This window comes from Nomascus leucogenys, chromosome 6 (assembly GCF_006542625.1).
Source record: "Nomascus leucogenys isolate Asia chromosome 6, Asia_NLE_v1, whole genome shotgun sequence".
Lineage (NCBI taxonomy): Eukaryota > Metazoa > Chordata > Mammalia > Primates > Hylobatidae > Nomascus > Nomascus leucogenys.
Window position 1 is genome coordinate 60,553,932 of NC_044386.1, and position 105,276 is coordinate 60,659,207.

The 105,276-nt window shown below is 49.9% G+C and overlaps 6 protein-coding genes across 10 annotated transcripts; 2 read left to right on the forward strand and 4 right to left on the reverse strand.

The window, feature by feature from the left end:
* Positions 1 to 5,520: 5,520 nt before the first annotated feature.
* On the reverse strand, positions 5,521 to 19,208 carry SPINT1 (serine peptidase inhibitor, Kunitz type 1). 3 transcript variants are annotated; one of them, XM_030814284.1, is made up of 11 exons: positions 19,041 to 19,208; positions 18,201 to 18,740; positions 9,949 to 10,076; positions 9,571 to 9,709; positions 9,318 to 9,488; positions 9,112 to 9,138; positions 8,676 to 8,801; positions 8,509 to 8,559; positions 7,118 to 7,288; positions 6,857 to 6,904; positions 5,521 to 6,411 (listed from the first exon to the last, which is right to left on the reverse strand). In XM_030814284.1, the coding sequence occupies exons 2-11, from the start codon at positions 18,673 to 18,675 to the stop codon at positions 6,200 to 6,202; spliced, it is 1,548 nt and encodes a 515-aa protein (XP_030670144.1). In that variant the 5' UTR covers positions 18,676 to 18,740; positions 19,041 to 19,208; the 3' UTR covers positions 5,521 to 6,199. The 3 variants fall into 3 exon arrangements, with proteins under 3 accessions (XP_030670144.1, XP_030670143.1, XP_012362998.1); XM_030814283.1 differs by having other exon boundaries at positions 9,270 to 9,488; positions 19,041 to 19,173; XM_012507544.2 differs by lacking the exon at positions 19,041 to 19,208 and having other exon boundaries at positions 18,201 to 18,746.
* A 9,982-nt stretch (positions 19,209 to 29,190) lies between these two features.
* On the forward strand, positions 29,191 to 49,959 carry PPP1R14D (protein phosphatase 1 regulatory inhibitor subunit 14D). 2 transcript variants are annotated; one of them, XM_030813801.1, is made up of 6 exons: positions 29,259 to 29,513; positions 45,894 to 45,924; positions 48,088 to 48,172; positions 49,162 to 49,245; positions 49,421 to 49,453; positions 49,652 to 49,766. In XM_030813801.1, exons 1-6 carry the CDS (start codon positions 29,259 to 29,261, stop codon positions 49,764 to 49,766), a joined length of 603 nt encoding a protein of 200 aa, XP_030669661.1. The 2 variants fall into 2 exon arrangements, with proteins under 2 accessions (XP_030669663.1, XP_030669661.1); XM_030813803.1 differs by lacking the exons at positions 45,894 to 45,924; positions 48,088 to 48,172 and having other exon boundaries at positions 29,191 to 29,513; positions 49,652 to 49,959.
* An 896-nt stretch (positions 49,960 to 50,855) lies between these two features.
* Positions 50,856 to 58,026, reverse strand: ZFYVE19 (zinc finger FYVE-type containing 19). 2 transcript variants are annotated; one of them, XM_030814285.1, is made up of 11 exons: positions 57,126 to 58,026; positions 56,136 to 56,257; positions 55,919 to 55,969; positions 55,410 to 55,528; positions 55,164 to 55,309; positions 54,623 to 54,731; positions 52,521 to 52,724; positions 52,007 to 52,086; positions 51,614 to 51,712; positions 51,355 to 51,482; positions 50,856 to 51,277 (listed from the first exon to the last, which is right to left on the reverse strand). In XM_030814285.1, exons 1-11 carry the CDS (start codon positions 57,177 to 57,179, stop codon positions 51,199 to 51,201), a joined length of 1,191 nt encoding a protein of 396 aa, XP_030670145.1. In that variant the 5' UTR covers positions 57,180 to 58,026; the 3' UTR covers positions 50,856 to 51,198. The 2 variants fall into 2 exon arrangements, with proteins under 2 accessions (XP_030670145.1, XP_030670146.1); XM_030814286.1 differs by having other exon boundaries at positions 57,343 to 58,019.
* On the forward strand, positions 57,542 to 97,046 carry DNAJC17 (DnaJ heat shock protein family (Hsp40) member C17). Its single transcript, XM_030814287.1, has 11 exons — positions 57,542 to 57,645; positions 84,602 to 84,671; positions 84,993 to 85,051; positions 85,284 to 85,371; positions 87,959 to 88,044; positions 88,294 to 88,390; positions 88,990 to 89,033; positions 89,478 to 89,555; positions 90,146 to 90,226; positions 91,065 to 91,175; positions 96,851 to 97,046. The coding sequence occupies exons 1-11, from the start codon at positions 57,568 to 57,570 to the stop codon at positions 96,971 to 96,973; spliced, it is 915 nt and encodes a 304-aa protein (XP_030670147.1). The 5' UTR covers positions 57,542 to 57,567; the 3' UTR covers positions 96,974 to 97,046.
* C6H15orf62 (chromosome 6 C15orf62 homolog) lies at positions 92,461 to 96,840 on the reverse strand. Its single transcript, XM_004092614.3, has one exon. The coding sequence runs from the start codon at positions 94,371 to 94,373 to the stop codon at positions 93,846 to 93,848; it is 528 nt and encodes a 175-aa protein (XP_004092662.1). The 5' UTR covers positions 94,374 to 96,840; the 3' UTR covers positions 92,461 to 93,845.
* A 156-nt stretch (positions 97,047 to 97,202) lies between the features above and the next one.
* Positions 97,203 to 100,885, reverse strand: GCHFR (GTP cyclohydrolase I feedback regulator). The gene is made up of 3 exons (XM_003282625.3): positions 100,689 to 100,885; positions 98,987 to 99,081; positions 97,203 to 97,683 (listed from the first exon to the last, which is right to left on the reverse strand). The coding sequence occupies exons 1-3, from the start codon at positions 100,722 to 100,724 to the stop codon at positions 97,560 to 97,562; spliced, it is 255 nt and encodes an 84-aa protein (XP_003282673.1). The 5' UTR covers positions 100,725 to 100,885; the 3' UTR covers positions 97,203 to 97,559.
* Positions 100,886 to 105,276: the final 4,391 nt, after the last annotated feature.

Here is a 105,276-nt window from a genome sequence, read left to right on the forward strand (position 1 = left end):
ATATATACACACATATATATACGTATATATATATACACACATATATATACGTATATATATATACACACATATATATATACGTATATATATACACACATATACATACGTATATATATACACATATACATACTATATATATATATATACACACACATATATATACGTATATATATACACACATATACATATACATATATATATCTGAAAACTTTTTCTTATTACGAAAGCAATAGATATTCATTGTAGAAAATTTAGAAAATGCAGGGCCGGGCGCGGTGGCTCACGCCTGTAATCCTAGCACTTTGGGAAGCCGAGGCGGGTGGATCACAAGGTCAGGAGTTTAAGAGCAGCCTGGCCAAGATAGTGAAACCCCGTCTCTACTAAAAATACAAAAAAATTAGCCGGGCATGGTGGTGGGCGCCTGGAATCCCAGCCACTCAGGAGGCTGAGGCAGAGAATTGCTTGAACCCGGGAGGTGGAGGTTGCAGTGAGCCGAGATCGCACCACTGCACTCCAGCCTGGGCGACAGAGTGAGACTCGTCTCAAAAAAAAAAAAAAAAAAGAAAAAATTTAGAAAATGTAAGTTGACAAAAAACACAAAAACCATCTGTAATTCTATCAATGAGAGATAATACTACAGTCATTTGGGTTAATACCCTTTTTTTAGGTTTTTTTTTTTTCCTAAACATATAGCCTTGAAAAAACCACAACAAAAAACTCCACTACAAGCGGTGTCTTTATTTCTTCCACAGTCTGTTTTCTTAGTCTCCCTGGTTCTGGACTCCTCTGATACAACCCCGGGGAGCCACTGTAGGTGGGGAAGGAGAGGCAAGCCCTCAGAGAGCCTGTGGGAAGGCTTAGGAAACCCCCGGGCTTCCGGGTTTAGGGCTTCCAGGTGGAGCTATAGACAACAATCTCTCCCCGGGGGAGCTTAAAAGTACCTTCCCAGGCTTTAGTCCTGCTATGGTTGGGTGGGGAAGGGAGTGGTCTTGTGCAATAGGGCAAACCACTCCTCATTCAGGGCTGTTTATTTTAGTGGGCAGGGATGGGTTTGGGAGAAACAACCCAGTTTTTGTGAGTGTTTACCTGAACTGTTGGGACCAATAAATTTTGGAGACAACTACCCAATATAGGGAAGGCAAGATGGGTTGTAAGGCACAAGATGCTGGGGGTTCTAGGCTGGGTGTGGTGGCTCATGCCTGTAATCCTAGCACTTTGGGAGGCCGAGGCAGGCAGATGACCTGACATCAGGAGTTCGAGACCAGCCTGACCAACATTGATAAACCCCATCTCTACTAAAAAATACAAAAATTATCTGGGCGTGGTGGCACATGCCTGTAATTCCAGCTACTCTGGAGGCTGAGGCAGGAGAACTGCTAGAACCCGGTAGGCCGAGGTTGCGGTAACCTAGATTGCGCCATTGCACTCCAACCTGAGCAACAAAAGCGAAACTCTGTCTCAAAAAAAAAAAAAAAAAAAAAAAGATGCTGGGGGTTCCAGAGGCGAATGCCTAGAAGTCCCAGGCAAGCACCTAATGCTGGGTGGGGTGGGGGAGGACTGTGAATGGGTTAGTGCCTGCCCAGCTAAAGAGGACCCTGAACTCCGTGCCTGGATTGCTAGGTCCCCCGAGTTCTCACAAGCATATGGATTTTTTTTTCAATGAAGACTTCTGACTCTTTAAATGTTGGCAACTAAATTAAATAAACTAAACGACTGTTTGAGTCAAAGCACGATTGTAGGCTGCCAGCGTGCAACCTTTGACTAGCCTTCACCAGAGATCTGCTATGTGCTTCACACAGGTTCCCTCCCCTAATTTACTTGGTGTTGCTTCCTCCCTCTGTCCCTCACCCTGTGCTGTGACCTCTGGTGATGTAGCCTGCTTATCTGCGCACTCCTTTTTTTTTTTTTCTTTTTGAGATGGAGTCTTGCTCTGTTGCCCAGGTTGGAGTTCAGTAGTGTGATTTCAGCTCACTGCAAACTCTGCCTCTCGGGTTCAAGAGATTTTCTTGCCTCAGCCTCCCGAGTAGCTGGGATTACAGACATGTGCCACCATGCTCAGATAATTTTGTACTTTTAGTAGAGACGGCGTTTCTCCATGTTGGTCAGGCTTGTCTCGAACTCCCAACCTCTGGTGATCCACCCACCTTGGCCTCCCAAAGTGCTGGGATTACAGGCATGAGCCACCGTGCCTGGCCCACTCTTTAAAGTTTAGATCCCTCCTTTCCCCTGCTTAAATCCCCTCCACCCACCAAACTCCCAGCTTCCACCTCCCTGCTTCCAAACTGAGCAGCTTGTGGATCCCAAACAAAACCCAGGATCTCCACTGCCCAGCTTTTGCTCAGTATGATTTTGTTATGCATGGAACACCCACACCCATCTGCTCATCTCATTTTTTTCCAATCTTTTTTTATTGTGATAAAATACATACAATGTAAAATTTACTATCTTAACCATTTTAAAGTATATGGTTTAGTGGCACTAAGTACATTCACATTGTTGTGCAACCACCACCACCATCCATCTCCTGAGCCTTTTCCTTTTACAAAACTGAAACTCTGTGCCCATTAGGCAATAATTCTCTATTTCCCTTTTCCCAGCAACCATCATTCTACTGTCTCTATGATTTTGACTACTCTAAGCATTTCAGATGGGTAGAATCATACTTGTCTTTTTGTGACTGGCTTATTTCACTTAGCATAATATAGATGTCGTCAAGGTTCGTCTGTGTTGTAGCATATGTTAGAACATCCTTTTTAAGGCTGAACAGTATTCCACCGTGTATGTGTATATTGTGTGTACTCCATTTTGCTTATCCATTCATCTCTTGATAGGCACTCAGGTTGATTCCATGTTTTAGCTATTGTGAATAATGCTATGTACATACGTGTGCAAGAATCTCTTGGAGACCCCCACTCACTTAGTTTTTATTTTATTTTATTTTTTTAAGATGGAGTCTCACTCTGTCACCCAGGCTGGAGTGCAGTGGTGCCACCTTGGTACACTACAACCTCCACTTCCCGGGTTCAAGTGATTCTCCTGCCTCACAAGCAGCTGGGATTATAGGCGTGTGCCACCACACCCGGCTAATTTTTGTATTTTTAGTAGAGACGGGGTTTCACCATGTTGGCCAGGCTGGTCTCGAAACTCCTGACCTCAAATGATCCACCCACCTCGGCCTCCCAAAGTGCTGGAATTACAGGTGTGAGCCACCGCGCAGAGCCACTCACCTGATGTTAGACTTTCTCCACGAAGCCACTTATTAACCTTAATCTCCTCCACTTGACCGGCCTCTGTTTTGTTCCAGCAGCCATTTTTCAGATACCTGGTACCACAAGCAGGGCCTAGCTTGGGAGATGCTAGGATAACTAAGACCTGGTCAGCGCCCTGAGGAGTCTTGTCTAGATAAAGGGAGACACACACTAGCTTGGGCTTATGCGTGCAGCGGAGCTGTGTAGAGCAGGAGTGCGTGGAGAGGGCAGCAATGAACTTTGCCTGGAGAGCCAGAGAAAGCTTCGTGAGCTGGAGCACGGGGTAAAGTAGGAGCTTTCCAGGGCTGAGGGGACTTCTGAAGTAGAGGAAACTGCCTGTTCAGGGCATGGAGGTAGGGATCAAAGTTCTGAGTCATGTGGGTGGGCACAGAGCAGAGGACGGCTGGGGCAGTCTCAGGGATAAGGAGAAGTTTGGGGACCAGATTGTTTTGTCACCGTATCTGCATCCCTGTGGCCTGCACGCCAGAGTGTAAGCGCCAGGACAGCAGGAGCTGTCTTAATATTCATTGCTCCACTCCTGTCACCTGCCTGCGACTGAGTCCTCACATCGTTGCAGGAAGAACACGGCATCCAGTCATAGTCACAGCGCCCCCTGGTGACCCCCGAGAGCTCCCACCTCCGCGGGCACTCCCTCTGCACATGCAAGCAGCTGTTACTAGGGGTGGCGCTTTGCCTGGCATCCTCTCACTTGATGTCTATCCCTCCCTGAGAGGATGTTCACTTCAGGCCAACAAACCCTTACTAAATACTTGCTCTGTGTTGATCACTGTTCTAGACACTAGGATAGAGTCTGAGAACCAACTGATAATGGGGGTTGTTCCCAGTAGGGATCAAGTCCGTTTTGAGCCTCGAAGGATGGATGAGTGTCAGAGTAGGGGGTTAGAAGGGAAAACACGCTGCCCTATGAAACGGAACAATGGGGATGAGCCCCACCCCCTGCCGCTTACTCAACATTTACTAAACTACAATTTACCAAGGTCACACAGGGAGCACGGGGTGCCGGGAACCCAGACATAACTGGATGCCATCTGCGGCTCTGGGAGCTCACAACCCGGCAAGAAGACAGGAAAGGAAATAAGAGGTGCTCTGGGCTCAGGGTGGTGTCAGCAGACACAGGGGTGTGAGGCAGGGAGTGTCCACCACCTGCGGTTGTGTGGGTTTTGAGCTTAGGCTGAGGCATGCAAAACGGGGAGGTGGTCCATAAGAGCAAGAGTCCAAAACCAGGTGTTTTCCATCAAAAAGAGGCCTGTCCCGGCGTGCTAAGAAGGTTCTGCTTCTTGATCTGGGTGCCTGCCTCAGAAGTGTGTGTCATGGAAATTCATTGAGCTGTACACTTGTAACTTCATATATGTACATTCATGGTAGTTGTACTTGCTTAAAATTTGCTTTTAAGTCTGCCCCAGACCCCCACCAACCCTGCTACCTCTTTTGTAAGCCTAGACTCTGGGGATCCAGTCCTCCAATCCCAGCTCTAGGGCCTTGGGGAGGCAATTCAGTGAATTAGTTTCTTCACCTGTAAAATGGGGACGACTGTGTTGTCATCACAAGGCATGTGTGCAGCACCAGCGATGCGAGATACATAAAGCATTTAAATAGTGCTTCCTCTGCCCCTCAGCAGTATCAAATTTCTAATGATTGGCAGCGTCTGGCACAGAGGAGCTCAATGTAATTCACTGAATAAACGAGCGAATGAGCTCAAAGTATGATTTTTTTTTTTTTTTTTTTTTTGGCACCGGGAGGCAGCTTGAACAAATGCAGGGGTGTGGGTTGGAGTGGAGTGTCTCTACTAAAGGCTCCTGGGAAGGAGCTCACAGCCTGGTTAGGGGGTGCTGCACTCCAGCACAGAAGCCAGGGCTTCTGTAGGGAGGGAGACAGCTAGTCACCTGGGCCCTAACATGTGGAGGTAGGAGCCAAGGTGCCTGTGCACCCCTAACCCCAACCTCCAAATGAACAGAACTGTGGAGAGGTCAGCCACTCAACAGGCTTGTGGAGAGGCTCACACCAGGAAGAAATGCTACACAGCAGCACGGCAGCCTCCCCACACTCGTGGCTCCCGTGGCCCTCTCACTCCTCCCCTCTGGTGGTCAAACCTGGCACTGCTCTCCAAAGTCAGGGGCCAGGCCAGTTTCGAGAGACGATGGGAAAACCTGCTCAACAGGGTGGCCGAAGCCTGAACCAGCTGAACAGGACAGTCCCATCAACCACTAGCAACCTCGTCCCTCTCCTGGCCCACAGAACAGAGCCAGAAACCCCACAAACCACTTTTATTACCCAGTGGGCGGGCTGGACTGTGATATTGGAGAACCTTGGGGGTGGGGGCTGCGGGATGCAGCTGAGCCTCTCCTGGCTCTGTCTGCTGGTCTAGGCCAGGGTGGGGCTGGTCAAGGGCAGGGAGCTCAATCTTGGGGGAAGAGGAAGAGAGGATAGAGAGGCCAAACAGGCCTCTTCCCCTCCTCGTCACCCATGCCACAGCATTAAATAAACAAAAAGCAACTCTTTACAGCACAAACTACACAGGGAAGTCCTTCCTCCCAGCCCTGGGTGCACAGCATGGAAGAGGAGCTCTGGAGGACAGGGTTGGGGCCTCCAGGGTCTGACACCACCCCACGCCTCTTCCTAGCACTATGGGGTAGGGACAGGCAGCTTTGAACAGAGGAAACAAAACTCCAACTTCCTCCAAACTCCTATGCAGGCAGGTCCATCTAGTCTGGTACTTCTGGCCCAAGGGTTTTCTGCTCCTTCCAAACCTTTGAGCTTTCTCAGGATCTGAGCTTAGCTGAGACTTCTCAAAGAGGGGCTGGAGCCCTGGTATCTGAGACACAGTGGGCCTGGGAAACAGGCAAGTGTCTGGTTCCAAAGTTTTTCCCAGCCCAGGCCTCTGCCTTGGCAAGCAGGAAGCAGGGCCAGGTGAGAGCCGGCGAGACCCAGGCTCAGAGGGGCCGGGTGGTGTGGTTATAGACCAGGTGCTCCGTGTCCTCAGTAGTGGAGACAGTGGAGCTGGCAGGGGTGGGTGGTGGGTGGTGGCGGTGGCGGTGTCTGCTGAAGCCCTTTCTCTGGTCCTTGAAGAAGCAGTAACTCAGGATGGCTACCACCACCACAATGCAGATGACCAGGAACACTGCGATAGCCATCTCCACAGAGCCTGGGGGAAGAAGGGGTAGAATAAGGGGCTCCCAAGGCCTGCCTGGTTCTGACACCCACCCCCACTCTATGGAAGAGACGAAGGCAAATGGATGCCAGGTGTGGAAGGACATGGGCACCCGACTCAGACCTCCTACATACGAGCAGCTGAACAGCTCTGCCCAGGAGCTCAGAGGAACTCTGGTGGGCCTCAGGTCTCAGCTCAAGTCGCTCTCTTTGCAGTTAACTTGAGGAAGCCTGGGACGCTGCTGACAGACATCGGCACGCACTTTACTGTACTCCCTCCCTCGTGTGTAGCAGGCATCCCTATTTGATTACGGTACTCTGTCTCTATAGGCCACCTTGGCATCCTTCTCAGCACAGGTTAGGCTGTCACAACAGGTGGAGTTGATCCGTGAGTTGACACCTACATGCTAACCTCAGTTACAGGACAGATCAGGGCTTACCTGTGCTGGAAATGGGGCTTTCCCGCCTCAGGCCAAACACATCCTTCTCTGCAGAATGATGAGGGGAGAGACCAGTCAGTACTAAGGGCTCAGAGACTCAGCTGCTCCCCAGTGCCCCAGACATCACAGTGCCATCCTCTCCCACTCCTACTCCAGGCACTCTGAGGATGGAGGGGTGACTCCCAAAGGTCTGGGGACAGAGTGGAGGCCACTGGCTAAGCCTTCCCCTGTACATGCCCACCCTCTCACTGGCCCGCTCACTGGAGATGCCGCGACAAGACTCGAGGCACTGCTGCTCTTCCTCAAAGTTGTTCTTGTTGCCATAACAACCACCATAGGTAAAGCGGGCGCAGTGTTCACTGAAGGGGTTGTAGTACCAGCGCGGGATGCTCTCCTTGCAGAGTCCTGTGTCTGGCAGGTCCACGCAGTGCCCTGGGGGGTATGAAGTAGGCTGTGGTGAGCGAGTCCATGGCCTCCCTGCCACCTTCTGCTAGGCTCCATGTGGCTGCTGCCCAGCATCTCCCCACCCGCCATGGCTCAGGGAGGGCCTGAGAGGCCCCAAAAACCTGGCCCAGCTGCAGTGGTGCCAGAAAAGGGAAGACAAACCCTGGACAATAATTGTAGGCACAAAAGTAAACTACGCCGACTCACAGTTATTTCAATTTTCTTTCAGCTTTTCTGACTGGGTCACGGTCTCAGTTTTCCAACACTGGGTGGTTTACCTCTTTTTTTTAGACAGTGTCTCTCTGTGTTGCCCAGGTTGGCCCCAAATTCCTAGGCCAAGCGATCCTCCCACCTCAGCCTCCCTAGTAGCTGGGATTCCAGGTGTAAGCAACCGCACCTGGCTGGTTTACCTTTCTTAAAAAAGAGGATGGGCCTCAGGGTCTGAGCCTTGGCAGGCAACAGCAACTAGCTAGAGCTTATTATTATTATTATTATTATTATTATTATTATTATTATTATTTTGAGACAGGGTCTCACTCTGTTGCCCAGGCTGAGGTGCAGTGGTGCCATCTCAACTGACTGCAGTCTCTACCTCCCAGGTTCAAGTGATCCTGCTACCTCAGCCTCCTGAGTAGCTGGGAGTACAAGAACACGCAACCACATCCGGCTAATTTTTGTATTTTTTGTAGAGATGGGGTTTTGCCTATTGCCCAGGCTGGTCTTGAACTCCTGAGCTCAAGCAATCTGCCAGCCTTGGCCTCTCAAAGCACTGGGATTATAAGCGTGAGCCACCGCGCCTGGCAAGCTAAAACTTACTGTTTTATTATATTTATTTGTGTTGTTTTTCAATGTTTGGCAAGTAATAGTGGCTTCCCATTTATGGTAGTGATGTGAAAGTTCCTTTTTAATATATTACATTTAAAAAGTAACTAAGTAAATAAGATCTGAGCAATATGTGGTGGGCATGGCTGAAATTATGAAGGTGTTCAGAGAATGAGTGATGCCTGGAAAACACAGAGCCACAGAAGAGAGCCCAGGAGCCAGCCAGGGAAGAAGCTGAGCCATGTGGAGAACTGGGAGCCCACCCTGGCTCTTTGTGCCCACAGGCCCATACTCCCGGCAGGCCCCTCAGGCACTGCTGGGTGGAAATAGTGAGGATGGCAGTGTCAGCGTCTGCCCTGATCCAGGGCACCTGGGGAGGATCTCACCTTTGTCACTGGGGAAATGGATGCGCTGGAGCTCGTCAAAGCCACTCGTGTCTGCAGAGATGAAAGGTCAGAGGCTCAGACCCAACAAGGGTCTCCCAGGGGTTCAGGGCAAGGCTGTCAGGACCTCCCTCTCTGCTGCCCAACCCCCTCTATCCCCCAGGCCTCACATTTTTCACAGGCAGACTCGTCGGAGGCGTCGGGGCAGTTGGGGGTGTCGTCACACTCCAGGAAACTGTCGATGCAGCAGCCATTGCTGCAGCGGAACTGGGTGGGCTGACAGGTGCCAGAGCACACTGAACGGGTGGAGGGGAGGTCAGGCTCAAGCAAAGAACAAGTGCCCAGGGCCCACCTTCTACTTGGCCCTCTCTGCCCAGACACAGCACATCCCCCATTCCCTTTCCACCAACCCCACTCCTCCCCCACACAAACTGGGCAGATCCTCATAGGAGGATGCTGGGCTGGAAGGGGTGGGATGTTTGCGGTCCTTCCACAAACTCTGAGGGGAGGAATGGCTCAGTCAAAGGCAGGCTGCTCAGGGGCATGGGGATGATATGGGCTGGGGATGTGGCAGGGATGGGGGATGGGGAGGGGAGTAAAGCCCACCTGGATGGCGCCTTTCCATGGAGGGGCCTGGGAGAGAGAACAGAGAAGTGAGAGGAGGTATGACCAGGCTCCAGTGGGGATGAGATGATTGGGGTGGGTGGGCAAGGGAGAACTCCAACCACCCACCTCACTGGCCACAGAAGAGAGAGACCACTCACCCTGGGGGAAAGTCGCCTGAGCCCCAGAGCTGCCTCTCAAAGGCCCACCTTGCACACCCCGACAGGCTAGAATGCACTCTTCTTCCCGAAGGTAGTTGTTCTTGTTGCCCAAGCAGCCTCCATAAACGAAACTCTTGCAGATCTGCTCCGTGGGATCATAGTACCAGCGTGGGAAAGAGCCCCGGCAGCGGCCCACCTTGTTGGATGCGAGGCAGTAGTCTAGGGGGGAGAGCTTATGAGGGGACTGTGTGGCCAATCCGCACAGCGGGGCTCCAGGTGCTGCTCCTCACCCCTCCCTCACCTTCTGTCTGCTTGGTGGACAGCACAGTGACTGTGACGTTGGCCGTGTCCTCTGGGTGGTCTGAGCTAGTCACTGTCAGCTGGAACAGGTAGGTGCCTTCCTTGAGTCCCCACAGTTCCACCTGGTTTGGGTCTTTCCTCTGAACACAGGAGTGGCCATCAGGCTTGGGCACCCCCTGATGCCCTTGGGCTGCCCCAGGCCCGGCCAGACACACACCCACACCCCTGGGGAGGCCAGGGGGAGTTGGATTAAATGCATCTTCAGCCTCTCTCCACCCCATCTCATCCAGGGCCATTGGTTGGCCTAGGGCCCCAGAAAGGGGCTCCCAGAAGGCTGGCAGGCAGCGGGCGGGGCAAGAGAGTCAGCCCCGTGTCTCACCTCTACCCTGACATCCGTGTCACCCCGCAGTAGGCGCCAATCTGTGTTTTCCACATCCTTCAGCACCAGGGGTTCCTGGGGTTGTACCTTCAAGTCTATGCCTGCCCAGGCCTTGGGGATCCCAGACCCTGGCGGGGGAAGAAAGTGAGATAAGGTCAATTCTCACTAGATGGACCAGGCTTCTCCCAGGAGCAAAGTGGGGTGGTGAAAGTATGGGCCCCACCTAGACCAAACTGGGACTCCGCAGCCTGCATGGGGTGTGGGTGGGAGCCCTCAACAGAACCAGCTTCTTGATCTCTATTCAGAGAGAGCATGTTTTTGGTATACTGAAGATATTTTTATGTTGTAACCCACTTTCTTTCCTTTTTTTTTTTTTTTTTTGTTAGAGATGGGGTCTTGCTATGTTTCATAGGCTGAAGCACAGTGACTATTCACAGACTCCATCATGGCCACTACAGCCTCAAACTCAAGCAATCCTCCTGCCTCAGCCTCATGAGTAGCTGGGACTAAAGGTACAATTACCACGCCCAGCTGTAAAACCCTCTTTCTGAAGCAAATTACCAAACAAATTGCCATCTGATCTTATTGAGTAAACACACACACACACGCGCACACACACACACACACACACACACACAGACACTTACTTGAGGGGATGGGCTTGTTTCTGTTTTCTACAATAGAAATAACTCAGACAGACTCAGCCTCCAGTTACAAGGGGTCCCGGGAGCCACGCCCTTCCTTGACTTGACAGTGCCTGTGTCTGAGGCTTCCCCACTTCAGGGCCAGGGATAGGGGAAGGTAACAAGCACAGTGCAAGATCCCTGCCTGTAGGGGGCTGAATGGTGGCCCCTCAAAGATATGTTCACATCTAACCCCTGGAACCCATAAATGTGACCTGATTTGGGAAAAGGGTCTTTGCAGAAGTAATTAGGATCTCCAGATGCGATCATCCTGGATTAGCTGGTTAGGCCCCAAATCCAATGACAAAGTATCCTTATAAGAAACAGAAGAGGACAAGATAGAGTGAAGGAAGAGAAGGCCACTCGAAGACAGAGGCAGAGACTAGAGTGATACAGCCACAGCCAAGGTATGCCTGGGGCCACCAGAAGCTGGAAAAGACAAGGAAGGATTCTCCCCTAGGGTCTTTGGAGGGAGCGCAGCCCTGCTGACACCTTGATGTGGGGCTTCTGGCCTCTAGAACTGTGCAAGAATAACTTTTCTGTTTTGTTTTGTTTTCGAGACGGAGTCTCACTCTTTCATCCAGGCTGGAGTGCAGTGGCACAATTTTGGCTCATTGAAACCTCCGCCTCCAGGGTTCAAGCGATTCTCCTGCCTCAGCCTCCCGAGTAGCTGGGATTACAGGTCTGCACCACCATGCCCGGCTAATTTTTGTATTTTTAGTAGAGATGGGGTTTCATCACATGGGCCTGGCTGGTCTTGAACTCCTGACCTCAAGTGATCCTTCTGCTTAAACCTCCCAAAGTGCTGGGATTACAGGCATGAGCCACCACACCTGGCCAAATTTGTTTTAAGCCAACCAGTTCATAGTCATTTGTTACAGCAGCTCTAAGAAATTAATACATTGCCCCTCACGGGATTAGTCCAGTTGGGCAGAAAAGACCCCACGACATGAAGCAACATGTGGACAAAACAAGGCAGTGGACATTCAGAGAAAGGAGGCCACGGCAGGCTAGGGGGATAAGGCAAGGCTTTCTGGAGGAGGGAGAAAGGATTTTTTTATTTTTTTGTTTTTGTTCTTGTTTGGTTGTTGGGAGAATGTAGGGTGTTGTTGAAAATGGCAGAACACAGCTGGGCGCGGTGGCTCACACCTGTAATCCCAGCACTTTGGGCGGCCAAGGCAGGCAGACACAACATCAGGAGATTGAGACCATCCTGGCTAACACAGTGAAACCCCCTCTCTACTAAAATACAAAAAATTAGCTGGGCATGGTGGCATATGCCTGTAATCCCAGCTACTCGGGAGGCTGAGGCAGGAGAATCGCTTGAACCTGGGAGGCGGAGGGTGCAGTGAGCTAAGATCGCGCCACTGCACTCCAGCCTGGCGACAGAGCAAGACTCCGTTTAAAAAAAAAAAGAAAAAGAAAAGAAAAAAGAAAATGGCAGAACACATGAGAAACCAAAGCAAGGAGTTAGGAATTTGCAAGACCAGTTCGCTGGGCTTGAGTTGACCTTAAAGCACCCTGGAAGCCAGGCCAGGGTGTTCGGACACAGCAGGAGTAACATTCAAATATTAAACAACTGGTAGTACAGAAAGGGGACAGACACTGGCCGTGAGCAGTGGTGCAGAGTCCTGGAGGCCACAGCTGCACCAGACATTGACCTCCTAGATAACATGACAGAGGTCCAGGAGTTCAAAGGGAGGGGCCAAGGGCTTGGGCAGCAGGGGCACTCCGGAGCTCTGAGCAGCAGCTGTTTTCCCATCTGCTTGGAAGTATTCTGTGGAGCGAGGAGGCTGGCAAGTATACCAGTGCAGTGGTCCAGGGCAGATGCAACAGGAGTGGCCCAAATGCCAGAGCAGCCAAGGGAATGGAAATAAGGATGTGAGAAACAACGCTGGGCTGATGCTTCTGGCTTCTCCCCTGCCAGTCTCTGGGAACTGGGAAGGAAAAGCCAGAGTACAGGCAGAAGGCAAACCGGATTTAGAGGGAACATATAGGTTAAGTCATAGAGAAGTTAAATTTGGGAGAAGGCAGGCCACCCGGAACCAGCAGACAACGAGAGACAGGCAAGGGTTGGAAATAGAGGCACTGGCTGAGTGTATGCTGGGCAGCATGCTAGGTACTCTACCTGCATCAGCTATATCCGGGGTTGGCACTAAGCCTGCAGGCCAAATCCAGCCCACCATCTCTTATATTTTGGAATGGATGAAAAAACAAGAGCCGGGTGCAGTGGCTCACGCCTGTAATCCCAGCACTTTGGGAAGTGGGGCAGGTGGATCACTTGAGGTTGGGAGTTCAAGACCACCCTGACCAACATGGAGAAACTCCATCTCTACTAAAAATACAAAATTAGCCGGGTGTGGTGGCACATGCCTGTAATCCCAGCTAGTCGGGAGGCTGAGGCAGGAGAATTGCTTGAACCCAGGAGGCGGAGGTTGCAGTGAGCTGGAGATCGCGCCATTGCACTCCAGCCTGGACAACAAGAGCCAAACTCCATTTCAAAAAAAAAAAGAAAGGAAGAAAGAAAAGAAAAAGAAAAAAACAAAAGGAGAATCCTTTGTAATGACATGTGAAAAGCACATGAAATTCAAATTTGTGTCCATTGATTGGAACACAGCCTTGCCCACACATTACATGTTGAGTATGGCTGCTTTCATGTAACAACAGCAGAGCTGAGTAGTCTCAAGTGGGACCCTATGGCCCACACAGCCTAATCATTTCTATGTAGAGCTTTACAGAAAAAGTTTATTGACCCCTGGAGTCTATCATGTACCTTCATAACCAGCCTGCCACACCTACATTCTCACCCTCTTTTCAGATGAGAAAGTTGACATCAGAAAGATTAAATGGCTTGCTCAGAGTCATTCACTTTCTAAAGGCCCAGCTGGGATTTGAACCAAGGTCTGTCAGACTCCACAGCAAATGCTGTCTCCAAAACGTAATTCTATAGGTTATCCACCCCCTCAGAGGTTGTGATTTTAATTGCTTTTATAATGTTGGGTTTTTAAATTTTGCTTTTCTAGTTTAGGTAATACATATATGACATAAAATTCAAACAGTGGCTGGGTGTGGTGGCTCATACCTGTAATCCCAACACTTTGGGAAGCTGAGGCAGAAGGATGGCTTGAGTCAAGGAGTTTGAGACTAGCCTGGGCAACATAGTGAGACCTCATATTTACAAAATAAAAAATTAGCTAGGTGTGATGGTGTGATGGCTACTTAGCTATTCAGGAAGATGAGGTTGGGAGGATCACTTGAGCCTGTGAGGTTGAGGCTGCAGTGAGCTGTGGTTACACCACTGAACTCCAGCCTGAGTGACAGAGTGAGACCTCATTTCTCTTTTTTTTTTAGACGGAGTCTCGCTCTGTTGCCCAGACTGGAGTGCCGTGGCTCGATCTCAGCTCACTGCAAGCTCCGCCTCCCGGGTTCACGCCATTCTCTTGCCTCAGCCTCCCAAGTAGCTGGGACTATAGGCGCCTGCCACCACGCCCGGCTAATTTTTTGTATTTTTAGTAGAGACGGGGTTTCACCATGTTAGCCAGGATGGTCTCGATCTCCTGACCTCGTGATCCGCCCGCCTCGGCCTCCCAAAGTGCTGGGATTACAGGTGTGAGCCACCATGAACGGCCCGACCCCATTTCAAAAAAAAAAAAACAGAAAAACAAAAACCAAAAGGTACAAAAGGCTAGTGAAAATTAAGCCACCTCTTCTCCTTAAGAAGGAATCTTCTCCATCAGGTTTATTACCCCAAAGGTATGTATGTGAGAGAGAGAGAGACAGAATATCAAGAGACAGTATTTGAATTCACAAGCATGTGAGTTCTTCATCTTGTTTTGCCCTTTATATATATTGGAAATAGTTCCATAGCAACACATAAAGAGTTTCCTTTTGTTGTTGTTGTTGTATCATATTCATTGTATAAATGCACCACAATTTATAACTTATTTAACCAGTCCCTACCTGTTTCCGGATTTAGATTTTCTTTCTCTCCTAAGAACTAAACCATGCTGCCTTAGGGTTTATTATTATTATGAAAACAACATGAGAGTATTCCATTATAGGATGTGTTGACAGACAATGCAATTGTTTCCAATTCTTCATTATTATAAACAATACTACGGGGACTAACTGGCTGGTAAGTTGTTTTATCCGTGTATAGGTACAGCTGCAAGATGAATTCCTACAAGTGGAATTGTGTCCAGGGCTGTGTGCATTTAGGTTCTATAGATATTGCCCAACTACCCTCCACAGAGGCTCTCTAGAGAGTTTTTTCAAGTGTTAGAATGAATGCAAAGAAAGAAGAGAAGGTAAAGAGATAAGAACAGCTGGTAGGAGGCTGAGTCACAGGGATTCCTCTTTGATGAAGTAGAGAGAGCAGAGCCAATGGGGGACTCACAGAAGGTGGTTCTGGGGCTGAGAAGACCAGGATGCACAATGACAGCAAAAGGGATGGGACGGGAGAGATTTCAGGAAGAAACATGTTGAATGTTTCAGAGGCCTGCAAAAATAGTAAAAAGAGAACTGGGTTCCAGGGATTAGGGAAAATAAGACAGGGATGAGCAGGAACGAAAAGTGGCTGTCTGGAGGCAACCTCCCAGCCCAGGGGCTTGGCTGACAAGCAGGAGAGCACCCTGAGAACACCTGCCAAGGGAGTAATGAGCTGGGAGGAGCCCAGTCCTCCCTCCTTGTATTTTGTAGAAAGAAGACAGACTACGTAGCAGTCTGCCTAGCAGACAGACAGGCTAGCCCCACCAGGCCCCCAGAGTGGAAGTAGCATGCAGAGTGACGCATCAGACTTTGAGCTGAATCAGGGGCTGAATCCCACCCCTACACAACTCAGTCCTCTCCAAGCCCCAGCCCCCGGAACCAAGGAGCAGGTACCTTGCCTTACCACTCCCTTCTTCCCACCCCCAAGAGAGCAAAGGGCTAGAGTGGCAATAAAACCAGCCCCTCCCCCAGTTAGTTACCAGGTCTCAGGACCTCAGGGAAGTGCAGACTCCACCTCCTAAGCCACTCCTTCATAGGACTGGGGAGGAGGAGAGGTGGGGAAGAGGAGAGGTGGGGGAAGAGAAGGGGAGAGGAGGAAGTGCAAGCTGCTCAGCCTCCAGCTGCAGGAATCTGTACTGGCCTGGCCTGGCCACAGGCAGAAAGAGGAACAAACAAACCCATTCTGGGGAGCATTTATCTATGCAATAGGAGAATCAAAGGTTTGGAAGCTCTCAGTGCCCGTGACCCACCCAACCCGCCTCATCCACCCTAGCCCTTAATGGCTCTACCCTGTCATTACCCACCTCCAACCGCTCTAACTGGACCCAGCTGAGAATAAACCCCTTGACACACATACAGCTTTTCCCACTTCCCAAAGCACTGCAGCACTCTAAGAATGGCCTAGAACGGCCTGGAGCTCATACTAAGTCCAAGCCCCACCTGCCTCCCTCAAAGTCCCAGGAAATCCCCACTCCACCCTCTCTTGTGGCAAACAGGCAGGTCCTGGGGGTTTCCAGATGAGGATGGCTGGTCTCAAGACCATGGGGCCATAGTCCAGCTCAGCTCCTGACCAGACTCCAGAATTTCACACTCTGGCCCTGGAGAGGGACTCCCATGGGGCCTCTGTGGAACAGGAAGGGCATGGGCAACTCAGGTCAGTAAGAGGCATCACCACCTACACTTTCTGCTACTTCCTTGTGGAACAGGCTGCAGCCCTGGTCCAGTGGGACTTGGTGGCCCAGACTGGCCCTCAGATATGTCCCCCTCCCATCCACAGGAACCCCCATCTCACCTCTCCTCAGAGACCCAGGAGAGCTACTGGAAGGACAGGGAGAAAAGAGGACCCTCAGCCTGGCAGAGAGACTAGCCCAGGAAAAGTCTGCGGAGGAAAGCCCTTTCTCCACTTTCCAGAACGGAGACCACCCCCAGATGTGGCCCCAGCCCAGTTCTGGCCCCTGAACTCCCTAATCCCCGGTTGTGTTATCCACTGGGCTATGTTGGGTCAGAATGCTAGGTTTTTACCAGAGAGATGGTCTTGTGTGAAAAACAGCACAGGACTTTTGGAGGTCTCCCCTGGGGTGAATCCCAGGCCTACCAGTTATGGGCAGTGTTACCCTGGGCAAATTCTTTAACATGGGAGTCTCAGTTTCCTAATCTAAAAAATGGGATGAATGCTAGTGGCACTCTTTTTGGAAGTTGTTGCGATGAGGCCTGAGTGAGAGTATGTGTGGCACAGCAATCAGTAAGCTGTAAAGTGCTCACAGAGGTTATGAGAGGTGACCCACCCCTGCCCTGGAGCCCCACCTGGCCAGAACAGCAGGTAGAGAATGGGGGAACCAAGGCTCTGGACTGGCCCTGATCTCAGCAGACAGTTCAGCCCGGGGAAGAAAGAGGAGGAGCCCTGGCCTCCGCTTTGCCCTTATCCATGGAAGTAAACAAGGTTTGGCTACCAGATTCTAAGCAGGGAGAGCCCTGTCTGGCTCATGCGCATGCACACACACCTGCCTGGACAGCTGACATCCCTTCCCTACTAGGTATACATACCAACAGGCTGACTCACCCCACAACCCTCCTCATCCCCCACCCCAGAGCCTCTAGGCTTCTGTGCCTACAACATCACTCCTCTCCCTTTGGATCAACCGCAGACTGGGCTTGTTTTCTAGTCTTGGATCTGGCCGTCTTCCTGGACCACCAAAAGGCCAATCCATTCCTAGGGAGTAGAGAGATGCTAAGCAGTCCCAAGTCCAGCCAGTGGAGGAGACTATGGCCAGGCTCACCTGACAGGGCATCGGTGTGCCCAGACCAGTGCTTGGCCAAGGTGCCTTTCTAGTCACCAGACCATCCAGACAGCTCACTCCTTCAATCAGCCTATCAGTGCCAGAGGTCAGGAGTCCTGAGGACTTCCTCTTCCCTCCAGTACACACGGCCCAGAGCCAAAGGCCTCCCTTTGAGCACCAGCCCATCACCTCTGAACATCCTGAGTTCAGGAGCCAGAGCCTGGGCCCTGCCCTCCCTACTCATGTCCCCTTTCATTTGTTTACTGTTTGTACTGCCTACTACCGAAGTGAGGGCGATCTGGCTGCGACATCTGTCACCCCATTGATCGCCAGGGTTGATTCAACTGTACTGCCTACTTCTAAGGAGGGCTTCGGGTAGAAATAATCCCAGCACTTTAGGAGGCCAAGGCGGGTGGATCACCTGAGTTCAGGAGTTCAAGACCAGCCTGGCCAACATGGTGAAACCCCGTCTGTACCAAAAAAAAACAAAAAAAAAATTAGCCGGGTCTGGTAGCGGGTGCCTGTAGTTCCAGCTACTCGGGAGGCTGAGACAGGAGAATCACTTGAACATGGAAGACGGAGGTTGCAGTGAGCAACCAGAGATTGCGCCATTGCACTCCAGCCTGGGCGACAACAGCGAGACTCCGTCGCAAAAAAAAAAAAAAAAAAAAAAAAAGAAGGAAAGAAAAAGAAAAAAGAAGTGAACTCTCCTTAACTCCTCTCTGATGTTCGCCTCCCCTAGGACCCCATAACCAGTCCCTTTTTTGAGTCTCTCTAAACCCATCCATCTTGGCACCCTCCTCACCTCCAAAGCCCTGGGTTCGCAGCTGGCGGTAGGAGCGGTACACTTCCCTGGTGAGGTAGTTGATGAAGCCCTCCCTGGGCGCGAACTTGCACACGAAGTTCTGCTCGTAGAGGCAGTTGATGAGGAAGCAGGCGGCGATGGCGTCCTCCCCGCGGTCGGGCTGCAGCTCCACTAGCGCCAAGTTGCAGTTCTGGGTGGTGCAGCAGGCGCGCACGCAGTCCCAGCCCCGGCGCACGGTGGGGGACTCCAGGAAGGTGGCTCCGTTGCTGACCGAGGCGTTGGTGTCCAGCACGAAGGCAGGCACCCCAGCGGTAAAGCGGTTCAGGCAGTCGGCTCCCGCGGGCAGCCCAGGGGGCGCGGGCGGTGGCCCGGCCTGGGTGCCCTGGAGGCCGAGCGCGCACAGAAGCCACAAGGCGACGGCAGGGATGCGGGCCGGGGCGAGGCAGGCGCCGGCCATCGTCCTCGCAGGGGCCATCGCCTTCCTCCCCAGGGGGGTCACCTTCAGAGCGCGGGCCTCTGGGTTCCGAGGGTGCTGGTGACCTGAGAGAAGGGAGGGGACAGAGGAGACACACCTGATCAGCCCGGGAGACTTTGGAGGAGGCGGACCGGCCAGGAGGAAGTGGCGGGGAGGAGGGACCGGAGCACTCCCGGGAGCGAAGAGGGCGCAGGGACCCGGCCCTCCCACGCGCCCTCCAGGGACCCGGCAGCCAGACAGACGGACAGGCGGACCGCTAGGGAGCTCACGTACCTGGACACACGCACGAGAGCAGAACAAAGGGCCGGACATGCTCCAGCCCGCTCTGCCTGCGCCTCGGCCTCGCGTGCGGGGGCCCCGGTTACCTGCGCAGGTGAGTTGGGTGGGGCCGGGTCCGCCGAGGTTCCGGTCCCGGCTTCCTGCGCGGCTCGGGCCGCGGCTTCCGCCCCGGTGCTCGGAGAGCTGGGGCTCAGCCGCCTTCTCCCCCCGGTTTCTGGTGAAACTGAGTCAGCGCCGTCGGGGCGGGACCGACAGTCACCCCTGCGCTGCCGGCCCCGCCCACGCCCGGTGCGCTGCGGCCGCCTCCAGCGCGGAGCTCCAGGCCTGGCCCGCCCCGCGGCCCCGCAGCCCCGCAGCCCCGGCGCCTCCCCGGCAGCCAGCTCCCGGGAGGGGCTGTCGGGCTCCACCTAGTCCAGCCTCGCGAGGGAGCCCCGCGCCCGAAGCGCATCCCCAGCCGGGAGGGGACGCGGCCGGAACGCAAGGGTCGGGCCTTTGGGGCGGCGGCCTCCCGCCTTCCTTTCCGGCCGGGACCTGCTTTCCCAGCCCCAGACCTGAGGCCCGATGCAAATGATCTTTCTGGCCCTTGGGAAATCATTTCCATTTCGTGGCGGGAAGGGAACCCAAAAGTTGCGTGGCTGCACTTGTGATAACTGGGATCCGGGATGTCTGCCTCACGGTCAGCTCCGGGAAGCCCTCCCTGCTGTCAAGGTGAGAAACGGAGGCGATTCCCCGCGTCCAGGCTCCCCTGCGTGCTCCACGGGGCTTCCCTGTTGTTCGAGGCCCCTCCTCATCTTGTATGTGCAGTTCGCTCCATTCCCTGCTATGGCTTATTGGACTGTTGCCCCCTTCCCTGGAGCCCAGGCTTCCTCTCTTTCACAAAGGGGACGCTGCTGGCCACTTTCTTCCAGGGAAATATCATCCTTGGAAGCCTGGAGTTTGCAGTTCCCCCAAGTAACTGAGTTAATGTCCTTCACGAAACAGTGGACTCCTTGAAGCCAAGCTCATTGTTCCTCCTGAGTAAAAAACTCTTAAGAGACCATTCTCTACGGCAAGGGTCTGAACAGGTGAAAGACGGATGAAGGCAGGGCTGGAGGAAGGAATCACATAGCATGCTCTCTTAAAATACAGAGTCTAAACCTTTTCCTGATGGCTTAACAACCCCCAACCCAATGGGAACATTCTTCCCAGTTTCTCATCCAGAGCAGCTTTGCCTAGCAGATCCTGTGGCCAACCCTTGGATTTTGCTGAACTGCAACATCCTCCAGCTGCTCACATGATGCGTGTTGGGGTGGGAATCTGGGGCCTGTCTCCCCTTCTCTGGATTTTTAGGGTTTATCCACAGACCCTGGCACACTGGTGGATATACAACAATGATGGTATGCTGGGAATGAAGAAAATGATTGTGCAGTCACTGGGAAGAAAGGGTTTTGTTGTGATTTGATTTCCCCTTATGGCTAACACATTCAAGAATCTTTTTTTTTTTTTTTTGAGTTGGAGTCTCGCTCTGTCACCCAGGCTGAAGTGCAATGGCACGATCTTGGCTCACTGCAACTTCTGCCTTCCGTATTCAGGCGATTCTGCCTCAGCCTCCCAAGTAGCTGGGCTTACAGGTGCGCACCACCACGCCCAGCTAATTTTTGTATTTTTAGTAGAAACGAGGTTTCACCTTTTTGGCCAGGCTGGTCTTGAACTCCTGACCTCAGGTGATTCACCCACCTCAGCCTCCCAAAGTGCTAGGATTATAGGTGTGAGCCACTGCGCCTGACCTCAAGAATCTTAATGCAGGGGAATATTATGGTAATATTACATCACCATAAATTTATCATTACATCCATTATACACACCATTATAAAAACCAACATGAATTCAGCACTGACAATGCCCAAACTCTGTTCCTAAGCACTGCCCACACATTACCCTATACTCAAAACAAACCTAGGGAGGTAGTATTTTTAGCCCCATTTTACAAATGAGCAAACAGGCTCAGACAGGTAAACTGACTTGTCAGGTCATTCAGCAGTGAAGCGGCAGAGTAGGGATTGGAGCCCAGGCAGGCCAACTCTGTGGCTTCAGCGCTTAAACCCTGGGCTTTATGGCCCTTGCAATTCTGACTTCATCTGGAAGTTCTGCCCTCACCTCGGATTCAACTTGCTTAAACCCATAACTCACTTTCAAGAGGTGAGCAGCCACCATTTGTTGAGATGCCCACTGTGTTCCCTCCAGGCACTTGACATAGGATTGCTAATGCTCAGGACAACTCTGAAAATTGTTTCCACTTTGCAGAAAGGTTCACTGACTCCATCAAGGTCAGGTAGTGAATGAAGAGTGGTGACAGTTTGTAGAGAAGTTGAACTTGTGAGCTTCAGACTCAGACTACTGGGTTTAGCTCTTGCATCTGCCACTTACTATTCGTGTGGCCTTATGCAAGTTATTTGATCTCTCTGCCTTAGTCTCCTTGAATGGGAAGTGGGGCTTCATAGGGTTTTTTATGAGGATTAAATGAGTTAATGCAGACAAAGCATTTGACACCAAGAGTTCTCAATAAATGTTACTTGAAACAACAACAACAACAACAAAAACACATGCTGGTGAGGATGCAGAGAAAAGGGAACGCTTATACATTGTTGGTGGGAATGTAAATCAGTTCAGCCACTGTGGAAAGCAGCTTGGAGATTTCTCAAAAACTTAGAACTACCATTCAACTCAGCAATCCTATTACTGGGTATATACCCAAAGGAAAATATATTGTTTTTCCAAAAAGACACATGCACTTGTACATTCATCACAGCACTATTCACAATAGCAAAGACATGGAATCAACCTAGATGCCCATCAATGATGGATTGGATAAAGATAATGTACTTCATACATACCATGGAATACTATGCAGACATAAAATTAACAAAATCCTGTCCTTTCCAGCAATACGAATGCAGCTGGAGGCCATTATCCTAAGCAAATTAAGGCAGGAACAGAAAACCAAATACCACATATTTTCACTTATAAGTGGGAGTTAAGCATTGGGTACACATGGACATAATGATGGAATAATAGACACTGAGGACTACCAGAAGAGAGAAGGAGGGAGGGGAGCGTGGGCTGAAAAACAACCTTTTAGGTAATATGCTCGCTACCTGGGTGACAGGCTCATCTGTACCCCAAACCCTATACCCATGTAACAAACCTGCACCTTACCACTGAATCTAAAATAAAAGTTGAGGCCAGATGCAATGGCTCATGTCTGTAATCCAAGCACTTTGGGAGGCCGAGGCGGGAGGATTGCTTGAGCCCAGGAGTTCAAGACCAGCCTAGGCAACATGGCAAGACCCCGTCTGTATAAAAAAAAATACAAAAAATTAGCCAGGCATAGTGGCGCATGCCTGTAGTACCAGCTACTCAGGAGGTTGAGGTGGGGGGATTGCTTGAGTCGGGGAGGTCAAGGTTGCGGTGAACTATGATCATGCCACTGCACTCCAGCCTGGGTGAAAGAACTAGACCCTGTCTCAAAAATAAGTAAATAAAATAAAAGTCGAAATGATTCTTTTAAAAAAGTGACAGAGCCAGGATTGTATTTGAAGTCTTTTTGACATTAAAAGCCATACTTTCCATACTACCTTATGCTGCTTCTTACATACTAATAAGAAAAACTACATGTGAAGAGAAGAAAGGCTATAAGGTATTCCATCAAAGTAGTGAAAGTGATGGTATTTGAATGGTGAGACTGTAGGATAACATTTCTTCTTTCTAGTTTTAAAAATATTTTCCAAGATCCCTTCGGGGAACATGGGATGCTTCCATAATGAAGAGAGAGACACACCGTGATGACCTCCACATACCAGTCTTCCATGGTAATCACTCACATCCATCTCTTGTCTGTTCCCACTGCTGCCCTTAATCTAGGCTCTGTGCCAGCTTCCTGATGGAACTCCAGGCCACCCTGCACACTGCCATGTGGTTCCCTCCTCCAGCCCTGCCTTCATCTGTCCTTCACCTGTTCAGACCCTCAGTGATCCCCAAGAACTTCTCTGGCAGAGTGTACAGAGCCAACTGTTCCTTGGACGGACTCATGAAGTTCAGTATTTGCTTAGGCAGAGAGTGTAAGAGCTGTCAGAGGAGACTCAGCTAAAACCCTTTCCCTGGCTGGGCACCGTGGCTTACACTTGTAGTCCCAACACTTTGGGAGGCCAAGGCAGGAGGATTGCTTGAGGTCAGGAGTTCAAGACCAGCCTGGGCAACATAGTGTCTGAAAAAATAAATTTTAAAAAACAACCCAGCCAGGCATGGTGGCTCACACCTGTAATCCCAGCACTTTGAGAGGCCAAGGTGGGCGGATCACGAGGTCAAGAGATTGAGACCATCCTGGCCAACATGGTGAAACCCCATCTCTACTAAAAATACAAAAATTAGCTGGGTATGGTGGCGCGTGCCTGTAGTCCCAGCTACTCGGGAGGCTGAGGCAGGAGAATTGCTTGAATCCGGGAGGTGGAGATTGCAGTGAGCCGAGACCGCACCACTGCACTCCAGCCTGGCAAAAGAGCTAGACTCCAGCTCAAAAAATAAAATAAAATAAAAAATAAAAAAACCCTTCCCCTTACATACAGCAAATTGAGGCCCAGAGATTTGGCCTTGGTTTCTTCATAGACACAGGGCCAGCTCCAGACCTCAGGTCTCTTGACTGCCAATCTTAATCTTAGGCCCTTTCCTTGATTTGAGCTGCCTTCCTGCAAAGTATTTGCAAATGATATTGTTTTTTAATTCTTTTTTTTTGTTTTTTTTTTGTTTGTTTGTTTGAGACGGAGTCTCGCTCTGTCGCCCAGGCTGGAGTGCAGTGGCGCGACTGGCTCACTGCAAGCATCGCCTCCCGGGTTCACGCCATTCTCTTGCCTCAGCCTCCGGAGTAGCTGGGACTACAGGCGCCTGCCAACATGCCCGGCTAATTTTTTGTATTTTTAGTAGAGACGGGGTTTCACCATGTTAGCCAGGATGGTCTCGATCTCCTGACCTCATGATCTGCCCATCTGGGCCTCCCAAAGTGCTGGGATTACAGGATTGAGCCACTGCGCCCGGCTATAATACAATTTTTAATAAAATAAAAGACATTTAAAAAGAGCAGCCTGGTTCTGCTGGGGTCTGCCTGCTGCCCGTTTTATCTCAGCACTGGACCTGGCCCAAGCCAGGAGAGCAGGCAGGCACCTTTCTCCCTGCCCAGGCCCCTGCGCTCTTTTTCTGCCCTGATGTGGCTGTGTGCTCCTGGTGGCTTTTATCTCTCATCTCATCTTGGATCTTGAGCTCCCTTATCTTTGGGCAAACTTACTGATGAATGGTGGTACCAATAGGCCAGGGAGGAGATGTGGGTCAGTGCTAAGTTGGAAGGATATATAATAAGGAGCCTCTTGCTATAAATAATGGACATCACTCATTAGTGTGCCATCAAGCTTCATGGTATCCATGCTGTGTGCTCATATAGAATCTTATCAACCCCCAGTTTACAAATGAAACATGTTTTGTTTTTCGTTTGCTTTGTTTTTTGTTTTTTTGTTTTTTTTTTTTGAGATGGAGTTTCGCTCTTGTTGCCCAGGCTGGAGTGCAATGGCGCGATCTCGGCTCACCGCAACCTCCGCCTCCCAGGTTCAAGTGATTCTCCTGCCTCAGCCTCCCTAATAGCTGGGATTACAGGCATGTGCCACCATGCCCGGCTAATTTTGTATTTTTAGTAGAGACGGGGTTTCTTCGTGTTGGTCAGGCTGGTCTCGAACTCCCAACAGCAGGTGATCCGCCTGACTCAGCCTCCCAAAGTGCTGGGATTACAGGCATGAGCCACCGCGCCCGGCCTGAAACACGTTCACAGAGGCTGCATGAATGCATCTGTCTGTCCCTGTGTAGGCTTTCATAAAGTTTGCATGTTTGTGTGTCCCCAGCCCATTACCAGTCAATATCTGTTAAATGTTACCTCCTAAATAGCTGTCCAATTTGCCTGCTTCTTGCCATTGACAGCACTACCTTCCCTACTAGCTCTACTGCAATTGCCTTCTAGCTGGCCTCCACCAGCCCTTCTGTGCCCTCTGATTGTCTTTCTGTGCAACGGCCACGGTGATTGTTTGGAAGTTTAAATCTGAACATGTCAACTTGCCCAAGCACCATTGCTTAAGACTCTTCGGTGACTGACCAATGCTCTTAAGATGGAGACAAAATTCCTCAACGTGGCTTACAGGGCCCTGCCTGGGTACCTCAACCCTTTCTCCTGCCTCACTTTTCCCTCTCTCCTCCCTCTGTTCCAGCCCCATTGACCCTCTTAGTTCCTTGTACTCACCATCTCCCTTCTGCCACAGGGCCTTTGCATGTCCTCTGCATTCTGCCAGGCCCATTCCTGCTGGCTCCTAGGCCAAGTTAACTTCTACTCATCTGTCAGAACTCAGTCCAGATGTTATCACTTTCCAGGTTACACCTTCATTAGACATTCATATAGCACCTCCTACTTTTCTTCAAATCACTAAATGAAATTGTAATTTTACATTTATTTGATGAGTTGATTATTGTTTGTTTATTTTCACACTAGACTATAAGTTCTTTCCATGAAGGCAGGAACTGTGTCTCTTTTGTTCTTCTTTGTGTGTTTTTTGTTTTGTTTGTTGTTGTTGTTGTTATTTTGGGGGGTTTTTTTGAGTCAGAGTTTTGCTCTTGTTGCCCAGGCTGGAGTGCAATGGCACGATCTCAGCTCACTGCAACCTCTGCCTCCTGGATTGAAGCGATTCTCTTGCCTCAGCCTCCCAAGTAGCTGGGATTACAGGCGCCCACCACCACGCCCGGCTAACTTTTTGTATTTTTAGCAGAGATGAGGTTTCACCATGTTGACCAGGCTGGTCTGAAACTCCTGACCTCAGGTGATCCACCCGCCTCAGCCTCCCAAAGTGTTGGGATTACAGGTGTGAGCCACCGTGCCTGGCCTTTGTTTAGTTTTTATAGAGACAAGGTCTCACTATGTTGATCAGGTTGGTCTTGAACTCCTGGCTTCAAGCAATCTTCTCGCCTCAGCCTCCCAAAGTGCTGGGATCACAGGTGTGACCCACTGTGCCCATCCTGTGTCTCTTGAATAACCACTGAGCATAATGTTTGGCCTACCAGGGAAGCTCATAAAATCTTTGTTAAATGAGTAAGTAAATAGATGAACAAAACACAGTGACTCTTCTCATCTAGTTTCTTTTCCTGAAAGGGCTCTCCCGGCCGGGCGCGGTGGCTCACGCTTGTAATCCCAGCACTTTGGGAGGCCGAGGTGGGCAGATCACGAGGTCAGGAGATCAAGACCACGGTGAAACTCCGTCTCTACTAAAAATACAAAAAATTAGCCGGGCATGGTGGCGGGCGCCTGTAGTCCCAGCTACTCGGAGAGGCTGAGGCAGGAGAATGGCGTGAACCCGGGAGGCGGAGCTTGCAGTGAGCTGAGATCGCGCCACTGCACTCCAGCCTGGGCGACAGAGCAAGACTCCGTCTCAAAAAAAAAAAAAAAAAAAAGGGCTCTGAAACCCTTCAGAAGATAGGAAACAGAAGAGGCAGGGAACTATCATAATAATGCCTCCTGGCCACAGAAGTGACAGCTGAGTCGACAAGATGCATCCTAGAGGCCCCCCTCCTCCTGCTCAGGAAGAGAGCCACACTGATGAAAGCCCAGGCACTGGCCACCAGAGCCTGGCCAGGAGGGCAGGGAGAGTGGGGAGGTAAATAAAGAACAGGAATGAATGTCTACTGACAGGGACTCTGTTTCGGATGCCATGCTAAATGTTTACATGCGTCATCTCATTTTATCTTCCCAACAAGCCCAATCTGCAGATGTGAAAACAGACTGTGAAATTTGGCCAAGGATTATAAAACCAATGCAGGGCAAAGCTGAGTTGAACTCAGATTGTCAGCCTTCTTCCAAAGCCTGGGATTTTCCTGGCTGCCATCTTAGCTTCCAGCCCCTCAAACACCTCCTTCACCTTCTTAAGTGAGGGCCTAAAATTTCATCATTAAACTGTCATCCATTCGCCTTTTTCCTTTTTTTTCTTTTTTTTTTTTTTTGAGACGGAGTCTCCTCTGTCGCCCAGGCTGGAGTGCAGTGGCGCAATCTCGGCTCACTGCAAGCTCCGCCTCCCGGGTTCACGCCATTCTCCTGCCTCAGCCTCTCCGAGTAGCTGGGACTACAGGCGCCCGCCACCACGCCCGGCTAGTTTTTTTGTATTTTTAGTAGAGACGGGGTTTCACCTTGGTCTCGATCTCCTGACCTCGTGATCCGCCCGCCTCGGCCTCCCAAAGTGCTGGGATTACAAGCGTGAGCCACCGCGCCCGGCCCGCCTTTTTCCTTTTTTGAGACAGGGTCTTGCTCTGCGCCCATGCTTAAGTGCAGTGTTGCCATTGTTGCTCACTGTAGCCTTGAACTCCTGGGCTGAAGTGATTTTCCCACCTTCCAAGCAGCTAGGATGACAGGTGTGCACCACCATATCTGAGCAATCTTGCTTTTCATTTTTTACTTTTTTTTTTTTTTGAGACGGAGTCTTGCTTTGTCACCCAGGCTGGAGTGCAGTGGCACGATCTCGGCTCACTGCAACCTCCACCTCCTGGGCCCAGGCGATTCTTCTGCCTCAGCCTCCTGAATAGCTGGGGCTACAGACATGCACCACCACGCCCGGCTAATTTTTGTATTTTTAGTAGAGATGGGGTTTCGCCATGTTGGCCAGGCTGATCTCAAACTCCTGACCTCAAGTCATCTGTCTGCCTCAGCCTCCCAAAGTGCTAGGATTACAGTCATGAGCCACCATGCCTGGCCCATTGTTTACATTTTTTTAATGGAGACAAGATCTCACTATTTTGCCCAGCCTGGTCTTAAACTACTGGCCTCAAGCGATCTTCCTGCCTGGGTCTCCCAAAGCAGCTAATTTTTCTATTATTATTATTATTTTTTTGGTAGAGATGGAATTTCACCATGTTGCCCAGGCTGGTCTTGAACTCCTGAGCACAAGCAATCCACCCGCCTCGGCCTCCCAGAGTGCTGGGATTACAGGCATGAGCCACCGTGCCTGGCCCCATTTTTTAAAAATTACAGGCCGGGCGAGGTGGCTCATGCCTGTAATCCCAGCACTTTGGGAGGCCGAGAAGGGTGGATCATGAGGTCAGGCATTTGAGACCAGCCTGGGCAACATAGTGAAACTTCGTCTCTACTAAAAATACAAAAAATTATCCAGACATGGTGGCGGGCGCCTGTAATCCCAGCTTCTTGGGAGGCTGAGGCAGGAGAATTGCTTGAACCTGGGAGGCGGAGGTTGCAGTGAGCCAAGATCGCACCATTGCCCTCCAACCTGGGTGACAATGCGAGACTCCATCTCAAGAAAAAAAATTACAGTGTTCTTCTCTGTCACTTTTTTTTAAAAAGTTTAGAAATTTTCATTACAAAAGACTAACCAAAAATACCCTGCCTTAGAATGCAAGTACGTGTGCCTGGAAGTATTAGTCCCTGACACCTGTGTATAAGTTAGGTCTGCAGGTTTCCTGTGTGTCAGGAAATACATGAATCAGGGGAGGGTCACGTGGTAATAAACATGGCTTCCTAAGCAGTTGCCTCAGGGGAGTGGGCATGGTAGACAAGTCTTGATAAATTTGTCTTTACAAGCAGATAAACTGCCTTTATAGGCCAGGCTGATAGCAGTTTACATTCGGACACACCCAGACACTGGGGGCACTGGTCCCATGGGAGCCATGGATAACTGACCTCCAACTCTACCAGCTGGGACTCTGCCCCCAGTAGTGCTACGCTCTGAGTAAGAATCCCTGCCAGCCAGGGACCCTGCTTCTGCGGAATCTGACCACAGCTTCTCAGAGCCCAGAGCGGATGTAGCCCCAGGAAGGTGGGATACACAGGGATCTCAGGTGAGAACAACTCAGGTCCCGTTCCAGAGCTGGCCATAGAGCAGCGATTGGAGCCCTGTACCCTTCAGGACCCCAGGGCCCTTTCCTCCTCCTGGGGCATGGCAGCCTCTTGACCTTTGCTCATCTGCAGTTTATGCCACTTTGGGCCCTAGAAGCTGCAGAAAGGGAGGCTGGGGCATGGCTCTGGAGTGCCACTCACTGGCTGGCAGTGAGGAGCCAGGAGACTGGCATTCCCAGCACCAAAGTCCTATTGATCTTTGCCCTTGCCCCTCCCTGGGAGCCTTGGCCCTCCTCCTGCCTTCATTCTTCTCTGCTGGCCTCTCCTGTTCTCTGTCTCCTCACTTCCCTCCATGGCCCTGCTCTGAACTGGTGGTTTTTCCCAGCTCCTTGCCCAGACCTATCCTTCCATGCTGTCTTCAAGCCCTGCTTCCTGCACATCTCCCAGCCCAGACGGGGAGAACCCACGTAAGAAGGTCCACTGGGCTTCTGGGAGGAGGAGGACATCATCCACAGACTCAGAGTCCAAGTCCCACCCGGACTCCTCCAAGATACCCAGGTCCCGGAGACCCAGCCGCCTGACAGTGAAGTATGACCGGGGCCAGGTCCAGCGCTGGCTGGAGATGGAGCAATGGGTGGATGCTCAAGTTCAGGAGCTCTTCCAGGTGGGTAGCACAGCGGAGAGTGGGAGGAGATAGGGGGCCTGGGGCCCACCCAGGGCACTGAGACCTTCACAGGAGCTGGAGGGCTGATGTGAGGTGCTTCTGTGAAGAGAAAGCTTTTGTAACTGCTGAAAGAAAGAAGCATCGGTTTGAAGTGCAGAAGTCTGCCTCCCTCTAGGCTTGGCTGTGCCTCTAATGCTCTTTGTGATCTGGAAAAGGTCTTTTAACATCCCTAATCTATAATAGGGCTGTTAGTGCCTGTTATATCTCCTTTATAGGACTTTCTGAGGCTCAAGCGAGACAATAGAAGGGAAAATGCTTGGTCACACTATTTTTCAAAATTTTACATCTTTTTTTTTTTTTTTTTGAGACGGAGTCTTGCTCTGTCGCCCAGGCTGGAGTGCAGTGGCGCAATCTCAGCTCACTGCAAGCTCTGCCTCCCGGGTTCATGCCATTCTCCTGCCTCAGCCTCTCCAAGTAGCTGGGACTACAGGCGCCCGCCACCATGCCCGGCTAATTTTTTGTATTTTTAGTAGAGACGGGGTTTCACCGTGGTCTCGATCTCCTGACCTCGTGATCCGCCCGCCTCGGCCTCCCAAAGTGCTGGGATTACAAGCGTGAGCCACCGTGCCCGGCGAATTTTATATCTTTATTTACTCCCATCCTCAATGCACATACATGTCCAGAGCTACATTTTCTTTTCTTTTCTTTTCTTTTTCTTTCTTTCTTTTTTTTTTGTTTGTTTGTTTTTGAGACAAAGTCTTGCCCTGTTGCACAGGCTGGAATGCAGTAGTGCAATCTCAGCTCACTGCTCTGCCTGCTGGGTTCAAGCCATCCTCCCACTTCAGCCTCCTGAGTAGCTGGGACTACAGGTGCGTACCACCACGCCTGGCAAATTTTTTTGTAGAGACAGCTTTTCACCGTGTTGCCCAGGCTGGTATTGAACTCCTGTGCTCAAACAGTCTGCCTGCCTCGAACTCTCAAAGTGCTGGGATTACAGGTGTGCACCACCATGCCCAGCCTAGAGCTACATTTTCCAATTCTGTAGCCATCAGCCATGTGTAGCTGTTTGACTTTAAATGAGTTATAATTAAATAAAATTATTCAGTTCCCCAGTCACATGGGCCACATTTCTTTTTTCTTTTTCTTTTTTTCTTTCCGTTTTTTTTTTTTTTTTTTTTTTTTTTTGAGACAGAGTCTTGCTTTGTCGCCCAGGCTGGAGTGCAATGGCGCAGTCTCGGCTCACTGCAAGCTCCGCCTCCCAGATTCACGCCATTCTCCTGCCTCAGCCTCTCCGAGTAGCTGGGACTACAGGCGCCCGCCACCACGCCCGGCTAATTTTTTTGTATTTTTAGTAGAGACAGGGTTTCACCGTGGTCTCGATCTCCTGACCTCGTGATCCGCCCGCCTCGGCCTCCCAAAGTGCTGGGATTACAAGCGTGAGCCACCGCGCCCGGCCTTCTTTTTTTCTTTCTTTTTTTTTTTTTTTTTGAGACCAAGTCTTACTCTGTCACCCAGCCTGGAGTACAATGGCGTGATCTTGGCTCACTGCAACCTCTGCCTCCCAAGTTCAAGCAATTCTCCTGCCTCAGCCTCCCGAGTAGCTGGGATTACAGGCATGCACCACCGTGCCTGACTAATTTTGTATTTTTAGTAGAGATGGGGTTTCTCCATGTTGGTCAGGCTGGTCTCGAACTCCCAACCTCAGGTGATCCGCCCACCTCAGCCTCCCAAAGTGCTGGGATTACAGGCGTGAGCCACCGCGCCCAGCCAACATGGGCCACATTTCAAGTGTTAAATAGCCCCATGTGGCTAGTGACTACTATGTTGTCAGCACAAATATAGAACATTTTCGTTATTTCAGAATGGACAGTGCAGAACTAGAATGTTAAGAGTAACCAAAGTTGAGTGCTAATACCGGGACCTAAGCAATCTTTGACCCTGGCTCTGACTAACACTCTTCAACCCCACTCTGGGAAAAGGACAGATCTTGGTCCCTGGTCACTGGAAATGGCACTTTCTTACTTACATACCTTCAAACCTGGATTCTAGAGAGGTAACAACTGCTGTTCCAGCAATAAGAATAACATTCTGAACACTTAACTACGTGCTAGGCACAATGCCAGGCACTGGCATGCATTCTTTCATTTAATCCTCCCCACAACTCCATTAAACAGGTACTGTTTTCCTTTTTTTTATAGAGATGAGATCTTGCTATGTTGCCCAGGTTGGTCTTGAACTCCTGGGCTCGAACGATCCTCCAATCTTGGCTTCTCAAGGTGCTGGGATTATAGGTGTGAGCCACCATGCCTGGCCAGCAGATACTGCTTTACAGCTGAGGGAATGGAGGTTTACAGATGTTGAGTAACTTGCCCAAGGTCACACAACTAGGAAGCCTTGGGACCAGGTGTGGAACCTGGCCATTTATTTGAGCAGCCAATGGTTCTCCACACCTGAAATACTTAAGAAAAAAAACAGATACCCCGGCTCCTCCTCAACTGAATTTAAATCTACTACGGTGGAGTCCAGATACTGGGCATTTTTTATAAGCTCCACAATTGGTTCTAATGTGTGGCTTGGCTAAGAACCATAGGCCAAGCTAGCCAGGAGTTCAAAATATGTTGTCCTTGTTTCTCTTTCTTGTTGACTCAGATCCTATCTTTTTGGGGCAGCAGGGCCCTATAATTCCTGTGGGTAAGGGTTATCAGCAGTCCTAGGGTTGCAGGTGGTGAAGAATGATTGATGTGACCCAGTCTATCTCAAAACTAACTGGGTCATGTGTCAGTTTGGTCAAGGTGTTGACCAAAGATGCAGCATCCCAAGCATCTACCTCCCAAGCCCACTCACTGAGGGTGGGGAGACCCCTTGGAGCTGGGAGGCAAACTATCTTGGCCTGTGTCTGCTCTGACCTTGCAGGACATATCCACTACTCTTCCCTAATTCCAGCACTCTCCACTGGATCAGTTTCAATTTCAGATTGTTTATTGTGCACTTGCATACAGTCTCAAATTTCTGACACTCCAGGGCAAATCCTTCCAGGCATCAAAGAAAGACAGTAGCTAAAGAACCTTGTTTTGCAAGATGAAAGTGGAGGGCTGGAGGCTGTACAGTAATAAGCCTGTAACACAGAAAGCAAGACATGTGGGAGGAGCGCTCCAAGGCAATGACTGGAATAAAATGCCTGGCCTGTGACTGCCATGGTAATTGTCCAAAGGTGCCAGGTGGCAGTTTCTCTCCCAATCCCTGCTCTTTTCAGCAGGAAGCAGTTAAGTGGCTGGGGAAGCCCCAGGTGGTTGGTCATCTTGGGCAGAGGTCAAGACAGCACAGTCTCCAGCCTTACTCTGCTCCATTCCAGTTTATGGAGAGCCCCTGCCCACCCACCAGGGCTCTACCCCAGACACCCGCCTTAGACAGCAGCAGTGGGAAAGCATATAAGGATGCAACACTTTACTTGTTTAGTATCTTGGGACCAATCTTCCTTTGTTGGAGGGCCCTACCTCTTCTCCCTGGATGTGCAGCCTGGTATGGGGTCTTCGGAGGAACCAAGTCTGGGGACGCAGACTTGGGGTCCTAGAGCTCCTGTTGTCCGGAGGTAGAGCATGATTTGCCTTCTAAGTAGGGACTTAAACACGCATGAGTTTCTTCTATTTTATGGAGACCCTTGCCCAACATGCACCCCTTTTGTTACCATCACCTCTATTTCTTTTCTTTTCCTTTTTTTTTTTTTTTTTGAGACAGAGTTTCACTCTTGTTGCCCAGGCTGGAATACAATGGCACGACCTCGGCTCACTGCAACCTCCGCCTCCCAGGTTCAAGTGATTCTCCTACCTCAGCTTTTCAAGTAGCTGGGATTACAGGCGCCCACCACCACACCTGGCTAATTTTTTGTATTTTTAGTAGAGATGGGGTTTCACCATGTTGGCCAGTCTGGTCTCAAACTACTGACTTCAGGTGACCCACCCGCCTCAGCCTCCCAAAGTGCTGGGATTACAGGAATGAGCCACCGCGCCTGGCCTGGCATCCCCCATTTCTTGTCACTTTAGAGCCAAACTCCTTAAAGGACTTGTCCACACTCACAGCCTTATTTACTTTTTCCCTGCCTGTCATCAGTCAATCCACTGGAATCCGGCTTCTGTTTCCACCACTCTGTTGAGAGCTCCAGCCAAGGTCACCAGTCACTGCCTTGGGGGTAAATCTAATGTTCACATTAGCAAGGGACACTGTTGACCATCCCAGAGTTTTGAAACATTCCTTTCCTGTAGCTTCCTTTTTGATATAGTAACATTTTTAAATTAATAATTCTATTAAGCTTTTGACTTAAAAAAAGTATTGTCAGCTGGGCGCAGTGGCTCATGCCTATAATCCCAGCACTTTGGGAGGCTGAGGTGGGCAAATTGCCTGAGTCTAAGAGTTCGAGATTAGCATAGGTAATATGGTGAAACCCTGTCCAAAAAAATACAAACAATTAGCAGGGTGTGGTGGTGTGTGCCTGTGGTCCCAACCACTTTGGAGGCTGAGGTGGGAGGATTGCTTGAGCCTGGGAGGTCAAGGCTGCAGTGAGCCATGATCGTGCCACTACACTCCAGCCTGGGTGACAAAGCAAGACCCTATCTCAAAAAAAAAAAAAAAGTATTGTCAATGAATGTGTGAAACAAACATTTGTGTTTAACTTGATTGCCTCTATAAGAAAAGGAAAGAAAATTGTTGGTTCATCTGAGCCTTATTTCATTGCTGGTCTCCCTAGTGGAGAGGTCAGGAGTAAGGGCCCTGGGTATGGAGAGGAGGTAAGAAAGGGAGTCAAATCAGGCAGCAGCTTCCAGGAAACCACCCTACGTGACATAGAGTCACATGTTTCACACTTGTTCATCTCAGTAGGGGTTGTTTTATATATCTACTTATGTTCTGAGAGTTCAAAAATTATTTGAGGGCAAGAGTATTTGGACTGTGATGTGAGCCCATATTCTCAACACCAGATTGCAGTAGTAGTCCTTATTTTTTTTTTTTAATAGAGATGGAGTCTTGCTATGTTGTCCAGGCTCGTCTTTAACAACTGGGCTCAAGCAATCTTCCCACCTTGGCCTCCCAAAGTGCTGGGATTACAGGGGTGAGCCACTGCACCCAGTCTGCAGTGGCAGTCTTGTACTCAGTAATACACATACATTATATTCAATATATAGTCATGCCCTGCTTAACCACAGGGATACATTCTGTGAAATGCTACATTGTTAAGCAATTTCATCATTGTGCAAACATCATAGAGTGTATGTACACAAACCTAGATGGTATAGCCTACCACACATGTAGGCTATATGGTGTAGCTATTATTCCTGGGCTACAAACCTGTACAGCAGGTTACTGTACTGAATACTGTAGGCAGCTGTAATATAATGCTAAGTATTTATATATCTAAACATAGAAAAGGTATAGTAAAAATATGGTAGAAAAGATTTTAAATGGCACAACTATATGGGTTACTTACTATGAATGGAGCTTGCAGGACTGGAAGTTGTTCTGGGTGAGTTGGTGAGTGAATGGTGAGTGAATGTGAGGGCCTAGGACATTACTGTAGATTTTATACTGTACACTTAGGCTGCACTAAATTCTTTTTTTCCTGCTGGGTACAGTGGCTCATAACTGTAATCCTAGCACTTGAGAGGCCGAGGCAGGAGGATTGCTTGAGCCCAGGAGTTCAGGACCAGCCTGGGCAACATAGTGGGACCCCACTCTACAAAAAAAATTTTTTTTAATTAGCCAGGGGCCAGGCGCAGTGGCTCATGCCTGTAATCCCAGCACTTTGGGAGGCCGAAGTGGACGGATCACCTGAGGTCAGGAGTTAGAGAGCCCAGTCAGCCTGGCCAACATGGTAAAACCCCGTCTCTACTAAAAATACAAAATTAACCAGGCATGGTGGTGGCCACCTGTAATCCCAGCAACTTGGGAGGCTGAGGCAGGAGAATCGCTTGAACCCAGGAGACAGAGGTTGCAGTAAGCCAAGATTGCACCATTGCATTCCAGCCTGGGTGACAAGAGCAAAACTCTGTAAAAAAAAAAAAAAAAAAATTAGCTGGATGTGGTGGTGTGCACCTGTAGTCCCAGCTACTTGAGAGGCTGAGGTAGGAGGATTGCTTGAGCCCAGGAGGTTGAGGCTGCGGTAAGCCATGATTGTGCCACTGCACTGCAGCCTGGGTGACAGAATGAGACCTTATCTCAAAAACAAAAACAAAAACAAGAAAACACTCCACAGAACAACAACAAACAAAAACAAAAAAACACTCCACAAAACAACAATAACAACAAAATGTCTTTTTAAGTTTTAAAAAACTGGTCTTGAGGCCAGGCATGGTGGCTCACGCCTGTAATCCCAGCACTTTGGGAGGCCAAGGCGGGTGGATCATCTGAGGTTGGGAATTTGAGACCAGCCTGACCAACATGGCGAAACCCCGTCTCTACTAAAAAAATACAAAAATTAGCAGGACATGGTGGTAGGCACCTGTAATCCCAGCTTCTCGGGAGGCTGAGGCAGGAGAATCACTTGAACCCGGGAGGCAGAGTTTGCAGTGAGCTGAGATCACGCCATTGCACTCCAGCCTGGGCAACAAGAGTGAAACTCCATCCCCCCCCAAAAAAAATCTGGTTTTGAACTCCTGACCTCAAGCGATCCTCCTGCCGTGGACTTTCAAAGTGTTGGGATCGGCGGGGCACGGTGGCTCACACCTGTAATCCCAGCACTTTGGGAGGCTGAGGTGGGTGGATCACGAGGTCAGGAGATTGAGACCATCCTGGCTAACACGGTGAAACCATGTCTCTACTAAAAATACAAAAAATTAGCCGGGCGTGGTGGCAGGCACCTGTAGTCCCAGCTACTCAGGAGGCTGAGGCAGGAGAATGGCGTGAACCTGGGAGGCAGAGCTTATGGTGAGCCGAGACTGACCACTGCACTCCAGCCTGGGTGACACAGCGAGACTCTGTCTCAAAAAAAAAAAAAAATACAAATCAAAGTGTTGGGATTATAGGCATGAACCACCATAACCAGCTGCTACACTAAATTTATAAAAATCTTTTTTTCTTTCTTTTCTTTCCTTTTTTTTTTTTTTGAGACAAGGTCTCACTATGTTTCCCAGGCTGGTCTCGAACTTCTGGTCTCAAGCAATCTGCCTGCCTTGACCTCCCAAAGTACTGGGATTACAGGCATGAGCCACTGTGCCCAGCCTATAATTTTTTTTTTCTTTCTTCAGTAATAAGCTAACTTCAGATTACTGTAACTTTTTTACTTTATAAACTTAAATTTTTTTTTTTTTAAATAGAGATGGGGTCTGCCATGTTGCCCAGGCTGTTCTCGAACTCCTGGACTCAAGCAATCCTCCCACCTCAGCCTTCCAAAGTGCTGGGATTACAGATGTGAGCCACTACACCCGGCCCTAAGCTTTTTAATTTTTTAACTTTTTGACTGTTTTGTAATAACAGTCTAAAACACAAACACATTTTACAGTTGTACAGAAATATTTTCTTTCTTTATATGCTTATTCTACAAGCTTTTTTTTTTTAGACAAGGTCTCACTTTGTTACCCAGGCTGGAGTGCAGTGGCATGAACATGGCTCACTGCAGCCTCGACCTCCTGGGTTCAAGTGATTCTCCTACCTCAGCCTCCCAAATAGCTGGGACTACAGGCGCACAAGACCACGCCTGGCTAATTTTTGTATTTTTTGTAGAGATGGGGTTTCACCATGTTGACCAGGCTGGAGCTTTGTTCTATTTTTAAAATTTTTAATTTTTTTTTAACTTTTTGAACTTTTTTTTTAACCGAATACATAAGCACATACATTAGCCTCAATAGGATCAGGCTCATCAATATCACTATCTTCCACCTCCACTTCTTGTGCCACTGGAAGGTCTTTAGGGGCAATAACAGGCATGCAGCTGTCATCTCCAACAGTGCCTTCTTCTGGAATACCTCCTGAGGAATCTCCCTGTGACTGTTTTACAGTAACTTTTTTGTTTGTTTAGTGAGTAGAAGAACACCCTAAAATAATGATAAAAAGTATAGTATAGTAAACACATAAACTAATATAGTTATTTATTATCATTATATGTATTCTGTACTGTGCGTAATTGTATGTGCTATACATTTATACAACTGCAGTACAGTAGATTTGTTTACACCAGCATCACAAATATGTAACTAATGCCTTGCATTATGACATTATGACGGCTACAATGTCACAAGGCAATAGGAAACTTTCAGCTCCATTATAATCTCCTTTTTTTTTTTTTTGAGACAAAGTCTTGCTCCGTCACCCAGGCTGGAGTGCAGTGGTGTGATCTCAGTTCACTGCAACCTCCTCCTCCCAGGTTCAAGCGATTCTCCTACCTCAGCCTCCTGAGTAGCTGGGATTACAGGCACGGGTCACCACACTAGGCTTATTTTTGTATTTTTAGTAGAGACAGAGTTTCCTCATGTTAGCCAGGCTGGTCTCAAACTCCTGACCTCAGGTGATCCGCCCACCTTGGCCTCCCAAAGTGCTGGGATTACAGGTGTGAGCCACTGCTCCTGGCCTCCATTATTTTATTTTTTTTTTTTTTGAGATAGATTCTGGCCCTTTGACCCAGGCTGGAGTGCAGTGGCTTGATCTTGGCTCATTGCAACCTCCACCTCCTGGGCTCAAGCCAGCCTCCCACCTCAGCCTTCCAAGTAGCTGGGAGCACAGGCACAGGCCACCACACCCGGGTAATTTTTTCATTTTTTGTAGAGACGGGGTTTCATCATGTTTCCCTGGCTGGTCTCAAACTCCTGAGCTCAAGTGATCCACCTGCCTTGGCCTCTGAAAGTGTTGGGATTACAGGCATGAGCCACCGAGCCCGACCCCATTATAACATTATGGGATTACCAATTGTTCTTTTTTTTTTTTTTTTTTTTTTTTTTTGAGACGGAGTCTTGCTCTGTGCCCCAGGCTGGAGTGCAGTGGCGCGATCTCCGCTCACTGCAAGCTTAGCCTCCCGGGTTCACGCCATTCTCCTGCCTCAGCCTCTCCGAGTAGCTGGGACTACAGGCGCCCGCCAACACGCCCGGCTAATTTTTTTGTATTTTTAGTAGAGACGGGGTTTCACCGTGTTAGCCAGGATGGTCTCGATCTCCTGACCTCGTGATCCGCCCGTCTCGGCCTCCCAAAGTGCTGGGATTACAGGCTTGAGCCACCGCGCCCGGCCTGGGATTACCAATTGTATATGTGGTTAGTTATTGACTGAAACATCGTTATGTGGCACATGACTATACATATATTGAATATCAAAAATGATATAATGATGGTTTGGGGGGCAAGACTGATACTTTTTTATTTTTTATTATTATTTAATTTATATATATATGTGTGTGTGTGTGTGTGTGTGTGTGTGTGTGTGTGTGTGTGCCTTCCTGGTTCAAGCAATTCTCCTGCCTTAGCCTCCTGAGTAGCTGGGATTACAGGCATGCCCACCATGTCTGGCTAATTTTTGTATTTTTAGTAGAGATGGGGTTTCACCATGTTAGCCAGGCCGGTCTTGAATCCCTGACCTCAGGTGATAACCACCTCAGCCTCCGAAGTGCTAGGATTACAGGCGTGAGCCATGGTACCTGGACTGGTTCTTTTTTTCTTCTTATTATTTTTTTTAATGGAGAAGAGTTCTTGCTATGATGCCCAGGCTGGTCTCAAACTCCTGGCCTCAGGCACTCTCCTGTCTTAGCCCCCACCAAAGTGCTGAGATTAAGGCATGAGCCACTGTGCCTGGCTGGTCCTTTTAGTTATTTATTTATTTATTTATTTATATTTTTATTTTATTTTGAGACAGAGTCTTGCTCTGTCACCCTGGCTGGAGGGCAGTGGCATGATCTTGGCTCACTGCAACCTCCACCTCCCGGGTTCAAGCCATTCTGCTGCCTCAGCCTCCCGAGTAACTGGGATTACAGGTGCACGCCAGAACACCTGGCTAAATTTTTGTATTTTTAGTAGAGACGGGGTTTCACCATGCTGGCCAGGCTGGTCTCAAACTCTCAAACTCCTGACCTCAAGTGAGCCACCCATCTCAGCCTCCCAGAGTGCTGGGATTATAGGCGTGAGTCACTGTACCTGGCCTGATTCTTTCTTTTATGTTCCATATCTCTCATTACTGTGTTTATGTTTTCCTTGTCCTCTAATTCTATCATTTATGTCTTTTCTGGGTCTGCTTTTTAAGTTTTTTAATCTAGGCCAGGCTCGGTGGCTCACGCCTGTAATCCCAACACTTTGGGAGGCTGAGGTGGGTGGATCACCTGAGGTCAGGAGTTAAGAGACCAGCCTGCTCGGCCGGGCGCGGTGGCTCACGCCTGTAATCCCAGCACTTTGGGAGGCCGAGGTGGGCGGATCACGAGGTCAGGAGATCGAGACCATCCTGGCTAACATGGTGAAACCCCGTCTCTACTAAAAATACAAAAAAATTAGCTGGGCTAGGTGGCGGGTGCCTGTAGTCCCAGCTACGCGGGAGGCTGAGGCAGGAGAATGGCGTGAACCCCAGGGGGCGGAGCCTGCAGTGAGCCGAGATCGCGCCACTGCACTCCAGCCTGGGTGAAAGAGCGAGATTCCGTCTCCAAAAAAAAAAAAAAAAAAGAGACCAGCCTGCTCAACATGGTAAAACCCCATCTCTACTAAAAATACAAAAACTAGCCAGGCGTGGTGGCACGCACCTATAATCCCAGCTACTTGGGAGGCTGAGGCAGGAGAATTGCTTGAACCTGGGAGGCAGAGGTTGCAGTAAGCCGAGATCGTGCCACTGCACTCCAGCCTGGGCAACAGAGTGAGACTACATCTCAAAAAAAAAAGTTTTTAATCCAAAGTGAGAGGGAGAGCAGCAAGATTGTTAAGGGACAGAAGGAGCTTGGTCTGCTTTTATTGACTAATTTCCCTCTTGGTTATAGGTCACATTTTCCTGCTTCTTAGCATGACTAGTAATTTTTTATTAGAAACTGGACATTGTACATTTTATGTTGAGTGACTGAATTTTTAGTTTGGCTTTGTTCTAGTAGGTGGTTAAGTTACTTACGGTTCAGCTTGATCTGTCTGAGCTTGCTTTTAAGCTTTGGTAGGGTTAGTCTAGAGTAGCCCCCTTTTTTTTTTTTTTTTTTTTTTTTTCTGAGACTGTCTCGCTCTGCCGCCCAGGTTGGAGTGCAGTGGCGCAATCTCAGCTCACTGCAAGCTCCGCCTCCCAGGTTCATGCCATTCTCCTGCCTCAGCCTCCCGAGTGGCTGGGACTACAGGCGCCTGCCACCACGCCTGGTTAATTTTTTTGTATTTTTAGTAGAGACAGGGTTTCACCATGTTAGCCAGGATGGTCTCGATCTCCTGACCTCGTGATCCGCCCACCTCGGCCTCCCAAAGTGCTGGGATTACAGGCGTGAGCCACCGAGCCCAGCCTAGAGTAGTCTTTAATCTAGAGAATAATTTATCCCTCTAGTGAAGCCTGACCTTTGTTATTATTATTATTATTATCATTATTTTTTGAGACAGAGTCTTGTTCTGTTGCCCATGCTGGAGGGCAGTTATGTAATCAGGGCTCACTGCAACCTCAGCTTCCCAGGCTCAAGTGATGCTCTTTCCTTAGCTTCCCTCGTAGCTGGGACTACAGGAGTATGCCACCACACCTGGATAATTTTTAAACTTTTTTTGTAGAGACGGAGTCTCACTATGCTGCGCAGGCTGGTCTCAAACTCCTGAGCTCAAGTGATCCTCCCCTGTCAGCCTTCTGAATTCTAGGATTATAGGCAGAAGCCACCATGCCCAGTAAGCATGACCCTTTTGAGGTCTGTACTGAACTCCTGCATGATCAACAATAACTGTCCACTCTGGTTGAAACTCAGTTTGTCTCCAAGTGCTGTGTGGAGTCTCGGAACTGTTTCCCTCTCTGCCTTCAGTGCCTCATAGTATCTGGTCTTGTGAAAATTTTACTCTATGAATATGCATCTTAAGATTTCAACAAAGATTCAAGAGAACCTTTATGCAAATTTCTGGAGGTCTCTTTCTGCATACCTCCTTCCTTCCCAGAACTTTGTCCAGCAACTTCCAGCCATCTCACCCCTCTTAAACTCTGATCTGTCATATCAATTTAGCAAGACCACTGTGCTCTGTTTGGGATCACTCTGCTCTGTGATTTGGAAGTTGCCTCCAGGAAGAAATCTGAGGCAATGGGAGTTTACCTCTTTTGTGTCCCTCATCTCTGGGATCACAGTCCCGAGTTACCTGTCATCCAATGTCTGAAAACATTGTTCATATATTTTGTCTAGTTTTCTAGTGACTTAAATTGTGAGAATAAACTTCATCATGACCAGAAGCATAAATATCTCATTAACTTGGCCTTCAGGTCTCAGATTAGAGCTCACTGCCTAGGAAGCCTTCCTGAACCCCAGGCTTGGTTAAGTTCCCCTCCCATGTGCTGCCATAGTATCTCATCAGGGTGCCTATCATGCTGTATTGTTTTTTGTCTTTTTTTTTTTTTTTTTTTTGAGACAGAGTCTCACTCTGTTGCCCAGGCTGGAGTTCAGTGGTGCGATCTTGGCTCACTGCAATCTCAGCCTCCCGAGTTCAAGCGATTCTTCAGCCTCAGCCTCCCGAGTAGATGGGATTAAAGGTGCCCGCCACCACGCCCAGCTAATTTTTTTGTATTTTTAGTAGAGAAAGGGTTTCACCATATTGGCAAGTCTGGTTTCGAATTCTTGACCTCAAGTGACCTGCCTGCCTAAGCCTCCCAAAGTGCTAGGATTACAGGCATGAGCCACTGCACCTGGGCTCACCCTGTATGTTAACTGCCATTTCACTTGTCTGTATCCCTCAATAAATTATAGGCTTTTCAAGGCCAGGGTCCTCCTCTCTGTCTTGCTATATGTATCATCACGATGCTGAGTACATAGGATGCACTCAATAACAAGGCAGAGGCCAGGCCTGGCCCTGCCTCTCCAAAGAAATACAAAAATTTGCCAGGTGTGGTGGAGCATGCCTGTAGTCACAGCTACTCAGGAGGCTGAAGCAGGAGGTTTTCTTGAGCCCAAGGAGCTTCAGGCTGCAGTGAGCTATGATCGCACCAATACACTCCAGCCTGGGTGACAGAGTGACATCGTGACACCTTGAATAAAAAAAAATGAATAAAAATAAATAAATGCTGAGTAGATGACCTAGAGATCAAGGAAGCAAAGGGGAAAATCTAGATCTTAAGGTGAAAGGGCTAACTTAGGCACTATTTATTTTTAAAAAGGTATGGAAGGACCAAAATAGTTAAAGTGGTTATCCACTGGCAATGGGAGCAGTGAGAAGGTAGGTGAGGTTTCTTTTTCATTTTCTTTTACTTATTTTCTTTCTTTTCTCTTCTTTCTTCTTCTTCTTCTTTTTTTTTTTTTTTTTTTTACAAAAGCAACTTTATTGAAGTATAATTGACATAGCATTAAATTTGCACTTTTTCTTTTTTTTTGAGATGGAGTCTCCCTCTGTCACCCAGGCTGGAGTGCAATGGAGAGATCTCAGCTCACTGCAACCTCCGCCTCCCGGGTTCAAGCAATTCTCCTGCCTCAGCCTCCCGAGTAGCTGGGATTACAGCCGCAATCCACCATGCCCAGGTAATTTTTGTATTTTTTTGTAGAGATGGGGTTTCACCATGTTGGCTAGGCTAGTCTCAAACTCCCAATCTCAGGTGATCCACCCGCCTCGGCTTCCCAAACTGCTGGGATTACAGGTGTGAACCACCCCACCTGACCTTAAATTTGCCTTTTTAAGTGTGCATTTGGATGTGTTTTGCCATACGTAACTACCACCCTAATCAAGATAAAGAACATTTCTATCATCCAAAAAGTTCCCCAAGTAGCACTTACCTTTAAACAAATTATATAACTTAATTACTTTTTTTTTTTTTTTTTTTTTTTGGAGACAGAGTCTCGCTCTGTCTCCCAGGTTGGAAGCTCCGCCTCCCGGGTTCACGCCATTCTCCTCCTGCCTCAGCCTCCTGAGTAGCTGGGACTGCAGGCACCCACCAACAGGCCCGGCTAATTTTTTTGTATTTTTTTTTAGTAGAGACGGGGTTTCACCGTGTTATCTAGGATGGTCTCGATCTCCTGATCTCGTGATCTACCTGCCTCGGCCTCCCAAAGTGCTGGGATTACAGGCGTGAGCCACCGCACCTGGCCTATATAACTTAATTACTTATTATGTCTTTTTTTATTATGTCTCCTTGACTGCCACCATGATATAGACTTTTTGAGGCAGGATCTTTGTTTTGCTCACTGAAGTTCCCAAGTTCACAATGCCAGGTAAATAATAGGCACTGGGCATGTATGTTGAATAAATTCCAAAGGATTTGATCAAATGTGAAAGGTGAAATTCTCGGTCAGGCGCAGTGGTTCACACCTGTAATCCCGGCACTTTGGGAGGCTAAGGCGGGCAGATCACTTGAGGTCAGGAGTTCAAGACCAGCCTGGTCAATATGGTGAAACCTCATCTCTACTAAAAATACAAAACTTAGCCGTCATGGTGGCAGGTGCCTGTAATCCCAGCTATTCAGGAGGCTGAGGCAAGAGAATTGCTTGAACCCGAGAGGTGGAGGTTGCAGTGAGCCGAGATCAAGCCACTGCACTCCAGCCTGGGCAACAGAGACTCCATCTCAAAGAAAAAAAAATTTATGGCCGGGCACGGTGGCTCACACTTGTAATCCCAGCACTTTGGGAGGCCGAAGTGGGTGGATCACGAGGTCAGGAGATCGAGACCAGGCTGGCTAACATGATGAAACCCTGTCTCTACTAAAAATACAAAAATTAGCTGGGCATGGTGGCGGGTGCCTGTAATCCCAGCTACTCGGGAGGCTGAGGCAGGAGAATGGCGTGAACCCAGGAGGCGGAGGTCGCAGTGAGTTGAGATCGCACCACTGCACTTCAGCCTGGGCAACAGAGCAAGACTCCGTCTCAAAAAATAATAATAAATAAATAAATAAATAAATAAATTAAATAAATAAAAATACGAAAATTAGCCAGGCCCAGTGGCGGACTCCTGTAGTCCCAGCTACTCAGGAGGCTGAGGCATTGAGAATCACTTGAACCTGGGATGGGGCAGTTGCGGTGAGCTGAGATTGTGCCACTGCCCTCCAGCCTGGGCAACAGAGTAAGACTCTGCCTCAAAAAAAAAAAAAAGTGAAATTCTCAAACCAGTGAAAAATTGTAAACGTGAATATAAAATATGTATCCAAGTCAGTATGGGAAGAACTTGTTAAGCATTTAAAAAAAAAAAGGCCGGGTGCAGTGGCTCACACCTGTAATCCCAGCACTTTGGGAGGCCAAGGCGGGCGGATCATGAGGTCAGGAGATCGAGACCATCCTGGCTAATATGGTGAAACCCCGTCTCTACTAAAAATACAAAAAAATTAGCTGGGTGTGGTGGTGGGCGCTTGTAGTCCCAGCTACTCGGGAGGCTGACGCAGAAGAATGGCATGAACCCGGGAGACGGAGCTTGCAGTGAGCCAAGATTGCTCCACTGCACTCCAGCCTGGGCGACAGAGCACGACATGGGTGGATTGCTTGAGCTCAGGAGTTAGAGACCAGCCTGGGCAACACGGTGAAACCACATCTGTACCACAAATATAAAAATCAGCTGGGCGTGGTGGTGCACATCTGTGGTCCTAGCTACTCAGGAAGCTGAGGCGGGAGGATTGCTGGAGCCTGGGAAGTTGAAGCTGCAGTGAGCCGTGATCGCACCACTGCACTCCAGCCTGGGTGACAGAGCGAGACCCTGTCTGAAAAAAAAAAAAAAGCGCCGAGCACAGTGGCTCATGCCTGTAATCCCAGCACTTTGGGAGGCCAAGGCAGGCTGATCACCTGAGGTCGGGAGTTCGAGACCAGCCAGACCAACATGGAGAAACCCTGTCTCTACTAAAAATACAAAATTAGCCAGGCATGGTGGCGCATGCCTGTAATCCCAGCTGCTCGGGAGGCTGAGGCAAGAGAATTGCTTGAACCCGGGAGGCGGAGGTTGCGGAGAGCCGAGATCATGCCATTGCACTCCAGCCTGGGCAACAAGAGCAACACTCCATCTCAAAAAAAAAGCAATACACACTGGAAAATACCATTAGATTCAACTATATAAACACATACATGTATTTCCCCAACAGCACCGCTCCAGCACAATAGCTATTTCCATCATATGTGGAATCTAGGGTTAATCTAAATTCAATAAATTAAAGAGTTCTTAAATCAGTAAGAAAAAAACTGAAAATCTCAACAGAAAAATGGATAACATATCAGTTCTTGAAGTGTGGTCTGGTGACCCATGGAGGTTCCCAAGAACTCTTTCAGAGGTTCTGTGATTATTTTCATAATAATGGTAAAAATTTTTTTTTTTGAGAAAGAGAGTCTTGCTTTGTCGCCCAGGCTGGAGTGCAGTGGCGCAATATTGGCTCACTTCCCGAGTTCAAGCCATTCTCCTGCCTCAGCCTCCCAAGTAGCTGGGATTACAGGCGCATGGCACCATACCTGGCTAATTTTTGTATTTTTAGTAGAGATAGAGGTTTCACCAAGTTGGCCAGGCTGGTCTCGAACTCCTGACCTCAAGTGATCCATCTGCCTCAGCCTCGCGCCTGGCCAATGCTAAGATTTTGTTTGCCTTTTTCGGTATGTTGACATTTGTGCTGATAATGCAAAAGCAACAGTGGCCCTTCACATGAATCAAAAAGGTGGCACTAAATTGTACTAGTAGTCGTCTTCTTCACTACTACATCGTTTTCACTTAAGAAAGTCCTCTTCATCTGTAAAATGGGTAAATGAAAAGATAACAGAAAGAATGTCCTTGTTGAAGCAGTAAAATATTAATTTTATTAATTATATTTGAGCTCATGTCCTTTTTTAATAGGCCTGTTTTTTAGAGCAGTTTTAGGTTCACAGACAAATTCAGCATAAGGTAAAAGATATTTCCCATATCTCCCTGCCCCCACATATGTATAGCTTCCCCCAACATCCCCCACCCAGCAGCAAGGTTATATATTATTTGTTACAATCGATGAATTTACATTGACACATCATTATCAACCAAAGTCCATGGTTTAAATTAGGCTTCACTGTTGGTGTTGTACATTCTATGGTTTTGGACAAATGTGCATGACACGTATTCACTGTTATAGTGTCATACAGAAGAGTTTCACTGTCCTGAGAATCCCCTGTGGTCTACTTGTCCCTCCTCCCTCTTACCCCTGTGGCAATCACTGATCTTTTTACTATCGCCATACTTTTTCCAGCAGGTCTTACTGTTGGGATCATAGAGCATTTAGGTTGGCTTCTTCTTTTTTTTTTTTTGAGACAGGGTCTCTACCTTTTTGCCCAGGCTAGACTCCTTGGGACTATACAGGTGCATGCTACTGTGACTGGCTTCAAACTGGCTTATTTAACTGTCATATGCATTTTAGGTTCCTCCGTGACTCTTCCTGGCTTGATAGCTCATTCATTTTTGCAGTGAATAATATTCCATTCTCTGGACATACCAGTTTGTTTATCCATTCACCTACTGAAGACTATCTTAGTTGCTTCCACGTTTTGGCAATTATGAATAAAGATGCTATAGATCATCTGTGTGCATGTGGTTTTTTTTGTTTTTTTTTTTTGAGACGGAGTCTTGCTCTGTCGCCCAGGCTAGAGTGCAGTGGCGCCATCTTGGCTCACTGCAAGCTCCGCCTCCCAGGTTCACACCATTCTCCTGCCTCAGCCTCCCGAGTAGCTGGGACTACAGGTGCCCACCACCATGCCCGGCTAATTTTTTGTATTTTTAGTAGAGACGGGGTTTCACCATGTTAGCCAGGATGGTCTCAATCTCTTGACCTCGTGATCAGCCCGCCTCAGCCTCCCAAAGTACTGGGATTACAGGCGTGAGCCACCGCGCCCAGTCATCTGTGTGCAGGTTTTTGTGTGAATGTGTTTTCATCTCATTCGGGTAAATACCAAGGGAGTGCAATTAATGGACTGCATGGTAAGAGTGTGTTTAGGGCTGGGCATGGTGGCTCACGCCTGTAATCCCAGTGCTTTGGGAGGCAGAGGCGGGAGGATCACTTCAGACAGGAGTTTGAGACCAGCCTGGACAACATATTGAGACTTCTGTCTCTACAAAAAAATAAAAAATTAGCTGGGTGTGGTGGTGTGCACCTGTGGTCCCAGCTACTTGGGAGGATCCCTTGAGCCTGGGAGGTCAAGGCTGCAGTGAGCATTGATCATGCCATTGCACTCCAGCCTGGGTGACAGAGCAATACTTTGTCTCAAAAAAAAAAAAAAGTTTAGTTTTGTAAGAAACCACCAAACTGTCTTCCAAAGTAGCCATACCATTTTGCATTCCCACCAGCAATGAATGACATGAATGAATGAATGTTTTAATTTGCAATTCCCTAATGACATGTGATGTTGAGCATCTTTTTATACACTCACTTTTCATCTATATATCTTATTTAGTGGGGTGTCTGTTCATATCTTTTGTCCATTTTTCAATTGTGTTGTTCATCTTCTTCTTGTAATTTAATTTTTTTTTTTTTTGACAGTCTTGTTCTGTCACCCAGGCTGGAGTGCAGTGTTTGCGATCCATTCTCTACAACTTCTGCCTCCCGGGTTCAATCGATTCTCCTGCCTCAGCTCCCGGAGTAGCTGGGATTACGGGTATGCGCAACCACACCCAGCTAATTTTTGTATATTCAGTAGAGACGGGGTTTCACCATGTTGGCCAGGCTGGTCTCGAACTCCTGACCTCAAATGATACACCCGCCTCAGCCTCCCAAAGTGCTGAGATTACAGGCATGAGCCACTGTGGCCAGCTTTTGTTTTGTTTTGAGACAGAGACTTGCCCAGGCAGGCTGGAGTGCAGTGGCACGATCTTCGCTCACTGCAACCTCCACCCCCTGGTTGAAGCAATTCTCCTGCCTCAGCCTCCCGAATAGCTGGGATTACAGGTATGTGCCACCAGGCTCGGCTACTTTTTGCATTTTTAGTAGAGACAGGATTCGCCATGTTGGCCAGGCTGCTCTCGAAACTCCTGACCTCAAATAATCCACCCACCTCAGCCTCCCAAAGTGCTGGGATTACAGGCGTGAGCCACTGTGCCTGGTCAATAATTCTTTGTATTTTTTTGGGTAACAGTCCGTTATCAGATGTCTTTAACTTTTTTATTATTTTTATTTTTTTTGCGACGCAGTCTCCCTCTGTCACCCAGGATGGAGTACGGTGGCACAATCTCGGCTCACTGCAACCTCTGCCTCCCAGGTTCCGGGTTCAAGTGATTCTCCTGCCTCAGCCTCCCAAGTAGCTGGGATTACAGGCATCCATCACCATGCCCGGCTAATTTTTGTATTTTTAGTAGAGACAGGATTTCACCATGTTGGCCAGGCTGGTCTTGAACTCCTGACCTCAGGTGATCTGCCTCCCTCGGCCTCCCGAAGTGCTGGGATTACAGGCATGAACTACTGCACCCGGCCAAAATATAGTATATGTTTAGTAAATTACTGTTGAATGGAAAACCGAATGGGTGTTCTGAGTGAGGAGAAAGTCTAACCATGGGAAATTGGAGAGAGATGGGTTGAGTCCCTGACAGTAACCTTCATTCCAGCACCGGCTGGTCAGGCCCCTCTGAGACCCATGTGATTTCCCAATAGGATCAAGCAACCCCTTCTGAGCCTGAGATTGACCTGGAAGCTCTCATGGATCTATCCACAGAGGAGCAGAAGACTCAGCTGGAGGTAGGATGGGGGCTAGAAGCTGGCCTTGGGTCAGTGGGAACCCAGAAACCCAGGTTCTGCCTCCTTTGGTGGAGTGGAGAGAACCAATCCAGAGGGGAGAATTCTTGGGAGATTGGTGGGGACTTGCGGAAAAGTGCTATGACTTGGGACCCTCTCTGTGTTCTCTCCTATCTAGGCCATTCTCAGGAACTGCCCCCACCCCACAGAGGTAAGGGATGTTCTGCTGGTCTGGGGTAAGAGGAGGCCCAATGGGGGAGGCAGCTAATGAGTAGTATTTGAAGGGAAGGTTTGGCTGTGGGTCCTTCTCCCTTCTCTGGGAAGTCAGGGGCAGGGGAAGATTAGGGAGGGCAGGGTAGGGGGTGAATTGTGACCCCAAGCCTTGGTCTCACTCCTCTTTCTCCCTCAGGCTTTTATCTCTGAGCTGCTCAGTCAACTCAAGAAACTCCGGAGACTCAGCCGGCCTCAGAAATAAGCCTGAGAGACCATCTTTAGCAGCCTCAGCACTGCCAGGCCTGCCCTGAAACTCCAGATCTGGCTAAGAGGGAAATAGCTCCTTGGGACACAAACAAGAAATGTGGACAAGGAGGGACATTTGCATACTCCTACTGTCTGTGCGGTCACAGCTAGTTTCTGTCAGCTGGGCTCTCTGGGAGAGAGCTGGCTGTTGTCCAGTGCCTTCCTTGGCAGCCAAGTGGATAAAACCTTTAGGAGCCCCAGCTCAATGGAGTGTGGAATATATTTGTGCTGAGGGACAGGGGAAGGAGAGAATGAAGTGATACACAGGAAGGCCACAACCTGTCACTTGGCTGTGCCCACACACCTCATCCATCCATCCATCCATCCATCCATCCAAAGGACTCGAGAATTCAAAGACAAAGGACACAGCTCCACTTCAGAGAGATCACAATCTAGCAAGGCCTCGGGGCCAAGCAGACATTATCTGCCTAAGGTACACAGCCTCCTGGCATAACCAACAAGAGGGACGCCAATAGCAAAGACTAGTTTCAAATCCTAGAGAGGAAGTAACAGGAAAAACCTAGCTGGATCTGAGAGCCTCAGAAAAGGCTCCTCCAACCAAAAATGATGCAGGAGGTAGACCTCAGCCCGAGGGCTCTTTATAGTTGGTTCCAGCCAGGGGCAGGAAGAGAAACAGCAGAGGCAATGCAGAGGCATGTAAAGGGTACATGCCGAGAGGTCAGGGGTCCAGTTAGGGCGCATTACTGGAAGAGAGATAATGAGACTGAACGGCAGGCAGGTTGGGACAGGAGCCGTAGGAGGTGGGGGTTCTTTGCCAGTAAGGCAGGAAGCAGGGTGTGTGTGCATTGTTCTTGCGTGCATTGTGTGAGTAGTAGAGAGGCTGAGGAATCCAAGATGGTGGGGCCTGGTGGCTAAGTGGGGCTGCCCAGAGCTGGAGCACAGTTCAGTTGAATGAATACACATGCTTACTTCTTATGAGGCCACCAGGATGGGTAGGGCTGCTCCTGCCTGGAGAAGTTCATAGGATGGCTCAACCTTTTCCCTCATTCCCCACAATGTGCTTACAGCCTGCTCTGTTCCTGCCACCTCTCACAGGGCCCCGGCTCACAGGGTTGTAGAAATGAGATGCTGGGCCCAATGAATCAACATACTTTATTAGATCCACTAAGTGCCAGGGGAGGGCCCTGTGCCCTAGAGCCAGGTTACAGAGCTTACCCGTAGATTCAGTCTGGTCTCTCCCCATCATGCCTCTCACTTCCAGTCTGGGCTTCTAATAGGAGGGCCCCGACTTCTTCCCTCCCAATCATCCTCTCGAATGGAGAATCTTTCCTCATTCCAGGGACACCAAGGCTCAGGAAGGGGCCTATCCATCATCAGTAGAGCCAGACAAGCTCTCCCATTGGACATCCTGTGGCTGGGCCCAGAAATGGGTGCCGCTGCCTGTGGGACTGCCCTTCCGGGAGGACCAGGGTGTCTTCAGTGCTCTTGGCCTGCACGCGGAGGAGAGTAGGCAGATGTCTGGTGCTCTTTAAGCTCAAAGGCATCATGGCCCTCTCTGTGGAACAAAGGGATACAAGTCAGGGATCCAGGCAGCCCTTGAGCTCTCCCACAGCACATTCCACCTGTACCCACCGGAAGCAGCGGGCACAGAAGAGGTCCCCATCACAGCCAGCGCAGCGTAGGGTGGCATCCTCATTGCAGATGCAGCACCAGGGGAGCTCTTCTTCCTCAGCCTCAGGCCTGGGGTCCACATCCTGGGCCTTCAGGGACCAGAGAGGAATGGAGGAAGTAAGGTACCCAGTGGGGTGTGGGAGCTGCTGCGGGAGCAGTCAGCCAGGCAGGAAGCAAGGCTGGGGGCGGCCTGGGGCTCTGCATCTGGGGCTTTTCTCACCTCGGGCTCTGCCCTGCGGGGTTGGGTCCAGGGTCGAGAAGCCTGCTCCGCAGGGATGTTAAAGCCACTTGCCTCATCCAGGGCAGCTTCTTCAGTGAGCTGTGGACAGGATGAAGAGGTACCACTCCCCTGCTTCAGGCCCAGGCCCTCCAACTCCCAGTATTTCTGTGCACTGTGGACTTAGCTTCTCAAACTCATCTTTTTCTTTACTTGTGGCCTGTGGCTTCTGATTCCCTATCTCCAGGGACCAGTGGGCAGGTCTGGGTCACAGGGACAGCGGGGACCCAAAGAGAACAGGAGCTTCACAGTTACTGTCCACCCAGCCCCAGAGTGGAGGTGGGGCAATGAGGCGGAGATGGGACAAGGGGTGGCGGGTGGGTAAGCCAGGCCCACCTGCTGCAGGACTCTCTGGATGGCTGTCTCCTCATCCTCGTCGTCATCACTGTCTGGGAGGTGATAGTCCTGGAGGGTCACTTGTAAGAGGGAGAGATGGGAACAGGGGAAGGGGGAGTGAGGGTGAGAGATTTCACGAGTGGCTGCCCTCCTGCCTCCCAGAACTGGTTCGGTTCCCAGGGGCACTTATTCCAGAGCTGAGAAGCCTTTTCAGCCACCCTGATGACCTGTCCCTGCCTGCCCCAGCCCTGCAGGGCTGGGCCATCACTGAAGCAGGCCTGAGGGCTAGGTTGGGGGCCAGAGCGGAAGCCTCAGCCCCTGAATGGACTGAAGGTCCCCTGCCCTCATGGCTGCCCCTGACTCCTCACCCACTGCTTTGCTCTACCACCTTCCTTGTGGCTCTGGGCTGGGCTCAGCAGATCTCTGGGCGCAAATACCCCCAGCACCTGACTCAGCCCTGCCAGGGAGGCCTTGACCAAGGGATACCAGTGAGCAGTTGCTCCCCAGCCTTCACCTCTCTCGGGGTCCTGTCCCCGCAGCACAGCAAGTCGCTTGGCCAGGGCCAGAATCCGTTCCTGCCTCGTGTTCTCCTCCCGCAACTCAAGTGCTGCCTCAGCCAGCAGTCTGCTCTTCTCCTCCTCCAAGGACCAGCTGGCCTGCCTCTTGGAATTAGTGCTCCCTGGGCCACCCTGGTTGAGGTCATTCTGGAGAGAGGCAGCTGGAAAGGGTAATGCCATCAGGGAGGCAGAGACATCCCAATATCTCTCCTCAGAGGCCAATGAGCCCACTTCTCAATCCTTTCTTTAATAATTTTCTCTTTTTTTTTTTTTTTTTTTTTTTTTGAGACGGAGTCTCGTTCTGTCACCCAGGCTGGAGTGCAGTGGCGCGATCTCAGCTCACTGCAACCTCTGCCTCCTGGATTCAAGTGTTTCTCCTGCCTCAGCCTCCTGAGTAACTGGGATTACAGGCACGTGCCACCATGCCCGGCTAATTTTTGTATTTTTAGTAGAGACGGCATTTCAACATGTTGGTCAGGCTGGTCTCCAACTCCTGACCTCGTGATCCACCCGCCTCGGCCTCCCAAAGTGCTGGGATTACAGGCGTGAGCCATCACGCCTGGCTTTTCTCAACCCTTTCTAATCACAAGATCATCAGCTTTTTGCTCAGCACTAGCGCCTATGGTTTCTGTTACAAATAAAATCAGTATTCCTCCATTTTTCCAAATGTAAAAAACTAGTAATTTTAGCCATATCTTTTCCAACCACATCCATCCCCATCTACCTGATATTTTAACATTCTGCCCTAAGGGTGGGCGTCCTATGGTTTGAGAATCACTGCCCTAAAGGATCAAGACATGATGAGGCCCAGGTTCAGCCGATCTCTTTGCCTTTCAGGGCAGGAATTAGCATTTCCTGGGATTAGCACAGACAGGGCAATGAAGGAAGCTAAGAGCTTGTATATCACTGGGCAGGAAGAATTTTACCAGATTAGATGTGGCTCCGACACAGTCACCTTCAGTTTAGTGTTTCAGAGCAAGAGGTTTAAAATCACAGCTTTAGGTTTAAGTCTCATCTCTGCAGCTTAATAACTGTGTGATCTTGGTCAAGTTCCTCAGGCTCACCAGGCCTACTTCCTCATTTATAAAAAAGAATAGTATATACCTTATAAGATTTTTTTTTTTAACAGGGTCTTGCTATGTTGCCCAAGCAGGTCTTAAATTCCCCGGCTCAAGCTATCCTCCCTCCTGCCTCTGCCTCCTTAAGTGCTTAGGATTACAGGCATGAGCCACCACACCTGGCATCATAAGATTATTGAGGATATTCAATGAGATTGCGCCTCTAAAGCAGGATTTCTCAATCTTAGTTCGCTTGACACTTTGGACCGGGTAATTCTTCATCGTGATGTGCTGTCCTGTGACATAGTAGATTTAGTAGCATCCTGGCTTCTATCCTGTAGGTGCCAGTAATATCCTCTGGGTTGTGACAACCAAAAAGTCTCTAAATGTTGCCACAAGTAGCCTGGGGGGCAAAATCATCCTTTGTTGAAAAACACTGCTCTGATCAAACAGCACTGTCCAACAGAATGTTCTATGATGATGGAAACATTCCATATCATGTTCTATATCTGTGCTGTCCAAGATAGTAGCCATGAAGCCCATATGGCTACTGAGCTGGTGCTACTAAATAGTTTCTTCCTCCTTATCAACATCATGATTGCAGAGAATATTCACTGAGTACTCACTCTGCGTCAGATATGTTCCCAAGCACTTATTGGATTATCTCATTTACTCCTCATGATTTCCCTGTGAGGTAGGTTTTTCCATACATACCTTCATTTTACATATGAGGAAAGTGAGACTTAGGTCAAGTAACTTGTCCAGCATCACACAGCTAATACGTGGTAGAAATGGGAATCACTGTCTGATTCTAAAGCCCGTGCACTTAAACACTAGGCTTACACTGGCTCCCTTTGGAGTAAGCACTCAATGAATGGTAACTCTTATAATGTTGATCACTCTCTGATTTATATTCATCTCCCAGAGGGTGGACAGCAGAGCCGCTCCAGTCTGGGGAAAGAGGTGGGGCAGATTCCTAGGGAGCCAAGTGGAGGGGTTACCTGGACCTCCTCCTTTCCAGCTTTCATCGATAGCCACCTCAGCTGCCAGCTGCGTTAGCAGATCCTGTGTCTGCTGGGCTTGGGTCCTGGTGTCTGGTGTGTGATGTGCCTGCACAGACGAGGAAACCTCAGTGGAGAGCAGGGGTAGCCCAGAAGCAGTCTAGGTCAGGGATGGATGCTAAGTAGTTCTCAAAGCCCAGGGAAAGGAGAAGGATCCAGGGCCCACATAATCAAGTAGGTCTGGTAGTCCCCAACAGGACTGAGGGGCCACTTTTTCCTGCCCTACCCAATCGTGCTATTTGTCCCTGGTCCCCGGGTCTGGTAGCAGGCCTGAGGATCAGGAGGTAGGGGTGGGAGGCTTTGCCAACTCCTGCAAAGTACATAAAGTACAAAGATTCGTGCAAAAGTAACTGAGGTTTTTGCAATTAAAAGTAATGACAAAAACCGCAATTACTTTTGTACCACTCCAATACCTGTATCTGGGCTTCTGCTGGGTCCTCCCCCTAGCACCCCCACTTCTCTCCTAAGCCATAATACTCACCGGCTGGGGGGTTTGAGAAGGTAGAACTCTGCCCTGTAACGCCGCAAGTCGTGCCTCCATTTCCTGGGTGGAAGGGATGGAACCCTGACGTTCATCCTTTAGCGCAGCCAGCCGTGCCTCTATCTCTGCCTGTGAGGGGACTACCTCTGCAATTGGCATGGGAGGAGCCTTGTAAGGGCCAGAGGCATCTCAGTCCCAGAAGCCCTGGACTGTGTCCTCTAGGCAACCCCATCTGCCCCTGCTCACTGGGCTTGTTCTCCTGGCGGAGTCGTGCTAGGCGCTCAGCAATCATCTGGTCTTGTCGGGTCAGTCCCTGGCTCTGGGAAGTGCTGGGCTTCTGCTTGGCTTCTAAGGCTGCCACACGCCTGGCAGGATATGAGATAGAGGCTCTTGAAGAAGGCAGAGGGGAAGAGTGAAGGCACCCACTCACTGTTCCCCATTCAAATCAAATCATTTCTGGGCACCTAGGGAGGCCTCCAATGGGCGATCTGCTGTGCCCCTCACTCATGTCACCCTGCGGCCCAACCTGGCTGACCAGCCAGAGGGTCCAGCTGAAAGGACAAGCTCTACCAAGTGCCTGTCCTGGAGAGAGGGCTGAAGAGCTGCTTTACCAGCCCAAGAGGGCACTCAGGAGCCCGAAAGGAGAGCATTCTCCTGTCTGTGCTCATTTCATCTAGAAGATGGGGGGAGGGTCTTTCCCTATGGCTCCCTTATCCTTTCCCCAACCTCTTTGTCTTTTTCTCTTCAGCACTTACTTCTTATAGTTCTGAGGTGGTGACCACTTGGAGGCATTGGCAGAAGACCCTCTACAGAGAAGAAATCTAGTGTTATAAATCCTGCCATCCCACCAGGCAGTGCCCCCCCTCCAAACACTTCCTCGGCTGACTCTCGCCACAGAGTACAAAGCTGTGAGGGCTGGCCAGATGCCCACTGCCATACTTGGCTGAACTTTCACCCATGCCTGCCTCTTACCTGGTCAGGACCTCGTGGCATTGCTTGCAGACTTTCTGTTGGGTGTTCCCAGTCCGAGGCACTGCTGCACTGAAGCTTAGGCAGCCTGAACAGAAGGCCCTGCCACAATTCTTACAGCCGTACTACAAGAAACATGAAGTGGGAGATCCACCTCTCACCCGCCCCTGCAGGCTGCTCCCAGGGACTCTCCAAGCACACACAGAGAGAAGTCACTGAAGTTATGACCAGCTGCTGGGAGGAGGAAGAGGAGTGGGGCCCCTAAGGCCTACGAGTGGAGAGTAAAGCAATTCCTCGGTTTCCAGTACCTTATTCAAGCCAAATGAAGGTTTATACAAAATTCCCATGCTTTCTACCCTGTCTTCAATTCCCTGACCCGGGGATGTAGAAGACAGATAGATAAAGCCCAGTATTTCAGGCCACTGACTCTTCCACAAAGTAGAATCAGAGAGATAGGGCAGAGCCGATGCCTCCTCTGCTCTTGCAGAGATGGAGGGAGGCTTGGCTCAGGATGGGCTAACAATAGCTTCCGTTTATTAAGTACTTACTATGTGCCAGGCACTAAACCCAGTACTTAACATTCATCATGTGATTTATTCCTCACAATTTACACACATTATTTTACTTAATCTTGATGCCAACCGTGATTATCCTTATTTCGAGACCGCGCTTCGGAGGAGCAGGGTGGAGAGAAGAAAACCGCCAGATACTACACTGGGCCGACAGAAAAGAGTAGCTTTGCAAAAATGACTGCAGCGCGCTTTACAGTTCACAGGGAACTCTCACCTAAAGCACTTCACTGGCCCCTCACATAAACCCTGAAAGCGAGGGAATGTTAGCCCCATTCTACAGAAATGGAAACTGAGGATCAATGACTTCATCAAAACCACACAGCTGGAAAGGAGTCGTAAGACCAAGTCTTTGGACCTTAAGTCCCGCGCTTTTCCCTCCTCTCCTCCCTGGCCCTGCAGCCCTCGGGGAGGGAAGACTCGCCTCCTTCTTGAAGAGGGTGAACTTGACAGCGCAGCCGTAGCACCTACTCTCCATGGTGGCTCCCAGCACCGCAGGGTCTGCAGAGCTGAGATCACGCCGGCCAAGTCCTGGGCCCCTTGGACCCTCACCCCAGCTCCGCCCTTTCCTTCCCTGCCCCGCCCCACCCCACCCCACCCCACCCCACCCCACACGCCCACTGGCACCGTCCCGCCGCGACCTGTAGCAGGGAATCCGGACCCTCTCCTGCAGCCAGCGTACTGCAGCGGCGGCAATGGGGGCTGCTGGGAGTCGTAGTTAATTCACGACTGCCGGCCTCCCTCAGAGTCAGTCAAGCCTGACCCAGAACACAATTCCCAGAGGGCTAGGCGCCGCTCGGAGCCGGCAGTCCTCACGCGCACTTAGACTCTTGGGAGTTGTAGTACGAATCCGTCAGGCCGGAACCATGGCAGTGACCAAGGAGCTCTTACAGATGGACCTGTACGCGCTGCTAGGCATTGAGGAGAAGGCAGCGGACAAAGAGGTGAGAACGGTGGCGAGGAAGGCTGATCCTGAGAGGTCTGGCGGCCCTTCCTGTCCTAGCGCCTCGGTCGCGGCTGGCATCCGCTCTCCAGGTTCATTCGAGTCCTGGGCGGGGAGCGAGGGTCGGCGCTATGCCCTCCGCAGGCGGGCTCCCAGACATTTCCTGGACGATCCGAGGGCCTCAAGAGGAAGCGGGGCACAGAGGGCTCTTCGCGCCGGGTGGCTGTGCTCTCCCCGTGGTCCCTGTCTGCTAGAGGCCGCGGGGTGAGGCAGCAAGGGAACGCTAGCCTCCTCTGCGCCTGCGCAGTCTCGGCCTCCGTTTCCGCTTCTGCCTTGACTGTGACAAGAGGTGCCTCATTTCAGTCTCTTCTGCAGGCTGATTTAATTCTTCCACTGAGAGCCTAGGACGAAAGAAAAGTCAGATCTCAAAGCCTCTCCATTCCCTTTTCATGCTCCCTTGCCAATGTGACCGATGACCCTGCTGTCTCTATTTTCTTTTCCACTCAAGCCCATTGACTCTTTTCAAGTAGCCGATGCCCTTCTCAGCATGTGCTAGTTAGTGGGCTAAAAGCAGGAGGATCAGAAGGTTAAGGCAGATGGTATAGAGTTCCATGCTACCTTAGGTGGTGATAAAGATGCCAGGGAGTGAAACACTGATCAAGCTGGATTTAGGATTTCAGTTATCTTCCCCTGGATCATGGTGGTAGTTGTAACAATATACGAAGGAGAGGCGTTCGTCGAATGAAAGTTAGTGCCCAACTGAGCCGAGATCGCGCCACTGCACTCCATCCTGGGCGACAGAGCAAGACTCTCAAAAAAAGAAAGAAAGAAAATTAGGCCAGGCGCGGTGGCTCAGGCCTGTAATCCCCGCACTTTGGGAGGCCGAGGCGGGCGGATCACGTGGTCAGGAGTTCGAGACCAGCCTGACCAATATGGTGAAACCCCGTCTCTACTAAAAATACAAAAATTAGCCGGGCGTGGTGGCACGCACCTGTAGTCCCAGCTACTTGGGAGGCTGAGGCAGGAGAATCGCTGGAACCCGGGAGGCGGAGGTTGCAGTGAGCTGAGATTGCGCCACTGCACTACAGCCTGGGCGACAGAGCGAGACTCTGTCTCAAAAAAAAAAAGAAAAGGAAAAAAGAAAATTAGCGCCCACTAATGTCCCAGTACTTCCGGGCTGCCCTGGTCATGGGGTGAGTGAGCTTTTGAGAAAAGGAAGCTCTGGGGCAGAAAATCAGAGAGACCCAGAGGGCCCTTGAGAAATGCTGTCAACCTGCACAAATCTGTCCCCTGCAGCCGCAGCTGAAATCAGAAATGGCTATAAGATGTCTATGAAGCATCAAAAGCATCTGCTCCACCTCTCTCATGTTTCAATATTTTAGGATTAATAATTCCTAACACCTGTATAATGCTTACTATGTCCTAGACAGTATTTTTTTTTCTGGATAGTATTCTAAGTGCTCTATGTTTGCAAATTATTATTTTTAAAATTCTTTATTATTATTATTATTTTTATTATTTTTGAGACGGAGTCTTGCTCTGTCTCCCAGGCTAGAGTGCAGTGGCGCGATCTCGGCTCACTGCAACCTCCGCCTTTCGGGTTCACGCCATTATCCTGCCTCAGCCTCTCTGAGTAGCTGGGACTACAGGCGCCCGCCATCATGCCCGGCTAATAATTTTTATTTTTAGTAGAGATGGGGTTTCACCGTGGTCTCGATCTCCTGACTTCGTGATCCGCCCACCTCAGCCTCCCAAAGTGCTGGGATTACAAGCATGAGCCACCGCGCCCGGCCTATTATTATTTTTTGAGACAGAGTCTCGCTCTTTCGCCCAGGCTGGAGTGCAGTGGCATGACCTCGGCTCACTGCAACCTCCGCCTTCCGGTTTCAAGTAATTCTCCTTCCTCAGCCTCCCAAGTAGCTGGGATTACAGGCGCCCACCACCACGCCCAGCTAATTTTTGTATTTTTAGTAGAGATGGGGTCTCACCATGTTGGCCAGGCCAGTCTTGGACTCCTGACCTCGTGATCTTCCCACCTCGGCCTCCGAAAGTGCTGGGATTACAGGTGTGAACCACTATGCCCTGCCTGCAAATTATTTAATTAGTACTTTATTAATAGTGAGAAACTATTTGAGACATTTCACACAAGATCCAAGTGGGAAATCTGGAGGCGTTTTTTTTTTTTTTTTTTTTTTTTTTGAGATGGAGTCTCACTCTCTTGTCTAGGCTGGAGTGCAGTGATGCAATTTTGGCTCACTGCAACCTCTGCCTCCCAGGTTCAGGGAATTCTCCTGCCTCAGCCTCCTGAGCAGCTGGGACTACAGGCATGTGCCACCATGCCCAGCTAATTTTTGTGTTTTTATCAGAGAGAGGATTTCACCATGTTGGTCAGGCTGGTCTTGAACTCCGGACCTCAAGTGATCCGCTGGCCTTGGCCTCCCAAAGTGCTGGGATTATAGGCGTGAGCCACCACACCCAGTTGAAATCTAGAGTGTCTAACCCTGAAGTTGAGAACTCCTGAGGAAGTCAGTTGGAAGCCATTCTCTATTAATTAGAGAAGTTACATAATCAGATTTTTTTTTTATTTTTATGTCTATTTTTTGAGAAAAGATCTCACTCTCATTCAGGCTGGAATGCAGTGGCACAATCACAGCTCACTGCAGCCTCGACTTCCTGGGCTCAAGTGATCCCACCTCAGCCTCTCATGTAGTTGGGACTGCAAGTGTGCATCATCATGCCTGGCTAATTTGTTTTGTGTTTGTTTTTGCTTTCTTTTTTTTCCGGAGATGGGCTCCAGCTATATTGCCCAGGCTGGTCTCGAACTCCTGGGTTCAAGCAATCCTTCTGCCTTGGTCTCCCAGAGTGCTGGGATTGCAGGCGTGAGCCACTGTGCCCTGCCCATAATTGGATTTTAAAGAAAGTATTTGACTGAGTGTGATGGCTCACACCTGCAATCCCAGCACTTTGGGAGGTCAAGGTGGAAGGAACGCTTGAGGCCAGGAGTTTGAGACCAGCCTGGGAAACATAGTGAGACCCTGTCTCTCTATTTTTTAAAAAAAAGCTGGGCAGGGTGTTATACGCCTGTAGTCCCCGCTACATGGGAGGCTGAGGTGGGAGGATCACTTGAGCCTGGGAAGTTGCAGTGAGCTATGATTTTGACACTGTATTCCAGCCTGGATGACCGGTGAGACCCTGCCTCTCCTAAAAAAGAAAAGAGAAAAGAAAAGAAAAAAGAAAAGAAAAGAAAATTCAACACTAGAGTGCATAATGAAAATGGGTGGGGGTGGGAGGAATGGAAGAGCTGCCACTAGGGGGTCAGGTGGGGCTGGTGTCTAGGCAAGAGACCAAGGTCTGAGCTGGGCAGTGGTGGCTGGGATCCAGTTCTAACTCAGATGAGACAAGGGATATGTGTGAAGCTGCTCTATAAAGGGTAACAGGTGCTGCTCCTGCCTTTTAATAGGGGAGGCAAGATTCATGCATCCAAGGGAGACATGGTAAGTTCCTTAAGAGGGGTACAAAGTGCTGTGGATGTTCAGTGTAGGCTGAGATTGCTTTCAGTTTGAGAGAAGGAATAAAGGAAGTAGAGAAGGTATTTGGGGCCTTGAAGAATGGGCAGAGTTTGGACATGTGCAGATGGAGGCAGGGCATTCCAAGAAAGCAAATGTATATATTAATACATACAGTCTATGTTGGAGCGTAAGTAGGTGGCACCCTCAAAGAGGCCTTACCTATTTTTCTTTTCGTAGCAGCCGTTCTCCTTTCTAGCACTTACTCCCATTTACACTTTGGATACACTGGCTAGCTTCATGGCAACACACTTTTTGGTAGAAAGCAAGAGAGACCTAGGCCCTGGTGTCCTCACACCATGGTTTAATACCTGTCATAGGGCAACCTAGAAGACAAACAAATATTTAAAGTGTATACAAGGAAGAACTCCTAAACTGGTTGTCCAAATAGCCTAGGAGTTCTCAATTTGACCTCTACAGAAAGGCTCTAGGAACTGGGTGAAGGAACCTCTGAAAATCATGTGTGATTTTTTTTTTTTTTTTTTTTGTATTTATTCTGGAGGAGAAGAGGACTTTTTTTCTTTTCTTTTCTTTTCTTTTTTTTTTTTCTTTTTATTTTTTTACACAGGGTCTCTCTCTGTTACCCATGCTGGAGTCAGTGGCATGATTACTGCTCACTGCAAACTCCGCCTCATGGGCTCAAGCAATCCTCCCACCTCAGCCTCAAAAGTAGCTGGGACCACAGGTGTGCACCACCATGCCTGGCTAATTTTTGTATTTTTGTAGAGATTGGGTTCCACCATGTTGGCCAGGTTGGTCTTGAACTCCTGGGTTCAAGCAGTCCTCCCGCCTTGGCCTCTGAAAAGCGTTGGGGTTATAGGCATGAGCTACCACGCCCGGCCAGAGGAGGGAATTTTAATCCAAAAGTCAAAGAATCCCTGATGGAGGCCAAGCTCCCTGTGTTACTGATGGTGAAACTGCAGCTCAGAGAAGGTGGTTAGTGGCAGAATTGGGACTAGAACCCTGATGCCCTGATGCCCTGATGTCCAGCTCAGGCCTCTGCTCCTTCTACTAAGCCTCCCTGGCCCTGTCCAGCACGGTTCAGTGGTAGTGATGAGCACCACCACCAAATTTAACTTGTGTTTAGACTACTTCTCTGACTCTCAAATCCGTGTATCTATCTGCCTGTTTGATCCCTCCATTTGGATGTTTCACAGTGGTCTAAATCTTACTACATCCAAAAATTGGCCAGGCGCAGTGGCTCATGTCTGTAATCCCAGCACTTTGGGAGGCCCAGGCAGGCAGATCACCTGAGGTCAGGAGTTTTAGACCAGCCTGGCCAACAGGGTGAAATTCCATCTCTACTAAAAATATAAAAATTAGCCAGACGCGGTGGCACGTGCCTGTAGTCCCAGCTACTGGGAGGCTGAGGCAGGAGAATCGCTTGAACCTGGGAGGCGGAGGTTGCAGTGAGCTGAGATCAAGCCACTGCACTCCAGCCTGGGTGACGGGGCTAGAATCTGTCTCAAAAAAAAAAAAAAAAAAAAAAAAAAAATTGAACTCTTTCAATTCTCTCTCCAAACCTGCTCCTTCCTTGGATTTCCCCATCTTATGGCACCACCATCCATCCATTCAAGCTAGGAACCTGGAGTCATTCTCAGTACCTCCCTATCCTCTCACTCCTGCCATCTAGAACATCACCGGGTCCTGATGAGTCAGCCTCCCAAATAATCCCCAAACCTGTTCACCCTCTCTATCTCTACGACCACTGCTCCAGCCCAGGCCCCCATCCACTCAGCTGAATGTTTAGAGGAGCCTGCCAACTTGTTTCTGCTTTCAGCCTATTCCATTCTGACCTATTGGGCCTCTCCAATTCTCCTCACAGAAAATGGAATGATCTTGCTACTCCCTGAAAACCCTATTTAGCACTTCTAATAAAATACTCAATAGAATTTCTTTTCTTTTCTTTTCTTTTTTTTTTTTTTTTTTTTGAGACGGAGTCTTGCTCTGTCACCCAGGCTGGAGTGCAGTGGCTGCAAGCTCTGCCTCCCAGGTTCACGCCATTCTCCCATCTCAGCCTCCTGAGTAGCTGGGACTACAGGCGCCCGCCACCACGCCCAGCTAATTTTTTGTATTTTTAGTAGAGACAGGGTTTCACCATTCACAGGATGGTCTTGATCTCCTGACCTCGTGATCCACCCACCTTGGCCTCCCAAAGTGCTGGGATTACAGGCGTGAGCCACCGCACGCAGCCAATACTCAACAGAATTTCTTAGCTCATTCATACATTTTCCTCTGCCAGGAATGCTCTTCCTCCCCTTCTGCTAATCTGAGTTGCTTTTACTTGTCCTTCAGAACTCAGTCGAAATGGCATCCTCAGAGAAGCCTTGCCTATATTCTGTTTCATGGCAGCTAGTTTTTCTTTTTTCTAGCACATATTTCAGTTTGCAATTATGTATTTATCTGAGTGATTATTTGTCTCATGCCTTAATCCCCTCTGCACTCCTACTTCTGAGGACCAGATATGATTCATGCTCTTCTGTAGCAGCTCCTTACCTGGTGACTGGAACATAGCAGGTTCTCAATAAGTATTTGTTGAATGAATGAAGTAGTAGCTAAAGAGACCACTGCAACGACTTTACTTGAGAATCAGGAGACCAAGGGCAGTCACTGCCTCTCTCAGGGCCTGACTTTCCCCAAATGTAAAATGAAGGAGTAGGGCAAACTACAGTTTGAGGGGGCAAATGGCCCATGACCTTTTTTTTTTTTTTGAGATGGAGCCTCGCTGTTGCCCAGGCTGGAGCATGGTGGTGCAATCTCGGCTCACTACAACCTCTGCCTCCCGGGTTCAAGCAATTCTCTGCTTCAGTCTCCGGAGTAGCTGAGATTACAGGCACCCGCCACCACGCCTGGCTAATTTTTATATTTTTAGTAGAGATGTGGTTTCACTCTCTTGGCCTGGCTGGTCTTGAACTCCTGACCTCGTGATCTGCCCACCTCGGCCTCCCAAAGTGCTGGGATTACAGGCATGAGCCACCGCGCCCAGCTGACCTTTTTTTTTTTTTTTAATGGCTTATATGCTAAGAATGGTTTTTACATGTTTAAATGATTGTAGAAAAAAAAAACACAGCTCAACAACCAAAAAACAAACAACTCAGTTAAAAAATGGGCAAGCCAGGCTGGGCGCGGCGGCTCACGCTTGTAATCCCAGCACTTTGGGAGGCCAAGGCGGGCGGATCACGAGGTCAGGAGATCGAGACCACGGTGAAACCCCGTCTCTACTAAAAATACAAAAAATTAGCCGGGCGTGGTGGCGGGCGCCTGTAGTCCCAGCTACTCGGAGAGGCTGAGGCAGGAGAATGGTGTGAACCCGAGAGGCAGAGCTTGCAGTGAGCCAAGATCGTGCCACTGCACTCCAGGCTGGGCAACAGAGCGAGACTCCGTCTCAAAAAAAAAAAAAAACAAAATGGGCAAGCCAGGAGTTTGAAGTTACAGTGAGCTCTGATCACGACACCGTGCTCCAGCCTGGGTGACAGAGTGAAACTCTGTCTGTAAAAAAATTAAAAAAAAAAAAAAAAAAAAAAGGCAAAGAATCTCAATAGACACTTCTCCAAAGAAGATGTACAAATGGTCAATAAGCACATGAAAAGATGCTCAACTTCACTAGTCATTAGGTAAATGCAGATCAAAACCATGTTGAGGCCAGGTGCGGTGGCACACGCCTGTAATCCCAGCACTTTGGGAGGCCGAGGCAGGTGGATCACCTGAGGTCAGTAGTTCAAGACCAGCCTGGCCAACATGGTGAAACCCCGTCTCTACTAAAAATACAAAAATTAGCTGGGCGTAGTGGCAGGTGCCTGTAGTCTCATCTACTCAGGAGGCAGGAGAATTGCTGGAACCTGGGAGGCGGAGGTTGCAGTGAGCCGAGATCGTGCCACTGCACTCCACCCTGGGTGATGGAGCAAGACTCCATCTCAAAAAACAAACAAACAGGGCCGGGCGCGGTGGCTGAAGCCTGTAATCCCAGCACTTTGGGAGGCCGAGGCGGGCGGATCACGAGGTCAGATCGAGACCACGGTGAAACCCCGTCTCTACTAAAAATACAAAAAAATTAGCCGGGCGTGGTGGCGGGCGCCTGTAGTCCCAGCTACTCGGAGAGGCTGAGGCAGGAGAATGGCGTGAACCCGGGAGGCGGAGCTTGCAGTGAGCGGAGATCGCGCCACTGCACTCCAGCCTGGGCGACAGAGGGAGACTCCGTCTCAAAAAAACAAACAAACAAACAAACAAAAAAAACAAAAAACAAAAAAAACCAAAACAAACAAACAAAAACATGTTGTGATACCACTTCACACCCATTATGATAGCTATTATGAAGACAAAAAAAAATAGCAACAACAACAAAAAAACCCTGGTGTGATGGCTCATGGAGAGGCTAAGGTGGGAGGATTGCTTGAGCCCAGGAGTTCCAGGCTACAGTGCGCTATGATTGTGCCACTGCACTCCAGCCTGGATGACAGAGCGAGACCTTGTCTCTAAAAATAAAAAGTAAAAAGAGAGAGAGAGAGAGAAATAAATGTTGGTGAGGATGCAGAGAAATTGGAGTCCTGTGCATTGCTGGTGGTGCAGATACTGTTAAGATGGTATGGTGATTCCTCAAAAAATTAAACACAGAATTACCGTATGACCCAACAATTACCATATGATTCATATGATAATTAAATATAGAAGTAATATGATCCAGCAACAGAAACAAACACAAAACAACAAAGAAGAATATACAACAAAGACCATATGTAGCTCCCTAAAATTTTTACTCTCGGCTCAGGCCCTTTACAGAAAAATCTGCTCATCCGTGTTCAAGTTAGGGACAAGTTCAACTCTGCCTTTCTGTACACGGAACTAGCCTTTCTGCAAATGTTCTTCCCTCATATCACAACAAACCTAGCAGGCCAGAAGTGGGCTAAACACCACCTTTCATGGGGATTTAACGATCAGCCATTCTCCTTGTTCCCCATCCAGCCCTAGAGGAGACAGGCAGGGCATGGTGTGGTTTTTTTTTTGTGGGAAAGCCTTAAGTTGAGGACCTGGGTTTCCGGTGGAAGTGCCCCTAGGGAGAGGATCAGTCTCCTGCTAGAGCCTGAAGCAGCGAGCGCCAAATTCTTTTTTTTTTTTTTTTTTTTTTTTTTTTTTTTTTTTGAGACGGAGTCTCGCTCTGTCGCTCAGGTTGGAGTGCAGTGGCACGATCTCGGCTCACTGCAAGCTCTGCCTCCCGGGTGCACACCATTCTCCTGCCTCAGCCTCCCGAGTAGCTGGGACTACAGGCGCCCGCCACCACACCACCACAGCTAATTTTTTTTTGTATTTTTACTAGACACGGGTTTCACCGTGTTAGCCAGGATGGTCTCTATCTCCTGACCTCGTGATCCGCCCGCCTCGGCCTCCCAAAGTGCTGGGATTACAGGCCTGAGCCACCGCGCCCAGCCAGCGAGCGCCAAATTCTTACACACACACTCACAAGGCGGGGCACCGCGGCTGCCAGAATGAAGGGTTAAGTCCTGAGTTAACGCTGTTTGCAAACCTTCAAGAGAGATTCCAAAGTAATCTCAGGAATTACCTGAGTGACTGCAGTGACCTTCTAATCCTTTTCCTATTTCTGTTCTTGATCCTCTTCACACAGCAGCCAGAGTGAGCCTTTAGAATGTAAATCAGATTTTGTCACCTCTGGTCACAACTCCCAGTGGCTTCTCCCAGTCTTAGAATGAAATCTGAAGTCCTTCCCCTGGCCCACACGGCCCTTACTGCCTGTCCTGCGGGTTACCTGCCACCACTCTCCCCTTTGCTGACTGTACTCCAGCCACATCAGTCCTGATATTTCCTACAACATTGTGATAAACAATATATTTAACACAAAATTTACTACTTACCACTTTAATCCTTTCTGATTAAAGGATTCACTGGCATTAAGTACACTTACATTGTTGTGCAGCCATCACCACCATCCATCTCTAGAACTCTTCCATCATTTCAATCTGAAACTCTGTACTCAACAGTGACTCCCCGTTCCCTCCTCCCCCCAGCTCCTGTGAACCACTCTTCTACTTTCTTTCTCTATATGAATTTGACTTTTCTATGAACCTCATATAAATGGAATAATGCAATATTTGTCCTTTTGTGTCAGGCTTATTTCACTTAATTAACATCATGCTTTCAAGGTTCAGCCATTTTGTAGCATGTGTCAGAGTTTCCTTCCTTTTTAAGGTTGAATAATATTCCATTTTATGTATATACCACATTTTGTTTATCCATTCATCTGTTGATGAATATTTTGGTTGTTTCCAGCTTTTGACTATCGTGAATAATGCTAGTATGAATATGGGTTCGAAATCTGTTTGAGCCAGGTGTGGTGGCTCATGCCTGTAATCCCAGCACTCTGGGAGGCCGAGGCTGGTGGATTGCCTGAAGTCAGGAGTTCAAGACCAGACTGGCCAACATAGTGAAACCCCGTCTCTACTAAAAATAGATAAACTAGCCAGGCATGGTGGTGGGTGCCTGTAATCCCATCTACCCAGGGGTGTGAGGCATGTGAATTGCTTGAACCCAGGAGGCGGAGGTTGCAGTGAGCTGAGATTGTGCTACTGCCCTCCAGCCTGGGCGATACAGTGAGACTCCATCTCAAAAAAAAAAATAAAAAAATAAAAAATAGCCGGGCGCAGTGTCTTACATCTGTAATCCCAGGACTTTGGGAGGCTGAGGCAGGTGCATCACCCAAGGTCAGGAATTCAAGACCAGCTTGGCCAACATAGTGAAACCCCAGCTTTACTAAAATACAAAAATTAGCTGGCATGGTGGCGGGTGCTTGTAATCCCAGCTGCTAGGGAGGCTGAGGCAGGAGAATTGCTTGAACCCGGAGGCGAGGTTGCAGTGAGCCAAGATTGTGCCATTGCACCGCAGCCTGGGCAACAAGAGCGAAACTCCGTCTCAAAAAAAAGGAAAGAAATCTGTTTGAGTCCCTACTGTATGAATTTTTTGTGGTTGTTGAAACAGAGTCTTGCTCTGTTGCCCAGGCTGGAGTGAAATCATGCGATCACAGCTCACTGCAGCCTCAACTTCCTGGGCCCAAGCAATCCTCCCACTTCAGTCTCCTGAGTAGCTAGGACTACAGGCATGTACCACCATGCCCAGCTGATTTTTAAATTTTTTGTAGAGATGGGGTTTTGCTATGTTGCCCAGCCTGGTCTCAAACTCCTGGCCTGAAGTTATCCTTCTGCTTTGGCTTCCCAAAATGCTAGGATTACAGGCGTGAACTACAATCCCTGGCAGAGTCCCTACTCTAATTTCTTGTTCTAGTGCGGTGGTTAATGCCTGTAATCCCAGCACTTTGGGAGACTGAGGCAGGAGGATTGCTTGAGCCTAGGAGCTTGAGATCAGCCTGAGCAACATGGCAAAACCCTGTCTCTACAAAGGAAAAAAAAGAAAAAATTAGCTCATTGTGGTGGCACACACCCGTAGTCCCAGCAACTCTACTCGGGAGGCTTAGGAGGGAGGATTGCTTTAGCCCAGGGGGTCAAGGCTATAGTGAATAGAACCACTCCACTCCAGCCTTGGTGACAGAGTGAGATTGGGTCACAAAAACAAAGACAGTTCTTTTGAGTATATACCCAGAAGGAGAACTGCTAGATCATATGGTAATTCTATGTTTAATGTCTTGAGGAACTGACATACTGGCTTCCACAATGGCTGTGCCATTTAACCTTCCCACCAGCAATACACAGGAGTTCCATTTTCTCCACATCCTTTCAACACTTAAATTTTCTGTTTTCTTTGGATAATAACCATCCTAATAAGTGTGAAGTGGGCCTCCTATGATTTTTTTCAAACTCACCTAACACATTCCTGATTTTCAGGGCCTTTATACTTGCTAATCCTTCTGTTAGAAAATTCTTTCTCTGGGCAGTTGTCTTTCTCTCACACCTAATTCAGGTTTCCATTCAAATATCATCTGCTCAGAGAGGCTTTTCCTGACCACCTATTTAAATGAGCTACCCCCACACCCTTATCTGCTGTCTATTTCAAAGTAGATCTCACTACTACACGTTATAGTACATGCCCATTTGCTTACCATTGCTGTCCCCATTAGAATGTAAAAAATCCAGGAAGGAAAGGACTTCCTCTGTTTTGTTTACTACTATGTCTCCAGCACCTAGAACAATGCCTCACCCTTGGTAGATGCTCAGTAAATCTTTGTTGAGTGATTGATGAACATGCATTCTTATTTTCTTGGGCAGTAATATTTTATGACGAAGTGAAATTATTAGACTGAGAGTAAATATATTTACAAGCTTTGGTTTTATACTGCAGAATTGCATTTCAGAAAGGTCATACTGACCTATATTCCCACCCGGTAGGTAGGAAGTCTCCCGTCTTTCCACTTGCAGCCCTGACTCTAGAAAGCAGCATGCTGTGCGCTTGGTGCCTTGCCCAGAGCGGGCACACACTGAACCTATTTTATTTTATTTTTTGAGACAGAGTCTCACTCTGTCGCCCAGGCTGGAGTGCAGTGACGCAATCTTGGCTCACTGCAACCTCTGCCTCTCGGGTTCAAGCGATTCTCCTGCCTCAGCCTCCCAAGTAGCTGGGACTACAGGTGCCCACCACCACGCCCAGCTAATTTTTGTATTTTTAGTAGAGACAGGGTTTCACCATGTTGGCCAGGCTGGTCTTGAACTCCTGACCTTGTGATCTACCTGCCTCAGCCGCCCAAAGTGCTGGGATTACAGGTGTGAGCCACCACGCCCAGCCCACACTGAACCTTTATTAAATCAAACTTGATATGTTCTGCCTGGTTCTTTTTCATTTCCCTTCCTTTTCTCCATGAGTGTTTTAGAGGAGGGTTGAAACATTTCCCATAAACAGCATTTTTATTAAGTGCCTATTGTGTGTCAAACTGTGAGCCTGGTGCTAAGGATACAGATGTGAAGAGAAGCAGTTTTAGGGCCCCCACATCTTGTCTGTTTCCATCTTCTCTGTCTCTTGCTCCTGGGGCCCATCATTTTGAAATGCAGAGGCTAACGTTGGCAGTTCTTCTAGAAATTCATATTTTTCTTCCTTCCCTCCCTCCCTCCCTCCCATCCCTTCCTCCCTTCCTTCCTTCTTTTTTTTTGAGACACCATCTCCCTCTCCCACCCAGGCTGGAGTGCAGGGGCATGGTCATGGAAGCAATCCTCCCGCCTCGGCCTCCTAAAGTGTTGGGATCACAGGTGTGAGCCACTGTGCCCAGCTGAGAAGTTCATGTTTTCTAATCAGCTGATGATTTCCTAGAGAGGAACCTGGTGCAGAAAATAACAGTTTTTCCAGAGAGGAGCAAGAGTCAGCTAAAAATATATATTAAAAATAAATTTATGATGGCTCATGCCTGTAATCCCAGCACTTTGGGAGGCTAAGGCAGGGGGCTCACCTGAGGTCAGGAGTTCGAGACCAGCCTGGCCAACACGACGAAACCCCATCTCTACTAAAAATACAAAAAATTAGCTGGGCTTAGTGGCAGGCGCCTGTAATCCCAGCTACTCAGGAGGCTGAGGCAGGAGAATCACTTGAACCTGGGAGGCAGAGGTTGCAGTGAGCCGAGATCACGCCACTGCACTCCAGCCTGGGCAACACAGCAAGACTCCATCTCAAAAATAAATAATAAATAAATAAATAAAAATAAATAAATAAGTTTAATAAAGAGAGTAACTGTTTTTATTTTTGTTTTTTGTTTTTTTTAAAGATGGTCTCGCTTTGTTGCCCCGGCCAAAGTGCAGTGGTGCAATCATAGCTCACTGCAGCCTTGACTTCCTGGGCTCAGGTGATCCTCCCACCTCAGCCTCCTGAGTAGCTGGGCTTACAGGTGTACACCACCATGCCAGGGTAATTTTTGTATTTTTTGTAGAGATGCAGTCTCACCACGTTGCCCAGACTGATCTTGAACTCCTGGGCTCAAGTGATCCTCTGGCCTTGGCCTCCCAAAGTGCTGGGATTATAGGCATAAGCCACTGTGCCCAGCAGAAAGTAACAGGTTTTTTGTTTTTGTTTTTTTTCTGAGACGGAGTCTCGTTCTATTGCCCAGGCTGGAGTGCAGTGGCACAATCTCAGCTCACTGCAACCTCTGCCTCCTGGGTTCAAGCAGATCTCCTGCCTCAGCCTCCTGAGTAGCTAGGATTATAAGCGTGCACCACCACATGTGGCTAATTTTTGTATTTTTGGTAGAGATGGGGTTTCACCATATTGGCCAGGCTGGTCTCGAACTCCTGACTTTGTGATCTGCCCGCCTCGGCCTCCCAAAGTGCTGGGATTGAAAGTAACAGTTTTTATAACTACCTTTAACGTGTAAGGCTAAGAATTGTTGCTTGTTGCATCTACTATGTGTTGAGAATAGATGGAAATCATGATACAGGTGTTGGAATTGTAAATGTGCCTTCATAATCACCTTTGTACTTACTAGCAGTTATAGTTAAGAAAGTGGACTTTGGAGTCAGATTGCCTGGATACTTGCCCCATGACCTAGTTGGTGACCTGGAGCAAATATTTAACCACTCTCTACCTTGGTTTCCTCATCTGCAAAATGAGGATGATGATAGTCTGTCCTTGATAGCATTGTTTTGAGGCTTGATCCACGTAAGCATTTGGCACAGTGCCTGACACACAGAGTGAGCGCTCACTATGAGTCAGTTCTTGCTGTTTTCATCGTGAGTCCATCTTCCTTACACTGTAAGCTTGAAAGTCAAATATAAATCGCCCCCAGCTTGTGTCCAAGGCTGCCCTCCACCTGGACTCCTTCTTTACTCACTCCATTCCTGACAGATCAGTGCTGAGTCACCTAACAGCAAACCAGTGATTCTCGATTGAGTCAGTGGTCAGGGTAGGAAGGCGGTGGAGGATCAAGTAGAACAAAATTGAGGATCACCAGAGTTCAACATTTAGCTCACATCAACAAATGAATGGAGTTCATCACCATGGACAAGGTACTGTTTGAGCATGGTAGGACTTAGAGCTGAGTAAGATACCACTTCTGACTTCTGACAGCTCACACAGTTATATACTCAGTGAACGCTGAGGTGCAATGAATGAAGTTCAGTAAGAGTATACAAGAAAATGCTGTAGGAATAAAGAGGAAGACATGACTTATATGACTGGTGTTTTTGTGCAAGATCTTGAAGGGAGAAAAGAATATATTGCAGCAGTTAGAAGGAATCTTCATGGGCCGGGCGCGGTGGCTCACGCCTGTAATCCGAACACTTTGGGAGCCTGAGGTGGGTGGATCACGAGGTCAGGAGATCGAGACCATCCTGGCTAACATGGTGAAACCCCGTCTCTATTAAAAATACAAAAAAATTAGCCAGGCATGGTGGCGGGCACCTGTAGTCCCAGCTACTCGGGAGGCTGAGGCAGGAGAATGGCGTGAACCCAGAGGTGGAGCTTGCAGTGAGCCGAGATCGTGCCATGCACTCCAGCCTGGGCGACAAGTGAGACCATCTCAAAAAAAAAAAAAAAAAAGAAGGGATCTTCATGGTCATTTACTGTCTTATTTTGTAGACCGGAGAATGGAGGTTCAGAGAGGTTACAAAATTTTCCACCACCATCCAGCGAGTGAGCATCAGCCTGAGACTAGAGCCCCAATCAAGATCCTTTCCACTTTTGTGCAGCCCACATGTATATTTCTGGGGGTCTCACTCTGTCCTCCAGGCCAGGACCACAGGAGTGCACCACCATGCCCGGATAATTTTTAGAAAAATGTTTTGTAGAGATGGGGGTCTCCCTATGTTGCCCAGGCTGTTCTTGAACTCCTGGGCTCAAGCAGTCCTCCTGCCTTGGCCTCCCAAAGTGCCGGGATTACAGGCATGAGTCAGCATGCCCAGCCTGTCTTTCTCTTCTGTCTGTAGCAGCCTTACCTTTCATTTGAAGCCCTTTGAAGGGTGTGTAGCTCATTCATCTTGGCAGGTAATTACTGGGGGAAGCCAGTTGTTTGAAAATGCATTTTGATTGTTTTTCAAGACTCAAAGCTTAAGTCTATTTATCAGGAAAACTACCAGGGAAACTTAATATTGACATTTTCTGGGAGGGAGGTTATATTATAGCATATAAATTACTGTAAGGAAAAGGCTATTTTATCTTTAAGCTAGCTATTATCTCGGTACCACTAGCTATATATTTCTTTTATACCCTAGAAGGTGGTGCATCAACATTGTTTCTTACAAATTTAAGAAGACTTGGTTTTTGAGGACAGAGGACAGACAAGGGCTTGAAGGAGCAACCAGGGCATGCAGATATGGAGTGCCTAGCATGACAGGGAATGGGCATGGCCTAGGATTTGCTGAGGAGTTCGAAGGAGATGAATCTGAGAAATGTGTGTTTGAGCCTCTAGGCCCTAAGGTGGTTACACTTGATTCTGTGGGCATCTGGGGGCCATTTCTGGAACTGAAGTGTGCCTGATGCAGTCTGCTGTCTCCAAAGGGGGCCTTTCCCAGAACCTCTTATATCTAGACCAGATGCTGAGGCCTTGAGGTTGGGTACTGAGCCTGTTTGTTTTGATTTGTTTTGTTTTTTTCAGATGGAGTTTCGCTCTTGTTGCCCAGGCTGGAGTGCAATGGCATGATCTTGGCTCACTGCAACCTCCGTCTCCTGGGTTCAAGCGATTCTCCTGCCTCAGCCTCCCGAGTAGCTGGAATTACAGGCGTGTGCCACCACACCCAGCTAATTTTTGTATTTTTAGTAGAGACAGGGTTTCACCATGTTGGCCAGGCTAGTCTCGAACTCCTGACCTCAGGTGATCCGCCCACCTCGGCCTCCCAAAGTGCTGGGATTACAGGTGTGAGCCACCGCGCCCGGCCGCCTATTGTTTTTTATTTTATTTTATTTTATTTTTTTGAGATGGAGTCTCACTCTGTCACCCTGGCTGGCGTGCAGTGGTGCGATCTTGGCTCACTGCAACCTCCACCTCCCAGGTTCAAGCAATTCTTCTCCCTCAGCCTCCCGAGTAGCTGGGTCTACAGGTACACGCCACCATACCCAGCTAATTTTTGTATTTTTAGTAGAGATGGGGTTTCACCATGTTAGCCAGGCTGGTCTCAAACTTCTGACCTCAGGTGATAGCCTGCCTCAGCCTCCCAAAGTGTAATCTCCCAAAGAGATTACAGTCATGAGCCACCGCACCCAGCCTTTTTAAAATTTTTTTGTAGCCTCAATATATTACCACTTTATTTATTTATTTATTTATTATGGTTTTTTAGGGTCAGGGTCTCCTTACATTGTCCAGGCTGGTCTCGAACACCTGGGCTCAAGGTATCCTCCCACCTTGGCCTCCAAAAGTGCTAGGATTACAGATATGAGTCACCGCACCTGGCCTATTTTTTTTTATTTTTTTTATTTTAAGTTACTTTTTCCAAGCCTGGTTTCACTTGAAGATAGTTGTTCTTCACCAAGGGCCTGACCAGCTCTGGGTGGATCTAGCAGCTGGCCTCTAAGTCCTCTCAGTATCTCCGAGTCCCCTCAGTATCACTCTTCACCAAAGCTGTCTGGCTGAAGCTCTGGATTTTTGAAGTTACTTAGGTGCCTGTTAAGTCAAAAGGAATGATTCATTTGTGTTTGTAAGCTGTAAGCGATTCATTAGCATTCAAGATAATACCTCACATTTATATGACACCAAAGTGCTTTCACATAAATTAGCTCATTTGATGTGACCTTCAAAACAAGCCTGTGAGGTAGGCAAGGACTATTGGCACCAATTTATAGATGTGAAAACAAAGACTCCAAGAGTTTAAGTGATTCGCCCAGCATAAGGTGGCTGGTACTGCCACCTTATTTTATTTTTATTTTCTTTTTATGTGGAAAGAGAGTCTCGCTGTGTCTCCCAAGCTGGAGTGCAGTGGCACAATCTCCACTCACTGCAAGCTCCGCCTCCCAGATTCACACCATTCTCCTGCCTCAGCCTCCTGAAATCAACTAATTTCTTTTTACTAATACAAATTTGTTTATAAAGGAAACAATGCATTAAGGGAAGACAGAAACTCATGAGGTGTAGGAAGTACCAGGGCCCAGAGGGAAGCAGTTCTACACCCTGGGAAAGGGCAGAGACTGGGCAGAGAAAGTGGCTCCGGGGCTAGAGACCCAGGCCTCTAGGGGTTAAGAGTGACAGCAGGCAGTGGGGAGAAGTTTCTGGCAGATCTGGGCAGTGAGAATCTACAACCTGCGAGAAGAAGGTAGGAAAGGCTTTTGGGGTCTGAGCCTAATATAGCGGTGGTTAGGATAAGGTTAAAAGGGAGGAGGTGGGCCAGAGAGCAGGGTGGTATCTGAGGAGGAGAAAGAGGGCTGTAGACTGGGTTTCAAGTGGGCTGGTTTGGGGAAGTGGACCGAGGGGGGGCAGGATAGGAGGGAGTACTGTGGGGGAGTGAAGGAAGGGGGACCTGGAGATGAGAGCCAGGGGGATGGGAGGAGCTAAAGAGTCACCTCAGGATTGGCTGAGGAACCAGAGCCCAAAGGGGGTACAAGGGCCATCATTTGGGGAGAAGCAGGCCAGGCTCCATGTGTGGCCCCAGCTGTTCTAGGTGGCACAGGCCCCTGTTCTGAGACTGAACCATAGGCCATGGTTATCAGCCTGAGAGGGATGTCAGTGTGAGGCCCAGGTTCTCTGGTACTATCTTGGTACCACTAGCAGGTCCATGTTTTGGGAGCGTTGAGCTGAGGGGGCTGTCTGGGGTTGGCCGGCTCTCTGCTTGTGCCAAGCCTTGGGAGCAGCCCGTAGGTTGTACAGTGCCCAGGCATTTGGGGATTTCTCTGTAGTGCTGTCCCAATAGGGGTCACAGGCTGTAAGGAATGAAAGGATCAATCTTTCAGGCAGAGGGAACTTCTCTTTTATTTTTATTTATTTATGTTTATTTAAAGAGATCAATCTCTCACTCTGTTGCCCAGGCTGGCATGCAGTGGCATGACGACAGCTCACTGCAGCCTCAAACTCCTGGACTCAAATAATCCTTCCCAGCCCCCCAAGTAGCTGGGACTACAGGTGCATGCCACCATGCCTGGCTCATTTTTAAATGTTTTTTAGAGGTGGGGTTCACTTTGTTGCCCATGCTGGTCTTGAACTCCTGGCTTCAAGCGATCCTCTTGCTTTGGCCTCCCAAAGTGTTAGGATTACAGGCATCAGCCAGCATGCCTGGCCAGAGGGGACTTTTAGACAGGTGCCCAGAGCTCTGTGGTTTGCTTCCTGCGTGTGACATCAGGCAGTCATATACCTCTGGGTTTCCTGCTAGTGAGGGGATGGGGAGGCATCCGCCTCTCCGGACTTGGGGAGACGTGGCTGCCCCAGCTGTTATCACTCACTGTCCCTGTGACTGGAACTGGGCCTGGCAATGGGTTTCCAGCTGATTTACCCGGGATACTTTGTCCATTCAGTGCTTGTTGTCACATAGAGCTGCCTCCCTCTGTGTCCTCCTTATCTAAGTCTAACCTATCAGCCTGGGCCTCTTTACTTGTACCACTTACTTACCTGGCTCCAAGCTTTATTATAAGAAAGGATAGCAACCTTTTAAAAAATAATGATCCGTTCTTTGTTGGGCACTTTTCTTTTAAGTTAATGATGGCTATTTTCTATTTATTGGATCCCTTAGCACTTTGCTTTTTTGGGTGAGTCAGGAGTTCCTTCCCCCGTCAAGAGGTGAAACTGGAGGCAGGTGGATGTCAGAGGCCCTGATGTGTGCCTGCGGCAAAGCTCAGTGGAGGTGGCTAGAGACCCAGCTCCCAGCCCCCTTCCCCTGCTCTGGGTTCAGGTTGCTGAAAGTGGTAGAACCGGTTATGGAGCTTCCGGGGAAGGGCTGGGTGGCTGCCAATTTATTATTCATTGTCTGATGTGGGCAGTGGGGGGATAACATTTAGTTCCCACTGTGGTTATCCTGGCAGTCTGCTTTAGTAATTCCTTCCTTTTCCCAGACTTGGTTTTTTAAGAGGAGGTGTTAGCAGGGAGGAGGAGAAATTGTGAAATAGTGGTCAGATCTCCTAGGGTCTGGATGGCACCTGCTTCCTTCTGCTCCTCAGTGGGTCTGAAGTAATTGACATAATTGAGGTTTCTGACTGTGTTTTGGTTGAGAACAAATGAATGTTTGCCAATTCATGCAACAGATATTTATTGTGTGCCTGCTGAGTGCCAGGTGCTGTTCACTGTTCTGGACCCTGGGGAGAAGCAGAACTGCCTGCCTCCTAAGTACATCTACTTTATTTGTAAGAGGAACCCCCATACCTTCCTATACCCTTATGCTCTCATTTAAGGTACAATTATAACCAGCTTATCTGTTTCTCCAGACCGTACCAGAAAAGAAGCAGCAGATGAGCAGCACTTCTAGGGAAGGGCTGGCATCTGGCAGTCTAGTAGAGGCCAACTAAGGAAGTAATAGGAAAACTATTAAAAGAGTACAATTTAAAATCCTTGCCACCTAGGGAAGCAAATGAAAAGCCTGACACCGCTCTCCATAGAACGTGTCATACTATTCAGTAGTTTATGTTCTGGATGATGATCCTGAGACATCAAAGACAGATTAAACTCAACCAGTCTAGGATGGAAAAAGGGTGGTAGACAGTGAGGTTTTTAGAAAGACATCAGGAGAAAGACCAAGTTTCTGCAAATTGGAGTTTGAAGTACTCACGGAGCTTACATTTATCTGAGATCTTCGTCCTTCTGAGGCTGGGCCTTGGAAAGAGCTTCTCCTCTGAAAAGCCATGATCTGGATGGGGCACTTTGGGTTGGAAACATTTGAACTGTCACCTGGATCCTTTGCGAAGTCTCAGAAATGCAAGTGTTTCTAAGTGCTAGAGAGACCAGGGGATTAACCTATAGGTAAAGAAGAAAAGCTGCAAGTGAAGGCTCTAGGAGCCTTCTGCACCTTGCTGCGGCTGCTTCAGCTCTGCCTCAGTGATCCCAGCACCTGCAGACACAGTTTCTTTCTTTCTTTTTTTAGAGATGGGGTCTTGCTATGTTGCCCAGGGTGGTCTCAAACTCCTGGGCTCAAGCGATCCTCCCACCTCAACCTCCCAGAATGCTGGGATTACAGGTGTGAGCCACTGGACCTGGGCCAGAGTCAGTTTCTGGAGGAGCTTCCAACCTGGGATACCTGGGTTTCGGCAGTCCTGTCTATCCTATAACATGAGGAGTAAGATTTTAGAGGATGGCCCTTCTATTTCTTGTTCTTCTGAAAGTTCCTCTCCTTCCCAACTTTATGATAGTTATAAAAAATAATTGTTGTACATTTTTACCCTGAATCTAGCCTTTTGAGATGTTTATAAGGTAGGATTATTTAATAATAAACAATACTGAGACCAGAAGGTTTTTCAAAGGCCTGCTTTAGGAGAGTTGTGTTGACATGGTGAGACATTCTTCAGGCAGCAGTCAACTCCAGGAGGGCTGGACAAAGCTGGGAATCTAGTTTGTAGTACAAAGCACCAAATTCTAGGCCAACCGGTTCAAAGTCAGAACTGGTCTTCCAGGCTAAAACCAAGGGATGGGCCCTGCCCAGGGCAGGTTTAACAGTTAAATATAGTAATAACTAGTTAATCAAGACAGACATAGTTGACCAACATTCTTCGGCCAGCTGGGTTTTGATTCAAGGCCACTCTGAAAGATCTCAGGCTACCTACTCATCCCTTCTACCCCTTGAATAAGAGTATTTCAGAGACCCTGGGAGTTAACCCAGGATTGAATTTTAGATCTACCCCCCAGCAGACTCAAATCCAGCCCTGTCCACCTAGAGAATTCAAATGGAGTTGACCTGCATCCGCCGTGGACCAGGGTCCATTCCTGAATTCCTGTCCAGTTGGCATCCTGCTGGCCTGGTGTCACACTTTACCGTCTTCCAGAAGTAGAGGAGAGAAAGGTTTGGGAACTTGTAGGAAGCACCTAGTTTTTGTCAGGTGCTTACACGGATCATTTTCTTTAATCCTTCCAGCAGCCCTGTGTGTAGGGTTTATTCTCACTTTGATGTTGAAGTCCCTAAGGCTGTGTGAGCTTCAGTAATTTGCCCAAGGTCATGCTATCAGTATGTAGAAGATTCCGAATTTGAAAATACATCTGCCAGACTCCGGAACTTGCCCTCTTTTAGTGAACCATGCTGCCTCCTAGCTTAGAATTGTGGAAAGAAGCTAAACAATTTTGCTTTTGTTTCTTACCAGTTTTTTTCTTGTATCACTTGAAAAGTAATACAAGCTTATTATAGAAAGTAAATATCAGCTATTACCCTTTCAGCTGTTTATAAGGTAGGATTATTGAATAATAAACAATACTGAGACCAGAAGCTTTTTCGGGGATATCCTTTTCTTTCAGAGATGTTGTTGTTGTTGCTGTTATTGTTGTTATGGAGTTTCACTCTTCCCTCCCAGCTGGAGTGCAATGGCACCATCTCGGTTCACTGCAACCTCCGCCTCCTGGGTTCAAGCGATTGTCCTGCCTCAGCCTTCTCAGTAGCTGGGATTACAGGCTCCCACCACCATGTCCAGCTAATTTTTGTATTTTTAGTAGCGACGGGGTTTCACCTTGTTGGCCAAGCTGGTCTTGAACCCCTGACCTCAGGTGATCTGCCTGCCTTGGCCTCCCAGAGTGCCGGGATTACAGGTGTAAGCCAACAGGCCCGGCCCAGAGATATTTTTATATTTTTGTATTTCTGTCTGATGGGGATGAAAGTCCTAGCCTCCCTGTTTGGCTTTATCTGACACCACTCTGGTAGAGGTTTGGGGTAGCAAGAGTGGAAGTCTATGCTCTCTAGCTGGCCTTTGACGGCATGGGTGGGGTGGTGGCCACTGTTTTTTCTGTGGTAATTGGCTGGAGTAGAATAGTTTTTGCCTAAAGTAATGTTTGTATGACTTTTCATTGAATGGATTTTGGGTATCATAATTAACCCTTATGTCACAGTTTCTTCATTTGTAAAATGAGGAGGATAATAATTTCTACCTCATAGGGGCTTTAAGAATTAAATAAGTTAATATATGTAAAGCATATTTGACAATATGAGTGGATTTTTTGGTTTGAATAATTTTATTTTCCTATTACAGTGAAAAACCAAAATTCCAATATAGAACATTCAAAATAAATTATGAAACACAAAACAATATTTATCATTCCCTTAGAATAAAATTCAGAAAGCATTCTCTCAAAAAAAGGAAAGACAGTGGAGGAGATGCCACTGCTGGACACCCCTTCTGTCTTGCTTTCTTACTGCTCCTTCTTCTTTTTTTTTGAGACAGAATTTTATTTTTGTCGCCCAGGCTGGAGTGCAGTGGTGCAATCTCGGCTCACTGCAACCTCCGCCTCCCATGTTGCTGCCTCAGCCTCCCTAGTAGCTGGGACTACAGGCATGTGCCACCACGCCCAGCTAATTTTGGTATTTTTGGTACAGATGGGGTTTTACGACATTGGCCAGGCTGGTCTCGAATTCCTGACCTCAAGTGATTCCCCTGCCTCGGCCTCCTGAAGTGCTGGGATTACAGGCGTGAGCCACCACACCCAGCCTGCTCCTTCTTCTTCATGCTCACTTCTACTCCCCCTCTCAGATTTACAAAAAGGAACATACAAACCATTTTATTTTATTTTTTTGAGGCAGAGCCTTACTCTGTCACCCAGGCTGGAGTGCAGTGATGCGATCTCAGCTCACTGAAGCCTCTGGCCCCCGGATTCAAGTGATTCTTCTGCCTCAGCTTCCCAAGTAGCTGGGATTACAAGCATGCGCCACCGCACCTGGCTAATTTTTATATTTTTAGTAGATACAGGTTTCACCATGTTGGCCAGGCTGGTCTCAAACTCCAGACCTCAAGTGATCCACCCACCTCGGCCTCCCACAGCGATGGGATTAGAGGTGTGAGCCACCATGCCCAGCCTAAACCACTTTAACAGAGCCCCATGATACAAAAGAAAACATCTTCCACAAAACCCCCCTACATCCCTGGGGCAAGCCTACTAGTCCTAGTCCTGAGGAAGTTCATCTTGAAGGTAGTGTTGCAGGTGGTGCTATAGATACTGGGAGATGTACACTCCCCCTCCCTTCCTCTCACCCATCCAAGAGAGAGGGTGGAGATAGGATCAGAGAGGAGGGGCCCAGAGGCCAGGAACAAACACCCAACAGACTCCTGTCAGTGTGTGTAGGTGCTTATATACGTGGGAATGAACCTTGATGTCAGAGGGCTGGGGAGATTGAGAAAGAACATCTTTATAATGTTTTTGGTATTGTTTTACGTACTGAAAAAAAGCAAACAAGGGCCCTGAAATATAAAATGTGTTCAGTAAAGGAATGAGGCTGGAGGCACAATAAAGCAGGCAAAGAGAGCAAAAGAAAGAAAAGACGAATGATAAGGGACCTAAAAAGTAACAATGATATTGCAAAGATGACACTGTCTTAAGCTAGCACCTCCTTTCCCTTAATATTGTTCTTTTTTTTGTAGTGAAAACAGAGCTAGGCAGGGAGGGTTAGGGTGGGAGGTGAGCAGGCAGGGCAGGTGTGCTTCGGTGGGCGATTGGGAAGGCGGGTGGCACGTCTACACCCTCTCTGCCCAGCGCCTGTCCTGGGTGGTTCCTGCTGCCTCCAGCGCAGTCAGGAGAACCAAACAGCTTGAGCTGCCCTGGCAGGTGCCCTGGCTGTGTCCCAGCAGGTGGCAGCACACCCCTAGAGGTCCTGGGCCCGGTGGCTGCCTCATGGATGGAGGAGGTGCCCAGCAGGTGCTCACCTTGTGGATGCTGGCTGCTTACCTCTGAAAGTCCTTATTTAGCACACTTGGGTGTAGAAGCATTTCTTGCGTCCATCTTGGAAGCTTAGAAATCCAATCTGCTTAGCTCTTCCTCCAGGAGGTTTGAGCAGCAGGTAACACACACCGAGCAGAAGGGAGAAAGCAAAGGCTTTGGAGGCAGAGGACGGATTCTGGGGTTGTGTACCCTGTCTTCACTTACAACAGCTATTAGGTAACACACGAAAGAGAATCTTTGTAGCTGTGTTTATTTTTACTTATGTAAGAAATATTGGGGTTTCTTTCTATTTATTAAAGAGAGAGGGTCTTGCTCTGTCACCCAGGCTGGAGTGCAGTGGCATCATCTTAGCTCACGGCAGCCTCAAAATCCTTGGCTGAGGTGATCCTTCCGCCTCAACCTCCTTAGTAGCTGGTACTACAGGCACGCACCACTATGCCCAGCTAATTTTTTATTTTATTTTAATTTAATTAAAAAACATTTTTTTTTTGAGACAAGGTCTCATTCTGTCACCTAGGCTGAAGTGCAGTGGTGTGAACATGCTCACTGCAGCTTCAACCTCCTGGGCTCCAGTGATCCTCCCACCTCAGCCTCCTGAGTAGGGGGACAAAGGCACATGCTACCACACCTGGCTTATGTTTAAAAAATTTTTTTAGAGATAAGGTCTTGCCATGTTGCCCAGGCTGGGCTGGAACTCCTGGGCTCAAGCGATCCTCTCACCTCAGCCGCATGAGTAGCTGGGACAACAGGCATGCACCACCACACCTGACAAAAAAAAAATTTTTTTTTTTTTTGAAGCAGAGTCTGGCTCTGTCACCCGGGCTGCAGTGCAATGGTGTGATCTCGGCTCACTGCAACCTCTGCCTCCCAGGTTTAAGCGATTCTCCTGCCTTAGCCTCCCGAGTAGCTGGGACTACAGGCGCACACCACCATGCCTGGCTAATTTTTTTGTATTTTTATTAGAGATGGGGTTTCACCATGTTAGCCAGGATGGTCTCGATCTCCTGACCTCGTGATCCACCTGTCTCGGCCTCCCAAAGTGCTGGGATTACAGGCTTGAGCCACCGCGCCTGGCCTAAACTCAAAAGTTTATAATAAGATCTATGTCAGAACATGGATACCTCTGTCTATTATAATCTTTTATTTAAAAAAAAATTTTTTTAATAAGCGTAGCAAATTCCTGAACAAATTTTTTAAATTTATTTTTTATTATTTTTTTGAGACAAGGTCTCCCTCTGTCACTCAGGCTAGAGTACAGTGGCATGATCTCGGCTCACTGCAACCTCCGCCTCTGGGGCTCAAGTGATTCTCCTGCCTCAGCCTCCCGAGTAGCTGGGTCTACAGGTGCACGCCACCATGCCCGGCTAATTTTTGTATTTTTAATAGAGACAGGGTTTTGCTATGTTGGCCAGGCTGGTGTCGAACTCCTGACCTCAAGTGATCTGCCCACCTCAGCCTCCCAAAGTGCCAGGATTATAGGCATGAGGATTACAGGATTACATGCCAGGATTACAGGATTACACCGTGTCTGGCCAATCATAATCTTTTTTTTTTTTTTTTTCTGAGATGGAGTCTCACTGTGTTGCCCAGGCTGGAGTGTAGTGGCACAATCTTGGCTCACTGCAACCTCTGCCTCCCGCATGAATCAAGCGATTCTCATGCCTCAGCCTCCCAAGTAGGGGGATTACAGGCGAATATGCCATCACACCCAGCTAATTTTTGTATTTTTAGTAGAGATGGGGTTTCGTCGTGTTGCCCAGGCTGGTCTCCCACTCCTGACCTCAAGTGATCCACCCGCCTCAGCCTCCCAAAGTTCTATGATTACAGGCGTGAGCCACCATGCCCGGCCTCAATCATAATCTTTTATTTTATTTTTTATTTTATTTTATTTAAGACAGAGTCTTGCTCTGTCGCCAGGCCGGAGTGTAGTGGTGTGATTTCGGCTCACTGCAACCTCCGCCTCCTGGGTTCAAGCGATTCTCCTGCCTCAGCCTCCCAAGTAGCTGGGATTACAGCTGCCCGCCACTACGCCCAGCTAATTTTTGTATATTTAGTAGAGACGGAGTTTCACTATGTTAGTTAGGCTGGTCTCAAACTCCTGACCTCAGGTGATCCGCCCACCTCAGCCTCCCAAAGTGCTGGGATTACAGGTGTGAGCCACCGCGCCGGCCAATCATAATCTTTTAAATGAGTCTCCCTGTTGATGGGGATCTTGGCTGGCTAGTATCAACAATGTTGTAGAGAGCATCCTTGTATATTTATTTTTGCCATACTTCTACAAGTCCAGATTCCTAGGACTTGGGTCAAAGGGAAAGAACATTTTAAATTTTGATGGCTGAATTTTCTTCCAGATAGGTTGCCCCAGTTTATATGCCCACCGAGAATGTGTAGACTACCTGTCTGCCAGTGGCTGTAGAGAAAGCAGGGTAATGTGCTCCTGCCTGTTCCAGCAGCCAGGGACATCTGCAGTGGTGAGACTGAGCACTTGGCAGGAAGTGGGCCCAGCTCCTGTGCTGGGCGACAGTGGCTCGCTCCCTCCATGGCCTTGGCCTCCTCCATTACCAGTCTCCCTGGTGGCTAGGAAGTGGGCGCCAGCAGCTTCTCTTTTAGGTGTGCATGGGATTCCCCTTACCCATTGAGCAAGGTTTTCCTGTTTGTCCCTGGGATGAGAGTGAATGGCCGTGTCTTCTGTCTGACTCTTCCAGGTAAAGAAGGCGTATAGGCAGAAGGCCCTCTCCTGCCACCCAGACAAAAATCCAGATAATCCCAGAGCAGGTGAGACTCTTCAAAGGGCGTGGGGAGAAAGAGACCCACTCACCCGGTCATTGTGTTTCCTGATGTAAGCTCTGCATGTGAGTGCTGTGGGGTGCAGGCACACATTGCCTGGCTCCAGGCAGTGGGTCCCAGGGCTTCCCTTCTGTGAGGGGTGTCTGGTCAGTTGCTGATGTGCTCACCCCTCCTTGTTGGTCTGTCATCTGCTGATGTCGGCTTGTCTGCCATCCTGTGGCTTCTTTGAAGTGTTTTTTTTTTTTGAGGGAGCACACCATTACAAAGTCTTAACTATTTTTCTTCTGTCTTTTTGATCCTTATGTTTAGCTGAACTCTTCCACCAGCTTTCTCAGGCCTTGGAGGTGCTGACCGATGCTGCAGCCAGGGTAAGGACAGACTCCTTCATCGGAATCGTCCCGCATGGTTAGAGACCACTGCTGCCCCTCAACCTCGGTCCTCTGCCCTTTGCCATGTGGCATAGTCCTTGCTGTCTAAACCCAGGAGACCCAGTCACCAGGCTGCCACTCTTATGGCTTGTGGGCTAGGGGCCAGGCAGATTGCTGGGGCTCTGTCTTTACTCTCGCTGACCCTCTGCCCTGTGCCCCTTTCTCCTGCCAGGCTGCATATGACAAGGTCAGGAAAGCCAAGAAGCAGGCAGCAGAGAGGACCCAGAAACTTGATGAGAAAAGGAAGAAAGTGAAGCTTGGTAGGTGCTATCATAGTGTTCAGTGGCCTGTGGTTTCCTGTGGCCATTTTCATTCATCTCCCTCACCTGAAGCTTCACTTCCAGCAACTCATCTCAAAGCCTTTTGGCTCGGGCTCTGGGCAAAACGCTGTTCTTAGAGGTTGGTTCCTAAAGACAGTCTTAGGAATAATAACAATAATAAGGTTTAATATTAGCTAAGCATTGTGACAAATGCCCTATTGTCCCTTTGATTATCATAACTATACAAGGAAGTGTGGGCACTAAACCTTTTTTAAGAACATGGTTTTTTGAGACAGAGTCTCACCCTGTCACCTAGGCTGGAGTTCAGTGGCATGATCTCAGCTCACTGCAAACCCCACCCTCTGGGTTCAGGCGATTCCTGTGCCTCAGCCTCCCGAGTAGTGGGACTATAGGCATGCGCCACCACGCCCGGCTAATTTTGTTCAGTTTTTGTAGAGATGGAGTTTCACCATGTTGGCCAGGCTGGTCTTAAACTCCTGGCCTCAAGCTATCCACCTCAGCCTCCCAAAGTGCTGGTATTACAGCTGTGAGCTGCCGCACCTGGCCTCTGAAGTCATTTTTTATAGGCAAAGGAGCTAACGCACCAAAAGTTTAAGAGCTTGCTGGAGCTGGGATTTAAACTTATCCAGTGTGAGTAAAATTGGTGCTTGTGGCCGGGCACAGTAGCTCACGCCTGTAATCCCAGCACTTTGGGAGGCCGAGGTGGGTGGATCACGAGGTCAGGAGTTCAAGACCAGCCTGGCCAAGATGGTGAAACCCCTTCTCTACTAAAAATACAAAAATTAGCTGGGTGTGGTGGCGGGTGCCTGTAATCCCAGCTACTTGAGAAGCTGAGGCAGAGAATTGCTTGAACCCGGGAGGCAGAGGTTGCAGTGAGCCGAGATCACACTGCTGTGCTAGCCTGGGTGACAGAGCAAAACTCCATCTCAAAAAAAAACAACAACATCCAAAAAAATTGGTGCTTGTGTTCACCATTTCTGGCTGAGTCTTTTTTTTTTTTTTTTTTTTTTTAAGAGAGATGGGATTTTTTACTGTCACCCAGGCTAGGGTGGCACCATCATGGCTCACTGCAGCCTCAAACTCCTGGACTCAAGCAGTCCTTCTGCCTCGGCCTCCTGCGTAGCTGGGACTACAGGTGCGAGCCACTGTGCCTGGCTGGGTCTTTTAATTTGTTCTAACCCCAATTCCTACCCAGAGTTTTCACTTTGAGAAGCTCCCTCAGAAGGATTCAAAGAGGTCTAGGCTTTCTCTTCTCTAATAGCTTTATTGAGGTTTTCTTTGTATATCATAACATCAACCCATTTCAAGTGTACACTTCAATGATTTTTTGTAAATTTACCAAATGATGCAACTCTGACTATAAATCAGATTTGGAACATTTTCATCAACCCAATAAGATTGCTGCAAGCATTTTTTTTTTCTCACTTAAAAAAAATCACTGGTTATAGCAGCATGGTCCAAACACTCTTTTTTTTTTTTTAAAACGGAGTTTCGCTCTTGTTGCCCAGGCTGAAGTGCAGTGGCACGATCTCGACTCACTTCAACCTCCGCCTCCTGGGTTCAAGCGATTCTCCTACCTCAGCCTCCCGAGTAGCTGGGACTAAGTTGCGCACCACCACACTGGGCTAATTTTTGTATTTTTAGTAGAGATGGGGTTTTGCCGCATTGGCTAGGCTGGTCTCGAACTCCTGACCTCAGGTGATCCACCCCTCTTGGCCTCCCAAAGTGCTGGGATTACAGGCGTGAGCCACCGCGCCTCTCCCAGTCCAAGCATTCTTTACTCAAGTTTCTCCTTTTCCTCTTGCTCTTCAACATCCATATATTTTAATATGTGCATATAGCATCCCAATATCCATTTCTCGATTAAAAGAAAAGCAAGTGCTGGGAGACCCCATCTCAAAAAAAAAAAAAAGAAAAGAAAAGGAGATTCTAAGTAAGTAAAGTGCACAGAATTCCCTGGCCTAAGAGAAGGGTTTCTCACGGCAGCTGGCCTGGCACATGGTTGCAAGCAGGTTTCCCTTGGAAGGTAATGCCCTCACACAATCTGGGACCCGGGGCGATGCCCTAACACTCTGCCCATCCCTGTAGCCAGGTCCACAGTGAGGCTTGGTAAATGTGAGTTGAGGTGGGAGGTAAAGGAGACAGTGAGAACTTGAGCTCAGTGTGTGAAAAGAATCAAAGCCAAAGCAAGGCCAGAGGTCAAACTGTGGTGCCAAACCACAGAAATCGAGCCCAGCAGCTCCGCCCATTGGCATCCCTGACACATGGCCCTGGGCTGCTGACATAAGCACCACCCACACCCTGTTCACTAGAGAGAACCAGCTTGGTCAGCGTGAGCTGTTTTTAACTCTTCCAGACCCCTGGCCACTGTGCTAGACTCCATACTTCTGTGCTGTGATTTTTCTCAATGGAAATTGACTCAGCGTGGGCATGGAGGGAGGGGGCAGAGTTACTGTATGGTCTCTTCGTGATTGAGACTTTGGGGAGGCAGCCAGAGCTGGGGTGGGCCGAGGCCACATGGAAACTGAACAGACCAGCAGTTTGGTCATTCAACCCTTGTGTCTAGACCTGGAGGCCCGGGAGCGGCAGGCCCAGGCCCAGGAGAGTGAGGAGGAAGAGGAGAGCCGGAGCACCAGGACACTAGAGCAAGAGGTGAGCACTCAGGCACACTGGCCAGAAGGCCACCTGCAGGAGGAGGAGGTGGGGGAGGATGGACCTGGTGGTCGCCATGGCTGGAGAGGGCATGCTCTTTGCACCTTCAGTGGGAGCTGGGTGATTTGTCCCACCCACAGGTTGCTGAGCCCTAGCTTGCAGGTGGAAGCTCCCAAGGACTTTTTACAAGGTGAGCCAGCCTGGAATTGGACCTGCACAGAATTGTCACCCCCACCCCCTGCTCTGCAGATCGAACGCCTGAGAGAAGAGGGTTCCCGGCAGCTGGAGGAACAGCAGAGGCTGATCCGGGAGCAGATACGCCAGGAGCGTGACCAGAGGTTGAGAGGTGCAGGTCCATCACCCCGCCTATCTCCCCTCCAAGGCGGCTCCAGATTGCTCAGAGCAGCCACGCTGGCTGTTTGGTGGAGCTGCTGTAGAGGCTTCTACCTGCTGGAACCCTGGGGTCACCCCATGGTACCTTACTCTGACACATGCCACTTATCCCATCTTCCTCCCAGTTCTCTGGGGCCTATTTGCTTTTTACTCTGCCTGAGATCTCCTGGCCACATTTGTCTTAGTCCCAAGCAGAGGTGGCCTTATTTTGAGACAAATCACCATGGGGAGGGGCCCTGGGACACTTTGTTTCCGTAGAACCTCATGGTCTGTCTCTCTGCCTCCTGTCCCTAGAAGGTGTTCCTAGCTCTCCATTCAGAGAGTGCTGACAGGTGGCCTTTAGGAGGCAGCTGGGTAGACCACCTCTGACGTGGCAGCTTCTCTGGGGATGGGCATCTACTTTCCCCACCAGGCCCTCACCAGAGCTGGGCAGGTATTGCCCTTGGTCAGGAGTGACCCTTTCCAGACCCTTCTGGCTCTGGGCTGCATTTCCTTTGGGAGAATCTCTGACTCCCTCATATTCTACTTTTCTTCTTTTCCCAATATTTCTAGGAAAGGCAGAAAATACCGAAGGCCAAGGAACCCCCAAACTAAAGGTAAGCCTGGGCAGGATCTGTGGGCCACCTCACATTCACACCACCTCCTCTCAGCAGGAATAGATGCTTCCTGTGGCTCGAGGGTTTCTGGTGGGGCCTCTGGATCTGCGTGGAGCCAGCACCATTACCACCTCCCTCCATGCTCCAGCCGCCTAGAGATCAGAGCTTGCCACGAAAGGCTGCTTTTAGCCCTGATCACAGGGCAGAGGATTCCCTAGAAGCCCTCGCAGGAGAGGGTCTTCTGGGCGGGAAGCGTCCCTGGGGTGAGCAGGCCATCCTGCCTACAAGTTCCCAAGGGGAAAATGTTTCTGGTGGCACTCCCCAGATTGCAGGAGCCTTAGAGACTTGGAGGGTGGGAGGATGTCTGCTCAGACTGTCAAGCTCAGTCGTGGGGTGAGGTACTGTTCAGCCAAGAATCAGTGTTTCATGAGGCTGTCTTTTCAGCTAAAATGGAAGTGCAAGAAGGAGGATGAGTCAAAAGGTGGCTACTCCAAAGACGTCCTCCTACGGCTTTTGCAGAAGGTCGGCCCTGTTGACGTCCGCTCTTTCCTATCATCTCAGTCCACGTCTCAGCCCACGCCCTAGGTCTCTGCTCTCAATACCTGAGCTTCCCTTAACATATCTACCTGCCTTTTTTTTTTCTGTCTCATAGACCATGGGACGTCCTAGAGACTTCTCCCCAGGCCACAGCCCTCCTTTCACTTGTGTGGCCATGTGCCCCCTTCCAGCCCGCTGTCCTTTGCTACCTCGGTTTAACCCTTACCCTTAGAAGCAAAGAGCTTGGCTGAGTGGGTTGGGAGGGACGAGGTGGGTATCTGGCACGAAAGCCCCGTCCTTTTCACCACGTTCAACTAGCAAGGACGCCATGCAATGAAATATGTCAGTCTAAGTCACCAGGGCTTTGCTCATCATTCCTTTGCTGCTCTGTGTTCCTAGAAAAAATTTCTTTCCTATCTCTGATCTCACTTCACTAAGATAAGTAGGTGGGGCAAGAAGTTATCTCCCAACTGAAAATGCCCCATGGGCCTCAAGGTAGCCCAGGCTTGTCTCTGGCATGACCTGGGCCATCCTGAAGGCCAAGTCATGCTTATTAGACCCCTTTGTCCCCACAGTATGGTGAGGTTCTCAACCTGGTGCTTTCCAGTAAGAAGCCAGGCACTGCTGTGGTGGAGTTTGCAACCGTCAAGGCAGCGGTGAGTGCTGCATGAGGCTTGGGGGCCCCTCGTGGCCCTGTCATTCTAGGGCAGGGACCCAATTCTGTGGGCCTTGTGAGTTAGGTGGTCCGTACTCCTAGAGAATCTCCGGGCTTGGCCGGGCGCGGTGGCTCAAGCCTGTAATCCCAGCACTTTGGGAGGCCGAGGCGGGCGGATCACGAGGTCAGGAGATCGAGACCATCCTGGCTAACAACGGTGAAACCCCGTCTCTACTAAAAATACAAAAAATTAGCCGGGTGTGTTGGCGGGCGCCTGTAGTCCCAGCTACTCGGGAGGCTGAGGCAGGAGAATGGCGTGAACCCGGGAGGCGGAGCTTGCAGTGAGCCGAGATCGCGCCACTGCACTCCAGCCTGGGGGACAGAGCAAGACTCCGTCTCAAAAAAAAAAAAAAAAAAAAAAAGAGAATCTCCGGGCCAGCTTAGAGCAAGGCTTTTCCCAGGGGCCCCTGACTCCTGGATATAGAGGCACCGTGTGTGAAGGGATGGATGGGGGGTGCTCCGGGGAGAAAGGAGAGCACAAACTTGACTCTGCTCCCTGCTGGTGCCTTCACACCCTCCACCTGCACCCCTTGGGGCTGTGAGCCCCAGCACTGCCTTCCCACCCTTTGTGCTCCTCGCCTCCCCACATCAGAAAGCTCCCCCAACCCCTCTCCCGCAGGAAAGGCCAAAGTGTTAACGCCCATCACTTGAAGGCTGCTGAGGTTGGCATCTCTGCTTAGAGGGCTAGAACGCTGGTTCTGTTCTCTCTGTGGGGGTAGAGAGAGCCTCTTTATAGCTGGCTCAACGGATGGGACAGGACTAGATGCTGTGTTTGGCAGGAACTGGCTGTCCAGAATGAAGTTGGCCTGGTGGATAACCCTCTGAAGATTTCCTGGTTGGAGGGACAGCCTCAGGATGCCGTGGGCCGCAGCCATTCAGGACTGTCAAAGGTGAGGAGTCAGGCCTCACCTGGCTGGGCACTCAGGTCTCGGAGCTCTTTCTACCTGGGCTCCTCTCAGGCTTTTTCCTTCTAAATTCAGGTCTTGGGGCCTAGAGTGAGCTTGGCAGGTCCACCAACCCAGGCAAGAGGGGCTGGGATTTCATGTTGAACCCTTTTCCTCTCTGAGGGCCAGAGAGGCCCCACCCACACTGTATTCTTAGACCTTGCTTTCTCTCCATATCTGGTCTCCTGTTGGGACTCTGCTTCTCACCAAAGGGATCTTCCTGGCCCTCAGGTTGCTTGGTTGTGGTGTGTGAATCATTTGGAGCTTAGACGACCCAGTGCTGCAGAAAAGGGGCAGGTGACTAGGGCAGCCACTTCCTTCCCAGCAGTTCAGTTTTCTGGATGTGTCTCTGGCTGCCCCAAACAGGGACCAACTGTCAAGAGGCAATATCTCCTCTTAGAAGTAACCCTGGCAGGCTGGGCACAGTGGCTCACGCCTGTAATCCCAGCACTTTGGGAGGCCGAGGGGGGCGGATCACCTGAGGTCAGGAGTTCCAAGACTAGCCTGACCAACATAGTGAAACCCTGTCTCTACAAAAACACAAAAATCAGCTGGGCATGATGGTGTGCACCTGTAATCCCAGCTACTCAGGAGGCTGAGGCAGGAGAATCGCTTGAACCAGGGAGGCAGAGGTTGCAGTGAGCCGAGATCGTGCCATTGCACTCCAGCCTGGGCAACAGAGCAAGACTCCATCTCAAAAAAAAAAAAAAAAAAAAAAGAACCCTGGCTACTGGCTACCTTGCTGATATGGGGTGCTGCCTGCCCAGAGTCTGAGTGCCCTGCCTGGGGTGAAGCATAGACCTTCCAGCTTGTGTGTAACCCCCGACCCGAAACCATGGCCCTGGTGTTTTTTGGCCTGGATACAAAGGCTGGGGCTGTGGGGCTCCTGGCCACACCTGTCCCCACCTTGGTGGAACAGATTGCTTTGGGGGCAAGATCTAGCAACCTGGTTCTCCCCTTCTCTGCAGTGGCCTAGGGCCTGTCTGGTGTGTCCACAGCCCCTCAGCAGGCTGGCAGGAGGCTGCTCTCATTACCTTACCCACGCCAGCCTGCTCCCTGCCTGCCCCTCCACTTGACCAGGGTGACTGGAAAGCAGCTTGCTGCAAGTGTGTCCCAGATCCTGGATGGAGGGAAACAAACTGGCCTGGGCCTGACTCAGGGCCCTGCTTTAGAGACCTCATTCCCACCTTCAAGTCCCAGCATTTCACAGCCCCAGATAACACTCCATAGATTGTGTTAGAATTTTATTCATTCTCTCCTGTATCCACAGCTCGGTACCTATACACAAGAGGAGGAAAGAGGGGGGCCACCAATTTGGGTCGTAGAAATGGTGTGTGTCGGAGCTTCCCTCTCCCCTTTGCTACTCTTAGCAAGTCCTGGGGGCCACCAACACATGGCCCAGCCAGTGCTGCTGGGCTCTGGTTTCTGTGTTCTGGTGAGGCCATGGGGTGGGGCCGTAGCACAGCCTGTGGCTTTGACCCAGTGGGCTTGGCCTGGTTGGCAGGCCCATCGTTGGAGGGTTCAGGCGGCAGAACTCTCTAATCCTGGGAGACAGTTCTGGAGACCAGCTTTGCCGTTGAATGCCCATCCCTGGATCCAGTTTTCCTCTCTTCAAGGAAGGAGGGCTCCCATCACTAATAATTCTGGGAATTCCCCAAAGCACCCCTTTGCAAGCCGTGCGCGTGCCTTTGGCTGGCATTCTCTAGAGCTGCCTTCCTTCACCAGGGATTGCTCCAGGTAGCTGTGTTGGCAGACTGAGCCACGTCCTCATTTCTGCTAAGCATTTGCCTGGTCTTTTGCCTGAGTTATACTCTATCTCTACCTATCTCTTCCTATGTGGCCAGCCCCTGTATGCGTCTCCCCTTTGCTGGTGGCTCCAGGCCATGGTCTAGCCAGCGCTGTCCAGTAGAACTTTGTGCAGCGATGTTTACATCCATTCTGCACTGACCAGTGTGGTAGCCATTAATCATGTGTGGCCACTGGGCATTTGGAATGTGGAATCTGGAATAATGGTGCAGCTGAGGAACTGAATTGTTAATTTTATTTAATTTCAATTTAGTGTCATGCAGTGAGTGGCCACCAGATTAGACAGGGTCAGGCCTTCTCCCCTTTCTTCCTCGGCCTTCCCACTTTCCTCTTCTGCCTGGGTTGGACTGCCTTTACCCAGGCTTGTCCTGTGACCTCTCTGTTGACAGTGGCTTCCAAAGAGGCTGGCACAGGGCACTCATCTCTTCTGCCCAGTCTGTGTCCTCCCACTCCCTGACCTGACCCTGTGCCATCTTCTGGCTCTGCCAGCCTCTACCTGATTCCTGTGGTTGCCGCACATAGCCTCCCTTTCCTGGCATAGCCAGCTTCCTTCAGGGGTCCTGCCAGGAAGGGCCGCCCCCCCAACATTTCCAGCTTGCCTCTGTCCCTCCACTCTGGGGTGCCTGGGAGGACTGTTCAGGACCCAGAGAGCAGGCAGAGCCCTGGATTCCTATCCTGGAATCCTCCCCCAGGATGGAGGAGCTCTGCCTGCCTGCACCCTCCAACGATGGGCCTGGAGTCCTGTCCCTGTCCTTAATCCCCAGCCTCTGGCCCTTCCAGTCACCCCGGCTTTGCCCACCCTCACCCCATTTAGAAGCTGGGCTCGCTAGGAAACTGCTCCGTTAGCATCTGCAGAACTTCCTCAAGAAGTGAAATCCCCAGGTCCACTTTGAAGGAGAGGAAGGGATCACTGAGGTCTGGGGTAGGTGTCCTCTGGAAGCAGGGAGTGTCCACAAGGCCCTTCTCTGAGTGCTGGTGGAGGGCACTCGACAGAGAGAGCGCCGATGGCAGGGTGGCAGAGTAGGCTGCTGTGTAGGCAGGTGGGGGCTCCAGGATGTTGGGGCAGCTTGAGCTCTCTCGGTAGAGGCGTGGGGGCTTGGGTGGGGCCAGCAGGGTGGCCCGGGGCTGCTCATCCCCCCACAGTGGCAGGCGCCGGCCATCTGGCCTCCCTTGTAGCTCCCGGATGACTTCTCGGTTGCTGTACTCCTCGTGGTCCCCACCCGCTGTGCTGGCCTGGCTAAGCACACTGCCCTGTCGCCGGAGCCGCCGCGGCCGCCCCAGGCTCAGCCGCTTGAAGAAGGAGGCTTTGCGGAAGGAGCCTTTCTGCCAGGTCTCCATGGGGCCCAGGGGAGCCAGCAGACAGGTGTTCAGGAGCAGCCAGGGTGCATGCGGTCCCTGCTGGGGAGGCTCCCCTAGGAGCAGAGGCCTCGGGGTTTCCGCTCAGCACAGACCTTTGACCACATCTTGGATGGTGAGAGGAGGGCTCAGGAAGAAGGAACTTTTTTGTCCAGGAGAGCAGACAGCTGGGAGTTCCTGGCAGCAAGAGTTTCCCACAGGGACAGGAGTGGCCTGGTTACTGAATAGGGCAGTGGAAAAAACCCCAGAAGGAAGAAGCAGCACTTACTGGAGCCAGAATGAGGGCAGCCCCGGCGGAGGCAGAGATGGACCTTCTCGGGCCGGGTGAGGCTGGCGAGCGCTCCTTCCACAGGCGGGCGGCAGATGGCCTGAGCTCACTTGCCCTGGTGTTTGCCTGGCTCCTATGCGTCTCTGGGGCAGTGTGGGGCCGTGCCTTCTCTGCCGGTGGCTCCCGGACTCTGATGAGTGGCTTGGCTGTGGCAGTAGAGATGTGTTTTTGTTCTCAGCTGACTCAGTCAGGTGGGAAGCCAGGTTTCGTGCTCTTGGGTAATTGCAGCATCCGCGTGCAGGGATGGGGCAGCTGGGACCAACACCCCAGGGCAATGGGGAGCTTAAGATTCCTCTGGGGACTCGTGTGGGGGCAGCCCTGCTTTATGTGTCACCACGCGGCTTCCTTTCTCATCACAGCCCCACCACCCTGGGCCCCCAGCAGGTGTGCCTGGCTCCCTGCCCACAGTGTCTGGGTAGGAGGAGTTCGGGGCGGGTGGGAGTTAATTGAAAGGCAGGCGTGTGGAACGATTGTTGGGGAAGGAAGAGATCTGTGGCTGGTATGGGTGACTCAGCCCTGCTGTCAGGCCCTCATGGGCAGGACCTGCGAGAACAGGGAAGGAGGCAGAGGGTGTGTTAACGGGGAGCAGCCCCATGCCTGTGACGGGCGGGCTCTGCTGCCCAGGGTTGGGCTGGGGGCCCGCCGAGGGTGGCTCCAAGTTTTCTTGGCAGAGCAGCATTAACCTGGGGATGGGAGATGTGGCCTCCTCTTGGCCTGCCATCAGCCTGGCTGCTATTTCCTTGTCCTCCCTTGTTTTACCCTAGAGGGCTCCTGCCAGGAGAGCCGCTTGCTGAGGGCCGGGCCCGTGCTGCCTCCTACCAGGCTGTGCTCCAGCCCTTCCCCTCTGGCTACCAGGCTTCCTCTGGGGTCCTCCTTCTCTCGCAGGAGGCTGGGCCAGGGAGGCTGCTGTGAATTGTCAGCCATGCTCTGGGCCAGGCTTAGCAGTCCGGCCTAGCTGGGACTGCTGCAGCCGGGGAGAGGGGAGAGGTGCAGCTATCGGGAGGAACAGGGGAACCCGGCTGAGTAACACTTCCTGTTTCTCTACACCCCTTACTCCAAACCTGCTGGCCAGGGCCTGGCACCTCAATCGCAGCCGCTCCCTTCCTATTCCCCGGGTCACTGACCACATTTTCCTCCTGCCTTGTTCGTGACAGCGTCCCAATGCGGGGTACCGCGGATCAGGGCCCCACAGCTCTCTGCTACGGGCAGGCCACCGCATCTTGCAACCCCTGGCCTAGCTCACTTCTGTGCCAACTCAGGTGGGCTTCACACTTCTCTGAGAAGCTGTTGGGACCACATGATCATCACACAGCCTAAGCAGCACTGAGGGAGGAAAAGGTTTAATTCCCACTGCAGACCTTATCAGGGCGTGGGTTGGCAGCTTAGGCCCCGCTGGTAGAGCTGCTTCTCCACCCTACAGCCTTGGCCCATTCAGATGGTTGTTTATTATTCTTTTGATTATTTAAATACAGCATTCCTTAGTCTCCCGCACTGTGCTGGCAAGTTCATAAAAGCTTTGAGCCATGGGCCCTGCCCTCCAGGAGCCCTGGTGTGTAGTTTTAGAGGTACGCTGGCCTCATGCTTGCCTTTCTCCCCTTCGAGGGTGGGGCATTCCGGGCGGCCTCGGGTAGGGCTCCTTTTCTGCATCCTCAGCAGGAGCCAGACCACAGGGCACCGGGCATGGACAGTGCCAGGGTCAGTGCCCAGCAGAGCCAAGTGCATCCCTGCACCTCAGACAACTTCCCTTCCTTGGGAACCTAAGAGGCAGAAACCATGGGGTAGAGGGAAAGGGGTGAAGGATAAAGGGCCCAGAGGAAATGAAGGGAGATGAGGGCCTGGCTAGTGGGCCCGCAGGTGATTCCTGAGAAACAGATGGACCGGAGCTGACGGGGCCTGGGGAAAGGGAGGGGGAGCTGGCTGGGTAGAAGCCGGCCTGGAGGCCAAAGGTGGCGTGTTCTGGGGGACACAGGTGAGCCAGGATTCCAAAAGGATGCTCCGGGTTCCTTCCCTTCCTCTACCGTCCTCCCTCTGAGACTTTTAGACCGCAGCTCTGCTTCGGCACCGTCCTCGGAGTCTGTGAGGCTGTGTCCTGCTGTCCCTGATCCCTCCCTGTCCCTGCTGTGTCCGACAGGGCTCAGTGCTGTCAGAGAGGGACTACGAGAGCCTCGTCATGATGCGCATGCGCCAGGCGGCCGAGCGGCAACAGCTGATCGCACGGATGCAGCAGGAAGACCAGGAGGGGCCGCCTACGTAGCCCCGGCTCCAGCCACCCACCCCTCCGCCCTTTTCGTCAACGTCACCAATAAAATTTTTTTTTTTAAGATTTTACCTCTATTCCATACATAGGTATACGGTGCTGGGCTCTGCCGCAGAGGGCTCCACCCAGGCCTGGCGCCCCTCCCAGGAAGTGGGCAGACCCTCAGGGACACGCTCCGCACGGTGAGAGTCCCAGAGTCCGTGCACAAGCAGAACACAGGCGCAGCCACTCATCACAGCCCTTTATTGGCTTGGGCTAGCTATGCAGGAGTCACGGGCCAGGGCCGCTGGGGTGCCCAGCTCCGGCCCGGGGCAGCTGCCCGAGGAACATGGCCTACCCAAGGCCCTCGGCCCAGGCCCAAAGCAGGAGGGCAGCTGGGAGCACCAGGGCACCGGGCACTGTCCTCTCCCACTGCTTGACACAGGGTTTCAGAGAAGGCCATTGACTGCCCTTTGGGGCTGGGCCCATGGCGGTGATGATTTGGGAAGAGGGGCAAGGCAGACGGTGAGGCAGGAGCTTGGAGGTCAGGGCCCACAGCAGCCCGTCCACAGGGGTGCCCTGTCTGCAAATCAGCATGAGAAGGTCACTCCTTGTGCAGACACCACACCAGCGTCTGGCCCACCCCCGTCATGCTCAGCACACGGAAGCCCCTGCGTTCCAGCTTGTCCAGGACTATGCGGGGGGGGTCGTCGACGTAGTATTCATAACTGCAAAGAGACAGGATGGGTGGGGTGAGGAGGGGCACACAGCAAGCTCCTGGTACAAAGCTAGTGTCTGCGGCAGGCAGCCTGGCCACTCTTGTAGTGACTCACACTTGCTGGCTGCTTGCTGGGCCCTGGGGTAAGTGCACGCCCCCTGCCTCCTCCCCTTCTAGGTACTTCACAAGCTATCTCATTCTTCCCAACAAGCTAGTGAAGGTGCCACTGTTGTGGCCATTGATACATGAGAAAACAGAGGGGTTAAGCAGGTTCCCCAGCGTCCCAGATGGTAGACCGTGTTAGTCTGACCACAGCCCTGCTGCCTGCCCTCCCTGGGCTTGCTCCCCACCCAGGCTTCCAGGTGGGAGGAGGTTGAGGCTGCAGTGAGCCATGATTGCACCACTGCACTCCAGCCTGGGCGACAGAGTGAGACTCCATTTCAAAAAAACAAAATAAGCCTCCAGGCCCCTCACTGCCCTGGCTGTCCTGCAGTTCTGAAGCAACAAGGCTGAGCCCCAGTAGCTCCTGGCTCTGTGCACCAGTCCCTAGCATGGAGAATGCTGGTGGTCCTTCTTTCAGGTTTAATTGATGCTGAAAGACCATGAAGCAGACAAAGGGCTCAAGCCCCAAGCTGGGCATGGAGAGGCAAGTGCCTCATGGCAAAGGGAGGGGGCTGGCTTCTGTCCCCGAGCCTTGACCCAGGGGCTGGGATCAGCCCTCCTTCTCTTTCCCCGATTTCAACTGGGACTCACTCTGACCACTCTTTTCAGAGAGCCTGTGTAGCTTGGGTTCTCCCTGCCTCCAGGGGTGAGAGGAGGAATGGAAGCAGTAGTCAGTTTAGACATGGAGGCATTAGGAAGGATGCCAAGGGAAATGGCTAGGTCCCCAGGCAGCAGCCACCCTGGAGGTAGGACCCAGGCTCCCTGCTCCCTGCTTCTAGGGCATAGCTTTGCGACTCAGCCAGATCCTCACGACAAAAACCTTTCTCTCTGTGCCTGTCTGTGCTTGATGGGGTCCAGCTGAGGAGAGGGCAGGGCAAGGAACGGTCTGCTAGTGGAGTCCTAGACCCAGGGAACGGACTCTGTTTCTGCGGTTCCAGTAAGGATGTGGAAAGCTTTCAGAGCAAGACTCATGGGGGAGAGGGGGGATGTTGGAGAGGCTACAGATGGGACCAACTCCTCCAGAGAACACAGCCCCAGGATGCAGGCAGGGGGCTGTGGGCCCTGTCCCTGGGCTTGGAGGTTGTGTAACGGGAGCAGAGGCAGGTCTTGGGGCTGGCAGGGAGAGGATACTGAGGGAGGCTGCTACTTACAAGTTGTTTCCCAAGACACGTCTCTTTGAAGCCCCCAGATGCTGCATCAGCTCTGGATCCGACTGTTCATCGCCCACCATAGTGGGGCCCACCTCCTGCAAGGTAAGCCACAGTGGCTGCTTGGCTGGCTGCCAGGAGGAGGTGGAAGGTCTTGCCTGTCCTTCCTCCCCTGCCTGCTAGCCGTGAGTGAGCTTCAGGTAAAGGCTACAGACAGTAGCAAGGATCCTTAGGGGCTGAGCACAAGCTGTGAAGAGGTGGAGCCCATCAATGATCAGGAGGAGCAATGTAGTGGCCCTCCCTAGTCCCTTAAAGCTCAGCTTTAGCCGGGCAAAGTGTCACGAGCCTATAGTCCCAGCTACTCGGGAGGCTGAGGTGGGAGGAGTTTGAGGCTACAGTGAGCCATGATTGCACCACTGCACTCCAGCCTGGGCGACAGAGTGAGACTCCATTTCAAAAAAACAAAACAAAATAAACATTATGTAAATGAAAGAAGCCAGACTCAGATCACATTACCACAGAAAGGTAACTAGTGGTTATCTAGGGCTGAGGGACTTGGGGGAAATCAAGAGTGTCTGCCAGTGGGTACAGGGTTTCCTTTTGGGGTATTAGAAATGTTCTAAAACTGATTATGGTGATGGTTGAACAACTCTGAGTACACTAAAGAAACAACAACACTGAATTGTACACTTTAAATCAAAGAATTTATGGTATGCACATTACATATCAATAAAGCCATATCTTTTAAGAAATGAATCACTTCAGGGGGCCATTTCCAAATATGGGTTCCCAAGCCCCAGACAGAGTTTTAGGAGGTCTGGGAAGGGACCCAGGAATCCACATGTTGACAGCTGAGCAGATGGCTGCTTCACAAACCGCTGCCCAGGGCTGGGCAAGAGCTCTCCTGTTGCGTCGTGAACCCACCAAGGGGGTTGTGTACCCTTTGCTGGTTCACCCCAGCACTGGGCAGTGGGCAAGGGCAGAAGAGCACCTTGCTGCCCATCTGGGGGGCAGAGTCATGTCTTTCTGAAGCTAAAAGGGGACTCCTGAGGGGCAATCAGAACCTTTTTACAGACAAGGAAACTGCACCCAGAGAAAGGAACATGACTTCTAACTCATGGTGTTCCCACCTCTAACTGCACAGCCCCTTCTCGCCTTCCTTTTTTCCCAAGCAGGGGCTTCTTTCTTTTCTTCCTTCCCTAAAGCTTCAGGGATAGCCCTTCCTGGAAGTGCCTAAGGGTGCAGCTAGTTGCTGTTTACGGGTCAAGGACTTGGCGTTTTAGCGCCTTGGCATGTCCTTATCTTTTCCAAACCTCTTTCCCTCAGATTATTCCCCCTTTTCTCCCCTGCGGAGCGGCTCTGTGCAGGGCACTGGGTGCTGCGCGTGAAGCCAGGGCTCCCTGGGTCTCTCCCGCCGACAGGTAGGATAGGAGCCGGAAGCTCCCGGAGGTCGCCCTGTTGTCGGGACGCACATACCTGGGCCCCTTCGCCGCAATAAACGCTCCGGGCCGGCCAGAGCTCTCTGAGTCCCGGGAGCCGAGCTGAGCCCGCTTCTCCACTCCCTCTCCCTGGCCAAGGGGGCGTGTCTGGGCGGGTTCCCGGTCCAGCCCCCGGGGGGTGCAGCCCAGGAGGGAGGCATGAAGGTGCGGTCGCAGCCCCCTAGGGACTGGTCCCGGCTCCAAGTCGCCGGGCGGCCGGTACTCACCATGCGGATCTGGGTGCTGATGAGCAGGTAGGGCATGGTGCACGCGTCCCGGCCTGGCTCCCACCGGGGGCTCTAGGCTGGACGCCGACTCCAGCCCTTCTCGCGTCGGGACTGCGACGCGCAGCTGGGAGTCCCGTTACTCCGGCTCTGGCCACAGGCGGCGTCAATCCCGGGGCACCCCGCCCATGACCGCCGTGGCCGCCAATCAGGAGAGACTGCCGTGACGCGCCCTAAAGTCGGCGGTTCGGGACCCGCCTCCGCCCTCCCGGCGGCGGACTTGGACCCCAGGGCCCACCTGAGGCTTCCGCCGAGTGATCCAGTTGCGGGAAGGTGGAGTGCGGAGAGGAGGGGGCGGTCCCACGACCTAGAAGGACACTATGCTGAAGCTCCAGCGTCCTTCAGGACGCTTAGTGCTGTTTTCTTTGTAGCCTGTGATCTTACTGCGTCCCCGCGCGCGTGTTGCCCGCGCGCCCGCTTCTTGCAGCACTGCAAGCCAGGTTCCAAAGTCCCTGCCAGGCAAAGCCCAGAGCAAACCGCGTCCTCACGGAGGCCTCTCCAGGCCCCAGCCCACCCCTCTCAGAGACGCCTCGACAGCTTCAACGGGGCCCCACTTCCCCTTGCCAAGACATGCGCTCCAGAGATTCCTTAAGCGCTGAGGAGGCCGGGGCACGAGGCTCGGGGCTAGCCCTGAAGGCGACAACTGAAATACCACTCAGGGCGCACTGCGCATTCCCCCTCCCAGACTCTAATTCCAGCACAGAGGCGGATCCTTGCATTTCTGTGGACCTGCAGGAAAGTCTGTAAAGAAACCGCGCGCTTGGCTGGATGCCAGGTCTGGAGTGAATGAATGGATGGAACCTGGCCTTCACTCCCCTGAGCTTCCCGCGCAGCTGGACAGACGCGGCGCACGCGCAGGAGGTCACTGGGCAACACCTGGGGCAAATGAAACAACTTCCCCCGCACCAGCCACCAATGAGCAGCTGCGAGTTCCCAACCGTGCGTCCACGCCCCTCATCCGCAGGTATCAAAATCTGACAACTCATCATTCTTTATCTGCCTTGTTGTGGTTGGTTTTCTTTTTTCTTTTCTTTCTTTTTTTTTTTTTTTTTTTTTTTTGGACATGGAGTTTCGCTCTTATTGCCCAGGCTGGAGTGCAGTGGCGCGATCTCCTCTCACCGCAACCTCCGCCTCCCGGGTTCAAGCGATTATCCTGCCTCAGCCTCCTGAGTAGCTAGGATCACAGGCATGCGCCACGACGCTCGGCTAATTATGTATTTTTAGTAGAGACAGGGTTTCTCCATGTTGGTCAGGCTGGTGGCGAACTCCCGACCTCAGGTGATCCACCCGCCTTGGCCTCCAAAAGGGCTGGGATTACAGGCGTGAGCCACCGCACCCGGCCTGTGATTGGTTTTCTAGAAAATAAAGCAAAACAAAAACAGCCTGTAGGTAGCCTTCCCTCCCTGGGAGGGTAAAAATCTTCACTTTTTAAGAGGGGCATTTATAGGGGATGCTGCCGTTCCAACACTTTGACAGACGTGGAGAGAGCTGTAAGGGAAGCAGGCAGTTGTAATCCTAAAGGTGCCTTAACTGGTCTAATTTATTATTCTGTAGTTCCTACCCCTGCCCTCTTACCCACTGACCTAACAAGTTAGCCAGAGAGATAAAACACATTTATGCTTAACAAAAGATGTATTAAAACTGACAAAAGTCTCAGTAAACTATCGCAAGGACAAAAAACCAAACACCGCATGTTCTCACTCATAGGTGGGAATTGAACAATGAGAACTCATGGACACGGGAAGGGGAACATCACACTCCGGGGACTGTTGTGGGGTGGGGGGAGGGGGGAGGGGCAGCATTAGGAGATATACCTAATGCTAAATGACGAGTTAATGGGTGCAGCAAAACAACATGGCACATGGATACATATGTAACAAACCTGCACATTGTGCACATGTACCCTAAAACCTAAAGTATAATAAAAAAAAAATTAAAAAAAAAAAAAAAACTGACAAAAGGGCCGGGCACGGTGGCTCACGCTGCTAATCCCAGCACTTTGGGAGGCCGAGGCGGGCGGATCACAAGGTCAGGAGATCGAGACCATCCTGGCTAACACAGTGAAACCCCGTCTCTACTAAAAATACAAAAAATTAGCTGGGCATGGTGGGGGGAGCCTGTAGTCCCAGCTACTCGGAGAGGCTGAGGCAGGAGAATGGCGTGAACCTGGGAGGCAGAGCTTGCAGTGAGCCGAGATCGCGCCACTGCACTCCAGCCTGGGGACAGAGCAATACTCCATCTCAAAAAAACAAAACAAAACAAAACAAAATAAAACAAAAGATTAATGCACAGGAGCTCCTACAACTCAGTGAGAAAAAGATGAACAATGGAAAAAACAGGGGTAACTGACCTGAATAGGCCCTTCACAAAAGAGGAAATAGAAATGACCAATAAACATATAACATGATGCCTAGTATATCATTAGAAATCCAGGAAATACAAATTAAAGTAAATTTTACTTTTTTTCATTTTAACCAAATTTATTTAAACCACGAGACTTTGTAGACACAGTGGCTCACACCTGTAATCTCAGCACTTTGGGAGGCCAAGGCGGGAGGATCACTTGAGGCTGCAGTTAGCCATGATTTGGTTTATTTTTAAGTAATTTATCCCTACTTAAAGACAGATTACCCTACATGTGAAAGCTATGTACAACAATCATCCGATTAGAAGGATTTTTTAAAGTTACACAATTGTCCTTGGTTTTTACAATGATAAATGAAAAACATTAAAATTCTTCAGTTGAATGAAGTATGGAAGGATTTTTATGTTGTCATTTTTTAGTTAAAACAGAGCAAAATGTAACTCACTGGAATATAGGGATAAGAGCTGAGCCGGGCACGGTGGCTCATGCCTGTAATCTCAGCACTTTGGGAGGCCGAGGTGGGTGGATCACTTGAGGTCAGGAGTTCGAGACCAGCTTGGCTAACATGGTGAAACCCCGTCTCTACTAAAAATATAAAAATTAGCTGGGCGTGGTGGCACACACCTGTAGTCCCAGCTACTCGGGAAGCTGAGGCAGGAGAATCGCTTGAACCCAGGAGGCAGAGGTTGCAGTGAGCTGAGATCATGCCACTGCACTTCAGCCTGGGTGACCAAGTGAGACTCTGTCTCAAAAAAAAAAAAAAAAAAATAGCCGGATGTGGTAGCACATGCCTGTAGTCCCGCTTGAACTTGGCAGGCGGAGGCTGCAGTGGGCCCAGATTACAACACTTCACTCCAGCCTGGGCAACAGAGCAAGACTCCATCTAAAATAAATATATGAAAAAAAGATAAGAGCTGAATGAGCATGCCACAAATGGAGAAAGGGGGTATTTTCACAGAACCAGTATTTTTCCCAGTCCCGTCTCCACTTGATGTCAATCAGAACACACCATTGGCCATTTTACAAAAAACAAACAAAAACACAAATGCAATATGCTGGTGCACACATACCCATTACTGTATGTACAACAAAGGAAAGGGGAAGGTGAAAATGAAATAAAACTCTACTATATTGGTCAGGATGTAGTGGAACCAAATTGCAGTTTTCTAATTGAGGATGTAATCTTGGTCTGTAAGAACAGAGGTTTGGAGTAAAGTAGTAGGTTCCTTTTTTAGCAGACACCTGTCTCCTGCAGGAAAACGTCAATTGTGTATTCATCCTCCATTACCAACTGTGCAGGTATGTCTGTTTCATTGATTGGCTGCCCATCCAATCCAAATCTGACCTGCCTCATTGACAAATCCTGTTATTCACAATAGGCTCTCATCAGTTTACTAGGTGGTGTATGCCTCTTAAACTGCGCCACAGAACTATCCTGCCACACCACCTTCAAATAAATATGATCGTTGTTCTCAGTCTTAACTTCTTCCTTGAGCTTCCATGGCCATGGCAAGCACCAGAATCTCTGCAGCTGCTGCTTCACAAAGCAGGTACTGTTACCGCCCTCAAGGGAGGGTCGCTTGACCCGCCCAGTGCAGTTCTCACCAATAGAATGAAACCAGGTTCAGTCAAGCAGAGCAGAAACTCATTGGTCAAGAACGGAAAAGGGGAGCTTCTGCTCAAAGCACCTGCTCCCTGGACATTGGGTAAAGGGGGATCTGAAGCGTTTTTTGGGCAGATAGGTGAACACTGGGGTAGGGATTCCTGGATGGGTTCTTCCAGGAGCAGCAGGAGTGTGTAGATTCTTTTTGCACCTAGCACTGTTTGTTCTTAGAAAGATACATTTCTTCGCACTGGGTGGAGATTTTAGTATAGCAGTGAAGCAGTAACTCAGGCCAAGGCAGCACTGCTGAGTTCAATTCATCTTGTGGCTGGTTCCTGGTTATTGGCACCTGGCCTTTGTTTCTGTAAGCAAGCACAGTTGGGAGGATGGTTAATTTCACAGGTTTTGGGGCTTCCTGAAAGAACTGAGGGCCGGCGCAGTGGCCCCCGCCTGTAATCACAGCACTTTGGGAGTCCAAGGCGTGCAGATCACCTGAGGCTGGGAGTTAGAGACCACCCCGGCAAACATGATGAAGCCCCGTCTCTACTAAAAATACAAAAATT

What these genes read in the sequence shown, in the direction of transcription:
- PPP1R14D (XM_030813801.1), top strand. Translation starts at nt 29,259, where the DNA reads ATGCTGTCTTCAAGCCCTGCTTCCTGCACATCTCCCAGCCCAGACGGG. An exon ending in GTCGCCCAGGCTGGAGTGCA is followed by an intron (nt 45,925 to 48,087) that starts GTGGCGCAATAT and finishes GCTGGAGTGCAG; the next exon opens with TGTTTGCGATCCATTCTCTA. An exon ending in ACTGCCCCCACCCCACAGAG is followed by an intron (nt 49,454 to 49,651) that starts GTAAGGGATGTT and finishes TTTCTCCCTCAG; the next exon opens with GCTTTTATCTCTGAGCTGCT.
- DNAJC17 (XM_030814287.1), top strand. Translation starts at nt 57,568, where the DNA reads ATGGCAGTGACCAAGGAGCTCTTACAGATGGACCTGTACGCGCTGCTA. An exon ending in AAGGAACCCCCAAACTAAAG is followed by an intron (nt 89,034 to 89,477) that starts GTAAGCCTGGGC and finishes CTGTCTTTTCAG; the next exon opens with CTAAAATGGAAGTGCAAGAA. An exon ending in TTGCAACCGTCAAGGCAGCG is followed by an intron (nt 90,227 to 91,064) that starts GTGAGTGCTGCA and finishes TGTGTTTGGCAG; the next exon opens with GAACTGGCTGTCCAGAATGA.
- C6H15orf62 (XM_004092614.3), bottom strand. Translation starts at nt 94,373, where the DNA reads ATGGAGACCTGGCAGAAAGGCTCCTTCCGCAAAGCCTCCTTCTTCAAG.
- GCHFR (XM_003282625.3), bottom strand. Translation starts at nt 100,724, where the DNA reads ATGCCCTACCTGCTCATCAGCACCCAGATCCGCATG. An exon ending in TCAGCACCCAGATCCGCATG is followed by an intron (nt 99,082 to 100,688) that starts GTGAGTACCGGC and finishes CTTACCTTGCAG; the next exon opens with GAGGTGGGCCCCACTATGGT. An exon ending in CGTGTCTTGGGAAACAACTT is followed by an intron (nt 97,684 to 98,986) that starts GTAAGTAGCAGC and finishes GTCTCTTTGCAG; the next exon opens with TTATGAATACTACGTCGACG.
- ZFYVE19 (XM_030814285.1), bottom strand. Translation starts at nt 57,179, where the DNA reads ATGGAGAGTAGGTGCTACGGCTGCGCTGTCAAGTTCACCCTCTTCAAG. An exon ending in TCACCCTCTTCAAGAAGGAG is followed by an intron (nt 56,258 to 57,125) that starts GCGAGTCTTCCC and finishes TGTTTCTTGTAG; the next exon opens with TACGGCTGTAAGAATTGTGG. An exon ending in CCCGCAGGGCAGAGCCCGAG is followed by an intron (nt 51,483 to 51,613) that starts GTGAGAAAAGCC and finishes TGGTCCCTGAAG; the next exon opens with GCCCAGGATGTGGACCCCAG.
- SPINT1 (XM_030814283.1), bottom strand. Translation starts at nt 18,675, where the DNA reads ATGGCCCCTGCGAGGACGATGGCCGGCGCCTGCCTCGCCCCGGCCCGC. An exon ending in GTCCACCAAGCAGACAGAAG is followed by an intron (nt 9,489 to 9,570) that starts GTGAGGGAGGGG and finishes TCTCCCCCCTAG; the next exon opens with ACTACTGCCTCGCATCCAAC. An exon ending in GTCTTGTCGCGGCATCTCCA is followed by an intron (nt 6,905 to 7,117) that starts GTGAGCGGGCCA and finishes ATCATTCTGCAG; the next exon opens with AGAAGGATGTGTTTGGCCTG.